General features: G+C 39.7%; 1 protein-coding gene and 1 long non-coding RNA gene across 19 annotated transcripts; both read right to left on the reverse strand.

The window, feature by feature from the left end:
- Nucleotides 1–36,570: 36,570 nt before the first annotated feature.
- LOC134473896 (uncharacterized) lies at nt 36,571–62,239 on the reverse strand. Its single transcript, XR_010044375.1, has 5 exons — nt 62,034–62,239; nt 57,825–57,929; nt 52,362–53,616; nt 43,381–43,723; nt 36,571–41,917 (listed from the first exon to the last, which is right to left on the reverse strand). It is a non-coding gene; the product is annotated as an uncharacterized LOC134473896 (long non-coding RNA).
- Nucleotides 62,240–79,809: 17,570 nt separating this feature from the next.
- On the reverse strand, nt 79,810–104,992 carry Cd55 (CD55 molecule (Cromer blood group)). Of its 18 annotated transcripts, none has more exons than XM_005005814.4 (12): nt 104,790–104,989; nt 103,972–104,160; nt 100,413–100,607; nt 99,579–99,678; nt 98,053–98,138; nt 94,012–94,200; nt 90,150–90,398; nt 89,184–89,258; nt 88,599–88,619; nt 84,017–84,092; nt 81,832–81,934; nt 79,810–80,994 (listed from the first exon to the last, which is right to left on the reverse strand). In XM_005005814.4, the coding sequence occupies exons 1-12, from the start codon at nt 104,878–104,880 to the stop codon at nt 80,980–80,982; spliced, it is 1,389 nt and encodes a 462-aa protein (XP_005005871.1). In that variant the 5' UTR covers nt 104,881–104,989; the 3' UTR covers nt 79,810–80,979. The 18 variants fall into 18 exon arrangements, 16 of the variants coding, with proteins under 16 accessions (XP_005005871.1, XP_013013271.1, XP_005005873.1 ...); NM_001172882.1 differs by having other exon boundaries at nt 79,814–80,994; nt 90,345–90,398; nt 104,790–104,982; NM_001172885.1 differs by having other exon boundaries at nt 80,980–80,994; nt 90,246–90,398; nt 104,790–104,880.
- Between the last annotated feature and the right edge of the window lie 39,187 nt (nt 104,993–144,179).

Below are 144,179 nucleotides of genomic sequence, written 5' to 3' on the forward strand. Positions count from 1 at the left end.
ATTCTCTATGTAGAGATGAACGGTATAAGCAAGTACATATATGTATATATATATATGTGTGTGTGTGTGTGTATGCTTATATGATTATTATTACATAACATGTTAGAGGTATTTGAGATTAATTATAGTCACTTAATATCTTTTCCAATTACTTCAATGTGCATTTCCTAAAAGCAAGAACATTCTCTTCCATAACTATGGTACCATGATCCAAAACAAGAAATTGACACATGGACAGTGCTGTGTCACATACTATGTTCAATTTTTGACAGTCATCTGAATAATGTCTGTTATAGCAAAACAGCAACAGTAACAAAACTTTTCCCCCCCAGTTCAAGATCACAGCTTGCTTTTTTTTTTTAACAGGATCTGGCTGTATAGTTCGGCCTGGCCCAGGATGGTCTACGAACTCCCTGCAATCCTCCCCACTCAGCCTCCCAGTGCTGGGATTATAGGCATGGGCCTCCATGCCTAGCCACACAGCTTGCATTTGACTGTGTTTTTCTTTTTTAATTAGGAAAACATCCGCAGGTACTTTCTTGTTTTTGTCTTCCACAACCTTGACATCGTTGAAGAGGACAGGAAATATTTTTGTGGAATGACTTTTACATTTGCTGTTTATTGCATAGTAACAGTTTGCCCTAAATTTAGTAGCCGAGAGCAAGAATAAGCACTTATTATCTTACATAGCTTCTGTGGTCAGGAGCTTGAGAGCGGCTCAGCTTGTCTGGGGTCACTGGCAGAGGGAAACCTCGGCCAGCGGTGGCTGTGAAGGGCTGGCCAGGACTGGGGCAGCCACAGGGTGGCCGGTCTCCTGGGCCAGTGGCCCAGCAGCCTGGTTTCTTCGCCATACGGCATTGCTGTTGGGCTGTATGAGTCCGAGTGTTCTCAGGCAGTCGGAGTGTGCCCCCTGATACATCTGCAAAAGTTGCATTGTGTTATGGCAAAACTACGCGGCTGGGTACAGCGCTGACCAGCCGTTTTCTGTAAGGGTGAGCGCTAGGCATGAGGGGAGCAGCAGGGCAGGGAAACAGTCTGGATCTTCCTGAAGGCCCGCTGCAGCACCGCTCAATTCAGGTGTGGCTGCCATTGCTTCACAACAGACTTAGGACATACATTTTTGGCAGAACACCACAGAAGGTACATACGTCATCAGGAGTGCATGGCACCTCAAAGACCCTATTACTTGCAGCAGTAACTTTGATCACTTAACTCAAGTGGTGATGGTTCTGACCATTTAATTAAACTGGTGTCTGCCGGGTTTGTTGCGTATAAAGTTACTCTTCTTCCCTTTAATTAATAAGGAGTTTGAGGAAGTATACTGTAAAATATATAAATAACTTCATCTTTTCATCACATTTCACTAACTTTAGCGTATGCTAATAATTCTTGTCTAAAACAATTATCTCTGTTATGATCATCAAATGGTATTCTTTCTAATTCAGTCATTACTTCTATATCCATTAACTGGCATTCTATTGTAAATAAAAGCTTCCTCTTGTCCCCTAATTTTCATTTATTTATGTTATTATCATACATTCAGGGTCTATATCAGTATGAATTTTATTTATTCAATATATAACAATCTGTTGTATCATTATTCATTTCACTGGTCAAATTGTTCTTTATTTGACCCAGTGGAAGCCCTCAGAGTGGTTCCCGTGTCATTTTGATTTCTTCTTAGCATTTTCAGACATTTCCTTACTTTCTGAAAAAACAAGATGTCCCAATTCACTGTGCACTTTTTCAGACCCAGTATTGAAATTCACCATTTTTCTAAGGAATGCTGGTTCTTTTTGGTAGAAAATGGTATTTAGGAACCAATATCTGGGTGTTCCATGCATTCGTCACTGTTGGAATACCATTGCTGTTTTGCCCTTTCAGTAGACAAAACAAAGGAAAGAAAGTAGGCATGTGCATTCACGCATCTCTTTAAATCTGTCCATATTGTATCTGTCATGAATTTATGCCAGTGTTCCCATTTCCAGTCCTTTACCATGCATTCATTCTATCCTTCCCTCTAAATGCCCAGCACTGCCGTCTTCTTTGGCTCAGTCCTACAATACAGAGAAAGAAGTTTTAGAATTGCTAATTCCAGACCATGATGTCTCCATCATGGTCTCCATCAAAAACCTCCTAGTTTTTGAGGTTTGATGAAACCACATGATTGTGGTTCCTGAAAAGCTACTTTAGTCAAGTGTCTTCCCTGCTGCAGTTTCTTATAATATTCACTGGAAAACACCTAGATTGATTTGCTTTCCTTCCTATCCCATGGTAGTCTGACCTCATCTTTTTAAAACTGTGTTTTTCATAGGCAAAATCTAGCTCCAACTGTCAAAACTATATAAAAACACATAATCTGAGAAATACCACTTCCGTTACTCCTGTTCCCAGCTAAGCCCTCCAGGTGCTGTATTTCAGTAGTTCCTTGTTTATTCATCTTTATTTTTGCCCAAGTGAGCAGATATGCACCTGTCTTATTTATCGTTCTCTATTACGTGAAATAAAGCACTGTAGGTATTCTCTTGGTCTTTGCTATTTTCACCAGTGAGTATGCTGGAACTTTTTCCATTTGTGTTTGGAGATGTTCTTCATTCTTTATTACAGCTGCGTGGTACTTCATTCAGCATTGGTGAACGTATTTGGGAAATCTAGAAAAGACTAAAATAAATGAATTAATATAAGTGAAAGGAGAAAATATACATAAATTGTTCTATAATAATTTATTACATTATAAGCCAGGCATGGTAGCACATGCCTGTAATCCCAGAATTTGTGGGAGGCTGAGCCAGGAGGATCATTGGAAGTCCCAGACCAGCCTGGGCTACAAAGTGAGCTCAAGGTCAGCTGGAATGGCATAGTGAGACCTTGTCTCAAAACAAAACAAAACATTTGTTGCATTCCATTTATTTGTTTCAATTTATTAATGGCTTTGTTACTAAGCTTCGACCAACTCCAGACTCCAGTCCCTCTGGTGAATGTGCTGAATGCTTTCAGCGCTGAGTTTGCTTCCTCCTGGACACCCGGCTGGGGCCAGGCTCCTCCTCTCCTCCAGTCCTCACTCACAGACACCTTCTCTGGGAGGCCTCTACATAGCCATGTATCTCCTCATCTTCCTCTGCGTTCTTACTCATTTCTTTGGTCTAAAGTTTTTCTTTTAGTACTTACCTTTAGAAATGTAGTATGTATTTTACAGTGATTTGTTTGTATTTTCTTTTTAAATTTTTTTTATTCTTTTGAAGGTAGTAAAATACAACAGAACAAGACAGAACAAAGCCAATTGAGACAATGCAATCAAATTGGTACAGAACTTCACAGCAGGTTACTGGAAAACAGTAATAGGTACCATAGTATGTCTCGTTATCTTCACAATAGTTGTTCTTTCAATCAGGTATAGCAAAATAAAATGAAATACAGAACATTATAGAACTTAAAAAAACAAACAGAATATTTAATAGAGCAATACAATTAATCAGAACAAAACAAAACAGTGACAACAATATTTGCCTTTAAAGAGATGGTAGAAGGGAATTGACCATATTTGCTATATTGCATGTGGTCAACCTCCCAAGAGATGCTCAGACCTCTGGCTCCCATTTGCTAAGTGGAAGGATAGGATGTTTGATTCTCAGTCTGCGCACCGGTAGGCTCGTGGCCGTGTACCAGGGAGGCGAACTGGTTGCTTGGTTCCTCAGCTTCCTAAGATCCAACATGGTGCAGATCTAGGGAGACACTGGGTGGTTCTCTCCCTGAGGTGGCTGCAGCTTGCTGGAGCCATGGCTGCTTACCAGGGAGGCAAGTGGGTTGCTTGATTTCCCCTATATTTTATATAATGTAAATAGCACAAAGGCAGAAGTTTTTATCCTTCTGTTTTCTGTGTTCAAATGCCCTAATTCCAACAATATTGCTTGACATGTTACATATTCAATAGAAATATTTTTAAATGAACAAATATACAAATTCCCTGAGGGATATGGGACTCCTGCATTGGGTTTTCATCTGTCCTATACTTAAGTGATTAGGTATGCATTAAGATGTGTTTATATTTTTAAAACATATATACATATGGCTCAGTGACAATTTAAAAAGTCCAAATGGAACTAGAATTGGAGCAATGATATCTAAGCAAAAGGAAGTTGTCCGGTGAAAAATACCAGTTCGTATTTTGTAATATGGAAACTAAATTATATATGTACATATTTGCTTAATATGACCTAAAATTTGACCTAAATGTCTTAAATTAAGCAGAGTAACAATGAAGGGGACAATTATAGTACTCTGACTTCTAATTGAAGGAAACACATTCCTCCTCCTCAAAAAATTCCTTGTAAACTAAAATATCTTTCACAGATTAAAATCAACCACTAAAAGCTGTGATTGGTGGTACATGTATATAATCCCAGCGCTCAGGAGGCAGATCGTCTTGAGTTTGAGGCCAGCCAGGGCTATGTAGTGAGTTCATGCCTGAAGTATGTAGTGAGACTGTCTCAACCAACCAATCACTAAGATGCTCACAAAGTATTTAATAAAATTTAACAGATTTAAAACTTTTCATTAAGTAGGAATTGAAACTCTCTTAGCCTGATGAAGGTAACTGCAAAAGACCTAATGCAGATATTACTTTGTAGGGTAAAATTTAGAGATGTTCTATTTTATATTGTGTCCATTTTAAGACTGCAGTTGAGCTGCATAAGCATGTTTAGTAATGAAAGGGCATCATGGGGTTAACTTTAACAAAATACATGAAAAACCTTTATGAAAATATCACAATCTGTTATTTAGAGAAATGGAATATAACTTATGTAAATGAATAAATAGGCACACTTATGGATAGAAGACTTTATAAAGAAAATATATCAGCACCTACAAATGCATCTATACATTTAATGCAATTTTGGTCAAAGTTTAACTTTTTTTTCTAGGAATCTGGCAATGTCATTCTGAAACGTATAGGGAGAAGGAAAAGAACAGGAACAGTCTAGGTGGTCTTTAGTGATATTTGCTGGATTAGACATCAAGACTTAGTACATGCGTTCTCAATAGTTATGATAGGATGGTACTAGTCAGTGAGTAGGCAGATTTGAGGACAAAAAAGAGAAAGCCTTTACTGCCATGAAGAAAGTGGAAGCATAGCCTGAGTCATGCTTAGTGACATGAGTTAGTGACACATGATGAAATGTTGAAATTGGATCCCAATTTCACACGCACTAACTCTAATCCCAACAAATAAAGGTTTAAAAATGAAGAGAAAGCCATTCTCATATTTAGGGAAAATATGAGAATATTTTTATAGCCATGGGATAAGGAAGTATTTCTTATAATGGTCATTAAAAGCACAAACAATAAAGGGGAAAAATGATGAATTCCACTGCATTACAGTTAAGAACTGCACTAAAAACTACATTTAAAAGGGTTAAACCACATAAGCTACATAAAAAGTTTACAACACATATAACTAAAAGGCAGGATTATTGTGAAGCATAAAAAAGGAGTCCAAGATACCAATCAGAAAAAATGTGAATTATAATGAACAAAAGAATACAGATCTACATTTAGTAATATTAACTGGATGAACTATTTCCACTAAAAGACAACCCTGAAGGCTGATGTGTGTGTGTGTGTGTGTGTGTGTGTGTGTGTGTGTGTGTGTGTATCTATCTACTTGCCCACTCTCCACCCTACCTCAAGCTGCAGGTTGGATGTTCCTACACCATTGCAGCTGGACACCTCACTGCACACCAAGCTCTTGTCCTGTGTGAGGGGGAAACACAGCTGCAGGATGTGGGTCTCATGCTGATGGGGGCTGGACTGAAACCTGCTGGAGTGTTATCAAGAGCTCATGGGGACAGTGAGTACAGGAGCGCAGGGGACAGCTCACAGAAGTCTTCAAAACCAGCAAATCATTTTCCATTGCACTTCATTTTCCCAACTCAATACTTTGAAAATTAGTAAAAATTTTTGGTCAAGACAATCATATGGAGTCTAAAAACAGCTAGGATGTCTTACAGTCTAATTAACAGCTTACTTGGAATGTCAGTATCTTCCATGCAACATAAACATACATGTTAAAAAAGATATCAGTTCCTAGACATAGCCTGCAAAAGCATTCTGGCATTTAACCTGCGGAGCAGAAGAGGAACCGCTTCTTTAGGGGGTTTCCAGCCTGGCTTAGGGGATGGATAATATCAGTTTCCTCAACAGTGAAAGAAGTTCATTCAGGAGTCACATAATGAATGTTCTTTCCCTTTTGGAAAGCAGAATTAATGTGGTAACAGGATGAAAAAGACCAATGTTGAGATTCTGGCTGGGATATATCCTTTTCTCTCTCAGTCTATTTCATTTTTTTTGTGAGCGATCAGTGCAAAATGAGTACCCTCTATCATAAGCCATCCTGGAACACATCTATCACATGCTACTAATAATGAGCTGCTATGGAGACCTTCAAACATCTATTTGCAATTCAGAACCTTCAGACTGAGGGGCAGTGCCAGTGGTGCCACTGATGTGGGTGGCCAGAGGATGGAGACAAAGAGGTTTGTAGGGGCTTTCCAGGGTGCCATTTGTTGGAGGTCAAAGCAGAAATTTGTTCCATTTGGGACTGCATTTCCACAAAACCTATGGATTTTCACAGTATTTAACCTATTTCAGATCCTGCGCTCATGGCATATGAATACAAGACTTGACTACTCACAGTTTTCAGGGGTGCAGGATTCCTCAATGCGTGTCACTTGTAAGGCCACTGGGAGTGGGGACTGATGGTTGTCATCCTCGCCTTCTTTCTTGGCCTCCCGGGGTAGCCAGTAAGTATTGGAAGAGGGTATCCCTGAGCACTCTTTTCAGACTTTGATACCTTTTCTTAGCTGCTCTTTAGTTTTTCTAATTGAGGATTTATCCAACTTTTTAAACATAGATCTTAGGCTTCAAGAAAATATGGTTTATTTTGCTAATGATTTTTATTTAACTTTTGACAGAAGTCCTTTAGTTTATGTTCTTACCTAGAATTCACTTTAAAATGAACTTTAGTAAAATAAATTTGGGTGGATCTAAATTAAATTCTAAACATTTTGAAACACAGTGGTACTACCAAGAACTCACTTTTTATAATTGCCCAGAAAATAAGTATACTTTAAAAACATTTCACTGAAAATTTGAAGATTGGCTAAAGACAAAAGTTATATACAGTATTAGTAGTTAACTGAAATATATGCACTTAAATTTTACAAAGAAGAATAATAAGGTGGGACTTTTAAAAAGGTTTTTAAAGCCCAAGTGTATTTGGCATTCTAGGAGGCAAAAATAATTTTCATTGTCACAGTTTAAGTTGCACAGTAAGAGAAATTAGAATGATTATCTCTCAACATTGGAAATAAAATGAAGAGTTTTTTGGTACTGAGAATCAAGCTCATGACCTCTTGCTTACCAGGCAGGTGCTGTGCCACTGAACTATGCCCTCAACAATAAAATGAGTAGTAATCAAATGAAAAATTTTGAATTTCATCAAATTAAGCTATAAAATTAGTGGGCTGACAAGCACAAGGTCATGAGATCCCCAGTACAAAAAAAAAAAAAAAAAAAAGAAAGAAAGAAAAAAGTAAAACAGCTATACAATTAGTAACAAATATTAAAAATAGCATAATAAAACAGTGAAAAACAATTTGTTTATTGTAGGATTAATAAAAATATACATTTAGGAGTTAAAACACTTTAAAAGAATCTGTGAGTACTTAAGTCAGTATGTTTATGAGTTTAGAATTTAAAGATCAACATAAGAGCTTTGTGTAAACTCAAAAGCAATTTTCATTGCTTCACTTCAACTTTCTTTTCTAAAGTATTTAATTGTATAACCTTCCTCTTTCTTCTATGTAAAAACAGACATCATAATATGTCCCTGAAATAATTCAATATACTGTTATAATTCTCAACCCAATGGTTGCTTAGTTTTTAGTTTTTCATTTCCATTGCTAAACATGTTTTTGAAATATTTACCTCCGTAGCATATTATGAACTTCTTCTAAGTAGACCAAGCAGTTTGATGCTAACAACACACACACACACACACACACACACACACACACACACACACACACCTTTTTACTCTAGTTTCCTGGCAAAGAAAAACTGCACAGTCAACAAATGTATAAAACACATGCTTATCTTCACTAGTAATCAGATAATTGCAAATTATATCTAGTGTTATTTCATCTTAGTGGTAAAAATTTAAAGTCTGACAAAACCAAGCATGGCTGAAGGTGTTATTCAAAAGAAACTTTTACACTCTAAAACTAAATTAGAATTACTTTGGAAAATAATTTTGACATATGCAGTGAAGTTAAAAATGTATGTGGCATGTGGTAAAACACCATGTGTTTAAATAAAAAGAAATTTATTACAGTATAGGACACATAGCTACTAATCCCCTCTAAATACACTCCTCTCTGAACTTTTCTCCCTGTTCTTGTCACTTTCTGAAGCAGTTATGGAAGTTTTCTTCCAGGTTTGTAATTGCACTGTCCTGGCTCTTTTGATATCCTGAATCAACTCAGAAAGTTTATCTTTTATGATCGTTTTGACTTCTGGGAAGGGCTGGGCGGCGCAGATCCAGGAAGTAAGCTGGTTGCGGACGCAGCGTGAAGTTCCTGGATTCTGCCTTTCCATTGGATGGCACACTACAGCAGCAGTCACTGTGTTTTTTTTTAATCACACCTCATGCAGACACAAAGAGTACTTCCAGAATTGCCTCCCAAAGTTGCAAGAACAATGAGATAAACGTGTTCAAGGGGAGTATTTTAAGGGAATTAATGGCAATCTACGTTTAATAAATTTTTAAAAATTTAAACATATATGAAATATTTTAGACCACTCCTTGTATGGATGTGTGCTGAAACACAATTCCACTTCTAGAGTACACTCAGGAGAAACTCTAGCATGAAAGCTACATTCACACAAATCCATGTATTTTAAGCATTAGTGGAAATTTTTGAATAAAGCCACATGTATCTACATGGATAATTCTTAAAACATACATGAGCAAAAATGAAAAATTGCAGGATATATGGAGGATGCCATTTATGTAAAAATTCCATGTGTTGTAATAGTAAAACAGTACTATTTTTCTATCTAGTTTTGGATGAAATGTACTAGAAAAGATGAGTTAACTTTAGGGATAGTGCTTACTTTTAAGCAGAAAAGGCAGGAAATTAAATTGGACAAGAGACTTTATGTTTGTTATTTTGCAAAAAATCTGAAGTAATTATAAAATTGTGACAGATAAAGAAATTTGGTGTTGGATTCACAGTTATTCATTATCCTATTTGCTTGTACATTTGAAATATAATGAAAAACAAAGTATGTTTCAACAAAACAGAGATCGTTTGTAGCAAAAACTAGAAAATCTGGGGCCACAGACAAGAAAGTTGACAGTGTGTATCCATTCCTGTCCAGGAAGACAAATACAGAATTAGGAGGGACCGGAACATCTGCTCCCCAAAGATGCTATCTCATGAGGTTCCAGCAGGGTGGAGATCACTGGCTGCACATAAAATCACCTGAGAAGTTTACAGTAATAAAGTGTAGTCAGAGATTTGGGTTCAGTTATTCCGAGACAGGTTCCTGGGTGACTCTAACATTCGATGATGTTTGAGAGCCACAGGCATTGGTGAAGTTGGGTGAAATATTCCTCAATATGGTTTCCTTGTCTCTTTTCTGTGATTCCAATTCATGAAGTGACCTGCTGACTAGACTTGATCCAGAGAAAGGAGCAAGGCTTTGTGCAAAAGACATGAATATACTGATCCCTGGGATATTTCATGCTTGGAAAAGAAAAATTCTTTGGAATTCTGTGAGTATGAATCTCCACTAGACAGCAGTGCATGGTCCTTATGTCAATAGAAGCCAGTTTCTGACAACTGTGAAATCAAGGATCATTCCTTGGAATATGGGGACATATATGTTAACCTTAAGAAATCTCATCTGCAGCCAGCCAGATTTTCTTGCCACTGAATTGCTTACATTGCTGCCCAAACTTGCTAAGTCTCTTAAGATTTTTTTTTTGTCCCTACACAAACTTTTCCTTTCTCTAGCATATTATTTCCCATTTTTGACCCATATGACACTTGCTGTTCCTCCTTTGGGTATGTAATTCCTACTTAATGACTCAGATTTTAACCCTAGACTTCACTTCTCCTGTGACAGGTCCTTCTCTACTCTCCAAGACTCAATTAGTTCTCTTAACTAATCTTAAATGTCAGTATGAGAGAGAAAACCATTCTGGGGTGAATATGGGCAACTATGAATTAACTGTATAGTGAACTGGATAATTATGACCCCAGCTATGTTTGCGCCCAGCTATGATGTGATGTCAGCGGGACACTGTGGACATGGAAATTTCCACTGAGATGCCCCCTCTTCCTTGACCACTGTTCACCCTCTTAATCACTGCTCTGCTCTTGTAACCTCACTTTGTGCTGATTTCCAATAAAAAAAACTGCCATGTAGAAAAAAAAATGACATAAAAGTGGAAACAAAGTTTGTTCAGGACTTTCAAGGAGATGTTAGTCCCTTGCAGAGATGCTGGCAGAACAAACGACTCCTTGTTCCTAAACTTCCTGTTTTGTTCCTAAACTTCCTGTTTTGTCTGTTCTGTCAGGGATGCCATGTGTTTTTCTGTTTCAGTTGCAGTGTGAAAGAAGTGGATGTTAAAAGTGTGTGGTCAAGTTTCTATCTATTGAATTAAGATTTCTCTTCCCATCAGCATCATTCATCTCAAATGGAGACTCATTCCTTCTCTACCTATACAGAACCTCTTACATTTGCCTAAATTTAACCTTGTATCTCTTATCTTATCTCTGTCCAAATTGTTCTTTTCCTCACTGTGCAAACTTTGGTAACAGTGAAGGGGGAGCTTATTTCACTTTGGACCCTGTTCTCCCAATTGGAAAAACAGGTTTAATGAAGACCATTCATTTCTGTTTATCTTCTAGGCTTCACTCTAGGTTTCACTTCATCCAAGAAGCATGTCTGCCTCCTCAGGTCCTGCCACAGGCTCCTCCATTACCTCCCTTAGACTCTGGACTGATTCACATGTCAGGACTTCTCACTTGGATCTGCATATTTATTTGCCTATATTCTTATGTTTGTCTTCAGAGATTAAAAAAGGTAGACCTGGTTTGTTTAGTGGCATGTTCCCATCACCTAGGTAATGCTTGGCATCATAGTTAGGGTTCAAGAAATACTTGTGGAAAGCATAAAATACTTGTGTAAAGATGATCAAGCAAGGGTTTAGAATATTGAAAGTTGACTTCGAGATATTCAAGTGGACTCATGCTAACACAATCAGGCACATGTGGTCACAGTTTGCAGGGGATTATAAGGTCTGAAATGCGAGTTAAAAATGTTTGGCACTGAGGAGATAAACGAGACCATAAGCAATGAGATGCCTTCTCCTGGCAAATGCACATAAACAGAAAAGCAAGCACAGAACTTGTGGCTGGGGGTATGTCCTTTGTCCTACATTAAAGGGACTTGGCAGAAAATGCTGTGGCCATAGGTATCCTGGGTATTTCACCTCATCACAGCGATGACTGTTGCAAGTAAACATGGGGTGGTGGGGAATGTAAGGAGGAGGCATTCAGATTCTGACCACTGAGCATACTGGGCTCTATAGGGTCAGAACTCCTGGAGAGTCATGATTCTACATCTCGTTCTCACCTAATGACATGCATCAAGCTGGTGAAAAAGCCTCTCAATGTGTCTACCCTTCTTGGGGGATAAATTGGGAGTGGGTTTTTCACTGTGCCACTAAAAAGTTCCCTAGTGGCCTGTGCTCAGAGGTAGCCAGGGTGATAAAGCACGGTTGACTGGTTCCCTTGACTTCGCTTCCCTGTCTCACTTCTCTTCCCCACTAGCATTTCTTGGAATAACTTCTGGGTAGCAAAAGGACTCATACTCAGATTTGCTTCAGGGAAACTCAACTCAAGGGAGAGCCAGTGAAAGAAGCGTGTACCGGCTAGTTTTAACATCTCCAGCATGGTCTGTGATGCAGGCAAGCCTTTTGAAAGAGAGAATGTCCTTTGTCATGTCCAGCTGCACAGAGCTCTCTGGTGGGATCCACTTGAGTGCTCACCATGAAGTGCTTCTGAAGATAAATCAGCAAAATTGAAAATGCCCACATACTCTGTCCTTGTCATTCTGATGCCTCTGTCTTCTGGAACTTTCCATTTGTCTCACACAAAACCCTTATTCTCATTCTTGCCATTTTCTGCAGCTTTCTCGAACTACTTTGGAGTTAATTTTTTTTCTGGCTTGGCCAGGTGCTTTCTGAATTGCTTTCTAATTCTATAAATGAGTTTCACTAAGAGATTCCAGGTTTCCTTATCTTTTGATGAGATCATCACAAAATTACAGTGTGCATTTTCCTTGTGTGCTTTCTGTTCATGAATTGTCATTCTTCCTAAAGATTTTATAACATGGTAAAACTATATCTTATGCATTCAGCTCCTTCTGCCAAGCACCTGAATCCTTTTAGCCAAGGATCCCATCTGAGAATTTAAAATAAATAATCATCATTTAAACAAAATTTTAAAAAGTGACCAAGACATTTAATTTAAAAACTATCTTCCTTAAACATATTTTAAAATGTCTTTAATCATTTTAGTCAGATTAACTATGACTTCATACTTCTACTCAAAAACACTGAATGACTACTTATGTCTTAGACCTACATTTCTATAAAGTCTTTATTTTACAACAGCTGGTTGTTTTCCAATTTGATCAGGAGAACAAAAGACTAATTTCATTCTTACATGTGTCATAATATCCCTTAATATACACTACTTTATTTGAAGAGTCTTTCAATGCATACACTTGATTTAAAATTGTTCTACAGCTTTACATAGTTTCCATGCCAATGGCATGAAACCACTGAGGGGCCAGAGAGGAAGCAGGTGCTTTATGTCTAGACATCATCTCAACTCCATAGAGAGTTTTCTGTGTTGTGGGAAGCCCTGTAATTGGCTGCCACCTTATATCTGCAGGCCATACCACCTTAACCCCCTTTAGGAGTTAAGTTTGGTCCTTAAGTAGCTCCTTGCCTAGCTTGTTTGGCCCATTAAGGGATTATGCTAATCAGCCCACACGTGGAAAATTTGAAAATTTGAATTAACCTATAACCCTCCATCTTGCCTCTGTTGCTAGTTACCTGCTAATGTCTCAGAACCCAACTCCCTCCTCCTCCAATACCCTATATATTTGTTACTCTTTCCTTGAATATCTAGACTTGATCGGACTTCTGACTTGTCTCCATTCTTCTCATCTCTTGTCCCATTTCATCCCCACTCCCCATCAAGGGTCTCCGTGGACTTACCCGCAGGTCGGGACACTGTGTCAAAGTCTCTTTCTTTGCCATGCTGTCTTTGTACACGACATTCCTGAATCCATTTTTGTGCTCTGCTTATAGAGTTAACCTTGTCTTAATAAATTCAAATCCAAACTAACATTACATTTTCATTCCAATAATCTGAATCCAGCCCCCAGTTATTGTGTTTTGCCCTTGGATCACACAATCACTGATTCCTATCCCTATATGTGGAGCTGATCATCGGCTAGCTTTCACTGTCAGCAGGGGATGAGTCCACCATGAGCTACACTTCCCACCACCGTCACCTCCTCTGTGCGCCTAGGGCTGCTTGGCCAGAGAATGGTCTCTAAATTTGATGTCTTGATTTTCTTTCCTAAGTCTTCAGATTCCAGCCTAATTCTATCACTGTCTAAGGGAAAGGCTTCGGTCAAGTCGCATTCCTTTGCACTTATATTTTCTCACTTGTAAAAGTGAAATTGAACTCTACGACCCTTACAAGTTCTTTCTGCACCTGTAGTTTATGATGTTTAACCTCATATCATTTTCAAGATTATCTATTGAAGCAGGCTGATAGCCTCATCTGTAGGAACTCTGCCCATGTCTCTGCATTCTCAGTAAGCAAACCATTCCTAAAGAAACAACTATTCTCCAAAGTCATGGAGAGGACAGTCAGGGGCACCAGCATCTAGAAATTGGAAACAGGCAGTATAGAAATGATTCATGAGTGTTATTGGCTTATGTTCATGCTGACTAAAGGACATTGGTGCTTGTGAAAGTTTTGATCATAAACAATTTTCTAATATGTTTTTAAATGATGCCTATCAGACAGTGCAACTGGACTTTTGGACAAAAAATCCTTTTCTCCCCTTTGGAAAACCCCTGCATCAGACCAAGAAACACTGGTGCTTTCTACAGGATGGTAATAGAGTATTACCTTTGACCCGGCACCTCCATGACAACTGACAAACATCATTACTCTCAGTTAACCTAATAGAATAATGTAACAATAAGCAATCTAATGTTGGATTTTTGTTTCTTAGTGCTTCCAAATTCTCTCTCAGATTTTTAGACTGTTCTTATAAATGATCTAATAACAAATTAAGAAATATAAATTCTCAACCTCATTGAATATTTCATTAGGTAATTTGGCCAGTGACATCATCCTTTGTAAGAATTTAGAATTGTAGATTGGGACCAAATTTTAGAAATAAGGTAATTCCGTAATATTCAAACATGACATGTCATCCCAAATGTCAAGGAGCATGTTAAAGGTACAGATTCTTTTACCAGACACTAGTCCAAATAACTTAGTAGCCCTGAGTGAATCTGTATTTTCAGTGTGACTCCAGTGCAGTCAGGTTCTCACCAATATTTGAAAAACTTTTGGGGATCTGTGAATATTTCACTCTTCTGCATTATGTAAGACTCTGTGCTTCAACCTTCCATGCAGAGGGCTCTACTAGTTCTCTCTGCATGTTAAGGTATTCTGACTTTTCTTGTTTTGGTTTAAATCAACATGGTTTGCTGCTCTTTCCTCCCTCCCTTGCTTGCTGGTGATTGAGCCCAGGGCCTCATGCATGTCACTGTAAGGGTGCACTCCACCACTGAGCTGCACCCCTGTCCCGCATCTGCTCTTTTCAGTCGGTGACCCTACAGAGACCTTCCTTGTGGAACTACACAGAATGAACCTATTTCTTCTTTACCTAGTTGTCAACTGCTGTAATGCTCTTCTCTTCTACAGAGCAAGTATTTTATCCCTTTAATTACATAGTGGATTCAAGTTTCTGTGTTGTTTTCTTCGCTCACTGTTTGGTACACCACATTACTCATGCTTCTGCTGAAATATCGTGGGCAAAGACGACCTTAGCATGGTGTAATGGCACCAGCGAAGAGAACGACCGGAGTATCGCATCACTTTTCCTGAACATTATGCTATATAGTAGTGCAGCCCAAGAAAGCAGAAGTAAGTGAGACAGTTTCTCACATTATCAGCTCACACGGGGTTAGCTATGCAGTTTTCACACGTGCTGCTCTTGCATCATCTTAGTTTCCATACTGAACATATGCACTGGAATATATGAGGATTTAAAAAGTGCCAGAGAGCATGGTTGTAATACTTCTTTGGCTTAGTTTGACCTAAACTTGTCCTAGGTCAATATTATTTTGGGCCTTCCAACTAGCTTTAATTATTGATCCCTACTTAACCACAAATTTAATACACCTGCCAAAAAAAAAATGCTAAGAATAATGACTTTGCAAGGACTCAAGTGAAAATAAAATGAATTTAACCCAAGCACAAACTCAGAAATCATGCATATACTTCATGATAATGTAGTTAAATTCTGTTTCTAAATATATGGACTTTAGGAAGATTTAATTTCTTCTCCCTGGAGCGGGCAAATCTTTTTGTCTAGCTACTCTCTGGCATACCTGACTTAAACCATTAAATTGACTTCCTATCTCCCCCGCCCCTGGGTTTCATTTGAAACTTTTGTGATAGTTCCCAAAGGAAATAGGAAGCAAGGTACACTGCACTTGCTTTTCAATTCTTCTTTTTCAGGTCCTTCCTAGGCGAAAAATTGTGACAATGGCAAGTTTGAAAGTTGTTTAAAGTCTCTAATTTTTTTGGTGAAAAATAAAGCAGTATTAGAAATAAGGATATAGTTATATGTATTATTTTTAAATTATTTATTATTATTATTATTGCATTGCCAGGGATTGAACCCTGGGCCTTGCAGTGGAGGCAAGCACTGTATCACTGAGCTATACTGCAAGTTTTAACTATGTTGTTTTAAAACTAAAAAGCTTTCTACTTGGTGGCACTATACAGTATTTTCTGTGGTAGGAATTTGGGTTTTAAACTCTCATATAAATAAAAAAAATACTATTTATCATTCAAACTTTTATTGTATTTTATCAGTAACTTTCAAATTTTTATTTTTTTTTTGATTTTTTGTACTACTTTTGGTTTTCACCATCTTTTTCTCTAACCTAAATTTCTACAGTTCCTAAATTCTCTCTTTTCTGCATTTCCCAGATTCTGATATATAAGAGAATACAGTGGGAAAACTTTGAAGCTAGCACCACAACTAATTATACATTTGGCAGTGAAATATACCATGCAATTATATGTTATTACTGAATGCTAGTCTTTTAATAGAGAAAGACAATCAGAAGGTAAAATAGAACTGCCTCAATATGCTAAAATTATTCAAAATGCATAAATCAGCTCCACTAAATGTATGGCTTTTCTCTATTTCCTTACAGTTTGTGTTGCCTTCTTCTACTTGGAAGCTGGGTGCCTATCTTCGGGAACTGAGAAGTCAGAGGCAGGTTAGCAGAAGGATACCTTCCTATTGCTCAGGGCAATGGCTGTCATTCTGGACCAATTCTCAGAATCATTGGGAGGCATTTATTTATTCATACAGTTAGTGAGTTACCTGGTCCATGGTACTGGAGATTTAACCCAGGGGCCTGTGTATTGTAGGCAAGTGCTCTGTCACTGAGCTACACCACCTCCCCCCATGCCAGGGGAATTTTTTAAATAAACAAATTCTCACGCCCCACCTGAGAACCACTGAATCAGGTTAATTGTGGGCAAGTGGAGAGATTATGTAAGTTCTTCAGGTGACATTGATGATTAGCCAACGCTGTGAACCACAAACACCAGCCTTAGGAAATTTTGGTAAGTGATGATGACAAATTTGAATGCTATCAAGAGGAAGTATGCAACTCTAAATATAAATTTTTACAGTTGCTACCAGTTGAAAGCATGTAAATGAAGTCAATCAGAAGTCATGTTCACAGACTGAACATGCAAACTTATCCCTATTGGATTTATTTTTTTAAATAGTATACACCCCCAATGCAAGGGTTAAAAATTATAATTATACTGACTCAAAGGCAAGGTTCAGGTTTAGCACGGTTTCAAGAAGACATTTGTGACAAACTGCTTCCTGGGTAACACCACAGACCAGATTTCCTAATACTTACAAGCTCATTAATTTATGCATCCTGCCTTTGGTCAATTGCCTCTTCTGCATGCAGATTACATGTGTGACCTCATTAGGACCTTCTGCCTCATGTTCACCCATGTTCCTCATCCATCCACCCACTCTCCTCTTCTTTAAAGGTCTGGAGACCATGTGTAACATGCAAGCTAATAACACTCCTGCCTTCGGCACAGGCTCTTTGCTTCATATTATCACAATTTTAAATGGATCCACAATCTGGGGGATCTTTACAATTGCTTTTTCTGTTAACTTGCCTTCTCAGTGCTTACTTTATGCTTTATTTTCTTTGTGTTTCGAATCCTTTTCTCCCTCCTAACCTCTTTCTTCATGGAGAAGCCATCAGAAGTATATTTTCCCAATTTCCTGCTATGAGTCCTGTGAGCCTCCATCACTGAACTCCCTCTACTACTACTAACATATAATTCTTTCACAGGAGGTCCTATTATTGGGATCGTATTGTTTTCTGATTTTTCAGGAACATTTTACTATTAAATAATGCCTCTTCCCTTGTCTGTTTATGCAACTGCTGCCTAAGGTTGGATTATTCCCAGTGATATTAACAGGTAAAAAAAAAAAGGTGATTTTAAAGGCTTTTCCCTCCAACCTCTTTTATTCAAATGCTGGTCTAGCTAACAGTGTCCTCACACTTCTCAGCATCTTGAATTTCAGATGGCCTCTCCCTGCAGTGCCTTTCATGAACGTTCAACCTGCTTCAAATTGGGTTTTGCCACTCTCGGTTAATAGTCCTTCCCATATTGCCAAACTCATGGACATTTTTCCATTCTTGATAGCACTTCACTCTTTATTGAAACAATTTTTTCTTTTGGGTTCCACAGTTACATCTACTGGGTCACTACCTAGCTCTATAACTACTCAATCTTTTTGTAGTTTTTTCTGATTTAGGATTTATTCCCCTCTATCTGGTTTTTAAATGTTAAAGTTTCTTAAGACCTAATCCTGGGTTCATTTCAAATTCTTTTATGTCTATTTCCACAGGTAAATCATCTGTGACCAAGAAAAATATGACTCGAAGAAATATGAATCCAGCTCATATCTCTTTACAGCCAAGATCCTGCATGTTTTGTTTCCCCTTTCTACTGGGATGTATTCATCTCAGCATGTCAAGGGTCAAACTCATATTCTTCTCTCCAAAGTCTGTTCCTTCCAGTAGTCCCCATCTCACTGAATGGTGCTACTGTGCATCCAGTTACATATACAAATCTCAGATTTACCCGTGATAGCTTGCTTTTTACATTCTAATATTTAATTAATATTGAGATCCATTTAACACCCTTAAAAATTTAGTTTCCAGAAGCAGCAGTGTCTGGCCACTGATTATCCCTCTGTTTCACATTTACCCCTGTTCTCTTAGTTTTCTTTTTGTCCTAAGTCATGGCACAGGATTATAGTACAGGAGCAGAAAGGTGACCAAGTCCACTACACACTGGATTAGAGAGTTTATTTAACCCCAAGTAAAATAAAAAAGGAATACTAATGGCTTTGCCAAGTGGAAAGAAACTGCTTCTGATGATCTTATTATAAAGTAAAGAAAAAAGTAATTTTTTTTGTATCAACAGCTGCATAGCAGGTAGGAGGAGTTATATTGATTGTCAATTGGAGTCACATTTTAGTTAACCTAAAGAGAAACCACTGTCATTTGTATAAACATTTTTTTTTGCATAGGTGATCTGATTGAAGATGCTTTTGTTGTTTTTGTTTGTTTGTTTGTTTGCTGGTACTGGGAATCCAGCTCCCGTCCTTGCTCTTGCCAGGCAGGTGCTGTGCTGCTAAGCTATATCCCCAGCTGCTGATTGAAGATGTTGTAGAAATTAAAAGCTAGATATTTCAGATCTTTGATAGTTACACTAATCTCTACAATTTCCCCAGAAAAGTGGCACTGCTTTTAGTTTAGCCTTTTGATTAACAGGAGCATTCAAAAGATTTCCACATGAAGAGTCACTTCCATGAAAACACATTGATTAGAGAAAAAAAATCAGTGTGTTTATTTTCTTTTAGTACACTGATTTGGAAGACAGCATTTGGATTCTACAAATAACGGAATATATATATATTCTAACTATGTATTCCAGATTTGGCAAAAAGCCTACTTTGATACGGACATGAGTCAGAACTGCACTTGAAATTCATCTGTATCAGTCACAAATAAAACCTTGTTTAGCCAATGCCAGGAATGGTCAGCCACCATTCCAATAACTGCTTCAGATATTGGTTACAATAATGACATTCATCTAGTCTCCATAAACAAGTGCTACCACTTAGTCCTTTACCATTTCATGATTCAGTGGTTGCCACTGAATTCGAAGAGCCTTTTCAGTAGTGGAATTTCCTGGTGTCATTTCTTACCTACACAGAAAATCTACTACAAAAAATTTAAAGAATCCTAGAATTTATTTCCAAACTATTGGGAAGGTTGTGTCTCCTGGATTCCATGGGACAAAATTAGGTGTCTGATAAATAGCTCAAATGAAATCTACTGCAGAATTCAAATATCCCTTAGTGTTTGAGTAATCAGGAAAAAAAACCCTTATTTACCATTTTTTATATTCTTCTAATAAAAATACTGATCCTAGGCATGAGAACACTTGGTTTTTTAAAAGAATTTTTCAGGAGTTCATATTTATTGGTCTTAGACCCAGAGTCTTGTCTATGAGCAGAGGTAGGAAAATAGTACCCCACTCCCTCTCAACTCAGTCTCTGTGAATCTATCAGCCCAAACCCTCTCACCTCCAATGGTAAATAGTCTGAAGAAGAGAAATGATCCAGGGGCAAGAAGCTGCTCTCTCAACAGTTCTCCACGATGAAAGGCACGAAGTGTTGAAAACTGCTGTTCAGCCCAACAACCACACAATAAACAGAGGCAGGAGGTGGAGAGCAAAGCTGATGGAAGTCCTGTATCTTGTTGGGTCTTTACAGCTGTGTGTCTGGATTTGTGGGACACTCTTTGACGTTTCAACTCCCACAAGATTCCTTGGGGTGGGCAACCAGTGACTGGCACTGCACATGCACTGGTTCAAAATTCCTCACTCACTGTCACTTGGAGACCTGGACACCATGGCTATGATTCCATCAAAGAGCTGGTGCAGTCATATTCTACCTGTCAGCCATCCTTCATTTGTAGGTATGCATTACAATGATCATGACCATCACATGCAGGCTGGTCTGTCATCTTGGCCAGAAAGCATGGCAAGCAGGCCCATAGATGCTTCGAGTCCTTTGGCACTGTCTCCAGGGCTGTTTCCTGGGATGTGAGGAACAGCAGGGAGTTCTGAGAACACTTGATCTTTGTTTTTAACTTTACATTGTTTATTTCTATTGCATAGTGCATCATATATATTATTTGGTGCTTAAAACTTTGACAGTTTCAAAAATGGTGGCTTGCTAGGAGGTTGGGTGGAGAAATCAGATTAGATGCTAGAATATGACAACATGGAGAGGGCCAGATGAATAGATAACGATTCTTATTAACCAAGGCAGTACCAGAAGGGAAAAATAAAACTAGGAAAAGGAAGGACAAGCAAGGATGGAGAGCTGAAGCCCGATGTACTCACTGAGCCCTGTTTCATGCTGTACTAGGTGTACCTGGAAGATTTAAGGTCATGCTGAGACCATGCCTGCCGATAACAGGACTCTGCGAATCTCACACTGTTAATGTGGCACACTGAGCAGTGGATCCAAGAGGAAAAGTTGTATTGGCTCTTGGCGACTGCTGGAAACTGAGACCTGGGACCCTGTGAAGCAGCCAAAGCCACTTGGCTGCAACAGAGAAGACTGCAAGAAGCTCTGGAGCTCCAAAGCCGGACACCATGCAGTTTTCTGACCAATCTGCGCTGTGCTGGGAACACAGTGAAGACATGCTGCGTAGTGTGCAGTGGACCCAAGAGGAAGATCTGCATTGAGTCCTGGTGAGTACTAGGGACTAGGTCCCATGGCTGCTGTCACTGGCTGGAGGACATCTTGGAGCTGGGCAGAGCCTGCACTTTGGTGCCATCAGATAGTCGCCCCTGGTGCAGAGAGGTCTGGTGGAGGACATCTTGAAATTGGCCAGAGCCCGGCTCCATAACAGCGTCAGCGATACAGAGAGGACTGGTGGAGGACATCTTGGAATTGGGCAGACCCAGCACCATGGTGACATCAGATAGTCACCCCTGGTGCAGAGAGGTCTGGTAGAGGGCAGCTGGGATTTGGGCAGAGCCCTGCACCGAGATAACATTAGTCAGCTGCTTCTGGTGCAGAGAGAACTGGCAGGATCCGCTGGGGCTGAACCATGCCTCTGGTTGGGACCCAATAAGCAGACACAAAATAGTCACAACTCTGTGACATCCACAAGGTACATCCTAACTTGCGGATTGACTGGCACAGAGGCTGGAGGCTAGCCTGCACTGTCCCTGCATCCCTGCCTACTTCAGATAATAGCAAATTGGGAAGGGCAGCAAAAACTCAAGTCAGCATGCTTTGGAAAGGCCCTAAGCAATATGGAGAGGGCCAGCGACCCCCGGGACACACCACACACCAGTCTGAAAGAAATCAGAAACATGACAGGATATAGAAGTAAAAAAAAAAAAAAAACTCCAGCTGCCAAATATGAGAAAATAAGCCCAGGAGAAATAAACACAGAAGAGAACCAGCATGGTAACCATCCAATACTAGACACAGCATCAGCTGAAATAAAGAAATACCTTCATGACCTCATAGATGAATTTAAAACTGTACTTCTGATCCAAGTGAGGCAAGATATAAAGAGATTAATTAAAGAAATGATAAGCCCCACCCAAGAGAACACAGATGGAAGAACAGAGGAAACCAGAAAAGAAAGAGAAACTTCTGAAGAAGAATTTAAACATAACCTAGAATACATGAAATAGATCCAAAGATATTACCAGGAAACTAAAAACTCCATTGAACACTGGCAAAATGCCTTGACAGAAACTAAAGTTAGTCTTTTGAAACTTGAAGTGAGATTTATGATATATGATCATGAAAGAAAAGACTTCTTAAAAATAATGAGGAACCAGAAAGAAACAATTCAAAGGCTAGAAGATGACAAAAGGATACATAACTTAAGAATAAAGCATGTGAGCGAGGAAGCAGGAGCAACCAAAAATGAAATACAAAGAATATTCACAGATATATTAAAGGAAAACTTCCCAAGCATAGGAAAAAGAAATGATATCCAGATAAATGAGGCATACAGAACCCCAGCTACCTACAACCAAAACAGATCTACACCCAGACATATAATAATCAAGATTCCAGAAATCCACCAAAAGAACAGAATACTAAAAGCAGCCAGGGAAAAGAAGATTACCTACAATGGAAAAATTATCAAAATAGCAACAGACTTATCAACACAAAGTCTCAAATCAAGAAGGGCCTGAGGGGAAATAGTCAAAGCCCTGACAGAAAATAATTTGCAACCAAGACTGATATACCCAGAAAAACTCTCTCAAAATTAAGATAAGAGAGAAAATCTCTTATCTTAAGAAGAAATAAGATGCTTCCAAGACAAGGAGGAACTGTGGGAGTTCATGGCCACCAACCCAACCCTACAGAGAGTGCTGAAGGACATTCCAGAGAGAGAGAGGAAGGGATACCAGGATTCCAGCAACAGTGGCAGAGAGGCCTCAATGAATGGGGCAGACAGTGGAATGAGGGAGTAAGGTGGACAAATTATAGCAGTAAAGTGGAGCAGCAGACATGAGGCAGAGACAGTAAGCTATAGTCTTTAGTATAGATAGCTTTGATACACTATAAAAAAAGGTAGAGGTCATTATTAATAGTGTATCAGGATTTAAAAGTCACACTAGTCTTATCACTCTGTTTAGTTTGAATTTGTTTTGTTCCGGTCTGTCCACTCATCAGATTTGAGGGCACAGACATCTGACCCAAAAATGGCAGGTTATACCATGGTAACTATCCTTAATTTCATATTAACTTAGACTGAAACCCTGTATTACTTACATTGTCTCACTATGACTGATCTTATTTGAGTCTGATTCGTTAGACCGCAGTTTTGCCTTGGCTGATTTTATTTGAATTTGGTATGCTTGATAGTATCAACCCTAAAAGTAGAGGCAACTACCCTGAAGATGACAAGATGCAAAAGAAACCCATACCAGTTTTGATTATTAACAGCTCTCAAGTCCTACAATGTTTTCAAAGTTGTGTTTTTATAAAAATAGCTATTTAATACTATGCTTAACTATATTAAGCCTGATGATGTGGACAAGTCTATTGAAAATAACAAGAGAAAGCATAGTAACTATGGTAGATCACCTAATATTGTGGTCTTGTCTTTTTCATTGCATGTTTTTCTAGGAATTTGTTTTGCTGTCTTGTTATGATTTGTTTTTCCCTATAATACAGAGAGGATAGATATACATGTAGAAATTCACACATGGGAAGATTTTTTAAAACTATTTACGGGAACAGATTACATAATGCAAGATGTAATGAACAGACACTATGAAGAATAAGAGACACTAAGAAACCCAATGCTAATTCTGTAGCATTGTGATATAAAATCTAGCCATACTATTATTCATTCTTCAGAGTGATATTAGTCTAGTCTCTTGAGTTCAATTTCAGCATATGTAAAGATAAGGACAGCTACTCTGAAGAGAATGAGAGACATTATGGTAGCTATTATTGTCTTCCCCAGTGTCAGATCTTGAAGACCTAAAAAGCCTTCATCATCCTGTAATAATTTGAATAGTTCTATAATATGCAGTATGTATTTAATGTGTACGAAGATGGGGACAACTATTTGGAAGAAACTAGAGACAATTAGATAAACTGAAGATCTCTAGTGGACTTGCTTTGAAATCTGTATTTCTTTAAATTGTTTCTTTTTGAACTGTTTTGTTCTGTTTTGATACGTTTAATCTTACCCTCTTTAAGACAAAAAACAAGTGTGTAGGACTGATAACCATATTACTAAGTTTTTGTTAGATCATCGAGCAGAACTGTTGGCAGTGTCACTAGTTGAATGTCACTTTACATATTTTAATTTTGTAACCTGAACAACTATTTCTAAGATGACAATATGTAACTTATCAACTGGTGGTTTCTTACCGTTTATTTTTCTGTAATACTGTATTATTTCTACCTTTTTTTTCTCCATGTATTTTTTGTTTCTTTCTCCTTAAATATAAAAAAGAAAACTCAATAGTAAAATGAAATGCTAGAAAAAAAACTTTGACAGACATTCCAAATCAGATAACATTTGTATAAAAACTGATTATTATTCTATAAGCTATCAGCCCAAGTGCTTGCCTGTGTTGTTTGAATTTGTACATGGGAAGTAAACTTCAGCAGCAGTGACACATATTTATTTAAGTATTCCATTTTTACAAAAAATTAAAACTTTTATTTTTATGGTGCTAGAATCAAACCCAGAGCTTCATGTATGCCACACAAGTTCTGTACCACTAAGCTATATGCCCAACCCTGTTTTTCTGTTTTCAATAGTATATTTCTGCTGCTGTTACACTTTGTAAAAAAATGTTTTTTAGATATGTTTAACAGAAATGTGGTTGTGATGTGTTGGGGAATGCAAGAGTGGGAGCTGGTGATAAGAGGAAATATAGCAGGTACCATTTAGGTAATCCCGAGCCCACTGTCCAAAACAGTTTCTGCGATCTGGGGATCTATATCTTCCTTGTCCCATTGGGCAGCTACTAGCCACATGTGCTCAGAGAACCCATAAAATACAGCTAATGTGACTAGAAACCAGATTTTATCTAAACATAACTAGCATAAATCTAAATAGTCATGTGTAGCTGGTAACTGTCATATTGGAGAGTACAAAGTATCTACAGAAAGCCAGAAAGTGAGTCAAAACTGAATAATCAGAAAAAATAGGAGCGTGTTATCTGTCACTCAGAAAACTCAAAAGTAATACAGAGGGCATTAGACCTCTAGAAAACAAATGAGAAGCTTAACATATTTCACTTAGCTATAAAAGAATGACCCTAGCTAGAATGTTGAAGATAATATATGAGCATGGGATATGAATATGAAGTATGTACCTGGGCTCAGAGAAAAAATCAAAAAGATATACTCTAAAATGTTAACTTTGCATGATGTGATTATAAATAACTTCTACTTATCTTCATGCTTACTGTGTTTCTCACATTTCCCCCTGAACATGTATTAGTTTTTATTTTTGTTTGTTTTAAACTCGATTGTTTTTCTCGATAGTATTTTAGAGTATAAATGACTGCTCTTGCCCTTCCCCTGCCATTTCCTCATTCCTTCCCCTAACAATTCCATTTCTTTCCTCCACAATTTCCCTATTTCCTTCTCTAGTCATCTGATTAGATAGCTGGCTGTGATCTGCTTCATAGAGTCTCAAATAATATGAGAAATCATATGGCAAAAAAAAAGGCTGAAGTTACCCACAAAATTTTTGGTCTTTTATTTGATGATATAAGTTTGCATTTTTTTAAAAAAAATTGGGAGTTTGTAAGAAGCGGGATTTGTGAAGAGGAGATAGGCAGTAAAACTTTCTCTGGAGAGCAAAATAGCTCTTAGAGTTTGGGGGTATGTGCATTTCAGAGTACAAACACCCTTCAGAATCCATGGAACAACACCCCTGATGGTGGGACAGGCTGGAGGACAGTGAGTACATGCTCTGCACCCCTTCATTACATTCTGGAGGGCAGACAACCTGAAGATAGTGAGTTCACACTTTGCCCCTTTTCCATTGCATCCCATAGAGTGGGCCAGTGGTAAGACTGATGGGAACCCCAACACCCAGGACAGCAGTCCAGTGCACAGATGCAAACACATCTCTAGAGGGGTAAACTAATCAACAAGGCCAGTAATGTGGAAGTGTCTGAAGCATCATCAAGGAGACAACAGTTGAACTCTTAAACTCCACCAGCAGTCCCAGACCCCACATCCAGAGGCCAAGATCAGCTCCATACCCAGCACATCTCTGGGATGCAACATGGACATTATCACAGAACTGTAAACACTGGAATATTGTAAACCCAATTATCGAATTCAGTCTTCCAAGTATTGTAACCCTCTTTCTAGTTTTCCTCTCGGTCCAAAAAGTTATATGTATATTTCCATTGAGATGTTATTGGAATCCCAGCAGGTTAATTCCAATCCACTATCACCAATCCAACCCACGGCGAGAGTAAAGACAAGACATCTTCCAAGTTAAGGGCAGTCAAGGGGTCCTAAGTCCAATCCCCATGAGGACATGCAGACAAAGGCCTTGATCTTAGGCTTCTCCCAGCATTTATTTTCTTGTGAAGAAAGGCGTGGTGGCCCAGGGATGAGTGATAGTGAGGATGTCAGGAATTACTGAGTAACTTGAGCTGGCTGGCCAGGTGCAAGAATGGCATCTCTGTACTTTGCAGAGATAAAGATATGCAGAAGGATTGATTTACATAGCCCAATTAAGATAGAGTGGAATTGTTTTGGGGGGCTATTGCTTTGGTTTGTGATATGCAAACTCTTTGTGCCCTGGGAAGTCATAGCCTCTTATCTTGAGGCTCATATCCAATTGACATTCCCAGAGCTGTTTATTCTAACATCTCACCAGCTCAATCCTGTATGTGGAGAGCACCATGTGAGGAAACAGGGCTATCAAATGGCTATAGATTTTGCGTATTAGCACCTCAGCTAGCCTTATTTGCAAAACTCAGAGCCAACTGAAGAGAAGGAAATACTCTAGCGAGCCTTTCACCTATCAGTATAAGGAAATGAGTCTCCAAGCAATCAAGTCACAGTAATTGTTTTGGATCCAAAGGGAGTCACTGGAGTTGTCTCTCACATCTGTAATGGCTCTACATTAGCACCTGGGCTAGCCTTGTTTGCCATGCTCAGAGTTAATTGAAGAGGAAATGCCCTAGCCAGCCTTTTACATATCAGTATAAGGAAATGAGTCTCCAAGTATTCAAAGTCATAGCAATTATTTTGGATTCAGAGGGAGACACTGGAGTTGTCTCCCACACCAGAAGAAGAAACTGAAGTTAGACACCACTGTGAACCTAGTAGCTGTTATCAGGGACCTATAGCCAATGCAGGCTCAGAGAACCAACCAGCCAAGCGCCTGCCTACCTGCCATCATTGGAGGAGCCTTGGTGTAGCTGCATGTGCCTGGAGAAGCCAGAGCCACACTCCATGCCTCCCCAGGAACCATGCTTCCCCGGGAGAAATCCAGGTGTCTGATCTATTCCTCTACAACACCGATGGTCAGCCAGTGTGGGAAGCACCTAGGACCCCACAATTGGCTCATCTAGGGGAACCCAGAAAAATGTCAAGACGAATGGAATAAAGGCAATCTCAGACTCTACCTCATATAGAACAAGTCTGGCAGACACAGAAGTGGGATAAATTGGAAATCACTCACCTGAAATTTCTGAAAGGATAGCAACTGAAATAAAGAAAGAACTTCATGAGGCTGTAAAGGTAGTCAGATCAAAAATAGTATCACAGGTAAAAGAACAAGAGACATACATAATGAAAGAAATGTTGAGCATACCTAAAGAAGACATAGATTAAAAAAAGAGGAGCATTGGAAAATACTGGAAACTTGAATAAACAATACAGGAAAGATCTACATTGTGTGAAACATTCAAAGAGATATCCAGGAAATTAAAAACTTCATTGAAAGCTAGAAAAACTACTTGATAAAAACTGGAGGTTGACTTTCGGACCTTGAAAATAGAATGGTAGCTAGCAATCTCAAAAGGAAAGTTCTCTTAAAAGTTACAAGGAACCAGGAAATAATTCAATGGCTGCAAGACAACCCAAAGAAAAATAATTTAAATCTGACAAGTGTCAGTAAAAAAGCAGGAATCAATACAAAAGACATAAAAACACTATTTACACAAGTAAAAGCAGAACGCTTCCCAAGCATGGGAAAATATCCTGACATACAGATAAGTGAGGTATATAACACTCCCACTATCCATAACCAAAATAAATCTAGACATATATTAATAAAGATACATATTAATAAATCTAGACATATATTAATAAAGCACAAGAACAGAATATTAAAGGCTGTTAGAGAAAAGAAACAGATCATCTATAGAGGCAAATCCATCTGAATCGTGAGAGACTTTGCAATACAAACCATCAAATGAAGAAGAGCTTAGAGTAAAGAGTTTCAAGTCCTGAAAGAAAACAATTTCCAATCCAGCCTGATGTACCCTGCAAAACTACCTTTCAAAATAAGTGGACAAATAAGATACTTCCATGGTAAAGAACAAGCGAAGGAATTCATGACCACCAAACCAACCCTACAAAGAATGCTGAAGGACATTGTAGAGGAAGATAAAGATGACCATGGTTCTAGGAACAGTATCAGAGGGGAATCACTGAGCAAGACAGGCAATTTAATGGATCCCTAAATTTAAGAGCTAGAAATATAGGCTCAGGGTATGAGACAGCAGGATTTTCTGCCAAGGGAACTCAACAGTCACGTCCTGTAACAGGCAGCATGGGCGGTGATCCCTGAGAGGAGGGAGAGGGAGAATTTCATCATGGCAATAGTTCTGTGATCACTACGTGGACAGAAGCATCTAAACAGCAGAACTGCGTGTTAGTCCCTTGAACTTTGACACTGCCTTGGGAAACTGTGGGGGCAGGAGAGGAAGGGAAGTGCAATGTGCCACCATCTGCACAGGAAGGATCTTAAAATTTAAATTAATGAATCTATTATTAAATTTGTTTTTTTAAAGGGAGAAACTAGCTGGCAGGAAGGTAAAATAGTGCAGCTGCTGTAGAAAGCTGCGTGGCAGCTCCTCAAACAGTCACACACAGAATTATCCTGTGATCCAGCCACACAGCTTCTAAGTATATAGTCAGAGGAAGTGAAAAGGAGAGTTCAACCCTGATGTTCATAGGAACACACAACAGCCAAGATGTGACAACAAAGCCACAACAAGAGATAACGGGCTTGAACCACACAGCATGTGTGCACCATCTAAAGAATGACACTGTGATAGGCGCTGCAACACAGACAGATGAACACTGAGAGTGTGCTACTCAACATAAGCCAGTGGCCAAAGGACAAATGCCACCTGACTTTCCTAACATGAGGTCTTGGACTAGGCAACTGCATGGCGAGAAGCAGGGGTCCCCAGGAGCCAGAGGAAGGGGCGGGGTTGAATGGGTACAGTGCCCACTGGGGTGATGGAAAGGTTCGGCAGATAGGGAGTGATGATGGTTGACGAGGTGGGTGGGGAATGTATTTAATGCCCCTGAATGTACACTTCAAAATGGCTGAAATGTTGCTTTTTATGTTATATGTAATTTACAGCAATGAAGGAAAATCTGCAAGGAGACTTCAATTTGTTTTTCTGTTCTAATGTTTTATTAAGTGGATTCAGAACAGCCTTTAGTCTAGAGCTAACTTAATCTCAGGACTAAAGTAACACCCCTTTGGGTTTCTACCTGATACCCTGTGTGTTATATGCTCTCTCCACTCTAGCAAGTGAGAACACAGACTATTTCCAGCCTAGTTGAAAGACAAGAATTTTTTGTCCATGTATTTCTGATGATTATTTTACTGGTCTTAGATAATTTATGTTGCAGGCAGGCAGTACTCAGCAAAATACTTCTCTGAAGGTCCTTGAGCAGTACCCTCCTCTCTGATACTCTGCTCTGTAAGTTCCAACCACCTTGGCGACACCAAACTCCATCCTCTCCTTACTGGCCCTCTGTGCTGTTGCCCTGCAACGGTCTCCATGGTCTTGCTGTTGCCATGGTGAAATTCTCCAATTTCCCTCCTCTCAGGAATCTCTGCCTGCCCTTGCTGCTTGTTATAGGATGTCACTCTTGTGATCTGTAGACAGACTTCTGGAACTTTCTCTGACTATAGCTCTCTGTGTTGAGTTCTCTTGCCAGAAAATCCCTGCTGTCTCACACTCTGAGCCTAGATTTCTATCTCTTTAAGTTAAAGGATCTACTGTACTCTGCTCGGGTTTTTCTCTCTCTCTGATAGAATCCAAAACCCCTCAAAGAAGCGTTTTCTGGTTATCTTTAATTACCTATATTTTGTTGGACCCCATCTCTCTCTTGTCTAATTCTCTACTTCCTCTATGGATTGTATTTTCCAGAAACTGATCTCCTCTGAGAGTTGTTTCTATAGGAGTCAAGGCTATTGCTTTGCTGAGGTCTTCTAGGGGCGTAAGAGCAAGTTTGACTCTGCCAAGTCCCCAGTGGTTTCCGTTTATGTAAGAATTTACCAGCCTGGGTTTTCCACACAGACAGATTCATGCAAATTTGTGTAGCACCCTCAGCACGGTTCTGAGGTGAGCTTCCTATTTCCTTTATCTTTTACAGTGCAGAGTAGCAGACTGGCTTCTTTGCAGTCATAGGGTCTTAGTGAGTAGGATAATTCCAGTTTCCACTTTACAGATTGGCCATAAGATTTATTAAAGGGCCTTTTGATAGATTCCAGTATTTCCTTAAATTCAGAACTCCCTGTGTGTTGAAACCATGGCCCTCAAGTTGACCCCGTTCTGGTTCCTTCATAGGTCACTGGGTTTAGCTCTTCCTCATTACATAGATTTTGAATATTCTATTCATTTCTTCTACCTGGGGATTTCCTCCTTTTTAATTTCAATCTCAGCCATGTATTTTAAACATTACTTGGGTTCATTCCATGCAGTTTTATATTATTTTGTGTGGAGAGGGGAAGATTCAAAGCCCTGTGTGCCCCACTGCTTTGACATGCATGTCCTGGAAGGGCACCTTCTGCCTGGGATCACAGTCTGCAGCTTTCCATGGATACATTATTTACCCTTTGCCTTCGCCCCAGAATAATTTCAGGTGTGAATAATTGCCATCTTATTGGATTGTAGGCTTGCGTAAGCTTGTAGCATGGAGTAGGTGGTTTGATTTTGTACTGTCCAAGACTCCTGCTGAACCACCAGCCTAACAGTGTTGAGCGAGTATCTGTCAACAGCAATACAGGAAGATTTCCAAATTTTTTCTAAGTGCTTTTATTTATTGAATTAAATTTCTTTTAAATAAAATATGATTTCATCCGTCCTTCTTCAACTCAAGATAATTATCACTGAATTTTATAGATAATCCACTAAGCTAGTAGCTGTTTTTCTTCTTTAACCTTCTAAGAAAATAGAGTGTTCAAAAGAACTTTTTTTTTTTTTTGATAACGGGAATCAAACTCAGGACACTTGCCAAGCAGGCACTGTGCCTCTGAGCTATATCCACAGGCTGTTCAAAAGAATTTCAGAAGAATTAACACCTCCTCAAAGCAAGAGTAGAAAGTGATCAAATAGGTTCCATCCTTTTCCATATTACTTATTATAACTGAGCAAATCAGATAGGTCAAGATGTATAGAGAGTGTGAGAAGAAGCGTTTAGTAACTAGTGTAGGACCAAATCTTACAACTGGGACTTAGGGTCATGAAGGCATGAGAGGCGATGCTCTCTGAAGGCTGTGACCTGATGACCAAAGACAACTTGGGATCAAGAGCCCCTGCAGAATGGGATACTGGGAAATGGGGACCCTTCTGGGATGAGCAGGCCTGTCCATGCTTGTACCTCCAAGAGTGAATGTCCCTGCGGGGAATGTGTGACACAGACTGAAAGGGTCTCTGGTTGGCTTCTTAACTGGAGATTTCAGGAGAGGTTGGAAGTGCTCCATACTTCCTCACTTTAAGAAAATCCCTAGACTACTAGCTGGAAATTTATGCCATTGGATTGCCCCAAAATTCCCTGAAAAAAAAACAGGGCTTCTTTTGGCCTTCTGCAAAAATAATGAATTATTGGGAAAATTTAGGAGTCTGGAAAAACTTCAGAAAATTTTTGCAAGAGGGAAGATGCTAAAAGAAGACTAGGGGTAAAGGGAAAGGGGAAACATGACAATCATTTTGAGAACTTGAGGACCTCTGCAGGGAAATCACTGATTGGAGTGATGATTTCTCAATCAGGTTTTTGGGAAAGCCAAGGTAGAAGGACCCAGGATTTCTGAGCAGAAAGTCATAAGGAGTGAGTACAGATTTCAGGAGCCAAGTCCCTGAGTGCTGAGCGGGCAGCCTTTGCAGCTTTATTACCTGACTGAGGGCAGGAGGCAAAGTTCCATCCCATTCTCCTTCAGAGAGGAAGTCCAGAAGGGCATCTTACATTTAGAAAAGCCTCCCAATACAGGCTGAAGAGAGGTTAAAATTCCAGAAGATTTAGAATTTCCATGATTTTAAAATTTAGAAGAGAGTTTATTAAGGTAAAGAAAAAGACCAGCAATGACAGTGGTATTCCTTCAGAGGCAGACAAGACATCCTCAAGACAGGTATCGAAACTTCTGGTAATTACATAACTAAAGATTACACTGACAAACACGTTTAACTTAAGGGGAAGTGGGGGAGGGAGCGCCTTCTTGGAAGAGTACGCACCACCCTTGGTGCTGTGGCCTTTACACGTGACTCTTGCCTCTAGAACTGATCGATTTCAGTACCATGTCCTGTAAAGCAAGAGTCGGTGATTCATTTCCAGCTCTAGATTAAATCATAGAACCAGGTTGCTAATACTAGGAGAAAGCTTTGAGAGTTCATACTCTAGTGGTTAAAATTTAACACTTGATTTGAAAGTGAGGAGGCTAAGGTTCTAAGAGGTTGGTGACTCACCTGTTTGTCTTAGGCATTTGTACAAATATTAGCTTTCTTAATCATAATGATTGGAGTAAGTCTTACAAAGAGCACTGATCTTGGAAGCAAGAAATCTTACAATGTACCGTTCCTCATGAGGAATTTAATCACTATGGACTGCAAACAAGTCCCAATAAAAAAATAAAGAAATTGTAGGATAAATTTCCCGCTCTTCCATTTATTTTTTGAGTGTGGACAAGTTATAAGGCCTATTTGAGCCTATTCTCCTCACCATTAAATAAACACAGCAAATATCGTCTGTACCTGCCCTTTGAGGTTGTAGGAAGTGTGAAAAGAGCCAGTAAGTATAAATGAGGAAAGTGTTACAGGTTTATAAAGTGTTCCTTGGTGTGTCATAGATAAAGTAATGAAACTTCAGAAAGACTCAGTGAGCAAATAAAACAGAGTCATCAAGAAAGTGTACACATTTTATAGCTGGGGCTTTAAAAATATTCAATAAGATTGGAAGGCTATAAATAAAGAGAGAGTAAAGAACTTCAACCTACAATATAGACCAAACTGAAAAGAGACCTATAGGACGCCTGAACCCCAAAATAGGGTCCTCCAGGGTCTTATCTCATATTTACAATGGCAATTTTAGTTTCTAAGAAAAGAGCTCGTAAAGACTTCACAAACAGGATGCTACTAATTTGCGCAAGAACATAACATTTAAAAGGAAGCTATTAGTAGAAAATATCATTTCTCCCTGTATAACAGCATAATTAATCGTGGTGACCCTAATGATGGTACAACACGGCACGTACCACAATAATTCTTATCCAGCATCATCAGCACTTAACTTTAACAAAATGTGATCATGGCCTTTCTTATTGCACAAATATTTAGAATACATTTCTACCACTAGATGGAGACATAACTATAAATGATCAAAATCTACTTTGTTTTCCGAAGAAAAACACGAAAAAAAAAAAAAAAAAAAAAAAACCTCAGAGAAACAAAACCAACCAAATAAACTCCCTGGGGCCTAATATTCATATATGGAAATATATTTACTAGCAATACAATATAGCTTTATTTGATATTTTAATAATGTACTTGTTTAAAATTTTACTATTTTACAAAGATGAAATATTCTTGTGTATGAACATTTTTGCTGCCCTCCATATATTTCAGATCTCTGGAATTACATAGCAGAAGACATTCAGTTATAAAAAGAAAGAAACACAGGTGATTCAAAAATTTCAAAATCACATGTATGAATACCGAATAGTTTCCCTAGTGTAAGAAATGATAAAAATACATAAAAGTATGTGGTAATCATGATTCCTCATTTATATGGCTTTGAAGCCTTTTCACTCAATTCATTGGAATGGTTTTATTCTGGGCTGTTTGATATTATTGTCTGTGATGATATGAACAGCTATTTTGAAGAAAACAAGACATCATAATAGCTAGTGCTGATTTAATATCATCTTGTTTTGAAGTCCGATCAAACTGTTGTTCTTCTGTCTCCATTGGTTTTATCATGTTGTATCTTACTGGATCTATCATATGTGATAGTATAAACAAAATTTTTTATAGGCAAAGAAATAATATAGAAACCATTGTTCGTTTTCTGTTAGCTGGTTCTAAATACCCCGTAATATTTTCATCCTCTTGAATGGTTTCACACTGTTGTGATATGTTTGATGCTATAGTATACGAAGTTATACTCAAATATTTCAAGGAAAGAGACACTATGGTAACTACTATTATGTCAGGTTATCTGTGGTGAAACAATATGATGCTTAAATAGTTCTGTTCTGACCTGTATTGTTATGTTGTTATATCCTCTTTTATCTCAGTCTCCCCCTTTTTTTTAAATTTATTTTTAAAATTTTTTTAATTAAGGGAAAAATTTTTAAAAATTAGTAGGATATATTATAGTAACTTTTTTGATTTCCTATTAACTTGATTTGAAGGCCTGTATTGCTCTGACCATCTTGTATTGACTGATTTTACTCTATTCTGTTCTGTTTGATAGGATCAAGTTTGAGGGTATAGGCAACTACTTTGCAGGCAATGAGATTCACTATGATGCCCATTCTGGTTTGACTATTATCTTCTTTTGAATCCTGTAATGTCTCCAATGTTTAGGTTTTATTGTTTTTGTTCTGTACTGTTTTGTTTAACTTTATTATACCTGATGATATAGGCAATTCTTTTTAAGGTAGCAAGAGGCATTATGGTAACCATAGTTGATTACCTTGTATTCTGTTTTTACAACATGTACTATGTCCATCCTTTGTTTTGACTGACTGCTTTGTTTTGTCACATTTGGTTTTATTCTCTTCCAAAAAAAAAAAAAAAAAGGAAAAGTAATAAGAACTATGGGAGTAATAAAACCCAAAATGTGTAAATGTTATTGTAAAAAAGAGAGGAAAAGAAAAGAAAGTGCTCTAAAGAATACAACTGCAAGTGTGTTTAGGTGTGTAAGATAAATGACCATATTAATAAGGTTTTGTTAAATCATTGAACACAGCTGTTTGCAGTCTCACTGTTTGAATGTCCACTTTGTATGCTTTAATTTTGTAACTTGAACAACTATTTCTGATGACAATACTATTAACTAGTGATTTCTTACTTTTTTTTTGAAATTCTATATTACTTGTACCCTTTTACTGTTCTGGTTTTTTTTCTTTAAATAAAATTTTTAAAAAATTTAAAAATCATGTCCAGAATGTAGTGTCCTCTCTATTAAGAAATATAAACACAATTAAATAACTAACAAACACAATACGGAAAGCTTTAAAATAGCACTATTTTCTATCTTAGGATTCTTTTTTTTCTTGCAAACCCTCAGGGCTTCTGGGAAAATGTATATTCGTGATTGTCATCTTCCTGGGATCTTTCTACCTGGTCAACTTGATCCTGGCTGTGGTCACCATGGCCTACAAGGAGTAGAACCAGGCAACCATCGCTGAAATTGAAGCAAAGGAGAGCACGTTCCAAGAGGCCGTCGAGGGGCTCTGGAAGGAGCAAGAAGTTTGTGAGAGACAAGAGCTTTGGGAAGCCGATTGCCAAGTGTTCACTGCTCAACAGAAGTCTGGAGAAGGCTGACTTAGAAACCATCTGGTTTCCCTTAGGTTAAGGCTGCTGTTCCAGGAAGCTAGGGAGAATGCATCTCACTTGAGGGACTCTCTTGGGTCAGATTGCTTTCAAAGAGAGCACCTGAGGAAGAATTCTTGTATAGGTAATTTTTTCAGAGAGTCAGTGAAGGAAGCCAGGTGTGGAACTAAAAAGTGACGTGGTCCCAGCTGAAGCCCCAGCGAGTGCTGGAGCTTGCATCTACCCTACCTTGAGCTCAGCAAGAGGACCAGTCTTTTGTACTCTACCTCTGTGTAGGGGCAGACAGCCAGAGGAACTCTCTCCACTGAGCTGCAGGTGTGAGCTTTAGTCGCTGGGGAGGGGTGCACCAACTTGGTAGCAGGACTCACTGGGACCTTAAGAGTCTAGACAGGTAAAGAAGGAGACTGAGAGGTCACTGTCTCACCTACTCTTCTCATTGCTGAGACAAAATACTTGACACCCAAAGTTAAAGGAGGAAAGGTTTATTGAGCTCACAGTTTGTAGAAGTTTCATTCCATACTCAGCTGGCTCCAAAGCAGGATGGTGTGGCAGAGGAGCAGCTGTTCATGACAGAGGAAGACAGCAAAAACTACAAAAATAAAAAGTTGGGAGAGGTCTATCTTAAAATTTGTTTTATTATTATACCGGAAATTCTGGGTCCCTATTCACTCAGTAGAATCAAGGCTATTTGCCAAACTAGGGATAATTTCTTTTCTTATTTCTATATTTATGTCTGAAGTAAGAATTAATGTTTATTACTATATGCTTAATATGTACATGTCTATGTAAACTTACATGTATATACATATATTCACGGATAAAGATCACTAAAATGACACTTAGTGACATTTCTAGGTTAAACATTTTGTAAATATTACCAAATAATGACCAAAATACTTTCCAAATACTTTTGTGCTCTTAGAATTCACACTTCTGTCACTGATGTTTGTTTGTTTTACCAAAATCTTTTCAACCTTAAATGCTTAAAATTGACAACACGATTAATGAAAATTTATAATTTTCAACCCATTTACCCATAAAGTTGAGATTATTCCCCTAAGTTTATAAACTATATGCAGTTTCCCTTCTATAATAATCTGTCTGGTGGTTAACCCAGTTTTCAACATTAGGTTGTCAGTTTTCTCAATCCATAGATTTAATTTTAGGTTAGGTGGTGTTAGAACAATTATATTCACTGCATACTGGTTTAGTTATACAGTGATCTTTGCCATGTACTTTTTAATATGGTAAAATCTTTTCTCTGCTATTTCTTGGGTTTCTGTTACTATTCAAGTTTATCCAGTTGTCACTTTCAGCCTTATCATTCACACACACAACAACAGAGAAGAAACGTATGTGTACTAAGTTTTAGATGTGTAATCCCCTGGACCTCCCTTACACACATTGTATGTACCCCTTATGATTAATTTAATTGTATGGTTTGACAAATGTTTTTTAAAATTAATTTTATTGGTACATTTTAGATATACCTAATGATCACATCCATCATAGGGAATTTGTACCTGTGCATAGTATATCTGGATTGTTATTACCCTAATCCCTTTCCCTCCCTTCAACTTCTCTTCCCCTCCTTATTTATAAGTTTTATTTCCATTTTCCTTCTATTCTCTTTTTTTGTTGTTCCTTCCTTCCTATCCCATTACACTCTTCCTTGTTCTCTTTCCCATTTGGACACTTTTTCCCTATTTCTAAGTATCTATTAAACCTCTTAGACCTTATTTACCCTTTCAGTTTGTGAGAGAAACAAAGTGATATTTAAACATGTGTGTCCAATTTATTTTACTTGAGAGTATGGTCTCAAGGTGCATCTATTTGCATAGAAATGACTCAAGGGTACCCTTCTTTATCACAAAGCAATACTCCACTGTATAAAAACCCCACATATTTATTCATTCATTCATAAATGAGCATTTGGGCTGTTTCCAAGATTTACCAGTTATAAACTGTGCAGCTATTGGATGTGCATATATTGCTGTGGTATGATGAGTTTAATTCTTCTGGGATGATACCAAGAAGGGGAATAGCTGGATCAGATAGAACCTCTGGTCCTAGTTTTTTGAGGACTCTCCACACTGATTAGCACAGTGGCTACAATCCCACCAACAGTGGAGATGGGTTCCTTTTCCTCTACCACCCTTCCAGCATTTGCTAATGGTTAATTTCTTTATAACAGTATTCTTTCTGAAGTGAGATGGAATCTCAGGGTTGTATTAATTTGCATCTCTTGAATGACCGATGACACTGCACATTTTTTTCACATATTTATATGCCAGACAAATCGTGTTTTAAAAAATACTTGTAAAGATTAAGACAGTAGCTCGTGAGGGAATGAACAACAGCTCTCCAGTGCCCTGTTATGTCTGGCACTTCGGATGGTGCGGATGAGTGACTTCACTGGTTCCTCTTTCTGAGATATCAGAAGGTTTTGATCAAGATGATTGCTATTTTCCTGAAATTTAAATACCACATAGTGTCCTTTGTTTGACCAATTTTTCCATAATAAGTAGTTTCATTGTCTTGATTTGATTTTTTTCCACATTGAACAGTGGTGTTTTCTGGAAGCAGGGTGGCATATTGCCTCACTGCAGCAACTTAAAACTGGCAGAAAGGCCTTTTCTCAGAGTGGGACTTTCAGTAGGGGAGTCCCCAGGGCTGCATGCTTGGCCGGCTGAGTGTGTTTCCCCCAGCGCCCCCACAGCAATCCTCTGGACCACTGTGGTCTGAAGGCAGCTGTGGTTCCTAAGGGATCTCCTGAAAGTGTGCGCTTCAACCAGTCTAATGATTTCAGGCCCAGACATGGTATTTAAACTCCTACATCCATTATGTAAAGCTTATTTTCAAAGAAAGTTCTGAATTTTTCCTTTCTCATTATTTAAAGGATAAAATTCATAGTTCTTCTCGATTCCTTGCTCAAACAGAAAATTAAAATTTTTGTTTCCAGTGAATAATTGCTTGGGGACCGGATGGATACAGGGAGGGTGACCAAAGGTTTGACCTCCATCTGAGGTAAGAGACAAGATTCCTGCTGCTATCTGTCCCTGATTGCTCAGGGCAACAGTGACACGAATCCTATGTTTGAGAGAATCCACAAAGACCTTGAAGAAAGAGAACTTTCTGTGACTATTACAAGTTGTCATGGGGTTGGATTCCTAAGATACAGAACTTATTTAATAAGAGGAAATCTGTAAATATTTGAATTTAAGGAAGAAGACAATTGAATTCCTAAAATCTTAGCATTTGGAAACCTGGTTGGAATCTGAATCTCAATAAAGTGGGCAGAGGCTCTTTTGTGGAAGCTGAGGGCTCAGCAGAAGGAGGGAGTTTGGGGGGGGGGGCGGGTTATTGTTTGTTTTTATGGAAAAAATTTCATAAAAAATAGGAGAAAAACAATACTAAATACATTGCATATTGTTATCTTCAAAGTAGTTACTCAGAGTACAAGATGTAGCCATAAAAAATTCTTCAAATGATATCAGCACTGACCTTTCTTTTCAATGAACTAAGGGAAACTCCGTAGTATAATTATGTTGTCTTTTTTCTTTTCTTTTGGGTCCGGGTCCTTCCTTTCCTCTTTCCGCATCCTAGTTCTTTTTTCTTTTGAAGAATTTTTTCCTGTTTCACAATATCTTTTATACATTTTGGTCCTTATTTACTCTTTAGTTTCTCACACCAGAGAAACAGGAGGGTTTGGGTTTGCAGCCTGAGGGACTCTCAGTAGAGCCCTTAGCTCTAGGCCAACCCTGCCCTGGCAGACTCTTCCTCAGTGACAGGGCACTGCCACCCCCTGGTGGACACTCAGGGCGCAGTTCAAGTTCTAGAAAGCTCCCAGGGCAGCCTGGGAAATAGGGTGGAAGCCAGAGCCTGCAGCCCAGCCATAAAGGATGGCCTTGGCCTCCGCTTTGCCAGGTATTTGAGGACATTCTCTGGCTGCAGGCCACCAGTTTTTCCTTTCAAAAGATGGAGACTAGGGAGCCCAAGAGAAATCCAGATGTTTAAGCCGCCTGTTTCCTGAAAAGTGAAATAGGTACAGTGAAGAAATCCTAGTATATTCTGAACACATATTAAGGTTCCTGGTGTTTGTTCTGTGATTGATTACTAATTTCAATGTACAATGATCTGGTGGTAGATACAAGGCTATTTTGAGTCTTTTATATTTATTTAAGCAGGCTTTGTGGACTACCGTATGATCTGGTTTGGATAAAGCTCTGTGTGCTGCTGAGCAAAATGTGTATTTTGTTTTTGTAAGATAGAGCACTCTGTAGATATCTATTAAGTCCACTTGTGTTAAAGAAATATCAGTTCCAATATTTCTTTGTTAATTTTTTTCTTTAATTGATCTGTCTCTGTGTGAAGGTGAATTCACCCACTACAATTGTGCTGGTGTTAATGTGGTAATTTATGTCCAGTAGTTTTTGTTTTATCAAGACAAGTGCTCCAGTGTTTAGTACATATGTATTTACAAGTGTTACCTTCTTTTACTAGATTATGCCCTCTAATAGTATAAGGTGATTTTCTTTGCTAACTTGAAGTTTTCTTTGTCTAAGAGTAAAATTGCTACTCCTGCTTACTCTTGGGATCCTGATACATGAAATACTATTTTCCTTCTTTTTAGTTTATGAATGTCTTTTTGTGAGTTCTCGTCTCTCAGTAGTTCTCCCATCTTTCAGTAGTGCTACCCTGAGGACCAAGATTTGCATATATATGAAACTTTTAGCTCAAGCAGCCACAGGAAAGTACTGTAGAGGGATGCCTTACACAACAGGAATTTATTTTTTCACTGATTTGAAAGCTGAGCACCCAGGATCAGGGTGCCAGTGTGGCTGGATTCTGTTAGGCGACCTTTTCTTACAAACGGCTGTCATTGTGCTCTCTGTGGGAGGAGAGAGAAAACATGCTCTCTGGTGTCTCAGAGCCCTAGCTTGCCTCACACCCATTTAGAGAAGAGATGCTGGTGGGGTCCAGCAAGGATGGACATTCTTTACGGAAAGGGACTCCTCTGTCCCTCCTCCTGAGGTCTGTCCTCCGCCTGGTGACAATGTATGAAAGGTTTGAATTCACTCTCATCGACAGGAATCTCACCCTAGAAATGCAGTGGTTATGGCCAAGAGTTCAGAGTCAAGGCATAGGGTATGTTCCAAAAGGTAAATTTAACACAACTGGAGAATGAAAGAGTGCTTGTCTTTTTTCCTTCCTGAATTAAATGTGCATTTGTGGTTGTCATCTGTGCTGCACAGGATCGACCTGTCAGAGTCATTGGAAGCTGGTGTCCATGGACTGTGGGAGACTGCCATACTCCAGAGGGCTCCTGGAAAACAAATCCCTTGCCACAACTTGTCCCTGATCAGTACTTCACCCTGTTTACTGAGATGTGTACAGCTGGCTATATTGAAATAAATGCTCTTGGCAGTAAAGGTGCGAATCTTGCATGCATCAAAACTATCTGTGCTTTGCTAATTGGAGGTTTCTAGGCCTAGTATGGCTACAAACTTCATCTTTCTTGTGCAATCTGCCAGGTCTCCTGCCTACTTCCCTGATTGGCACCAATAAAAGCCGTGAGCTTTTAGAGACAAAGCTTTCCTTTCACAGAAAATATTGAGTCATCCCAGAGCTCCTCCACTGCAGAACTTGGTCTTGGTCTTCTTTTGTATCCGTGTGCCATACTGCTGGCTTAGACTGATCCACTCAGCAGGGTTTCAGTAGTGGGCAGCATGGTGGATGATCAAGGTCACAAGTAATGGGGTAATTAGCAATGAATAAGTCATCTTATGGGGCCATAGGGTAAGGAAGATTTGTATCATTTCAACCTGTAAAAGAAGAGGCAGTTCCTGAACACCGTGGAGGCTCTTCATATGCATTTCTTAGGCAAAGAACAAAACCATAAATGCCTTTTCTTTTATTCATTATAAGTTTTTCATTGTTAGATGACGGTCTCACATGGGTTCATGAATTTTGCTGTAAATTTTAAAACCAAACTGCGTTTATAGACAGGGAATTCACCTATACATGCAGTTTGCCTGACCTTCTGTATTCCAAAGATGACCCGTTTATAGGAGAGAAAACACTGAGCCTGCTGGTGCACAGTGGGATAAAGAAGGGAACCAGAAGCACTGAGCTCCATAGAGAGGCTTTCTGTCCCTCAGCCCCATTTCTGCTCTACTTTCTGATCTCCATTCCATGCTTGACCTTTCTAGTGTGGAAATTGCTCTTATTTTCTCTAGGAATGATGAGTCCTTACTCTGATGTCTCTGTGCACATTTTGAGCTAAAGTTCTCTCTCCTGTTTCATCCCTACTAGGCCTGAACAGGTATTTCACCTGTCAATTTAATAAAAGCTAACCATGCTCGTATCTCTTTCAGGCTGTGGAGCAGACCACAGTGTCCATAGCAATCACCAAGCCATTGATGGAAATGATAGCACATTCTAGGCAAGATTCAGGAGCAACCCTGTCCTTCTACATCTCTAAGCAGCCAGGCTCAGAGCAGCTACTAGAAACAGTGCTTCCACAGGAAACTCAGCTTAATCTAACAATGAAGAATACTGGGCAGCTACAGATCACAAGTGCTAGTTTCACTATCAGGGCAGCCATTGAAAATTTTGATAACCAATTAGGAAGTTAAAGCAAACCCACTAAAAAAAATTATAAGAGCATAGTTAAATAGAATAATCTCCATGTAAATACTGACACACACAAAAACCAAAAACCAAGCGGCAAACTGTCTACTAAAGCCAGGACAATGTCACAGGTGTCGTTTTAAGTGCATATAAATAGACTACAAAATTCTTTGTAGTTGCCAACCGTGGTGGGCATGCCAGTAATCCCAGAACTTGGGAGGCCAAGGCAGGAGAATTGCCATGAGTTCAAGCCCAGCCTGGGGTATACACTGAGTTCAAAACCAACCTGAACTGTATAGTGAGACACTGTCTCAAAAATAAAAAATGCGCTCTTGCCTGGCTACCTCCATGTATTTTTATCTGAGACACATTTGCTTTGCCTAAAAATAAAATCAGATAATTCTATATTAATGAATAAGCATGTTACTGTATGTGGTGTGTTACTGTTAATTCTGCAACAGTTCAATTTTACACCTGGGTACAGGCAATGATTAATGATATATCTATGTCAGGTACTTGGGAGCCGTTATTTCAGACTTGATAAAGCAAATCATTATATTCAAAATAACACACGTGACATGATAGACAGTGCATGCTTTACATGCTTTATAAAATTACTACAATAAAACATTACCAGTAATCACCCTCAGAATACCTTTCCTTGCTCTGAACACACTTAGGCCTCTTGCCTCTTTCTGAAGCAGTTCCGGCAGTCCTCTTTCATGGGTGTCTTTAATTGCATTCTTGTGGCTGCCTCCATGTCCTGAATTGATTCAAAACATTTCCCACTCATCATCATTTCTGACCTGGAGAAAGACCAGCAGCTGCTTGGTGCCAGCTCCGGCGGATAACGGAGATGAGTACACACTGTTGTAGCTTTTGAGCCTGAGCTTCTGTTGGATGGCACTTAGCAGGGGCACTCACCATACTTTTGATCACATCTTATAAAGACATTCACAAAAGAGTTCTTTACATATTTTGATCACATCTACATGGCCCTAATAAGAAAAGTAAAACATAAAAGTCAAGAATAACCTTATATATTAAATTCATATGAAATTTCCAAATATTCTCAGTTTTTAAAATGGAAAACTTTATCTCTCTAATTATCTTGCACTTTAATAAAATTTTTGTTTTGCTTTTTACATTAATTTTTAAACACAGGCCTTATTTTTTAAGCAGTTTTAGGTACACAACTATGCAGAGAGTTCCTATATACTCGTGCTTTCACACTTCCATAACCTTCCCCATTATTAACATCCTGCACCAGGGTGGTGCATTTGTTACAACAATGAACCTACATAAACCCACTGTTACCCACAATCACCATCCATTATCACCCACAGTGCACAGTAGGGACTATTCCTGGTGCTGTATATCTTACAGGTTCAGACAAATGCACTGTCCTGTACTTTTGTTTTTGCTAAAATATCATAAGTTGGAATCACACAGGATAGTCTGTTAAAACTGGCTCATTTACCACTAATAAGGCATTTAATTTTTCTCAGTGCCTTTTTGCTCTCTCTCTCTCTCTCTCTGTCTTTCTCTCTCTTTTTTTCTCCCTCTCTCTCTCTTCCCATCCTCTCCTATATTAGCCACTTTGCAGGCATCAGAACAAAATCCCAACAACCTCCATTTTTAAGAGAATTTATTTTGATTCATGGATTTAGAAGGTCCAGTCCATGAAATGCTGTTTCCAGAAATGGCTTGGTAAAAAAGAAGGTGGTGGGGCGTTGCTCAACTCATGGGCCAGCCAGGAAGCAGAAAGAGAAGGGAGGAGCTGAGTGTTGTACCCCCCCCCAAAAGCCCCGTGATGTTATGTTTTCTGTTGTCAAGAAGGGAGGGGGCAAGACATCTGTAAAAGACCACTTTATTTAAGCTGGTACACAGCAGCACAGAGCAGTTGGAGTTTGCAAAGCTGTGCAACTGAGTCAGAATTTTGACAGATTTTTATAGCACATTAACCGAGTGATGTGACAGAGCAGGAATTAGGAAGGCCTTTGTTTCCCTTTGCTTGAGGTCAGAGAAGTTTCACAGTTGATGGTTAGCATTTTTTTTTTTTTTTCTTAAGTTACAGCCCTTGGTCTGCTAATTCCAGGAACATTTGTTTCTCACAAAGCGAACAAAGGTTGACACAGCATCATTTGTCTCTCACAAAGGGAACAATGGTTGACACAGCAAACAGGTTACTAAGGTGATGACCCCTACAGAACAGTACGGTGACGCCTCAGTTAATTTATAACTAATATATGACAATGTGGTCGGTGCTCCAGGTACATGGTTACTAGGGTGATAAGCATAGAGCATAACACTGAGGACAGGAATATGCTCTTCCCAGTCATATTCTCAGTGTCCTGCCTCTTCTAAGCAGGCCTTGCTTTGAGGTTCAGGACACTGATCTGTGAGCTCCTTAGTGACTATGGTATTCAGTAACAGTCATTCAGTAACTTTTCAAAAGTTTCATCTCTAAATATGTGAAACTTCTGCGGGACATTTTAGATCCAAACCATAATATCTCTTTTCTCTCCTTATCCCCTCCCATCCCTTCTCCCTTCTCTTTCTCCCTCCTCTTCTTCCTCTATTATTACTTTTTGAGATAGGCTCTTTCTATGCAGTTCAAGCTGACTTTGAACTCACTATGTAGCCCAGGTTGACCTTGAATTTGCAGCAACTCTTTTGCCCCAGCCCCCAGGCGACTGTGACTACGGGTATGGATCACCATACACAAACCTCCTCTATTATTTATAAATTAATGCATAAAGAATATATAATGTTTTGTTGTCTTTTTGAGGTGGTCTTGCTATGTAGTTCAGGCTGGCCTTGAGCTAACGTTGTATCCCAGGCAGGCTGGTCTTGAACATGCAACAATTTTCCTGGCTCAGCCTCCTGAGTGGTGGGATTACAGGCATGCACCACCATGCCCAACTGGAAGAACATATAATGTTTGTGAAACTTAGAAATTAATGTGGTTATACAAATGGTTGAAAAGGAAGTTTTGCTTACTAGTTATTAGAGAGGAAAGTCTATCTTTCAGAGATTTATTTACATTTCCTATCTTCTGATGCTAACTTCTTTTTAATATAGTTTTAGAAAGTTCCAAAGTTTGCTTATATGCTCACCTACTAAAAAGTATCATTCATGGTTTCTTCTGAGTTTTGACAAAAATGAATAGAGCTGCTATAAACATCCCTTTTGAGGATTTTGTGTGACTGTGTTTTCAACTCCTTTGTGTAAATGCCAAAGAGCACAATTGTTAAGACTGTGTAGCAAAAGACCATGAAAAATTTTAAGAAACTATCAGACTGTCTTCCAAAGTAACTGTACACATCTTCATTTCCTCCATCAATGAATGAGTTACTAATTCACTTCATTTGATGACATGAAGTATTTGATGTCACCAGTAATCTCAAATTTGATCTTTTGATAAGTTTATGGTGCTACCTCCTTGTTATGTTTTTCTGATTCCATATGATGAAAGGCTTCTTTTCATGTGATTATTTTTTGTTTGTATATCTTTCTAAAGTTTAATTAGTTTTATTGGTACAATTTAGTTATATACAATGATCATATTCATCATAAGGAAGTTGTACTTTGTACATAATACACCTTGATTTGTCCTTTTTTTCCTCCCATTCCTTGCTCCTCCCTTCAACCCCTCTTCCCTTTGTATATTTTCTTTGGTTAAATGTCTGTTAAGGTCTTCATTTTTGATAAATTGTATTTTAATTTTCACTTAGTTAAAAACATTTTAAAATTTCCCTTGAGATGTCTTCATTGATCATGTATATTTAGACATGTGTTGTTTCTTTTCCTTAAATTTTTAGGTCTCCAGCTATCTTTTATTATTATCAGTTTAATTCTTATGTGGTCTGAGAGAAGATATTGTACCATTTATACTCTCTTAAAATTTATTATGGACCAAAATGTGGTATATTTTGTGGTAAATGGTGCATGTGAATGTAGGAAAAATGTGTTCTTCTGTAGTTGCATTATGTGGTCTACACTCTTATGCTCTATCATATTGGCTGCTGGTGCTGTTGAATGCAACTGTGTCCTTGATAATTTCCTACCTGTTGCATCTTTCCATTTCTGAGAAAGGAGCATTGAAGTTTCCAACTCTGTTAGTGAATTCTTTTATTTCTGCTCACAATTTTGTGAGATCTGCCACACATATTTTGACTCCTTGTTGTTGGGTACATATATATTAAGGATTGTTATTTCTTCTTGGAGGATTGACTCATTTACCATTATGTAATGTCCTTTTTACTTGATCATTTTCCTTAGTTTTTGTTTCGTCTGAAATTAATAGTGAGTGCCTTATAATAACAAAATAATTCTAACATTGCCTCACCTGTAGGGGAGCAAAGATAAGGACCACATCTATTCCTCAGCAACCTTTAGGGAAAGAAGGAGAGAGAGGAGAGGGAAAAAAAGCCTGAGAAGCACTTTTGAAGTTTATGATCTACAGAGTTAAAGAATGAGAGGAACTTACATTTCAACTGTGGAAAAGTCCTCGAATTGCTGGACTACAAGACTTTGAACCAAGCATAAGCAGAGGTTGGGGTTAAAGGAGAAACTCCAATTTGGCTGCAGAAATAGGGAAATGTGCAAGATAGTACTTGATTAGAAGGACGGAGCCAGAAATTAGTGATTCTTCAACCAGAAAAAGGTCCAGGTCTGAAATTTACTCTAGATTTTTCTAGAGATTTACCTAGACCAATCCAACTTTTACAGAAGAATCAGAAAATAAGAGTAATCTTGTTCTGGTCTACTCTGAATATGAGTCCATCTGCAATGTGTGCCTTAAATAATGGCTGGCACTAAAACTTAAAAAGGCGATGCCCTCCAATCACATGCACTAAACCCTGCACCTATACATGTCCTGCCCCAGCAGTCCTCTTCCCCGGTAACTGATCTGGCTGATCCACAAGGTCAGCTGGATTCTGAGGTAAAATATTATTGCATTATGACCTCATATCTCTGCACAGAAACTGATCTAAAGCTTGGCCCTTGACCGTCCGGTGACAGAGTCCTTTCTGTGGAACTTACTTCACTCTTGCTCTGGATGTAGCACTTGAATAGACACAAAAACCTGGGACCTAGCCAGCTGTCATGCCTCTTGCTATAGCTAAATAATGTAATAGAACAATCTGTACAGATAAACACACACACACACACACACACACACACACACACTTAATCAGACACCCAGAGAGGAAGAAAATAAAATTGGAGAAAAGATCTTGATAGCCTTTCCAGTGAAGGCAGCTATATTCTTGTCGAGGAAGTCAGTGGGTGCCTGATACCTTATGAAACATGCTGACTGTAGATTACCTGGATCCATGACAAAGGACTTCTGGAAAAATGACTCTGAGAAACAGCAAACTTCAGGAATCTTTTACTACTTTATTCAGGATCCCGTGTCTCTGTCTAACAAATTTTGGGATAATATACACATCTGAGTAAAAAATGATAAGCAGTTTGATCTCTTTACATCTTTATTAAATATGAAACATGATAGGTATATGAGCTTAACATTCTCCCCTAAGTCGTTCAAAGAAAATATGTTTTAATGCTGGAAGATTATTTGTAACTAGATGATAAAAGGGTAGAATGTCAGAGATAAACACACAGAGAAATTGCAAATTGCTTTGGACACTCTGGTGTTAAATTCTTTGAAATATAATTTTTAGTGCATAACTACATCTAGTGATATTTTTAATAATTTGCCTTATTTTTAAGAATAAAATATGTCTAAAAGTTGGGAATAGTTTTCAACTGTTTTGATACTGAATATAGACAATTGTCTTTTTGAAATAAAGAACCAGTCCCTCTAACCCTCAGATCTACTTGACTGGTTTATATTAAACCGCATATTCTTTCTCTACAGGAATTATGGAAGCTTAAGATCTTTGTGGGTGGCAACAGGTTTAATGTATAGCTAGCTTACACTTTGGAAGTGGCTCTTTGAATCCAAAGGAGTAGTTTGATAATTTTTTCTTGAGATTTTAGCCTTCTGTAGAGGAAGAGGATAAGTCTAAGAAAAAAATAAATGTAAAGCATGGTAATCCAAAATAAAATAGAAATTACTGATCAGGGAATCAATAATTTACTTTGGAATCTAATATAATAAAGTAACAGTGAAGACTCTCATAATTCATAACTCTCAAAAGACTAGTTTATAAAATGATGTGTTAATTATCACCACTGAAAGAAGTTAGGCCATACCCTCTAATAACTTCAGCATTAAAACTGTCATGTGTAGCCAACAACAAAACAAGGTAAACATCATATATGTGGATACATGTTTGGTTTGTCATTTGCTTAATTTTCTACATTGAACAGCCATAAGGAGGCAGTATACTGAAGGAACAGAAATGTCATGCCGAGTAGGATACATATGATTCCTTCCTTCATGGAGTTTATACTCGACTGTTAAGGCAAATATGAAACAAAACATAGACAGAAGGAATGATACACAACACGAGAGTTATACAGAACATAATGTATGGGATGTAACAAATATGCTTCAATGCAACATGAGAGAGAGACAGAGACAGGGAGGGGAGAGAGTAGAGGGGAGGGAAGGTAGGAAAAGGAGGAGGGGAGAAGAGAGGAGGGAAGGGGAGAGGAGAGAAGTAAGAGGAACCAGTGAGATGTAAGGAAAAGAAGAGGCCATAGAAGTCTTCAAGCTGGAAATGTACGGGGTGAAGGTGCCCTAGGGAGCAAGAACCAAGAGAAGACCAAAGCTCCCTGAACAAGGATAAGGCAGCGTACAATAGATGCCCATGGAGAGCCAAGGCCAGAGCATGCTGTATTTGACAGGGCAAAGGGAAAACCTCCAAGATTTCCCCATTCACTAGGGCGACCCACCCAGCATTCCGCGTCTCTCCATCACTGCTGACCTCAAGCATCCTGCGCCTACTACCTGTCGACTGTCCAGCTGATTTACAGAAGCAGTTCTCTCCCTTAAAAACTTCTTTTTTTGACCTGAAAAAGACTACCAATCAACTGGTCACTACCCGTGGGTCCCTGTTACCACGCTCTGCTTGCTCAGTTTGGACAGAAGCGTTCTCACAGACGCGCTTCCAGCACTGGGTGCCATTTCCCTCTGCTTCGTGCGCAAATGCCTGACTCCGGGTGAATTCAAGCATCTGCTCTCTCCGCGTGGACTCCGGGACTTTAATTTTGCTTGGCAAAAAGCCACACAGATGGCTGATGATTTTCAATATAAATGAAGGCTTAGAAACCTTCAACTGGCATGCAGTATTTCCTATGGACCCTAAAATTTCTGTTAGCTTACAGTGTCTTGCCTTTAGCCTTCTAAATCACAACATATTTTTTCTATCGTGCTCCACATGACAGTTTTAATGCTGAAGTTATTAGAGGGTATGGCCTAAATTCTTTCTGGTTAATCCACTAAGAAAATTGCAGCCAATAGGAAAGGACATTATTTTCCTATTATGAAGTGTACAAATGTACCTTTAACTTGGCCTTTCTCTCTCCGTGATATACATTGTTCTCTAATCAAGATTTATTCTTTGTGTAACTGTTAATCAAGAAACAAAAAGAAAACATGATTTTGGAAACCAAACCAAAGCAATGGATTGCAGATATGTGAAAAATCATCCATGATAGCTGGGCATGGTGGTACATGCCTGTAATTTCAGTACTTGGAGGCTGAGGCTGGAGCAACCCACTGCATGTCCAAGGACAGCCTGGATTGCAACGTGAGTTCAAGGCCAGTGTGAACTGCGTAGTGAAATCCTGCCTTAAAAAGACCAAAAAATACATATAAAAAATAAAAATCATCCATGATCCTCTAGAGTAGAATTAGAACAAAACGATTAAGAAGGCAGAAAGGCTACCTAAGTGAGTATCTTTAACTGCTTAATAAACACCATTGAATAAAAGGCATGTGTAACAAACTCAATTAAATCCAGTGATGCCAAGCCAGGATTTTTTGTTGCTTTTCCATGCAAATAAGTTTATTTTGTATGAATTGCACCAATAGCCTAGGCTTAGCCCTTAGGGGATACATATAACTCTTTTATTTTTTTTTTTTCTGTACCAGGGATTGAACTCATGGCCTTGTGCTTGCCAGGCAGATGCTTATACCTCTGAACTAAATCCCCAGCCCCTACATATAACTTGATATTTAAGTAGCTTCATACAATATTTACTGAGCCAATAACATGCCAAGCACAATTAATTCAATAATGAATTAATTAATTCAATACAACACAATTAATTCAATAATGAATAAAACAAACAGAGCTCCTTATGAAGAAGGTTGGTTCTAGTGGAGAGTACAAAAAAAAAACCAGGCACATAAACAGAAGTTGTTTCAGGTAAATAAGTAGAGCTGACTGGGCAGGGAGTACCAACTAGCTCTCTCAGGCACTGGAATATCAAAGGAGAAAGGAAAGGACTTAGAAGTAACACAAATAGCAGCAAAACCTCAACGTCATGCCTCCTTTGCAAAAGGCAATCTGGAGTGTCTCAACGTGAGGAAGAAAAGGTGAATGACAGCTCCAGCTGATCATTGTCATACAGTTTTCCAAGAAGGAACACACTGTACTGCAGCATTCAGAGCCAAGATTTCCGGCTCACCCCGAGCCAAGTTAATGCAATAACTGGAGCCAGCAAAGATATTGCAACCCGCTTCCTCACTTGCCCCATTCAATATGTCTTCATCAAATACGTGCTCTGAAGATTGTATTTTCTACAAAATATTAATAACTGTAAAGAAAACATCATGTGACCTACGACCAGGTATTTCTGTATCTCTCCTCTCCCTAGCACAGAAAAGTAACATAACAAAATACAGTTTATACAAACAAAACTATACATGAAGGGCAGTCAAAAAACCTTCAGCAAACAGCTTGCACTTAGGATATGCTGGAGACTGTGGCAGATCTTAAGAATATAGTAAAGAAAAAAAGACCTACTATTCTATTCAGATGGACAACAAGCAAATAAAGAAATGCATATTCAATAGACACTTTTGAGACTTGAACTCCAGAAATGGTCACTATTTGATAGTGAAGGGTATTTTGTTGGGGTGATAGGAAAGAGACCCTAACTGAGTAAGAATCAAAAAGAAGGGCAGGTGGGAAATGAGAGGTGAGAACAGGCAAATTCATTGGAAGTTTAATTTCGAAGACAGCAAAATGAAGGAGACTGTGAGAAGAAGCAATCAGTCCTGGGGGAGAGAGGAGGAGGGACTGGCTACCAGGGCAAATGCCTCAGGCAGATGAGAGTGAATGAGAAGGACTTAAATAAAGGGATCGCTTCTGAGCAGAGCACAAAAGTAACTGGGGAATAACAGAAGGTGAGGTTTTTTTAATAGGTGCATAAATAGATCAAAACTTTTCAGACCATACATTTTATTGGTTTGGATTTGTCAATGTTAAATAAAGCCTGAAAAATGAAAATAAAAAGGGAAAGAAAACAAGTCCAGAGGACAACTAAGAAATAAATTCAAGAAATGATTCTTTATAGTTAAGAAGTGAAAGTTAAATCCCTAGCTGATATAACACGAAAAAAGAGGCAAAAGAGAAACAGAAATTAGGGAAGCAAACGTAGAAATTATTGTAATTTAACTTCATTTCCCTTTCAGAGCTTTTGACTTACTTCTGCTTCTTGAAATCTTCTTTCTCCAGATTTCACCACAGCTGTGAGCTGTCGCTGACTTCTTCTCACACGTCAGGTCTCAGTTTAAATGTCACTTTCTCAAAATATCCTTTCCTGACCTCTGTACAATGATTCTTCCTCCCATTTATCCTCTCTGCAGTTCTGCAATCTGCCCATCATGGCACTCAATCAACTCAAAATCGACTTCTCTGTTCTGGGTCTCCCCTCACTAAACCAAAGCCCCATGCAGCCGGGCTTACTCCATCTTATCTACTGACATATACTCAATATCAGCATGGTCTGCTTTCTTTTCTCCTCTGAAGCTCTGGATTCCATAATTAACTGAAAATTATGTCCTGTATATACTGTGTTGCCCATAACTTACTAATACTTTTACTTACTAATAATTTGTGTTGTTATCTCTCATATGTTTGACTATCTCCTAACATTGCATTGTTTGAGTTACCTTTACCAAACAAAGCTTTAATATTTATTTACTTCCTAATTCTTAAACTTAGCTTTTAACAGAAGCATCTTGAGAGCCTGTTAAGCCAGATTTCTGGGCCAACACTAAGGATTTCTGGCTCAGTAGGTTCTGCAGGTGCATTATCAATTTTTTTTCACTGAAAAGACCCTTAGCCACTCTTCTAGAAAGTAAAGGTAATTGCATCATTGCTTTCAGAAGTATTCCTTCAGGAGTCTCAGTGAGTGTGCTTAGAGATGTGTTGGAGTGAATTTGAACAGGTGTCAGTTAGGGAGGAGTGATTAGGGATAAGCACAAAGGAATCCAGCTTAGTGATAAAGCATGGGCCATGGCAGGGGGAGTTGGCAAAGATCATGATGCATGATATATCTAGTAATGTCTTCAATAAGTTATAAAATTAAAATTAGTGTTCAATCAGGGACTTGGTTCAGACCGGGTAGTGGAGTAGATTGTTCTCAGCAGACTGAGCTTAGTGGACTCTCATAAGACCTCTCTTGGCTTATGAAACAGCTACAGTTTCTAGATAATTTAGCTATTGTTTTATAGTTCACAGAGACGTTTTTATGTGATTAGCAAATATGTAGTACTTAGATTTTTAAAGCATATATATTAATATTAAAAATAAATATTCAACAAATTCTAAAATCATTTCTTATTAGCAATAATTGCACCTTGGATAAACCTCACTGGCTACGATACTGCCCTGCCCAAAGCTCTAAATACGTTTCTTAATGATCCTTTTTAACTATCTTTTATATGAAGTTTCTGAACCTGAAAATAAAAAAAGAGATGGTATATTGAGCCACAGTCTGAAAAATCATCTACTACTGTATAAACATCAGAGAAGTCTTGCTACGGTTTGAGTCTAGATGTCTGCCCAAAACCCCATGCAGTCATAGATGGGGTCTTCTTAGAGGTGGTTGAATCTAGAGTGTGTGACTGATTCACAATACAAAGTTCAGATTACAGGTGTTAGGATTAGGATTAAATAAATCAGTCTGCTGATTGGTTTTGTACTTCCCTAAATCTGATAGCCTGGATACAGTGTAAGGGATAGAAAGAGATGTGCCTTCTCCTTTGCTTGATTTTGCTGCATTCTCCTCACCATGAACTGTTTCTCCTCTGCCTTAAAGCCAACCAATTATTAACTGAAAATTGTACAAACTGTGAACTTAATAAATCTTTCCTTCTTAACTTTGAGTGACAGGCATCCTCTTAGCAATGAGGAGAGTTACTAAGCTAAGTCTTAAGCATCTTTTCATATTGAGAATAATGTATAGTTGTTATGGGTAACAGCTAGATATCTCCCAATGCCTCATGCACTTGTTAGTGGGTCTTTTGAGAGTGGTTTTCGGTGTGTGATACTGGATCATGAGTGTGTGATACTAATATAGTCTACTGATTGCTTTATTTCTGTTCAGATATGGTTGGTGGGCTTATTTAAGAGAGAAGACCCACCTGGTGTGAGTAGCATCAACCAATAGGTTTGTAGCCTGGATGAACTAAAACAGGAAGGAAGATGAGAGTCTTTCTGATTCCTGCCTGCCATGACCCTCTGTCATGGCTCCCTGCCTTGGAACCAGCTGACTAGGGAATGAAACATCCACAAACTGTGAACCAAAATAGACCTCTTGTCCTTCAATTTGTGGGTGTTGGATATTTTTTCCTAACAAAAAAAGGAGTAATTAAAATGACAATGAAAAGATAAATGTATGCAAGTGGTGCTCAAAAGTTGGATCCTTAAATATTGAAACACTCAAGATATTTAATCAGAAAAGGACTAAAATTTTTGTTAAAGCTCATGCTCAATAGAGAAAAGGTTGTAATTATCAAGGGGAAAAATTTTATGCACATATTAAATAAATTCTATCTTTAAATAATTTAGCTAATACAATTCCTAAAAAATATCAGTAAGTCAATAAAATAAAGGCAGATAATAGTAAATCATCTTAATTTTAACACTATCATTAAGTAATAAAAAAGTAATGGATTTTTACAGTAAAATATTGAATATAGCTTCAAATATAATGCCCTATTATTGTCAGTGTGACAACCTAATACAGGTAGAATGATAAATGATCCAGAACCTTGAGGAATGAAGGTATGGGACACTCTACCAGGGAAAGAACCAAGACTGCTGAGGTACTTGCTGAAGGCCAAAGGAATACAGAATGTGTAATGGAAGAGAGTAGTTCTGAATACTAGCTACAATTCCATGATCAGCTACAGAAAGAGGATTGTAATTGTACCATTTGTATCCTGGTATGGTTCTAAAATAATATAATGTTGATAGGTGTAATACTGGTTCTTAAGGATTATTAGACCTGCAAAATAATGTTGAAGTTATGAAGATAAGCATCAACTAAAGAAAACTTACTTTCTATTCTGGTGAGGGAATTCGTCCTCTTTCATTTGTACACAAGACCATTTCATTTTATTCTACTTTTTGTAGTACTGGGGTTTGAACCACGCTACATACCCAGCCCTTTCTCTAATCGTTTTATTTTTGAATTGGGGTCTCTAAATGCTCAAACTTGAGATTGTTAGATGCCTCGGCCCTCCAGAGTGTTGGGATTTAAAATGCATGCTGTTGCACCAAGTTTAGACCTTTCCTATTTTAAGCTAAAAAAAAAAATGAAATTAAATGAAACCTATACACTTTGATAGATCATTATCTGTAGTTTGAATTTCAACATCAACTACTGGATGATTAATGATTTATATAACCTGTGTTCTAAATCTTAGCGCAGCCACGTGTAGTGGCTCATGTCTATAATTCCTGTTCTCGAGAGGCTAAGGCAGGAATATTGCTGGGAGCTCAAGGCCAGTTAGGTTACAAAGTGAGTTCAACTGCATAGTGAAACCTTGGCTCAAAAAGACAGAAAAGTTAAAAAAAATAAATCTTAGATCATGGTACAATTTATGTAGACTTAATAGAAATGGTTAATTAGAATATTCGTAAATTATCATACCAATGATCATTTAAAACTAACTTTTTTATAAGTTGTTCCAGTTTATATACTGATTAGTAATGTGCTTATTAATTTCATCCAAAAAGTATTTTTGAGAACTAATAATACAGTATCATTGCTTAGAGTTATGAGAAACAGGCTTCTTTTATTTGTCATTCATACAGTAGTAAATCTTATGATAAAGACTAATTTTTAAGAAAGCAATTCTCATCATTTTCCTGAAATAATTATGTTTCTTCAAATAATGATATTATTGAATTATTTCTTTCAAGTATATAAACCTTGATTGTCTTTTGTAGAGTTCAATAAAAACTTTATTGCCATTACAATGATTTTATTTTAAGTTAATAAAAATTTCTCATTTTTATATCAACGGGAGTGATTTACTTTAATTTCTTCAGGGTTTATTTTTATAGTTCTTTTTAAAAATTTTATTTAAAGAAAACTAAACAAAAAATAAAATGGGTAGAAATAATGCATACTGTCAAAGAAAAAAATAAACAGTAAGAAATCACTAGTTGATGATTATAGATTGTCCTCTTACAAATAGTTATTCAAGATACTAAAGTGGAGCATATGAAGTGAGGATTCAAACAGTGAGACTGCAACCAGTTCTGTTCAACTATCCAACAAAAACTTAGAAATATGGTTATCAAACCTATACACTTAAATATACATGCAGTTATCCATGTCTTCAATTATGTTGAGATGGAACAAATCCAAGCAGGCTAACATCACTCTGAACAAAGAATAATACTATTGTTGAGTTTCACATTACTACACTCCAGGATCAGCACTGGGTACTTTAGTGTCTCTTTTTTTCAAAGTACCTGTTCATTTCATCATGTGTCATAAGATCAGTTCTCATAAAATGTTTATAGATTCTACACATGAATGAGTCTTAACATGTATTTCTATCCTTTCTATATTAGAGGGAAAAACAAAATAAGACAAAACAAAACATATTCCTATAAACATATGAAATGAAAAAGACATATAAGACCATTTTAGGGGGCTGGGGATTTAGCTCAGCGGCATAAGCACCTGCCTTGCAAGCAGGCGGTCGTGAGTTCAATCCCCGGTACCGATAAAAAGATTTTAAAAAAAAGTTTTCCCTTTCATACTCCCACATTGCAAAACTGTCCTCCAATTTGGATAATCTATCCTTAGTTTCTTTCAAGCAGGTTTGCCATCTTTCCATAGGGTTTTTTAATTTCCTGGTAATCTCTTTGAATCTGCTTCATGTATTCTATATTTTCTTTATATTCTTCATCAAATGGTTCTCTCCTTTGTGTGAGTTCTTCCCTTCTTCTGTCTGTGTCTGCTTGAGGGGTGCTTAACATCTCTTTTATGAATATTCTTATATCTTGCTTAACTTGGCTAAATATTTCACTTTTGAACTCGTCTATGAGGTCCCAAAGAAATCTCTTAATGTTCACTGGTGCTGTGTCTGATATTGCATGTTTGCTGTTCTCATTCTCCTTTGTATTTACCTGTCCTGGATCAATGTTCTCAGGGTTGGGACCTGGGGACTTTTTCTTGTTGCTTCCTCTTCCAATATTTTTGTTTCTTCCAGGAGGCCCCAGGTTCTCTCTTTGTTGGTTACAATTCTTCTGAAGCACACTGGCTAGGTGACCCTTTCCACTACAGTGTGCTAGTGAATTGCAGACAGGTGCAATGTATGCTGGCCCCTCCCCTCTGGATCAGTCAAGGTGCTGAGATCTGTACTGTATTACTATGCTACCTCCCCTCCAGGTCTGTCAAACTTCTGGGGCTTCACTATGTTAGTGTGTGCTGCTGCCATCGGGAATTGATTTGGGATACCCTATTGGGTCTCAGCCAGGTCACATGACCCAGGCCTAGCTCACTCCACCAATCCTGTTCAGGAAGGGAACAACTGACTGAAGTCACTGCTGTCCCTTGTACTTCCCAGTCCTGCCTGGTCCCAGAATGTCATCCCCCGGAGCCCCCCCCTTTCTGTGGAATGGCTCCACTCCCATCACTCACCACAGGTTGATGCAGGCTCTCCGCCATCTCAGCTCTCCATTCTGCTTGTCGACTCCCAATCTCAGTGTGACTGTGCCTCCAGTGAGACAAAGCAGCAGGACCTCGCTGCAACGGGAGCACTGAACCTTTAGCTGTTTCAATAATAGCACCAGGACTGTACGTTTGATTGGCTCTTCTCACCTTAGTTTCTTCTTGGGAGGAGAGAATTCATCCCCCTCTGTTTGGGGCGCCCCATGCTGTATTATGTTGAATTCTAAGTTGACTATCTCAGGGAGCTTCTCTAGCCAGCTGGTATCTATCTGCCATTTTTGCTCCACCTGCTCCCTGACCTATTTTTATAGTTCTTTTTCTGGCTTTTTTAAAAAATAGGGTTCAGCAATTGTCCTGCCTCAGCTCCTGAATCCTGGCATTACAAGCTTATGCCATGACACCTGGCTACATGACATGTTAATAATTACTTCACATATTCCCCAAATCTTTCTGGATATCTACATTCATAGATATTATATAGTTAACACTTACCAGTATGAGGTTATTTTTGTTTGTTCCCATCCAACTTGTTACTGTCACTGTTTACCTAATATCGAAACATTTTAATAGAATTTAATTGCATTATCTAGATACGGATACAGGTCACTTATTAAGCTTCATTTTTTGTGTCTATTTTACATCTTCACCCTTTGGTAAAATAGGTATTATGTCTCAATTTTTATTGGTCTCATAAATTGCTATTTTAATTTTTTCCCCTTTGGCTTCTAGGATGTTTGAACATTTTTTCAAATATTCTTGTTCAATTTTATTTGCCTTGCTAAATTTTTTCTTTTTTGTGTGTGTTTCCATTTTGCATTCAGCTTTATATCACATTTATTTGAAAATTATTGGGGCTGGGGATTTAGCTCAGCGGCATAAGCGCCTGCCTCAAAAGCAGGCAGTCGTGAGTTCGATCCCTGGTACCGGTAAAAACGAAAAAGCCAAAAAAAAAAAAAAAAAAAAGAAAATTATTGTATATTATACACACTGACCATGTGTGTCATTTGTATAGTGATTTGCTATTTGTTGCTTTTGTGTTAATTTCATTCATTGAATATAATTTCCATTTTATGTTATTTAAAATGCCTATATTCATTATGTAACTCTTAGGATTTCAAACTTTGAAGGTTTTCCACTGATCTCAGACTACAGTCTTAGATTGCATTTAATATTCTGATTCTCTATGTGTCTTGACTAATATGTTTGTATTTTATTTATTGGATCTTTCACTGACATCAGTTTATTTGTGGTCTTTAATTTAATTTTTACAGATAAGTTTTAAATTCCTTTATTTTTCATCTTTGTTTTGTTCTTAACAATGAAGGAATTTAAAGCCTACACATTTCACTGTAAAGTCTTCCACTCTATGAGACTTGGTTAAAATTGTTTACTCATTCTTTTCCAAAATATTGACAGTTTTTCAGTACTGTCTTTGACTTTAGGGTCATCTGAGAATGTCTTTTTAACTTTTAAGCCTTTTAAGATTTTGTTAGCCATATCTCTTAACATTTTCTGTCTATTGAAATAGACTATTGCTACAATTCATACTTTGTTGTCAAGTATATGATGTTCTTGTGTAAATGGTTTATTGACATATAAAAATCCATAACTGAGATTCCAAAACAAGACCCTTGATCCCCACATCTTAGACTCTGGAATGGGATGCTTCACGTCATGGCTTTCTGCTCTCGGGATAGTGATACAGTTGTGTCACTGTTAGTTGACATATTCTGAACAGATTAAAAACTCAAGACAGTACCAGCATCACAATGTTCAGAGTACAGGAAGGCGGCAAGTTGACTCTATAAGCGGTGTACTCTTGCTTTTCTGAAACTTTGGTGCTTTCATTCTGTTTTCTCTATCTGATTCAAGCGGAGAACCATTGAAATCTTTAGTCAGAGTCACACTGTAGTCTGATCTTTACATAGTTATGCTGCATCTTATCACACATTTTGCCATTTATAATTGGCATTAAAATTAAACTTGATCTTTGCATATCCTTAAATTTCTTTCTTTACTGATGTGAAAGGTCTCTTGTAGATAGTTTTTCTCCCCCAAAATCTCAACCCTTAATCCTTAAATTTTAATAGAAGAACATAATGTATGCACATTTCCTTTATTGCCTGTACTTTATTTTCTTTGCTATTTAAGACTGCCATTTTCTTTTTTTGAAAAAACTTATTTTGTGCAAGTTTGCCCATTTGTTCTTTCAAAGATTAGTTGTGTGTTTCCTCCCATTTGTGATTAACAACACATGACTGCTCTCAAGATGAGGAAGAGATTAAGTGTAACTCTTTCCCTACATGGTTGTTGGGATCATGATTTTTAAAGGCTTTTACTGGTCCATGTTTGCAGTACATAATATTTACATACCCTGTATGGAATTGGTACATGTACACAGCATATCTTAATTCATTTTTTAGTCCCCTTTACCTCTTTTTTAATCCTCCTCCCTCCATTTCTTGGTCACCTTCCCATTTGAAAAAATTATTTCCTGTCACAAATTAGATTAGATCTCTAGAACATATCTTCTCTTCCTGCTTCCTAGAATCCTATTACTATGTCCTCTGCAGACTTCAAATTATGAGAAATAATACAAAATAAGCTAGGGTCTCTAATTATTTTGCTATTCCAAAACTAACTTTAAACCATTTTTAATTTTTTTTTAAATTAGCATATATAAAAAACACACGTGTGCACATACACAATAAGTGACCATAATTTCAAATTATGTTGTGAATTAATTTTGTCAAATATTTCAAGTCTTTCTTTTAATAATGAAATAAAATATTACAGGTAAAATTAAAGCACTCATTTACTCCCATTTTTTTCTATTTTTAAAATCTCTTATTTTTGTCCTTCATTGTTATTGTCCATATCTTTTGATTCTGCCTTTAAAGGTTTTATAACCATGTAAATATTTATGAACTGCATGGTTTTCCTTTTGGCTTTATAGTTTCAATTTATGTGTATTATATTATCCTGCCTCGTGCTTTTTTTTCGTCCCTCAACATTTTGGTTTTTTTTTTTACAGGCTTTATTCGAGAAAATGAAGTTATTAAGTCTAGGACTTTCTCAAGTGGAGGTTGCAAAGAAATTGCACATATTTCTGCTAAAGATTAAATCACACAAAGTTTCTACATACTTGATAAACAGCTGAAGCCAGTTTCTACCTTTCTGCAGTATCTCAACTGACAGTGCCCTAACTGACCAATCAAAATGGTTTGCAATTTATAATTTTCTACCCAACCAATGAACAGCCTCCAAAAACAACTACTGTGAAAACTTTCTATTAAAAAATACTTCTCCTGAGTTTGCCTTCATGGACACTGTGCAGGTCCACCCTGACTCAGTGTTATAGAATTCTTTGTTTCCCAAATAAATACCATTTCCTCTTACCTCTAGGTCAATTTTTCAAGTTAGTTAACAGTATATGTGATGAGCAGTACACATGGTGTAGGAATCTATTTCTTAATAAGTCATTTGAACTAATCACCACCTAAAAGATGACCATGGTAACTGGATTTAAAAAAAAAATCTTAAAAATCATTGTGTTTCAATCACTGGAACAAGATGCTTGAGAAAATTAATTTAAGAGGAGGAAAGATTTATTTTGGGTCAGTTTCTGAGGTTTCAGTCTATAGTTGGCTGACTTCATTGTGTTGGGGCCAGTGGTGAGACAGAGTATCACAGCAGGAGCACAGGGAAGGGAAAAATGTTCCACTCCTGGTGGCCATCGAGCAGAGATGGCATCGAGCCAGAGTCTGAATATTCCCTTTAAGGTCTTGCCCTCACTGATGTAACTTCCTTCCCCCATCCCGATCTCCTACAGACACCACCATTTCCCAATGCACCACAGTCTGGTGCCCAAGCACAGGACCTTTTGGGTGATGCTTAATATCCAAACCATAACAAACCATGTTGGTGGTAACATCAGAGAGTAGGAATTACCAGAAAAAATTCTAGGAGAAAAACTGAGCCCAGAAAAGGAAGGGGTACGTGTCAGTATCAAAGTTAAATTTACCGTAGATCATTTACTGGTACTAAGAAAGTTTGGAAGAGAGAGACAGAAACATGGTTATCCAAGGAAGAAATGTTTATCAGAGACTGTCCTGCAACTGCATCAGAAATGAAAAATATGCTGCCCTCCTGGCTAGAGGAAACCAAAGGTATACCTACCTTTTCTCAGCCCAGAGTACTGAGGGAAGGCAGCTGCCACACGGAATGGAATAATACAAAGTTTAAAAGGGATAGAAATATAAAAATTTAACCCCGGACACTTGTGACTCCTGCCAGTCATTGTGAAATTGCAGCCCAAGTTCCTCTGACATGGTGTAGTCAGTAAACTTCCTGATGCAAATTTAGCATGAAGGGTGGAGCTCAAATGACACTGCCACATCTGGTAGATGACACCTGAATTCTCCCCAGAACAAAGAACTCTCATCCTATACTTTGGGGAATACCAAATATAGTTTTACCAAAATAGTTTTACAAAATGAAATGAGCATCAGAATCAAAGTGAAAAAAACTCACAAAGAAATACGTTTCATAAAATGAGAACCTGCAGGAACAAAAGTTAAAGCATGACACAGAGACTACAGGGGCAGAAAAGTGATTCAGGCCGGAGAATTTAATTAGTAAATTATTTGGCTGTTGCAATTGTCTCATGATATACGCTGGAAGAAAATAGGCCAGAGGGCTACCGGGATTTTGAAGGAATTGTACTATCAAAGGAATTGAGGCCCTAGACATTAAAAAGCCTTTGAATACCCAAAACATCATGGGCAGTAACTGGGCTTACATACTCCAAGGAAAATACAAAAATCCACTGCTGATGGGGACAAGCAGGAAGGCAGACAATAGAACCTGTGCGGATGGCACACAATGTTAGACCCAGTAAGACGTTCAGAGAATACTGCAGGAATCTGGGAGGGCAGAACACACGGGATTCCTAAGCCCTTACTAATGTTCCATAGATGAACATGCTTGGCCCAGCAGAGCTAACCATGCTGTGAAGAACAGTTTAGTCCTTGACTTGTCTCAGAACTATTTTCCTCATTGATAGATTGGTCTAACAGATAGTTTGCTGTTGTGTGATGAAGCTTCTGGGACTCTTTCTGAGATATCTTTCCACCACTTGGGCTATTTTAGGATTGTGTGCGTCTGTACCACCCTCAGAAGTATTTTAAACTATCTGCAAGGCATTGCCTTCATCCCCCTGTGGCCTTGCCAAAGAGGGTGACAACAACACACTTGAATGGCCTTTGCCCTAAGGTTGTGCTTAGAGTGAATTTCCGGTCTCAAGCATTTCACATTTCTCATTTTCATTGTCTACAGTTTGAGGTGAGAACCAATATCATTTCTAAAAGTTGTGAGCCTTCTGGGTTCTCTATATTCTTACTTTCAATTCTGTATACACACTGGCCAGTTAGATCCTCAGTTTGTCTCCTATCTCGTATCAAATATAGAAATAGTAATCACTTATACTACTAACTTTTTGCCAGTAACTCTTTGGTCAGGGCCACAATTTGAATGTGTGCCTTGCAGACGTTCAGGTTCTCGGCAAGAGTGGCACTTAATGTGTTTCTTGGCTGCACAGTCTTGGCTGCCGTGGTTTCAACTTCATATGAACAGACACATTTTAGGATTCTTCATAGAAGAATCTTGTATGAGAATTTCTTCATAGAATTCTCATCGAAGTTTTTTAGTCAGTTTTAGCTGCGTTCATGTTAATTCAAAATGTTCTCTACAATCTAAATGTCAGATCAACAGGAAGTGGGTAGAGTTGGGCTACAGTTGGTTCCAGACTTCAAGTTTAGTTTATCTTGTTTCTCATATCTTTATTCTTGGCCTAGCAGATACTACCATGTACTTCCTGAAGAAAAATAACAAGATTAGAAGTGAACTGACTAAAGCAAGTCATATAACCTCCATCCACATCAGTAGCGTGGCGACTTATCTCCCACCTGCTGTGGTGGGAGGCACTGACGGCAAAAGATCTCAGGATACAGTTCTACTCAGGCAAGGGGTAAAAAATTAAAACCGTAAGTTCAATCTATAAATGAATGGAAGAAAAATAAAAGGCTACCCTAAAATTGCAGCTCACAGTGGCAGAACATAAAGAAATATCATAGGAGACTGCAAACAAAATTGACATTCAGACAGGAATTCATTCTCAGTACAATTCCTTTTCATAGAAAAGTATGACAAAGACGTCAAAATAAATATGTTTGGGAAATGAAAGAAGGATTAGCATCCATTAATAGCCAAGCCAGGGCCCACAACACAAAAGCAGCAGGTGTAAATCACACATAAACAGATATAAAGATTAGAAATACCAGTAATGAGGCAACAATTTTCAATTTTAGCCTCAATTAATAGCATTACTTCTGTAATGGACACATTTGAAGAGAGATCAGTATTCCTGGAAACAGAGAAAGAAATCAATTAAACCAAAAATAAATTTAAAATGTTGGAATATTGGATGAGCTACATTTGGGTGAAGAAATAAATCCCTACAAGTTTATTAGACTCAAAGAACTGTGGATGCAAGAAGTTGACATCAGGAGTTGTACTCTTGACATCAGGATCACATTTAGCACAATCAGGAGGTTAGGGACACTTGCTTCTATGGCCACTATCTTTTGCACAATGGATTTTTATTCCCATGACCCCAATAACTAGGTAAAGAAAAAGGCTACCACAACACTTGCTCGTGTCTGACTTCAGTTTGCCAAAAATAGAAGCAGCAGGAAGATGGACTATGCCTCAAGTCTTTCCTCCAAAATTAGGTGGGTGCTTCTACATGCTACATTGATTTTTTTTCTCCAGACTTCTAGCTTCAGTGAAGGCTGAGAAATATAGTTTAAAGTTTTCTGAATTTTTCAAACACCTCTGAGAAGGTTGCCAAGAGTCATTTTGCTTTTGCTATAAATTTTAGAGTCAGTTTCTTAAAATCTTTGTTATAAATATAAATTGATGGGTAGAAAATTATCTTAATACTGAGTCCTTCAGCTCAGTAAAATAAAAAGCCATTTATTGAATTCTGTACTTTCAGCAAAGTTTTGTAGTTTTCTTTACAGTTTGTCCACATTTTTCAAAAAGTATGTCTAAATAGCTCAAGTGTGGGGATGCCATTATAAATGTAGCTTTTAGCATGTATTCCCTTAGTTCTTATTTCTAGTATTTAAGATTGTTTGAAAATTAACATTGTAACTAATGATCTCATTACATTCACTGAGTTCTAGCAGATCTTTCAGTTAAAGATTGTGTGTATGTAAAAAAACAAACAAAAGAGTTTTTATGCACATACAATCTACAAACACAGCTTCTACTCATGCAATTAATTCATAGGCTGTTTCCTCTTGCTTACCTGTACTGGCAAACATGTCCACTAAATTGTTCACTAGAAGTGGTAGAAAATATAACCATGCTTTGTTCTTATCTTGAATAGAAAGCATTGAGATGTTCACTATCATGATAAAGGATGCAGATTTGTTGAAGATAGCTTTTGTTACATTAACATATTTTTCCTCTTAGTTCACTAAGTTGTTTTGTATCAAATTTGTGTTGAACTTTATTAAATAATTTTTCTACACCTGCTGAAATGATTGTGCAGTTTTCATTCTTTATGAATGTGATAAATTGTATTTATTTTTGGGTATCAATCCAAATTCTTTTTTTTTTTTTTTTGGTCTTTTTCCTTTTTATCGGTACCAGGGATCGAACTCACGACTGCCTGCTTATAAGACAGGCGCTTATGCTGCTGAGCTAAATCCCCAGCCCAAATCCAAATTCTTATTTGATTGTTTTATCATATTCTTAAATACTTATGCATGTCTTGATAAGGAGGACGTGTCACTGAATAATTTATGTGCAAAACTCTCAGAGTACAGTCACACAAAGTAATGCAGCCATGATGACTCTAGGTTATACTGTCTCAGGAGGCTACTGTGGTAAGTGGTGTGTGGCCCCCAAATTGTCATGTGACACATAAGTGTATTGTTTGGTTAACCAAGATTTTTTTTTTGTTAAGTGGTGTAAGTGGTAAGTGGCCCCCAAATTGTCATGTGACACATAAGTGTATTGTTTGGTTAACCAAGATTGTTTTTTTTGTTTTTTTTTTTTTTTTTTTTTTTTTTGGTACCAGGGATTGAACTCATTTTGCTAAGATTTCAAGAGGATTTTCCCCATATTTCTAGAGGATGTGAGTCTGCAAGGTTTTTTTTTTTTTTTATGTCCTACAGAGCCAGTAATTTTTTTCTTTTTTTATTTAGAGAAAAAAAGCAAAACAGAAAAAAGGGTAGAAATAATACAGAATTTTAAAAAAGTAACTAAGAAACTACTAGTTGATAAATTATGTGTTGTTACCTTAGAAGTAGTTGTTCAAGTTACAAAATCAAAGCATAAAATATGAACAGACAATCAAACAATGACAGCACGAACTATTCTGTTTGATGAACTAACAAAAACTTAGCCTGGTTATCTGTCCGGCACAATTATACATACAGTTATATGTGTATACTTATAGATTGTTCTTTCCTTTCAAGCACTTTCTTTCCCTTTCATTATTACAATATCTATTATACATTTTGGATCTTATTACTTTCAGTTTATTATTATTATTATTATTTATCTTTTACACTGGAGACACAATATTTACAAATGTAAATCTATTTCATTTATGAGAATAGTCTCAAGTTGCCTCTATTTACCTATAAGAGCCTCAAGATCATCCTTTTTATAGCTGAGTAATATCTCATTGTATAAAAATGCCATGTCTTTTTCATCCATTCTGCGATTGATGGGCATTTTGGTTGTTTCCAAGATTTAGCTACTACAGATTGCGCTGCCATAAACATGGGTATACTTATATTGCTGTGACATGACCTTTTCAGTTTTTCTGGGAAAATACTTAGGAGGGGAATGGCGGGATTGAATGGAACTTCCAATCCTAGGATTTAAGGACTGTCTATTCTGATCTCCACAGTGGCTGCACCAATCTACACTCAAACCAACAGTGGAGAAGGGTTTCTTTTTCCTGTCTGCAGTTCTTTCATGATGTCTTGAGCCTTACAAGATGAGTTTGAAATATTCTCTTTTTATTTTCTGAAATAATTTCTGAGAATTTTCATTATTGTTTCCTTAAATGTTTTGACTTAACCAGTAAAGTCTTTTGGGCAGAAAACTTTTCTTTCCAAAAGATTTTTGTTGTTGTTTTTAAAACAATTCAATTTATTGAAGTAATATAGAGCTACTCAGGGTTTATATTTTTATTAAACAGGCTTGGTAAATTGTGTCTTTAAATAAACTTCTTTATTTCATCCAGTTTGTTGATTTTATTGTTATAAAGTTGATCATCATATTCTTTTATTTTTTCTTTTAATAACTACATTCTTATAAGTGACAGTCTATTGTATTACTGATACTGATAATTTTTTCCTCTTCTATTATTGTGTATTGAAATGGAGATGTTTTCCTGAGATTTTCCAAATATTCAGTTTGGTTTCATTGATTTCTCTATTTGTTTTCTATTTCAATGACTTTTATGCTTTATTATTTTTTTCTTTTAAAAATTAAAAATTAACAGCTAAAAGATCATTACTTCCTTCTTCTGCTTTATTTAATGATCTTATCACTTTGGGTCAGTTCCTTGTAGAATGTCCCTCTAATTTTTTTCAGAAGCCTCCTCATAATTTGAATGCATAATTTGAATACAAGAATGTAACTGGAATGATGTTGAGTCTTCTCACTGTGTCATATGAGGACGAATATAGTGCTGTTCTCAGCTTAATTCTGATCTAAGTAGTGTCTATCAAGTTTTCCCATTGTAGAGTTTGTATGTAGCTAATAAGTATATTGTGGAGGACAAAATTGCAGACTATGTAATTATTTTACTTCTCATCAGATGTTCACTTATGAATTTAACATCCACTGATGATTCTTGCCTTAAATAATTATTACTATGATTTTCCAGTGCTGATTTTTTAAGTGGTATCATTCCTTTTCTTATCTGGTCATTTACACAAACTCTTAGGTTACTCTATGGGTTATAATCCACCATTATCATTTTTTTTTTACTATTATTGCCTCAGATTTCATTAGAAGCAGTTCATTCATGCTAACTTCTGAGTCCTTTTAACACATCACTATCATTTTTAAGGACTTCTTTGTCTGGAACTCTTAATTTCGTATTCCTAGAAGATGTTCCAAATTCATCTACTTTTCCTGCCTCAGTCCTGCATTGCCAAGGAACCCTTATTTCTTTCACAGGAAAAAAGTATTTAAAAATCAGAATTGTGGGCTTCTTTGTCTCTAGGGTCTCTGAAAAGATATATTTCATATGCATACATGTACAAATACATATGTACTTACATATGTGTATATAATATATATATATATATATATATATATATATATATATATACCATACATAGAGCATATACATATGCCTATGTAATAGTGGCTAAGTTTATGTGTCAACTGGATTAAATACAAGGATGCCTAGAGAGCTGATAACACAAGCCATGATACAGACTTCATCTAATTCTTTTCCTTTGTAACCCTATTCTCCAACAGTCAGAAAGCTCGGACATGATGGAAGTTTATTCCTCCCTCACATGAAGACTAACCAGGTACCCATGAACAGCACAGCTGTCCTTTAAGTCGCCAATGACACCACTGTCTTCCTTGACTTCTGTATCTAGCTTTGTCAGATCAGTAGAAAGAGATGATATGGATTGCACATGGGAAAGTCTATGGTCAGGGTTAGCAACTGGCGCACAGGTCTGCCACCGTCCCCTTGGTTAGAGCTCAGTCTTCTGTCTAGGCCTAACTGCAAGGGTGGGGCAAAGAGCCTGGCAGAGTGCACAGGAGGAAAAGGAAACAGATGCACAGCTACCTCTGCTTCCTGTTTACTAATTCTGTCTCATTCTTGGTGTCTCACTCTCAGTCTCACTGTTTCTCACTGCTGCCTGCCTGATGTGATCAAAAGCTGCAATGACTGCTTCTATTTTAGAAATGTATTTTAGCAAAAAGCATATTGCTGTTACTCTTCCTTTCTTCAAACTTGCTGATCCCGTTATTCTTGCATTTTTGAAGCAGTTCTGGAAATCCTCTTTTGTGAGTATCTTTATGTGCACCATTGTGACTGTCTTGATTTCCTGAATTAATTCAAAACTTTTACCTTTCATGGTCATTTTGACTTTGGGAAAGAGCCAGAAATCACACGATGTTAGATTCATGAATAAGGTAGATGAGGCCACACCACGTTTTTATGAGCCTGCTTTGCCATCACATGGCACTGTTCAACATGTGCCATACCTCCGATCACCCTCACACAAGAGGACTTCTGATCTGCATCCAGAAGTGGCAGGAATGATGCGGTGACTGAGTTCCAGACAAGAGTATTTGAGGGAGATTAATGGCAATATGTCTTCCACTGTAATAATCTTTAAGTTTAATATTCACTAAATACTTTGATCCTACTTCATATTAATATTTCAGCTCGTTCTTTCTTGCTAGCATGCCATGTCTAAGAACTCCTTATCCCAAAACTGGGTCTGTAACTTTTCACTGTTTCTTGTCCTTTGTGTCCTTCCTTCCTTTCTCACATAGCTTACTCCATGGTCCATCATTTTCATTATCCCTTTCATACAAGCTCAACTCACTTTTGCATGTTTACCCTGGAACATTCCTACATCTGCTTTTTCTGAGACTGCATCTACATCACCAAATAAGACTGCAGAAAAGCCCTGAATCTAGTTGATAGTTACAACTAAATACATTAGTGCCTACCTCCATTGGGTCTGCTCACTGTCTGCCAATTTTAGTAAGTTTCTCTAGTTTTTCTTAGTCCCTTTATTTTCTTCCTGTCATCAATCATGTAATATCTCATTATGTGCATTCAGTCTCACATTTCCTTGTTTTGTGTCACTTTCAAAATAGAATCAGTCTGAAGAAAATGTCCAGAAGCAGTAACCATGGTGCCCCCCACCCCCTTGCGGCAGTGCCCGCCTATGTTCACATCCTTCCTGCAACAGGAGCACTCCCTGCTTCTACCTATGGCTCAGGTCTCCACCATTAGTCCAACAGGGCTCAAGCTTGTTGAGCACTTCCCAGCTGGCCCAAGTGCCTTATTAACACCCAGTTCTCATTGCAACCACATCATGTGAGTATTGCTGTCATCCTCACCTTATAGAAATATAACTAGTCTATGAAAGGGACATTCTCCCATTTGTGCACCTAGTCCGTGGTGGGCTCTGACTTTAGTCCAAGGAGTCTGACTCCAGTATCTGGCCCTTCACTTACCAAGTTCAGGATGAAGCTGATCATCTGACTCCTGAAGGATTTCAGAAACTCCCCTACCCCAAAGTTATTTTCATACACGTGACTTAATTTTCCACAATATTTTAAAATAAAAATCTCACCTGATTCCACATCATCTTCCAGCAAGCAACCTATTTCTCTGCCTCAACTTTTCTGTACAATTTATCAATAATGTTTCTGCATTCTGCTGCACTGGGCTTCTCCAATCTCTCTCCTCCCAGTCTGGGTTGAATCCTCCCCTCCCACTCCATGAGGATTCTTACTCACAACCACTCTCCTGGAAGAGGCCACCCATCACCTCCCTACCCTAAACTCTAATGCTGAATCTATCATCTAATTTCCATCCATTGTGTTTCTTGATGTACACATGCTCTCTTATTCATGACCCCTAAATACCTGTATCTCAGGCCTTCACATCCTCATGAACCCTAGTTCAGCATTTCTGACAACCACACAGTATTGCTTTGACGTGTACAATAGCACTTCAAACTTAGATCCCAAAACAATCTCCTGAGCTTTCTCTTACAAAAAGTTGTGCCATAAATGGCAATCTTTTTCTTCCTGTTGCTCAGCCTAAAAATCTTGATCTCATCCTTAATGTCTGCTCTTTGTTTTTACAAAAGTAATGGTTGATACATTTCATCAGTTTGAAAAGTGTAGAAGCTTAACTAAGTAATTCAGCAGTACTATAAATCCTGGAGTGCAGAGGACATGCCCTTACCACTAGTATATTCACTGTATCAACTTGGGAAGTTTAGAAGTTTAACTAACTGACTCAGCAGGGAGCCAGGGTCCTCACTTTGTAAACATCCTGAGCCTGCTCAAACGGAGGGCACAGAAATGGTGTTTGAGTGCTATATCCAGCCTGGGGAGATAGCCTGCTTACAATGTAAGGAAGATGTCTCCACTTCCCCTTTTTATTTATTTATTTTTTTGCTCTTGTTGCTTTTGCTGTATTCTGGTACCTTGAACAACAGTTTAAGTGGCACATGGCCCCTTGAAGCCAGCTGATTGTGCACTGAAATCTCCATGAACTGTGAGCTAAATAAACCTTTCCTTCCTTCATTTTGGATGTCCAATATTTGGTCTCAGCAGCAAGAGCAAAGTAACTAAGGTAGCACATGTCTCATCCTTTAACAAACCCTGGCAGCCCCCAACTTCAAAATGCAGTTACGATCCTACCATGTCCCACCACTCGCCTTGGAGCTCCTTCCACCCATGCTAGAAACTGTCAGGATGTGTAGTATAATGGTAATTTCGATCGCCACCTTGACTGGTAAGAGAGATGTTAGATTAGCACACCTCTGGGTGGGTCACGGCCTTGGGGACTGCATCTGGTCCCTCCCTGGTTGCTTTCCCTCTGACTCTACCTTGGCAGTCACCAACTGAGCAGCTCTCCTGGCTATACTTTTCTGCCCTGATGTTTCTGCCTTGAAGCCAGCCAACCACGGATTGAAATACTTGCAATCACGAACCGAATAAACCTTTCCTCTCTTTAAGTTGTGTCAGGGATTTGGTCACAATGAAAATCCACATGGCTAGGGGACTATCACCATCATATAGATTCTTTGTTCCCCCAAGAATCTTCTTTCTTCCTAGTCTGCTTCTCCTCCTCCCCGCAGCCTAGTCCTAAATGATCAAGCAGGATGTAAAGGAGAGCAATGAGAGGGTTATCTTCAAGCAGATTTGCTTCCACACTGACACGATGTCCCCTGTGGCAAGGAAAACCAGTCTGCTATGCCTAGAGTTAAGACATGGCGGGGGGGGGAGATATAAACATTATTTATCCTATCAGAGTGAAGTACAGTGTGTAGAACTGTGATGAAAGTGGAGACCATGGGAAGCAGGGAAGAGACCACCACCTCCTCGGATGAGCAGCCATCCAGAAGGTAGGAATAAATCAGTCACCATGGAATAGTCTGCAAAGGAATCAATGACTTCAAAGAAAAGGCTACTTTTGGTTTAGGTAAAGAAGAGGGAACTTCAAAGGAAGTAGGTAGAAAATGTGGCATTTGCACAGTGGACATTGGCCAAAAACAAAACCAACCAACCAAACAAACAAGTAGGGTCATAATGCAAAAACTATTGTGTATTTGTAGAAAGCTGATACATTAGACTTAAGAGATAATTGGGGTCAGAAGTGTTAGATTTTTTCCAACTTTGACATATTTCCATATCCATAATGATACATCCTGGGGATGTGACCTAGGTTTAAATTCATTTGCAATTCATGTCTTATACAAATTAACCTAAGGGAAATTTTATACAATATTTTGTGGGGTTGTACTTTGGTCATGATTCCCATATAAGGTCAGGTGTACAATTTGCCATTTGTGACATTATGTTGATGCTCAAAAGTTTTGGATTTTGGAACATTTTGGACTTGAAATTCTCTGGAGATAGTCAAACTGTAGTGATAGGGGGTAAATTTTATGGTGAGCATCAATTATTTGTTAGAATAATCAATCTCAAGACGAAAGGTGATACAACCTTTGCAGTCTATGTAGTCTCATAGGAGAGCTTATGTTGAGACAAAATATAACAATCTCATGCTAACAAGTTTCAGAATATAAATCCTACAAGAATGTTTCATTGCCACCAGTGTGCCTAAAGCTTGTATTTCTCCAAGGTAGCTAAGTGTTAAAAACCTATTCAACTTTTGTCCTAATCTAAATGTGATAATCTCAAAGCATTACATCATCAAAACTCAGGATGCCCCAATGCCTAGAATATTTGCTATTATAAACCTGCTCCTGTCCTATTAGCTTTCAATCTGATCAACAGGAAAGTAGTAGCCGGAGTATAATTTTTACCTTGATGCTGAACATGACACATGCTCGCCCTCCTCTGAACCCTTCTTTGATCACGCTGCAGGTCTTCGTCCATCCTGCCAGCCTTCACACCGTGTATCCTCACTTGGCGTTACACCCCACTCCCCACCACTCAGCATGCGGAACACAGCACTAAGCCCCTGCTTCAGTGCTGTAACTAAGTCTACATTCTCTCTGCAGTCAGTCTTAGCTCTTGTCTTCGTGACTCTGAGGAACTCAAAAACACACAGTGTTATGGTTACTCTGGTGGCCCTGATAGTACCTGGCATGTGACCTGCACAGTGGCCTCTGGTTCTCTGAATGACTGATCAGTGTGATCCTTGCTCCACCAGGAAGCACCAACTTGCTGCAGGACAGGTTCGGCAGCCCTAACCAAGTATCCAGACCTCCTAGGGGGTGCAGAGAGTATCTGAAACTAGGTGCCTTGTCGATGTCGTTCCCGGCCGGCAGGAAGGACACACGACAAAGTCTGGCAGTGGACAACTTTTTCTTTTATTTTCTCTCCGTACAGCCTGCCCTGGGATCGCTCCCAGCCGAAGCCTCCTCTGGTCCGCTCCCCGCGGCTCCTTCCGTGCTTCGCTCCGAAGCCTCTACCGGTCCGCTCTCCGCGGCTCCTTCCGGGCTTCGCTCCGAAGCCTCTACCGGTCCGCTCTCCGCGGCTCCTTCCGGGCTTCTACTTCCCCCCAGGGGTGGCACCAGTATATATACGGATACAGTGTCCAATCATATTAAAGTAAGCAAGGCAAGCTGATTGGCTAACATATTATTGAGCGGGTTGTTTACGCGGTAAGCAGGAAACTAACGTGCTCGATGGGAGGGGTAATCTAACTCAGGCTTTGCTCTTTACCACAGGCCGCATGATCGCTATATGCGGCGGCTCGGCAATGTGGTGGCTCCCAACATCTCCCCCTTTTTTATTTTAAATAAGTCTACGCATCGCAGCCGGTCCTGAATTGAGTGTAGAGGCCTATGCCCTGATAGGAGGCCCACCAAGGGCTCTCGGCGTCGGCCCGGGTCGGCCGTCCCCGAGTCTGCCGAGGCCCCGAGGCCCTCGTCCTTTTTCCAGGGCCAGGAAGGAACCGGACGGAACCTGGATGCACACAGGCATACACTCATGTCGCTCCGCATGATCCCCCCGGGGCGACATTTGGTTCGGGCGGAACCTAGTAATTCAGCGGCTTTCGTGTGGTATGGGGTAGGGCCTGTCTTAGGTTGAGTCATGCTGGGGAGGCATGCTCTTACCCGTCATTGACTCATCTACCCTGCTATATCATAATTTTTTAGAGGAGGAGTGTGGGAAGCTCACCGTCCCTAGACTCGGTCGTAGGCTAGGCGAGCGAGCCATGCATATGCCTGAGGATCTTCTTGTCCATTTCGGGCTACCGCTATTTCTATTCATCTTGTTGGTTGGTCTGTGATGGATCTCCGGTAGGGCAGGTCTGGTCTTCAGTCGAGGGCTTTGTCGCCCGTGTCAGTCTCTCCGGTACCCACAGTGGTTCTCGTCCCGATTCCTGTGGGAAGACACAAACCGCACCTCGGTTCCAGCTGACCACTGGATCCGGGCCCATCCATTGTCCTGTCAGGACATCTTTCCACTTCACCCACCCTTTATGGTTGGGGGAAGGGTTGCAGTGCTCCACAGCTGGGGAGCAATTATCATTATTTAAATTTAAAAAATTGTGTGTGAATAGTGCCATGGATAATCGTGCCTTTGGGGCCAGGCCTTGGCCTACTCCCCCTTTTTGTTTAGCTAGAATTGCTTTGAGACTTCTATGGGCTCTTTCGATGATTCCTTGACCTTGGGGATTGTATGGGATACCATGTTTTAATTGAACCTCCATCATTTTGCAGAACTCATTGAAGGCTTTGCCTATATAGGCTGGTCCATTATCAGTCTTTAATATTTTTGGTTTGCCCCATGCGGCCCAAGCCGCCAGGCAATGATTGATCACATTAGACACTTTTTCACCTGTTTCTGCTGTTGCAAATATGACGTGAGAACAGGTGTCTGTGGAAACATGAACATATTTAAGAGTCCCAAACTCCTGTATATGTGTGATGTCCATCTGCCAAACATCACCAGGGATCAAACCTCGAGGGTTTACTCCCATCGGTATGGCAGGTTTGTATGTGGCACAGGAGCCACATAGTCGCACGACATCTCGTGCATCTGCTCTGGAAACATGGAAATGGTTTGCTAGTGTCCTGGCATTGACATGAAACTTATCATGGAAGGCATGGGCTCGCTCGATTGGTGTTAGTAAGGTAAAAATCCATAACGGGCGAGTGGCAGTGTCAGCAGCCGCATTCCCCTGTGCCATAGGCCCTGGCAGGGATGTATGTGCTCTTATGTGGGTGGTGAAGACCTTATGGTGTCTGTTCTGGAGCAATGTCTGGATAGACAGGAACAGCCCAGCCACTGTGGAAGTGGATCTAATTAAACCGGCAGTCTCAAGCACTTGCATAGCATTGACCACATACCTAGAATCGGAGACAATGTTAATGGCTCCTGAGAACCGTTCAAGAATCATTTTAACGATCTGCAGTTCCACCACCTGAGGCTGATCAGGTTCAAATTGTATGGTAACCGGGGGCTTGCCTAGGATCACATAGGCGCCTATCCCCGTCTTGGAGCCATCTGTATATATTGTAGTTGCTGGGACTAATGGCTCAGAGGCAGTAACCTTTGGAAAAATTACAGGGTGCTGAGTAACAAATGACAAGATAGGGTCTTTAGGGTATTGATTGTTTATATCCCCATGGAAAACACATCTCAAAATGGCCCAAGTATCTATGCAGGCAGCCAGGGTCTTGATCTGGCTGGCGGTATAGGGTACTCGGATGGCTTGTGGTCCTGAGCCAAAATGTTGGACAGCTCTATCATGCGCTTCAAGGGCCAATGAAGCGACTGCCTCCGGGTAATGCTCTATGACTTTTGCAGGTGAGACCTTAGGGTGTATCCACAGTAGTGGTCCTTTCTGCCAAATCACCGCTGTGGGCTGTAGACTAGTCTGTAGCAAACAGACATCAAAGGGTCGCCCTGGTTCAATTCTGTGTAAGGTAGCCCCACCTAAGGCTTCCTCCACTCTCTGTAAGGCAGCTCTTGCCTCAGGAGTGAGCCTCCTGTGGGAGGCTGTATCTGGGTCTCCCTTCAGAAGGTCGAACAGGTAAGTGAGAGCATGGGCCTTTTATCAAGTGTCATATGGAGTCCCTTGAAGACTTGCCCTGAGGAACCGAAACCTTGACTTTCTCTAATTTTCTGCTTTGAGGGAAATCTCTTGTGGAGACTGGGGAGCAGCAAGAGCTGCGCTATCTTGTCTCCTTTATTGATTACCATAGTACCCACAAGAGATTGAACCATAATTTTAATATGTCCTGTGTAGTCTGAGTCTATGACCCCCGGGACTACTGTGAGACCCCGAAGGGCCGTGGAGGATCTCCCGATCACCAGACCCACGGAATTTTCGGGTAACGGTCCCTTAAAGGTGGTTTCAACCACTTGAACACCCATGTCAGGCACTAATATAAGTCTGGAGGCGACACTGAGGTCCACACCTGCTGACCCAGGGGTGGCCCTTGTTGAAGGCTGCCATCCTGAGCTGTCCTGTCTCTGGGGCGGGGGCCCACCTGTGAGGGGGGCCCCCTCTGGCCGTTTTTTGGCTCTCTAGCATCTCGTCCACAAATACGGTTGCCCTGAGCATCAAAGACCGACCTACACTCCTCAGCTTTGTGTGATCCCTTCTTGCATCGCCCACAAACATATGGTTCTTCATTCCTAGGACGGGGCCTAGCATCTGCATTGTTTGGGCAGTGACGTTTAATGTGTCCTGGCTCCCCGCAGGCAAAACACCCTCTGGCCTTACATTCCCCTCCTGACCCGCGAGGTCCCCTCTGCTGTACAGCCGCGGCCAGGAGAGCAGCCACTCCCGAGTTGGAGAGCGGCCCCCCTATCTCTCTGCATATCCTAATCCAGGTGTTGAGGTCCTTGTTCTTATGAGGGGCTATCGCTGCCTTGCACTCCTTTGTACATTGCTCGAAAATCAGCTGCCTTACCAGCGGTCGAGCCACTCCCGGATCAGAAAATATCTTATCGGCAGCATCTTGCATTCGGGCCACAAAGTCAACAAATGGCTCTGTGGTACCCTGAATTATTTTTGAAAGACACAAGGAGGCTGTTCCGGCACCACTTACCTGCTTCCAGGCGCGGAGCCCTATGGCATTGATTTGTTCATAGATAGCGCCGGGGAACTGAGTCTGATCATCAGCGTGCCGACCTTCTCCCATAAGCATTTCCTTGTTCCACCCCCGGTTTCCCCGACTGGCGTTTCTCTCAGCCTGCTCTGCAGAGAATTCTGCGTACCAGGCTCGCCAATCCAGGTAACTACCCGAGGGCAGACACGCCTTTGCCAGCTGAATCCAGTCCGCGGGGGTGAGGGGCCCAGAAGACAGGTTCTCCAGCATGGCAATGGTGTAAGGCGCAGTCGGCCCAAAGGTTGTAACTGCATTTTTAAGTTCTCTAATCTGCTTTATCTCAAAAGGCTCCCATGCATTACGTCCCTGGCCCATAGCTACTTGTACAGGAAATATCCCGTAGGGGCCACTATCTATCCCAGGTGGTGGATGTACCTCATGAGACAAACGTCCCCCCTGCCAAAGCCGCCTGTAAAAATACCGACCCGCCGGCGGCGGAGCATAAGACGGCGGCCGTGATTGGGCGGAAAATGGGGGCCCGTGCATCACTTCCTGTTCTGGCGAAAGGGGAGGGAGCTCCCACGCGGCCGCCTCGTGGCGAGGGATTGCTTCCGGGAACAGCCCCCAAGGTGGGGCGGAAGGCTTCACCTCCCTCTCGCGCCAGGGGGCGCTCAGGAGCTCTCTACTCCTCCGCAGACCAAGTTGAGCGGAGCGCAATTCGCGGCGCAACGCTGGGAAAGAACCCTGCGACTCCTTATCGAGCGGCCTATCCTCTTGGCATCTAGGCTCCTTGGTCTCATCGTTGTCTAAGCCTTCCTCGTTCTCGGAGTCAGACGACTCCGAGGCCTGAGCCCCGTCTTCCTCCTTTATATCTTTGTCTCCTTTGACGGACCCTTCCCGGGAGCTCCCTGACTGGGCCTGTTCGAATGCCCTACGCACTTTAATGAGCTCTTGAGAACCTTCCCTGCAACCACCCTCGCTCTTCAAGCATGCATATATCATTTCCCACAGTGGCCGAGCGAAGACCGAAGCCCCGCCCTCCCTTTCCGCTAGAGAAAGATCCCTGCCCAACTTCTCCCACGAGGGCAGGTTTAAGTGCCCTGTGGGCAAGAACCAGGGAGCGAAACTATCAATCTCCTCAAAAAAGCTCTCCAGCGTTTTGCGTCCCACCTTGAGGTCTCTGGACTTTAAGAGCTTCCGGAGGACCTGTACCAAGGGCTGGGTGTCGTTACTCGGTACGTTACCCATATTTAATATGTTACTCACCGCGTGAGGCCCAAAAATCCGCCACTTACGCGTGAGCCTGAGGGGAGTCTAAAAACCCTGTAGGTGCGCGCCACCCAGGGCCCAGGTTTATCCCCTGCTCACCTGTCTCGCAGTGCTGTATCAAGGAACGTTGTCCACTACCACGTCTCGGGGGTGATCAGTTGTTCCCCGTGCGGGCCACCAAATGTCGATGTCGTTCCCGGCCGGCAGGAAGGACACACGACAAAGTCTGGCAGTGGACAACCTTTTCTTTTATTTTCTCTCCGTACAGCCTGCCCTGGGATCGCTCCCAGCCGAAGCCTCCTCCGAAGCCTCTACCGGTCCGCTCTCCGCGGCTCCTTCCGGGCTTCGCTCCGAAGCCTCTACCGGTCCGCTCTCCGCGGCTCCTTCCGGGCTTCTACTTCCCCCCAGGGGTGGCACCAGTATATATACGGATACAGTGTCCAATCATATTAAAGTAAGCAAGGCAAGCTGATTGGCTAACATATTATTGAGCGGGTTGTTTACGCGGTAAGCAGGAAACTAACGTGCTCGATGGGAGGGGTAATCTAACTCAGGCTTTGCTCTTTACCACAGGCCGCATGATCGCTATATGCGGCGGCTCGGCAATGTGGTGGCTCCCAACAGTGCCTGTGGGTAAAGACGCCTCAGTTCTGCTACTCTGGGGGCTGTGACTGGAGGATTGCAAGTTCAAAGACAGGCTGAGCAATTTAACAGAACTCTGTTTCAAAAATAAAAATAAAAAGGCTGGGAGGTAGTTCAGTGGCGGAACACTTGGCTAGCAAGAATGATGCCCTTGGTTTGGTCCTCAGTACTGGGAGAAAAAAATAAAAAAAAGAAGAAACGAAGACAAGAAAAAAGAATTTCCTAATACTAGGAACTAGAAAATTATTACTGACTTTGTTAGTCTTGATTGTGGTTAGAAAGAAAAAAATGCCCTCTTAGAAATATACAGAGGTGTTTACAGCGAAATGCCATGAAGCAAATGGAATTTAAAGTACTAATAACAAAACAAAGCAAAATGACAACATAATCATTGGTAATCTAATTAGATGTATATTCTAGTTCTAGTTTACCACTTAAAATGGCAAAAAAGAATATTTTAAAAACCTAGAAATTAATGTGACTGCCTTTAGGTAAGTCAATGACAAACTGTATCAAGACCATCAAGATAAGGTAGCACGTGCTGGAGAAAGTACAGTATAGTGTGATTTAAAAGCACCTGAAAATGATTCCCCTGAGGATAACAAAGGGACAGCATTCAAAACCACTTATGGGAGACACGGACTCATTTAGAAATAAAATATTGATATTAAAGAAAACAAATTTCAAATACTACATGAGGCCAGAAGCTGTAGTTGTTTATTTCTAATTAGAGAAAATAAATTTTTATTTACATACCTTCTTGAAATGTTATACATGCAAAACCAAAATATTCGCCAGCATAAATAAATAAATTAATGTTAAAAAAAGATTTACAACTTGGCTATGAACATCCTCAGAAATACAGACTCTTTTCTTATATCAATATTTTACTATCCCTGGATATATCCTGAGGATGAGTGTCACTGTGTATTTCAGGCTGACCTCAAACTCACTAAGTAGCCCAGTCAGGCCTCAAACATTGTACTCCACCTGCCTCGGCCTCCCAAGTGCTGATATTACAGCAGGCACTACAACACCTGGCCCCTGGATACTTTTTAAAACACATTAAATCAAAGATATCTTTCACAAGGCTCTTTTTCCTGAGGAAATAAAATGAAACAAACAAACAAACAAAAAATCAGACTGTCCTAAAGACAAAATTTCAGCCTATCCATCTTACAAAGTCATAGACGAAGGGCTGGTTCATTACCTGTTTTATGTAACAAAGGGAGAATCAGTCCTTCACTCTGTATTCCTCCCTTGCCACCAATGAAGCCAAGAAACACATTCCTGGATCATTAACATGTTTTCCTTTAAAAATATTTTGCCAAAACCATCAGGATTCATTTTAGTGAAGTAAGTATAGCTAAAAGTGTTTTGCATTTTAAGCATTATTTTAGAATGTGGTTCATCTCTTTGGCAATTTTGTTTAGAAAATATAGGATATTTTGGTTTTGCTATCTGATTATTAACTTTTTTATTTCCTTTTATAAGTAAAATCATATACATCTAGTCAGAGAAATCCACACTCCCACTGTAAGCATAAAAAACATCTCTACTTTTCAATACTTTTAGGAAAGTGATCTTCTCAATTCTGCGAATCCTTCTATTTTCAAGATGCTTTAGGTCATTGAGAATTTGACTCCAGATGGATTCCTGTCCCCTTGTTGACATTGCTAACATAGCCTAAAGACAACAGTAACATGCAAAGCAAACAGCATTACTGGATTTATTGTGTCTGTGCTGCTCCAAGAACTTGTAACAAACTAGAAATATTCTGTGCATTTGAAAAGTCTCTTCTTAAATCTTCTTTGGCTATGTCAGCTAGCCAATGATTACTAGCACCACAAGCAAAACTGTCAACTTTATACACATGTGTCCTGAAAGTAAAAAAAAGGAAGAAAGGTAAAATCAAAATGGTTTTACTTACTGATGACAAACACTAATTTTTAATTGCTATGTGAAGAGTTACTAGAAAGTTCATTCGTTTGGGCTGCAAAGCAAATGCAAAATTACTAAGTTAAAAACAGTGGATAAACTTCCACAAGGACAGTTTAGTAGCTATAGCAACAATTACATCATTTATCTCTCTTAGATAAATGGTAGCCAAATTAGACTCATTTAAAGTATAGTCAAAAGTCAACGAAAATCCTTTGAACACTATGTGTGGAAAAGATGAAAGATTTACCAAGACCTGGTAAAGTTTATAAAGTTTCACAGATAATATTACATTGTTACTTTTATGTACTAGACATAAAAAGGTGTCTTTTAGGGTCTAAAAGCATGACTTATGAAGAGATCGTCGTAACACATATTGTACTATTTCTTAAACACCAGAGAGTCTAAAATCCAGTTAGCAAAAGCAGCATACAAAACAGGCCAATCATCTCATCCCGCAAAGTGACACAGTAAAAGCATCCTATTGGGCCCTGTGATGGGTCATCACTCATGGTCTCCCACGTTAGTGCCCTTAAACCATCTAATCGGCGTAACAGAGTACAAACACAAGATGAGATGATGAGCACACCCTTGGCGGGTCAAGAACTGACAACACATATCAAGGTGATGTCGTGCAACGTTAGTGGACAAAGAAAAGCAGTTCTGCGCGGAGACTTAGGACGCGATTACCCACTAAGAGTCTGCAGAAACCCTAAGCCAGCTGTCTTGAGAGATATTTTGAAGGATACAGAAATGTGGTTTTCTTAAATCATATATACCTTTTTCAATTTATCAGAAGATGTTATTTCTGAGGTAGCATCAGACTCATTTAAGTTATGACATATAACATTGGATTCTTTGTTCTCATATGTCTCATATTGGCTGGACAGTAAAGAGGGAGAAAAACTAACTGAATTATATATAATTTAAATTCCAATCAAATAGGAAAATAAAGCATTTGCTTACACTCCCATACTTACATTAAAATGTCATAAAAATCCAATACTACTGAGTAATACAAAGGATGGGGTTACATTATCATTTTTACTTTACCCTACCTTAAACTCAAATTTTAATTATATATATATATAATCACTATGAATTAATTATCAGGTATAAAGTTAACTCTTACCCTTAACATCTTAGACTTCCTAAGTAGGACAAGTAGACTTCGCAGGAATTTTCCTGTTTCAGAAACTAATCAGTTAAATTTACTCCACAATCTTAAAGTCCAATTCAAAAAAATACTCACATCTTCTTTGTGCCAGCACTTTTTATCTTCTTAAAAATACCATGGCAAAGTATTTCAACAAAGGATACGTGGAAAGTGACACAGGTCAAAAGGGACTGATACACTCACTGGGCGGCCTCCTCCTGACCACGGAGTCCCAGAGCACAGGCTTTGGTGAACTGAAAATACGCTGCACATTAATAACTTAAAAATGTGCTGAATAAATAGCATACCAATGCTAGAAATCTGGGACAAGAAACTACAGAAGAGTGAGGGTCAAAAAAACTTTAGAGTTTTTATTTATCTTTTTAAAACAGGATTTTACTATGCAGTTCAGGCTGGCCTTGAACTTACTTCACAGCCCTAGCTGGCCTTGAATTTGCAGTGATTCTTCTGCCTCAGCCTCCTGAGGGCTGGGATTACAGGCCTGAGCCACGTGCCCAGATTTTCAGAGTAATTTTGATGAGGAATCTACCCTAAGTTTACCCAGGTTTTGCTAGGTTCAACCCACATTTCTTAAAAAGTCTGAAAGAGTCACATCTCACTGTATTTGCTGTTGTAGTATCTAGAATATTTTATTGCTATCAAACAAATATCTGGGAAAGTGATTAACTTTCCCCATCACCCACCTGAAGACATAATGGTCCAATATTTTCTATCAAGACAGTCATTTAGCAATTTAAAACTCTCAAAACACATATAACAGTTTAAATACTACTGTTAATTTAAGGAAAAAGAAAAATGTTATGGAGGGTAAAAAGAAGATAACTTGCACAAGCCAGCAAATCAAAATAAGCAATTCAGTGATAGCATTAAAATGAAGTTATTAATGAAAAAAATGAACAGGCACTGGGCAGCTTAGGAAGAGTTCAAGCTGTTTATGTGCATTCTACAACTAGGTTTCTGAACAATAAAATCTCCAAAACCAGCCCCATGTAAATCATCCAGAGCCAATCATGGTATTTGTATTTCATTTTAGGCTCAATAGAGATTAGACATTCAAATGATCCTTCTTTCCTTGTTGCTATCTTCACACCCAGGTGTGTACTATGAGCAAAGCAACATTTTCACCTCTTTACACGTGACAATTTGTATAATCCCATGAGCAGACATTTTCCCCATGTTACAAATGAAGAAACTGAGGCCCAGAGAAGTTAAGCTGGCCATAGCCCACGGCTCATACACAGCAGGCCTAGAAATCAAGCTGAGCTGTCAAACTCCAGAGCTTCCATTCTTAATCTTAAGATTGGTATCAACAGATACAAAGCAGAAGAACACATACTCAGAGGCACTGTGACCATGTTAGAGAAGTTGTCTTTTCCTAGATTTCTTTGTTTCTGTACAATGCACAGGCATTATCGTAAGTAGAGAAAAAAAGAATTGATTCATAGATGAGAAAGTGAGACTTTGGTTTTCCAATTACTTTTTGGGGGGAAATACGGTTATTATCTTTGATTATACTGAGAAGAAAAATGAGGAGGTAAAAATAGTGAAGAGGAGGAAAGGGAAGCAGAAGAGGGAGGAGGAGGAGGAAGAAGAAAGCACTGCCACTGCCACAGTCCGTTCTTCCAGAGTAGTGTTAGGACTGCAGCCCAGAAGGAATGAAGAGCCGGCCACCCGGCAGGGAGGAAACACAGCCAAGCTGAGACAGTCACCTAGTGACGCGGTATCAAGTTGCATTGGGAAAAAAAGCCAAGAATAAAGTTTTCAAAATCATCAGAATTTCTGCTCACCCTGATGTTCGATGGATCCACCAATATACGCCTAAACCTAGACTACAAACTATTACTGGAACACCAACACCAACTCCTTGAGGGAGACAAAATTCAGTAGCACAGTTAATAGCAGTATAAGCAGTGACATTTGATCATGTGGTTTCACAATGACAGACATGGCAATGACAAAGCATGTTAAGAAAAAAACCAGGAACACGTTCTGCAGTGTCCTCATGTCACTAGTCCGACACTGACCAAGTATGTATTATCAGCCCTGTTACCTTTGAAAGAAAAAGAAATAAATGTTGAAAATAATTCAGATCTCAAATACATATTTTCGACAGGCTTGAAAGGACCCTAAACGTTCATTCCCACGCAATCACACTCCATTTCGAACGTTAAATGTGACGACTGCATTATGTGACTTCAGGGATAAAGGTGTATTTGAGTTCATGCTAATTTTGTAGCTGAATGAAGCCTCAGAAAGTAAAATTTACTATATGCAAGAGGGGCATCTGCTTAGTTTAGAGTGGAGTCAGCCCAGGCCTCTGCAGGACAGATGCTGCATGGAAAGACTAAAAGCAAATTATACTCACTACACCTACCTGGCATGCTCCTCAGCACTCAGTCCATGACAGGTTTCATGTAGGAAACCTGGACCTATTTCTGAGCTTAAAAAGTGTGATTATGAGCTTAACAGCAGCGAATAGTCAGAGAAATTATCAACCGCAAATCACCTCTATAAAAGCTCTGCTTTTTTACAATCTCTTCCTAAAACCCCCCATCTGTACTTGCCTCTCCCATCTCCATTCTCTAAGTTCTTCCCCCACCTGATCCTTCAGTGTTCCTGGACTCCACTCTTAGGTCTGTGCTTCAAAGGAAATTACAGATGACACTAAAAACTCAACTGAAGCTAATGTGTCAAGTGAGTGTTTCTGGTTCCAAATCAGCAAAATACAAATGCTCAGATTTTTTTTTTTTTTTTTTTTTTTCTGTTTGAGACAAAGTTTCACCATGCAGTTTAGGCTGGCCTTGAACTCAAAACTTTGTAGCCCAGTGCCTGGCCTCAAATTCACAGCAATCCTCCTGCCTCAGCCTCCCAAGTGCTGGGATTACAGGAATGCACCACCACAGAGTTTTTAAAAACCAGCAATTTCCACAAGAGATACACCTTGCAGTATTCTCCCTAGTCGATGTTCTTAACTGATATCCTTAGACTGTACCATTAGCTCAGAAAGACTATCTATAAAACAAATTGTAACTTAGCCCTACCTCCAATTTTGAGTTTTTCTCAGTTTCTAGTAACTCTACCATTTTAACATTGCATTTGGAATTGAAATGAAAACAGAAAATGTAGAAGCGATCTAGATGTCAAACACGAAAGTCAATTCCCACATTCCATGTGTTAGGGGCAACCCGAGAAGTCGAAGATTAAGTCTCGTTCTTGATCATAATCATACTTGATACAGCAACAGGACAAAGAACCTGTGGACAAATGAGGTCACACTAGAAAGAGACTTGCAGAGAGAAGATAAATGTGCTCACTAGAACTTAAATTTTCAGATGTGTAATGCAGATGCAACATGCCCTCCCCAAAGCCACGTCCATAGAATGCTTGAAGGGTTCTCCCGTGGTCACTGGATTCTGTCTCTGCATTTCAATTTTTGTTTTAAATAAAGGAAATTCAAAAAGACAACGTATCACAGAAAACTTGATTATATGACTTCTTCACTCTGAAAAGCAGGTGTTTCTTGGTTGCATTATAGTGACGTATAAATATGGCACACATAGAATATAAACTGAGACAGTGACAATGCTTGTATTAGCACCCTATTCATTTTAAACAAATACTTTAGTCAAGACTCTTGCAAGCACAGTTATACTGAGACTACTTGCAATATATATCACATTCAAGTAGATATATAAAGGATAAATAAGGATATAGACGATAAAGGATACAGAAGGAACATTGTATGTACTTCACCATGTATTCTCTTTGTCACGTTCTTTCAATTGACCCATAAAGGACTTATGAATGTCACAATACAGAATTTCAGAAATGCATGAGAAAAGTAAAATAATAGTAGTAGAGCAGCTGGCTCCCTCAACTGTTTAGTTTGAATCATATAGTCCTGGCCTGTCACTACTATGAGGACAGATCTTTAAAAAGTACCTGGTACTACACAAACTAGTCACTGCCGCTGTTTACTGCCTACCAGGCTCTGTAACCTTGGAAGGCAAACTGCAAATCATACAAAAACATGGTTTTATCCACTGAAAAATGTAAAATAAATGCTAGTATTATAAGATTGCTTTGACAAGCAACAAAATAACATGTACAAAAATCTCAGAATAGTATTTGCATGCAAACATGAACTGAATGGAAAACTCTGCTTTCCTTCGGTGTAGACAGAGGAAATGATATGATGGTCAGAGATCCACCTAAGGGAAATAAGAGTTACTACATGATTTGACTCTTGAAAGACCACATTCCTCCAACTTCTGACACTGGCAGTGAATTCTCATATCCATTAGGACAGAGAGAGCCAAAGACTTTACATAAAAATAGTAGCCAGGCGTGGTGGCTCACGCCTGTAATCCCAGCACTTGGGAAACTGAGATGGGAGCACTGTTGGGTCTGAGGCCAGTCTGGACTGCACAATAAGTTCAAAGCCAGCCCAAACTACACAGAGAAACCATGTCCCCAAAACAAAGCAAAACAAAACAAAAATCCTAATCTCCATCTCATATACAAGAAAACTGAGGAACGATCTTAATTACTCAGGTAAAATATTTGCTAAATAAAAACAGATTCAAACCAGTATCTGCCTGCAAATTACCTATTTTCTTCTTATAATCTTTAGAAACTATAAAACTTAAATTATTTAGAACATGTATTTTCAGTAGTAGTAATAGTCCATAGATAGATAGACAGACAGATAGATAAACACATAGTGAGACAGGGAGAGAGACACAGATAGAGATAGAGGAATTAATATATAGTACATAGGTGGAATTAAAACTTCATGGGGAGACGATTAGGAGAAAAAATGTCTAGATAGGTCCTTAGCAGAAAGAGAGAATTAAAAAAAGAGAAACATCAGTACACAGTCAGAGGAAGGGTAACTTTAAAATGCAAAACACCAATGTCATTTACAAGGTAAACTGGGAAATTCTGTGACATCTGTCAGTCCTTCTTAGTGGAATTAAAAAATGGGGGGAGTCAAGCATTCGCCACATTCTAATATCATCCACATCCTTCAGGTACACTGCAGTATATGTAATCAACAGGCCATTTCTGGCAGTATAATTTACTTATCTTTAAAGTGAGGTAATGACTTGATCCACATAATAAGTTTAAGAAGTAAAGATAATTTTAAAATTTGTGTAAGATTATAAAAAATGTTGCCATATATCTAATTTAGGAAGAAGCCCCTCTTTATTTTTTAGCATACACTGAGATTACAACAATCCTAGGAGAGTTTCCTAGGAAATAAAATATAGGTAATAAGCTTCAAAAATTTCAGCGAAAATAAGCTCTTCAAACCTTCAGTGACAACCATTGGGGAGTTGAGTAAAGCACTCTTAAACCCTTCATTTCTGTGAATGTTAAATCATTAAATCGTGAGTTTTTTTTTTATTTAGAATACATTTATTCCTACTTATAATATAGGTTAAACAGAGTGAATTCCAGTTGGTGGAATTGTTCATCATAAATTTTTTAACTTTAAAAATCTTTTAGCATTTAAAATGTAAAATAACCATTTATAAGTAACAATAGTAGTAATAATAACAAAATGTCTCAGATTTAATGTCCTTTGGCTGGTTCATGCATGCAAAAATGGGGAGCTTAACTGACAAATACATAATTCAAAAGTATAAACACTTCATCATAAAGTTGTATTTTCCACTGGACTTATCAGTATGCCAATTGAGCTGTATTTCTCCTTAACAAACATTTTTCTTAGCATCTTTTTTAGAAGTTTATTAATCTTGCTAATGTGTAACATAAAATAACATTTATGGACAAAACAAAATAATTAATTACTAGAACTGCAACACAGGTAAGTGCTTTGGGCCTCAGGTCTACAGCAAAAGAATATTATCTTTTCAAGATACTTTGCTTCAAATACCTAACAGAGAAGCAGGAAAGGGGAGGATGTGGTCAAAGGTAGAACTCTGTCTCAGGTAGGATAGGACAGAGGTCTAGAAATGGTCGTGAAGTTTACAGTTATGGAAAAACCCCTGAAGATTTCCAAACACTGTTTCACACCACGGTTCTTCAGTCCCTAGAATGACGCACTGAGACATCGGGCATTCAGCGCTACGTGGCGCCTCGGCCAGAGGACCTGAAGGTGCCCTAGAATTACCCTGGAGCAAGCACAGGGCCGGGAAACTGCAGAAACATACCGAGCACCTAGTGGTGTCCACAAAACACGCTGATAAGGCGCGTTCACCCCTTTCCACCCGGGTACCCATAGACACCGCATTCTGATAGTTCTCCTGAGGCAGTTAAAAGACAATATTCTCTTCCAGAAATATGGACTATATGTCTCACACTGATGGCAATTTCTTTCAACTGCCTGATGGCCTGACTTACCATATAAGAAAGTTCGGTAACCTAAAAGAAAAAAAGTAAAAAAGAAAGTTAAAAAGTTTAAAATTTTTAATAATTTGCTATTTGCTAATCTCTCTCTCTCTCCATATATATATATATATATATATATATATATAACTAAAGTGAGGGACAGTTCAAATGTAACTCAAATTTCTGTAACTTAAAGAAATTAAGAAATGTAAACACTTACACGTTACTAAACACACACCGTGCCTATGTCTATTTGAAAGACTCAACAACATAAATGACAGGTACTGAAAACAAAAACATCATGGAACTTTGATCTGTAACTTGATGGCAAGTTTGAATAATTTAAACAGTAAATAGTTGCTGATCCAATCCTACTATCAATAAATTACTAGAAATCTAAGTCCCTTTCAGTAGATTATAACCAAATTCAGAGTTACCATATCATCTTATTATTTACATTTCTCAATGACTATGACTGAGTCCAAAGCATTACTATGAAAAATGAGATCACTCAGTGTCAGTGTTAAGGGTCAAAGTTCTATCGCCACCATAGCCCATTGGGCCCACACACAAGAAATCTGAACAGTGTCCACTAACCTGAAGCCAGATCTTTCTCTTCAGATGCTGTTGTAGACTTTATGGTTGTCCTGGTATCAGGTCTGTTCCCAGCTGCTGTAATACGAGCAGAGGTGAACCTTTGTGTGACTGAGACACGTTTAGGAGTGGACTTTTGTCTTGCTGGAAGAGTCTGTGTGACTGAAGCTTTTACAGTGGTGAAAAGTGTTGGTGTGGTCTGTGTAGCAACAGCAGTACCCAGCATGGGATTCTGGGTGGCTAGTGGGATCACTGGAGATAAAACATTTGCTATGGGGGGTGTCTGAGCTGCGGCTGACTCTGTGGCTGAACTATTTGCTGTGGTAGGTTTCTGACTAGTTAGTGGGGTTTTTGTATCTGAAGTGTTGATTGTGATGGTTTTCTGAGGAACTGATAAGACTTCTGCATCTGGAATATTTACTGTGATGAATTTCTCAGGTGTTGGTTGGACTCTTGTTGCTGGAATATTTACCGTGGTGGGTTTCTGAGGTGTTGGTTGGACTCTTGTTGCTGGAATATTTACTGTGGTGGGTTTCTGAGGTGTTGGTTGGACTTTTGTTGCTGGAATATTTACTGTGGTGAGTTTCTGAGGTGTTGGTTGGACTCTTGTTGCTGAAATATTTACTGTGGTGAGTTTCTGAGGTGGTGGTTGGACTCTTGTTGCTGGAATATTTACTGTGGTGAGTTTCTCAGGTGTTGGTTGGACTCTTGTTGCTGAAATATTTACTGTGGTGAGTTTCTGAGGTGTTGGTTGGACTTTTGTTGCTGGAATATTTACTGTGGTGGGTTTCTGAGGTGTTGGTTGGACTCTTGTTGCTGGAATATTTACTGTGGCGAGTTTCTCAGGTGTTGGTTGGACTCTTGTTGCTGAAATATTTACTGTGGTGAGTTTCTGAGGTGTTGGTTGGACTTTTGTTGCTGGAATATTTACTGTGGTGGGTTTTTGAGGTGCTGGTGGGAGTTCTGTACCTGGAACGTTTACTGTGGTACTTTTCCAAGTTGTTGGGACTTCTGTACCTGGAACATTTACTGTGGTACTTCTCTGAGTTGTTGGGACTTTTGTACCTGGAACGTTTACTGTGGTACTTCTCTGAGTTGTTGGAACTTCCGGACCTGCAGTATTTACAGTGGTGGGTTTCTGAGTTGGTAGAGTGGTTGTTGTACCTGGTGCACTTGTGGTGGTAGGCTTCTGTGGTGGGATGACAGGAGGCGATTTTACTGTGGATGAATAATATTAAAGAACAAATGAGCTATATATTGCTGAACAAAGTTAAGCTTTCTTAGCCACTGCCTGCTCTGTGGCTATTCTCTTTGTCTATCCACAAGACTTAGATAAGATTTTTAGGAAACAAAGTCTTAGCTTGTATTTCCCAAGGAGTTGAAACACTACTCAGTTTTGCATTGGTATTAATTGTACCTACACTAGATTTAGCCCAACACGAAACAGATTTCTTAAACTCTTTTCTGTGTGAAAAAAAGGAAAGCAGAGTTGGAGTCAATAGTGCTTGCACCTTTGTTTTCTCTCCGAAAAGGTCCTTCTCTCTGTTCAAGATCATAAAACAGGATGCCAGCACTGGACTGATGTGATCACAGCAAAGTAGCTTTTTTCCCCCTGTGGTACCAGGAATTGAACTCAGGACCTTGCACTTACCAGGCAGGCACTGTGCTGCTGTGCTGTAGTTCTGGCCCCATGGTAGCTTTTTATTTTGAGACAGAGTCTCTCTATGCAGTTTAAACTGGCCTTGAGCTCACTTTGTAGCCTAGGCTGGTTTCGGACTCACAAGGATCCTCTTGCCTCAGCCTCACGAGTGCTGGGATTACAGGCAAGAGCCACCACACCCAGCTCTCCCATGGTAGCTTTTTGTCCTATGTTCTTCGGACATGTTAGTGAGGGAAATTGTTTCAGTTTTGAGGGAAAATAGCTATCTCTGCTTCTTGTTATTATCAACTTCATACACACTCGTTTAGTTCCTCTTTTCACTTCTGAGTGGATTTCAAAAAACATTCTGAGAATCACAAACCTAAGAGCACAGCCCTCAGAGGCTTTTTGCCTCAGGGTTACTTATCCAAAGGCCTCCAGAGGCCAGGAGGAAAATGCCTGGCTCTCCCTCAGGCTAGGTCTTTGGCAAATTCTTTAATCCTGCCAAGCTTTGCTTTTCTCATTTGTGAAACAAAAACACAGCACATTGAAGTAAATTGCTTTTGACTGGATTATACAACATATCCATGTATTAAAGTACCTCATTATACGTCATATATTAGTGTAATTATTGCGTCAGTAAAAAAAAATAGTAAAAATGTGGAACAGGAGACTGTGCAAAATGCATGACACTAAAATTAAGGGAAATACTTGGAACATTAGTTCACACAACGCCTGTCCCTGACACTGCAGCTTACATCTGCCAATATCACTACTGCCAGCCCCTGCACACGTATATTCCAGGCGTGCAGGCGGCATGCGTCATTTTTTCTGTTTCCTCTACCTACCCAATAACACAGTGCCTAGTAGGCACTCAGATATCACTGGGGCAAGCGGGGGTTTGTATAAGGAATTTTCATGTTAAAGGCCCTCTTACATAAAAATTCTTTATTCTACCAATTCTTATTTTTGATCCAGAGAACTTCTCATTACCATAGAGTCCATACAGTTAAATTTCCTGGGGACTGGTTTCTGGTATTTGTTGTCATTGATGTAGAGTTTAACTCCACTATGGTCCGACAGTATGCTCTGAAATAACATCAATCTTCTGAGCTCCGCATATGTTCAGCTTTGGTAAATGTTCCATGTACATTTGAAAGCATTTGCTCATCTGTTGTTATTGGGTTCAGACTCTTCTCTGTAAATATGACCTTAACTGTTCATCTGAGCTATAGTTTTAATGACTTTTTACTGCTTTTTCTATTATTGAAAAATTACGTTGAATTTGGTAGCTGGGGATTTAGCTCAGCGGCATAAGCACCTGCCCTGCAAGCAGGAGGTCATGAGTTCAATCCCCGGTACCGATAAAAAAAAAAAAAAAGAAAGAAAGAAAAATTACGTTGAATTCTCCAACTGTTCGTGTGTGTATGTCCATCTTTCTGTCCATTCTCTCTACATATCAGCTGAAGCTATTTTTTCAAGTGCATATAAATTCCAGATGATGAACTTCAGATTTCCTCAACTGAATCCTGTGTTATGAACTGTCTTGTGTTAAGCAAACACTGACATTAATATAGTAGCACGATTTTTCAGTAGTTTGCCCAGTTTATCTTTCTATTCTTTCTTTTCAACTATTCCATTATTCAACTGTGTTTACTGTGAACAATAATTAGGGTTTCTTTTTAAATCTAGTGCAACAGTCTTAAATTACACTTACTGTAATTACTGTCCCACATGAGTTTACATCAACCATTTCATTATTAGTTTTCAATCCCACCTGTTTTGTTTCATCTCCTTTCTCTGCCTTTTTGGTTCCCTTTAGGAATAAAGACTATCTTTCTTTAGTTAGCTTTTCGTATCTACATCCTTTTACTGTTTTTTTGTGGCAACCTTAGAGACAACAGTATCTTAGAGATCATAGTAGCTTAGCAATTAGCCCAGTGCTGGCAGACCTATGGCACACATGTCCCAGCTGGTCCACAGAGGTCCCCCTGTCAGCACATGACCCAAGTCACCCAAGCATTGTCCAGTAGCTGAGCACTCAGGTTCAACTGCAGTGTTAGCACTTTGCAAGAAGTAAGTGGATTTTTAGGTTGCAGTTTGGCCACTTGGTTTCTAAAGGTTCACCATCACAGTACTATAAATGAACTATGCAAATTAGGACTTTTACAACTTTTTCAGTAATGCTAACATACTGTAATTTGTAGAATGAATTTTCCTTCCTCCTGCCTTTTGCCTTATTGCTATTATAGGTTTTTATTCTGTATATAATTCAAGCCCTAGAAGACATGGCACTTTTCTGTTTTGTAAAGTCAGTACTCATTACCCTTGCAGATTTGTTCTCTACTTTTTTTGTTTTGTGAAAACAGGATTACAGTATTTTTATTCTACTTGAAAAATTTCCTTTAAGGTTGATGTCTGTTGGTGACAAGTTTTCTCAGTTTTTGTCTGACTACATCTTTATTTAACATTCTTTTCTTCAAGGATATCTCACTGGATATAGAATTTAGGCAAGCAGCAATTAAGAATTTGAAAGGTTTCTTTGTATTGTCATTTGTAAAAAGGTTCTATTAAAAATTCAAGTGATTAATTTTGTTGCTTTTATGATGGCTTTTTTATTTTGTTTTATTCTGTTTTGACTCTGTATAATTTTACCATTGCTTTGAATTCCCAAACTCTCTTTTGCTTTGAGGTATCTTTTATTTATTTATTTGTCTTTTTGAGACACATTCTCACTATGCAGTTCAGGCTGGCCTTGACCTTACTTTAAGTGGCGTTATTTTTAGTCTTGTTTAGAATACAGAGAACTTCTTGAATCTACTGCCTGATATATTTTAGCAGTTTTGAAAAATTCTCAGTCATCTTTTTGAATATTTCTTTCTCCCCTCCTTTGCTCTATTTTTCTATCCTCCTCCTTCCCCAATCCTCTCACTTCTTCCCTCTTTCTCCTTTCTCTCTTCTAACACATTAGAACCCTTTAACAAGTCTTAAATGTTTCTAGCGTATCTACATTTTATATTGTCTTTGCATGTATGCAGTGAGAATCTGATGAAAAACTGCTCCACAGAAAAATGCAAATATACATATATACCATATTTTCCATGCTTTTCTCAGCAAATTCATAGAATTGTTACACACATACACAGCTAAGGGTAAGAAGAAAGCAAAAACGTAACTATGCAAGCTGATTACCTCTGCAGGTAGGTGGTGGATCACTCCATTCCCCAACGTCATCTCTTACAATACAAGAAATGTGGCTTTTTCCAGTCAGGACGAAGCCTTTATTACATTCATATGTTACAACATGTCTATATTCGTAAGTGTCCTCTTCGTTTACAATCCTTCCATTCTCAATTTGTGGTGGTTCTGGACATATAATTTCTTAAAGAGAATTATAATATCCTTTAAATAAAGAAACTGTTGAGGTATACTTATAAACAAAACAGGATTAGAATAAGTTACAGATCTTTAAAAAATCAAATCTACCATTTTTCTCAATGTAGCATTATCAACAAGGGATGTTTACAAAGGTCTGTTTACAAAGGGTGGCATATTTAGAGCTTTGAATGTAAATGCTATTCCATATGAATGGTAACCTAGAAGCAAATTTACAGAAATAGGGTTTAGAACATGTATATAAAACAAAAATTACAATAAGGTTTGCATATAGTACATAGCAAAGTGTCACTAGAAAATCGTAAATGCTGCAGGACTTTGGAGGAGAAAGTGGGTGGCAGAAGACATGTTTAGGGGAAACTGGAACTTGACTTTAAACCTCAGCTGTAGTCTTCTGAGACAGACTGGAGGAGAGAGCACCTTCTCACTTGAGGGGAAAATTACTGACAAAAAAAGGAGTTGGGAATTCATGGGGTGTGCTTGAAATATAAATATGGATCATTTTTCAATGGCTAACAATACTGAAAAAAACCTTCAGTATCAGGACTGTATTGTCACTTGTAGGGTAGAGTATTTTCAAACATATTAATTCACAGAGGCTTTTATTCAAGATAAATCTTACTATGTAGTTGAATTTATAAAACAAACACAAGCTCTAGTTATATTCAAAAAAATAGTTGTTAGTAATTTTCCTAATAAAAAGTTTAGTGATTTCAAACTCTTTGAATCCATGTTTGTTTGTTTTTAAGGAGGAAAGAAACGTAATTACATGTAAGCATATAATTCAATTACACTGTAGGTACTTACATACTCACAGAATATTAGCAAATTGATGAAATACTTTAGGCTGTTACGCAGAGCTAGATCAAGACTTTCTCATAGCAAGTGAGTAGATACAGAAACTGTACACACTACCCTTTAGTTCAGTCCAAACATTTTCTGAACATCTAATAAACAGGCATTATTTTGCATATAAATAGAAATGTAGCTGAATAAGGTAGAGTTCTTACGTTTAAAATCTAGTGTGGTAAAAGATTCAAAGGGATCCAATTCAATCCAGAACACGAGGGTTACCACAGCAGTGAATGAGTGGTATGGAAAGAGAGGGGAAGGATGCTGGCCAACCTGTAAAACCTTCTGGAAGGACTCGGAGGGGCAAAAGGGTGGCCAAAGGACATTCTAGGTGGCAGTAGTGACATAATAATGTAGAGACACAAAAAAGTGTGAAGTACGCGAGCAGACTTAAGCAGCTTGGGTGGGTACAGCATAAACGTGAACTTGGAGAAGTAGACAGTGACTAGCTCCAAACACTGGACTCAGGAGTGTGGATTTTTAAGGAATGTGATACACTAACCAGCCTTAAGAACAAAACACCACCACACATCGGTGTTTCTGATACAATGGACAGAACCTCAGTGGAGTGGGAGAATACAGACAGTAGGCCACCACTGTGTCAGCCTAGGACCTGGTCACCCAAGATTCCCTCCTCAGCCCCTCACACTTTAAAGCCTGTGTCCTGGCCCTGTCTCTCCCATCAGTTGGGGAAGCTGTAGAGCAGAGGGGATATGCTCAACGACAGCCTCTCCTATACCCCTTTCTCCATTCTACAATGTTCTCTAGGAACTAGCCCCTGAGAGAATTCCTACATTAACACCCTTTCAGAGTTCCTTCACTGGCCTGTATTTGTGAGGTGGTCCTGACTGCTGGCATACACCCCTATGACCTATATGACTATGAAGCTTGGATAAGGGTCACTGGGGACCTGTCTCAGGCACATAAGCCATGTTGTACATTTATCTGTATAAGAAAAACCTCTGCAGTGTGGGAAGGGGAAGGATGGATCTTAAGCAGAGATTTCCGCTTGTATTCTAGGTTGGATCCTAAAAATGGCAGGGGTGGCTGTGGCTGTAACAGTCCAGCTGAGGGTTAACAAACCACGTTAGAAAGATGGAGCAGATGTGAAAAGTAGACAGAAGAGATAAAGCAAGATCACTTAGTGATTCACATGAAGAGTTAAAGAGAAAGTATAGAAGGAACTGGCTTCAGGCTAGCTTGTACTAGTTGGTTAACTAAAATTAATTTTGAAAAAGAAAACATCAGCAAAGAAATAGGAACACAGCTCTTCCTTCAGAGAAAGTGAGGCTTTCTCACTGAGGAGTCATTCAGGAAAAGTAGGACTTCTGCTGATTTACAGCTAAGGAGAATTCTAGAACGCGACGCTGCTCTTCCTTCTTCAGAGCCACATCTCTATCTCCACATCCACACATGGACACCGGTGACCTCATGAAAGGGCCACAGCCTGGAGCTGAATGCAGCAGCTCACTGTCTGAGAATTTACTTCCCACCTGACGCCTTTCGTACTGTCAACACAAAAAAGCTATGTGAAAAAAAAGACTCTAAAACTCCAAGTTTTATAAGGATAGCAGAAGACCCCAGACTGCTTAGGAAAAGGGCTGCTTCCTGCAAGACACAGATGTCAGTCGCTGCTGAGTCAGAAATGCCTCAGAGCCAAGAGGGAGATACAAACATCAGGGCTCTTAGACATGGACGGCATGAGGAAAAGGTGGCCTGCAGCGAAAAAGCTCTTCTGTGCTGGAACATATGCTGATGGCCACATCTCTGAGGAATTTGTGGCAGCAGTGGCTTGTGAAAACAATAGCCTCAGATGGAGAAGTTGCCTGTCTGCTTTGGTTCACGTTGCCTGGACTAGAAATATATTCACAGTATCTCGAGCCGTCAGTGAAAATGGGAATGGTGGTAATGGGTAGGAACGATGACAATTTAAAAACAGGGCTAAGGTGAAAAACAGAAGTGGCAGACAGAGAAGGGTGAGTACACGGGTGCATGACAGGAGGCAGGCCCCTGTGGGGTCAGGCTTTCTCTTGTCACACAGTCTGCCACACAGTGTGAGTCAACAAGTGCTTGATAAATGACACTAAGTCTACGTGTTTCTTGTTCCTAACAAACACAAAGAAATGAATTTAGTAATAGTTTTGACAAGAGGGTTTTTGGAAGTTGTTTACAGACGTACAAGCTGGGTGTACAGAGAAGGATGGAAGGAACAAAGCCCACATCATAAAAGGTCGTGGGCTAGCATATGGTTCATTGTTGTAGCATATGGTTCAATGACCAGCACCTAAAAATAAATAAAAATGTTCCATATTATTTTCCTCTCTCAATTTGCGAGAGGCATGTTTCCAGTGGACATATATTGGGCATAAATCCTTGGAGTATTATTTCTGTGCCCTGCCTTTCCTTGGAGAAGATTCTCAGGCTCAGAAACCATATTTCTTTTTGATCTTATAACCTTACTTCTCTACAGATAAAACGTATCACAGTTTAGAAAACTTCTAGATAATTATTATCCTCAAGAGACATGTAAGCAACACTAAGTCTTAGAAAAATGATGGGCTTGAGCTGAGACCTGGCTTAAATGCCTCCTTATACCACCTGTTGTAGGCATGGAGTTAAGTCATATAGAAACTCTGATTCACAATGTTTTCTTCCATAGAACTATGAGGGGAAAATGCCCTAACTTCCCAACCTATTTGGAGGAATGCTAGATATTAAATGACTGAGCAACATGCAAACCCAAGCTTATGTGTAATTCTCTTCCTGAGGCTAAGGATACTGAGACTCTGAGAAGCCCAATGGTTTAACGTCCCAGCTAATAAATTAAGAAACGTAAGTTACAAAAGGTCTTTAAATTATGAAAAGCACACATTGAATAGAGAAAGTAGTACACATACACACTGGAGAATGCTTAGCGAGAAGGAGGCAGTTTATCACTGATCATTCATCCCCATAACCTGTGGGTTCAGATTTTTAAAGACTTACTTATGCACGTTGGAAGACTGCTACTCCAACCAACAGCGTTTCCTTTAATCATACAAAAAGCAGAGGCTTCACCGGTTAATCTATACCTAGAGCAATAGGGGGAGAAAAATGTTTCTGTTACACTCACACATATTTGACTCATCTCAAATTCTCCAGAGCATCATCTTAAAATATTTACTATAACAGTAAAAGAAGACAAGAACAGTTGTGAAAAGCCCATGTAAGATTTAAAGGAATGGAAAAAATGTGTATAAAGATGAAATCCAAGTGGGTAAAGAAATAGAAGATATACAGAACAGCTTTTGATTTGCACAGGCACATGTCAGAAAAGATAAAAGTGTTAAAAACACTTTAAATAATAAAATTATTCACTATTTTATACTAGTTCTAAAAGATCAATACAGAACAACAAAATATATTTAAAGGGTCCAAAATACTTTCTAGATTTGATAGTAATGACCCAACCACTATCTGTGGAAAGAGCAAGAAGTAAAGAGAAAATATACTTTGATTTGCAAATATTAGACCAAGGGGCTGGGGATTTAGCTCAATGGCATAAGTGCCTGCCTTGCAAGCAGGCAGTCGTAAGTTCGATCCCCAGTACCGATAAAAAGGAAAAAGACAAAAAAAAAAAAAAAAAATTAGACCAAAAAAAAAAACATTTGTTAAGCTTCCAACTGTAAACCAGCCAGTGGTATAGGCCAATAATCCCAGTACTATGCAAGTCTAGCGCAGGACAATCCCAAGTTTGAGCCTCACCTTGGCAACTTAACAAAACTGTCTCAAAAGTATTGGAAAGGGGTAGGGGAATAGTTCAGTTCAAAAGTGCTTGGTTCAAGTACCACCACCAAAAAAAAAAAATCCAAATGTATTTAAGACACTGATGGTATGAAATGGGTGAATTCTTTTTCCTACTAGAAAACTATGCATTTTCATACTAAGAAATGTATCTAGGCCATAATGTCTAATAAAGTTTGTTTAAATGTGGAAAAACTCAAATTCATTATGTGTGTCAATTAAACTGTCTTCATATTTAACATTTTAAGGACTGTTATTTCTGTGAGTATCATCAGCAAATCAACTGCTTTGCTTTACTAATCAGATTTAAAAGTTTATGTTGAATCACATATATGAAATCTAAGATGTTAGAGAAGTCGGTGGTATAAAAGCTTCCCTTCCTGGCAGCGTGGTGGCTCATGCCTATAATCCCAGCACTCAGGAGGCTGAGGCAGGAGGATTGTTGCCAGTTCAAGACCAGCCTAGGGTACAATGTGAGCTCAAGGCCAGCCTGAGTTGCATAGAGAGATCCTGTTTCAAAAAAAAAAAGACCCCCCCCCAAAAAAAAAGCTTCCCTTTCTGACCTACTTTATTCCTGACCTACAGCTTTAAGAGATCATAATGAAAGATCTGCAGGAGAAAGATTTAGTTGCTAAAAGGCTGGAAACACTGCTCTTGAACAATTTCTATCTCAAAGCCTAATTTGCTTTCACATTTGTTAAATATAGTGTCAGTATAATAAAACTTACCCTGGGTCACACGAGAAGAAGATCTGAGAACCAAGTAATAGGTCAGTTGTTACATTGATATTACCATTTACTAGTTCTCCAGGATTAGGACACTGTTTTTCTAAAGAGAACGCAAAGTGTTTTTCATTAAATCAGACATGCACAAGGTTAGCTATGTGAAGTGGTGGATATGTTAACCAGATTGATGTGGTCACCATTTCACAATGTAAATGTATATTAAAGCATTGTGTATATCTTGTATGTACGCATATTTTAACATCTGTGTGTGCATGCACATGCGAGGTGCACGGAGGTGCGAGGTGACTGAACTCGGACCACCGTGTTTATGAAGCAGTCTTGGGCTCGGGCTATTATCTCCAGCCCAAGTCAGTATTTCTTAATTATTCTTCAATCAGCCTGGGAAACATTTTTTGTCAAAAATTATCAGGCTCATCAAGCAAATTCATTCTCTAAACCATTTATATTTCTCATCTTTCAACTTTAACTCAGCCTTCATTTTGCGAGGTTTCAAAAAGCCCAGTCTTAGAATAGATAGCCATTTTAGGTAACCTCAAACTAAACGTGAAATTTGAGAATAAGTATAGCAATCGCATAAACATTCAGTGTCTAATTTAAAACAAAATCACTTTCATCATTCTTTTAAGAATCGTCTAGGGGCTGGTGAAGTGGTTCAGTAGTCTAGCACTTGCCTAGCATACACAAAGCCCTGGGTTTACGACCCAGCAACAGAGAAAAATCATACATACCTAATAATAGGTACATGCAGAGTTGCACCCTGAACAAAGGAACAGGTAACTTTCCCCTCAAATATCAGGTTTTAAAAATTGTACTCACTTTCACAAAATTCCGCAGGAGTGGACCATGTTAAATCATCACGACAAGTTATTTTTCCCGATTGTATAGGATACTTTTTCCTATAGCCTGGCCGGCACTCATACTCCACAACGGTATCAACCGGGAAATAATTCTTACTGATATAAGCACTTTTGAGGATTGCATAAGGTAATCTGGGTGGAACCTCACAGCTACCTAAAAATATGAACAAAGGCAAAAACAAAAATGCAAGTTAAAGCCTACTTTACACATTGTTATTGGTGGCATCCCTATGTTCTATATTTAGGGTAGCTTCCATTGATTCCATTTGTTCAAAGGCAGGCAGAAACTCTTGTTTTTCTCTTTCCTTGGATACAGTGAGGCAGCACATGGTATTCCTGTCAGTGACAGACACATATACACTGGTGGTCCCAGCAGGCTGGGATAGAGCTGATGAACTCTTATTGGTCGGTGAGGCCATAAGTCATCGTGACATCACAGTACATTCATTACTCATGTGTTTGGAGGCTTTTGGTGGAAATATTTACACGGTGTGGCAGTGTTAGAAAGTACAGCATATACATTTGAGAATAGCTCATAATACTTGCTAATCATAAGATGCAACTATGTTACTGGTTTATTCATTTTCTATCCCATACTTCTCATTATTTTAGAGTGCACGCCTTTTACTTATTAAAAAAATGAGTTAGCGCAACCAGCCTGGGCAGCCTTTCAGGAGCTGTTCCAGGAGGAGGCATTGTTACCCTGGAGGACGGGGACTCCCTGCTTGGCCCTGGCTAGTAGGACAAGATGAGCAGTGAAAAACAGTGAATCTAAAGCACCTGACTCAAGATGGGGCTTAGATCCTAGGCTAATATGATTATTTCAATTTTTCAGAAAAGGTTTAAAAAGTTAAAAAATAATTTAAGTGAAATAGAAAGAAGCACACAAAGAAAAAATGTTTTTGTAGAGTTATTCAATGTATTTAATGCTATGTGTTACTATGTTAGCGTTTAAAAGGTAAATTAAATTGGACCTGATGGCTTATATTCCCAGCTACCGAGGAGCTGAGACAAGACAACTGCTTCAATGCAGGAATTGAAGGCCAGTTTGGGCAACTCAGCGAGTTCTGATTTCAAAAAGAAAATAATTTAAAAAGTTAAAGTTTAATTGTGATAAAAATCAGCCTGGTACTGGCAAAAAAATGGACATGAGGATCAATGGAACAGATTAGAAGATGCAAACACAACTACAAAGATATTCAGCCACCTGTTGTTTGACAAAGGGGCTAAACATGTTCGCTGGAAGGAGGCTAACCACTTTAATAAATGGTGTTGGGAAAAATTAGCTCTCCATATGCCCAACATTGATACTAGACCCATGCCTATTACCATGCACTAAACTAAAGGCAAAATGGATCAAAGATACAAATATTAAAAGAGTAACACTGAATCTACTAGAAGATAAGGTAGGTAAAAGTCTTGGAGACAGAGGGTAGGCAGAGAATTCATGAACAAAACACAAATGGCATGAGAAACACTTCAAGGAATCAACTGGGACCTCGTATTATTGAAAAGTTTTTGCACTTCAAAAGAAATCACTAACACAGTGAAAAGAAAACCCATAGAATGGGAAAAAATTTTAACCAAGCAACCCTTCAGACAAAAGACTTATATCCAAAACATACAAAGAATTAAAAAACATCAGCCCCCCCAATTCAAAGACCCTCTTCAACAATGGGCATCTGAAACGAATACACATTTCTCAGATGAAGGTATACGAATAGCAAATAAACACATGAAGAAACGTTCACCATCGCTGGTCACTCAAGAAATGTAAATTAAAACAGCACTGAGATTTCATCTCACTCCAGAAAGAATGCCTACATCAAGAAATCAACTGATAACAAATGTTGGCGAGGCTGCGGGGGTGGGGAGGGGGAACATTTCTTCACTGTTGGTGGGAGTGCAGACTGGTGCAGCCACTATAAAAATCAGTATGGAGATTCTTCAGAAGACAAGGATTGGAATTCCATTCAACCTAGCTATTTCCTTCCTGGGTATTTTCCCAGAAAAACTGAAAAAGGTCATGTCACAGTGACATATGTGTACCCATGTTTATAGCAGCACAATTTTTAATAGCTAAATCTTGGAAACAACCAAAATGCCCATCAACTGTAGAGTGGATGAAAAAGATGTGGTATTTTTTTATAATGGAATATTACTCAGCTATAAAAAGGATGATCTTGAGGCCTTTCTAGGTAAATGGAGGCAACTGGAAACTAACCTCATAAGTGAAATAAATAAGAATCATATTTATAAATATCCATTGTCCCTCTGGTATAAAAAGTAATTAAAAACTGTAGCAGTAATAAGATCCAAAATGTGTAATAGCTATTGTAAAAAAGAAAGGGAAGGAAAGTGCTTTAAAGAATATAACTGCATGTATGTTTAAGTGTATAAGACAGATAACCATATTACTAAAATTTTATTGGGTCATTGAACATAATGGTTTGCACTCTCATTGTCCACTTTCTATACTTTAATTTTGTGACTTGAACAACTGTTTCTAAGATGACAATAGGTAATTTATCAACTAGTGATTTCTTAGCGTTAATTCTTTTTGAAATTCTGTAATATTTCTACCCTTGTTTTGTTTTCTCTTTAAATAAAAAAGTTAAAGCTTAAAAAGTAAAGCTAATTTATTATTGAAGAAAGAAAATAATTTTTAATAAATTTAGAGAAGACTCAATGTGCAGTGTTTAAAAAGTCTACAGAGGTACACAGTAATGTCTTAGGCCTTCACATCCACCTCCTCCTCACTCACTGATACCCAGGGCAACTTTGGTTCTGCAACTTCCACTCATGGTTTTTATTTTTATTTATTTTTTTTAAGAGTAGGAAAATTTACCAGAGAAAAGGGATGGGGAACAGGAATAGCTCCTGAGAAACAGAAGGAGTCCTGAATGGGTTGCACTCTATTCATGGGTAAGAGCCCTACATTTTTTTTTTTTTTTTGTCTTTTACACCATATTTTTTACTATACATTTTCTATGATTAGAAACACCACTGTCTTACAGTTGCTCACAGTATTCAGGTCCACAGCCTGACAGCAGCTGAGTTCACCCCAAAGCTCAGGTGTGTAGCAGGCTGCACCATCAAGATCTGAGTTCAGATAACTGTAAAACTGCCTAAAAATGCACTCCTCGGAACATACTCCCATCATGAAGTGATGCATGCCTGAATCTCAAATCGGGGCTATCTATAGAATAAATCTTTAAGTAAATATAGAGTGCTTTTAAAGACATCACCAAACATTGTATTTGCAAAATCCTACTTTACCAAACGAAACCCAAGAAAACACAGCATTAGGAAGAAAGACTCCTAATGAAGAAACAGACCTGCCCTGGGGAGTAAGCCTTCAATTAGCTGGCAGGTGCACTGCCAGCATGGTATACAACCCTGGAGCTTAATAAGTTAGAAAACTATCAATTACCAGTCACTCCAAAGGGGTATAAAAATAACTCTCACAAGACACACCCCAGGCCTGCAACTTTTCTAAAAGAAAAGGCAGCACTTACGATTACAGAATTCTTCAATGTCTGTCCACCTGCTGGAGATGCAGACCACCGCGTCTGGCTTGCCTGGGATTTTGACAAAGCCTTGGTCACATGTGTACAACACCGTGGTGTTCTCAGGAAAACTCGTACTTCCTGCCGAGGCTGAGGCTGGGTGGGCACGTGGTACCACGGGGAGCGGGCCGCAGTCACCTAGGGAGCGAAGGGAAGGAATTGTGGCTTCTCCCCTCACTGTCACATTTTTTTCCCCTAAGACTTCCCAGGAGCAAAAGCTTTCCATCAGCCTGTTTCCACTCAGCCTGAACCAGCACCCCAACACTTGGCAGGCCTCCTGTCTTCTCCACTAAGTCAAGATTAAATTAAGTGGAGAGCAAATAAACCTCTCCCCTAAAAGAGTGGTTTAGGATTTACTGCATGTTTAGGTTGGGTTCCTTGCTAGGCTCAGGATAAAACACCGGGGCAAGCAGCGACCATGCCGGCCTCTGCGCCCAGGTGGGCTTGGGGGTGCTGCTCAGCTCCTCCGCCTCCCGCCCTTAAAAAGAATTTGCAGTGCGCAGTGAAGGGGTGGCAACTGTCACTCTGGGAGGGCCCGCTGGAAACTCAGCGCAGACTCCCCAACTCTCCACACCTGTCCCCGAAGCCGTGCAGCAGGCGTGCGGCGCAGCACGGGCCCCTCCCCTGCAGTCCCAGGATCGGGCCAGCGAGGACCGGAGCCCGCAAGCCAGAGAGCCGCGGGACCAGGGACGACCACGATCCTCCCGCCAGGTCCCCAGCACCCCGCGCACCCGCCCCGCCGCACCCGGGGCGCCCGCCCCACTCACCCTGCACCGCGGCTGCGCGCAGCAGGAGCAGCAGCGCGGGCGCCCGGAGGAGCAGCAGGCAGCGCAGCGCTGCGGGGCGGCCGCGTTTCATGGCGCGGGGACACCGAGCGAGGCACGGGGACGCGGCCACCCGCCGGCGAGGCCGCAGCTCGGCGCAGCAGCAGACGGCAGCAGGCCGGGCGGTTCCGGTCGCTACTTAACCCGCGCGGGGCGGGGCCGTGTCACAAAGGCGGGGCGAGCCGGTTCGGTCCGGCCCTGCGGGCCCAAGCCGGAGGGGCGGTGTCCAGGGCTTTCCTTCCGCGACCGGATGGGCCGGTCAGCCGGGTGGGCCCCGGGCGGCTTCGGAAGTAAACACGGCGGGCAGCCGCTGCAGGGCAGTCGCGGAGGCCGGGTGGGAGGCCAGGCCTCGGGGTTCAGAGGCCTGCGCGTACCCAGCGCCCTGGCCGAGGCCCAAGCGAGGCGGGGAGCGCCGGGCTGTGCCGGCCTCGGCCCCTCCCGAGTGTGGACACTGCCAGGAGGAGGCAACCCCCGAATCCGGCCTGGAGAGCCGCATGGCGGCCAGGAGAGCCGCATGGTGGGGCGCACCGTGGCCGAGAGGGCCGTTGGCCAGCTCTCTGTACCAAGCTGGGCTCCTGGGTTCCGATTCCGCGTTGTTCTAGGCGGGCTGCGGCGGGAATGCACCCTCCCGGGAAGTATGTGGTCCCCAGGCGGTAGGTTGTAAGAGGAAGGTGGGGTACAGAGCCTGAAGGATAGCCAATAATTTGCGAGGCTGGCCACTTGGACTCTCAAGGAAAGGTCGCTAAAAACTAGAGAACCAGGATCTCTTGAGGATGAAGCTGGGTGTTTGGGTTAAAGTCTTTTAAGTATGCAAACCAATTTGAGAAATCACAGATCTGTATGGACCTGCTATGGGCAGCTGAGGTAGTTAGAAATATTACAAGCAGTCAGCCCTCAAAGGAGCCAGTGCGGAAGTTAAGATACCTTGCAGCTTTGGAAGAGACAAACATTTCCTGCTGTGTAGGCCAGATCTGCAGGCAGAAGGCAAATACAACCATATCCTAAGGATTGATATTCAAAATAGTTCTCTATCACCCCAGAAGAAGTCAAGAGTCACCTTTCCAGCCCCCTACAGGAAGGGTCACTGCTGTTAAGCATGCCCACCTCCCCATGTGTTTCTGATTTAATCAATTTTACCTGACCACAGGTCTGCCCCACCTTATGCCCACCTTGTGAGTTCCCATTTTTCTTCATCTTGGACCCCTCTCACCCCATGATTTTACTCTATAAAAATCCATAAAAAAGACAGAGTCCCTGGCAACCTGCTTGGGACCCCTTCTGTCTCTCAGACAAAAGCCTTCTTTCAATAAATATGTTCTGCTCTTAACCTCCATTGTTCCTAAAATTCATTCTTTGCTTTTAGAGAACAAGAACTCATACTGGACATATTATAGTAGGTCAGGAGTTTCTTTCACCTATTTTAGTACCTGTCAAAGTAAAGATCTGGCCAGATCAACCCCTGGCCCTGTGGAAAACACTGTAAGACCCATGGAAAAGTAGGTTTCTTGTCTTCATGGGAACAAACCCAAGAATGTGTTTCCCTTCAATAGTCAGCCTGGGTCTGGTTACCAGAATCCTAGGTGAAATTTTCTATTAGCATCTTTAATCCCTTACTTGGAACTATGCCTTTAAAAAAAATTACAGAAAAAGTAAAACAAAATTTCCTAACATAATAGGAGAGTTAATACATTACATGTTATCTTTAAAGTAGTTGCTGAGGGTATAAGACATGAGCATAAAAATGTCTCCAATTCATGTTAGCACAAGTCTTCCTTTTTAATGAACTGAGACGCTAATACTATAGTTGACTCACATTTTTTCCCTTTTTCCTACTGTTCTTTCCACTTTCACCCATCCTAGTTCCTTTTTCCTTTTAAACAAATTCTTCCCATTTCACAATATTTATTATACATTTTAGAACTTTATTTACTTTTTCAGTTTCTCACACCGGGGAGAAACTACAGTGTTTACACATGTGGGAATTACACCCTCCTCAGTGGACCAGCCAGGGGAGTATTTGTGATGCTTTGCTGCCTGGACTCTGACAAACACCTTTCTACTGGTTAGTAGGAACTTCAGAAAGAGGAAACCGTTTTCAACAATGGTATTTTCTCCAGCTCATGCTTAGAGAGTCAAACCTATGTTGCGTGAGACAGGAATCGTTTCCATAGGGCTTCAGGAAAGGAATTCCTCTGGGCTGTCATGGAAGCTTACCTGAGTCAGACATTATAGAGAAGGCTTTAAAAGGCACTTCAAGTGACTATATGTGATATTAAAGTACCTTACTGTTACCCTCATTTTGGCTTTATCAGGGCCCAGCCATGTTTTAGAAGTGGTGCTGGTCCTTCATGTACTCCCCTCAGGGCCTCTGTCACCTTAACTGCCATCCCCCTCTTCCATGTCATTTTACACAGGCCCTTGGCATCTGCCTGGATGCTCCTGAAAGTTACTGGGGATCAAGACCAAGTAGGGAGCTTCCACACTCGGCACTGAGGCCCCACAGAGTGGAGTGTGTAAGCAGAGGCTGTGGGTTTTTTATCCAGATAAGACGGTGAGCTCAGCAAAGTGTCAAAATTTATCTCTGTTACCCAGCTTAGCTACACCGAAGAATGCCCCAAGAATTCACCTTCCAAAATACTTCATATCTGGTTCAAAAACAAATAAAGGAACTTGTGGAAGAAATAAGGGTATATTCTTAGGTGATACAGATAACTGCCCAAATAATTACAGTATTCTGAAGGAAAAGAAAAAGCAAAATCCATGATGCATTTACTCAGTTTGGAAAAGAGATCTATGCTAAAACATAAAGGTTATTACCAAAAAATCAAATCTGCAAATTTATAACATTATTTTAGTGAGTGGCTCCATTCATTGGGTCCCAGTCCTTTCATATGCATGCTGTCGCCAGCACAGCTCCATGAGGTGGAGATCCCTACCCATGTTTTGCAGATAAAACGGCCTGAGAGACTTTCTTTTTTTTTTTTTCTTTTCCTAACCAAAATTGGTGCATTTAACAAATGACCAGGCCAGAACCCAAACAATCTGCTTTGAATCTGAAACTCGTACTTGTTCCTTATCACACTATACTTTTTTGTGTTGCCATCAGTCAGCAAACGTTTTTTCTTTCTTTCTTTTTCATTTAGAGAAAAAAAAGCAAAACAGAAAATAAAGTAGAAATAACACAGAATTAAAAAAAAATAACTAAGAAATTACTAGTTGATAAATTACATATAGAAGTAGTTGTTCAAGTTACAAAATCAAAACATACAGTGTGGACAGACATTCAAACAATGTCAGCACAAACTATTCTGTAGTCACTATAACAAAAACTTAGTGTGGTTATCTATCTTGCACACTTATACATACAGTGATAGCCATTAAAACAAAGCTTTCTTCTATGTGGAGATGACTGACCTGGGTACTGGGAAGGGAACTTGGGAACTCAAGGGCATCTGATGTAGACAGAAGCTTCTAATCTTCATATCTGAGACATTAAAACCCGGAAATAGATTCCCAGCAGTCTTCTCCGTCCATTAGTGTCTTACAGTCAAATTGATTTAAAAGGTTTGGGACTGAAATCTCTATGGAGCATGCCAATTCCAAAATAAACTTAGGTAACAAGGTAAAAATAGAGACTATGGTCTATGATTTTGGCAGAGCAGGAGAACACAACCTCTCAGTCTCATCTCAATGACTAAATCAATGACTTCAGTCAACTGGGGAGCCCAGGGAAGGTGTCCATATTTGTATTCAAGGATCCATAATCTACTAGAGAGGTTTTCTGTGATAAACACTCTGAAAATGTCACAACAAAAGGCTCGGGAGCTTAGGGAGGAGCCTGGCCTGCTGGCTGACTGGGCTGTGTGACAGATGTGTCAGCGGATACAGCAAAAAGCATGGGAGATAAGGGTGTTATGTACAAAGGTCGTGACCAAGGAGAGGCCCAGCGATTTGAGACTCTCAGGAAGAAAGGCATTTGGCTGAAGGGGAGTAGGGGATACTGAATCGTAGTGGGGAAGACGAGGCCAAGACCCAGGGCCAAAGGAGGCTTGAGTGAGCCTAAAACAGAAGCGCTCTGCGGGTCTGTAGCCAGGAGCTACCGTGTTCTGTACAGGGTGCTGGCATGGGAAGTAAGGTGGAAGACTCAGTTTAGCTTACTATAGAACAACAAGGTGGTTAAGAGTAAGCAGAAATAGCTTTAATTTTAGTGGGGATATATATACTAGGGATTGAAACCCTTTGCACTGAGCTACCCTAGACTTTTTATTTATTTATTCATTTTTTGTTTTTGAGACAGGGTCTCATTATGTAGTCCAGGTTGCCCAGACTGATCTTGATCCTCAAGGTGATCCTCCTGCCTCAGCCTCACGAGTGCTAAGATTATAGGTATGTGCCACCATGCCTACCTATGACATTTTTTACGATTTTAACGGAACTCGGTAAGTTGCTAAATTGCCTACGTGGAGCCTAAATTTGCTATACTTCTGCCTCAACCTCCCAGAGTGTGGGATTGCAGAGATGTGCCGTTATCTAATTTTAATTTTTAAAATAGGCTTTGGGGTGGGGGTATGGTTTGTTGGCAGAGGGTTTTCCTAACATGTACAAGGCCCTGGGTTTGATCCCCAACACTTCTAAGCAAACAGATCTGCATTAAGGAAGCTGTCCTGATATCACGAAATGCAAATGAAACTCTGACACTGTTATCATGACCTTTGGGTTTTCATTCCTACTTTGAACTAAGAAGTTTCCAGAGAAGAACTAATAGATAAGAAATAAAATTTAGTGCCTGAAAGGAACTAAAAACAAGCTCTGAGATGACTCAAAAGTCTGAAGCCTGTGAGATGAGTTCCTTTTGAGAGAACTGTCTCATAGGGGAGAAATAACACATTTGGCTTCATACCGGCTGCATGGGGAAGTCCTCAGCAGGGGTCTGCGCGGAGATGCAGGGAGAAGGAAGTTTAAACAGGATCTTGTAGATCAGTGGAGGGGCTGAAGGAGAGGAGAGACGCCCAAGGGGGAGCCCTGGGGAAGCCCCGCATTTGAGAGTGTAAAGAGTCAAGGAAAAGAAGCCAGCGAAAGTGCAACTTTCTGAAAGCCAAAAATACTGAGCTCTGAACCAAATACCCTTGTCATTGTTGGTGAGGCTGCTGGTATTTAAAGCAATTATGAGCCCCAAGCCACAGCTCTGGGAAGGGCTGTTAGGCTGGTCTGCCCTTCTCTTCCAGGAAATCTCCCTGCTCAGCATCACACCCATACCTTCCTTCCACACAGTGTCCGCCAGCTCCTCAGCTTTAAGCAGTTGTCCATTTCATATTTGCATTTGTAACTCAGTCCACCATTATTCCTACTTGTCTTTAAATGGATCAGAAAAACACCAAAACTTTATGTTGAGGTATTTGTGTCATAAAGCTGCAAATACAGGCACTTGTGCTGTGCAGAGTGAGGGTATTTTAAAAAAATAAACGAAAATGCAGGCAGGCCCATATTACTTATTAAAGACGTTTTATTTACCAAGAACTCACTCATCAAGATATTACTGTATGAAGTAAATTGCTTGTTTATTGAGCAGAGGGTTAGCATTGTTTAGGAGTGGCGTAAAGCCGTGTCTCTCTCACCTGTCAAAATGGCATCTTGCTTTCAGCGGCTTCCCAAGGTCTCCCCAGCCATGTGAAAACAGAATGTGGAGCTCCTGTGAGCAGATGTTTATTTGCCAAGCTCTGATTTTCTGAGACTGCACTGAATTTTTGCTGCCAAAGTGGAGCTAGACGAGAGAGAGTAAGAAAGTGAGCCTGTGTGTGTTAGGAGACAAAGCAGCCCAGGACTGAGTGGGCGGGTTTGGGGTTCAGACAGACCTTTGATCCATACTGATACCCTTGCTTCCTTGCTTCTGAGAGGGCCTAGTATTCAACTGCTCTGTAACACAAATCCATCATTTATAAAATAGGTGTGACCTCATTACCTACAGTTTTTGTGAATAAGAAAGGAAATAATGTATATAAAATGTTTTGTACTTTGCTTGACTTAAGGCAAATAATAAATATTAGTACCAGTGGCTGGAATGTGTGACTATTTCATATACCCTGATTCTTTTATCCACTTTTCATATAATCTAAAAAACAGGGCATGTCATGATAGAGTCTGAAAATTCTATAAAGAACTATAAAATTTTTAAAGGTCACACTCATGGTGCTGAGATAATTGTGAAAGGTTCTTGCCCTAGTGTAAATTACTGTACAGTTTTGGCGGTGGTCTAACATGGCGCAAGGCCAAAGTGGACTGCTTACCACTTCCTGCTTCTTCTTTAGCCCTAATTACAACTCTCTTGCCTGTTTGCATGCACAGAGAATTCCAATGGGTTCCTTACACGTCATCAATGTCCACTCCATGCGCCACTTCTGATCAGACATCATATAATCCTTTGCCTCTCTGTATCTGGTTAAAGGAGATAGCCCAGCCGCCATGGTTGTGTGCTCCTTTCCACATCCTCAACTCAATAAACCTGTTCATTTTGTACTTTTACTTCTCTATTGCGCCACAATACTCTAACAAATTCAGTTGTTCTATTTATGCTTTCCCCACCCAACAATTTGTTCTCTGGCAAAGACTAGGTCATTTACAAAAGATTCAAAATCATTTAAACACTGGCCTCCTGGTCCCATCTGCAGGATCCTTGATTTGTAATCTTGCAAACTAAGAAACAGATTTGCACTTAGAACTTATTAGAATTGCATGGAGTGAGAAGAAAGAAAATAGTACCTTACGGATCTCCTTGTCTATGTTGTGCTCGGTGTGCACCCTAAACTCACTCACCCACCACAGCAGCAACGTCCATAAGGAAACTATCATTGTGTCCATTTTTGGGGGGTGAAACTCGGGTGCAGAGAGACCCATGATGAGACCTAACCATGCAGACGGCAATGACAAGATTTGCACTCAGTTCTGGGGAACTTTAAAAGTTATGTGACTGTTACTGTATGTTTCTTGGTACATGATTAAAGCTATGTACATGTTTCCTTGGTATTTCTCAGAAGTATTCATGGTGGCTATTTTCCTGATACTTTCCTTCTGGTTGTCAAGTAAAAGCCACTTAACCTAAATGATGATCAAATTCCCTAGTGTCCTAGGGGAGGAGTGTTTTCTCTTACAACCATCTGGTCTGCTTGCTCTGAAGAAAGGAGTTTATGACAAACAATAATTGCAGTTACTGTTGGCAATACCTCTCTTTCCTTAGGCTTCCATCCAACATCACTCTTTCTAACACTGTTGTTCTATCTTTAATGTTCCTTCCTTCAGTTTTAAAGCATTTGGTCTCTGCTTGTCACTGAGTTCATTTTGTGCAAAGGTCTAAAATAACTGTATATTGGTATGTGTGTATTTGTGTGTGTAAAATGAACACTTTGGTAAACACTTCATTAACTTCTTATAAATAAATAGATACCATATGACCCAGCAAAAGCATTTTTAAGTCTACACCCAGGGAAATAAAAATAAGTCTACCAAAGACTTGCTCATAAATGTCTGTGGGAACTTTAGCTTGGACAGCCACAAACTGGACCTAATTCATCAACAGCTGAACAGACAACTACTTGGCATTAAAAAGTAATAATCTAATGATACAGTACGGTGAACAAATTTCACAAACACACTGAACCCAGGAACCATGTATATATGTAGTATAAAACCACTATAGGAAATTCTAGAGTATGCAAAATGAATTTAGTGACATAAATTAAATTAGTGACTTCCTGGAATGAGGAGTACAAAGTAGCGGGAGATGATTGTCAAAGGGCAAAAAAATTAGTAGGAGATAGCAAAAACATTCTACATTTTGACTAGGGCAGGGATGAGACGGCATATGCATTGTCAAAATCGTTAAACTGAAGATAGGTGGCCATTCAAGTCACCAGGCTCCTCATCCATATATCCAACCATCTGTAGGTTGAAATATTGTCCTTAATATGTATAGACTTTTGTGTCATTATTCTCTAAACAATAGTTTGACAACTATTTATATAACATTTACACATTAGCATAAGTAATCTAGAAATGATTTAAAAAGTATATGAAATGATAGGCATAGATTTTACGCAAATATCATGCCATTTTATATAAGGTCCCTGAGCAGCTACAGATTTTAGCAACCACAAGAGGCCCTAGAGCTAATCCCCATGGAATTTAAATGTCTCCATTTCTTTCATGTAAATGATGCCTCAATGAAGTGGGTGAAAATCATGAGCTGGGTGTGGTGGTGCATCCTGGCAATCTCAGCACTCTGGAGGCTGAGGCAGGAGGACTGGTGTGAGTTCAAAGCCAGTCTGGCCTAAAGTGAACTCAAAGCCAGCTTAAACTGTATAGTGAAGCCCTGTTTCAAAAAGAAAAGAAAAATGGAAGAAAGAAAGGAGAGAGAGAGAGAGAGAGAGAGAATTGAGAATCCACTGGGTCAGGTAGTAAAGGATAGCACAGCCCGGTTTTCTGATTGCCTTTTAACTTAAACCAGTTGTAGGCACTGTGGACCTTGTGCTGTGGTTAAAGGCCCGCCTCCCCACGCTGATGTGATTGGAGGCTCGGTTTCATGGAGAAAACTCCTGATGTCCACCTTCAACGGGGCTAGAGGGAAGGAAGGTTAGGGCTCGCGGTCCTACTCTTGGAAATAGTCCTCACGTGACCCCCACGGGTTCACGGGTCCAGAAGGGTGCTATAAAAGGAGCAAGCCGGCCCCACCCAGCTTTGCTCCTTGATAGAGATGTAACCTGCTGCTTACCACCAAGGCGGGCTTCTACCAGGGCGAGCATTTTGTAGGCATGAACCGTTTAATAAACCCCCTTCATGGGCCAATACAGTTATATTACAATTTACAAATGAATGTTCTGTGTTTATATTATGAGCACTATGTAAATATTGTTAATTAAGTAGCGTGTAGTTAGTCACTAAGTTTTCTTTTACTTTTTGGAACAATTATTTTTGTATTTCAGTTCATAATTGCCTCATTCTATTGTTTGTTTCGTTTTCCTATGGCCTTTTCACTACACAGAACCTCATTTCCTTAAAACATGATCAACAAATTCCTTCTGATGAATGTGGTATTTATATATCTAATGTGCACCGATCAACTTAATTAAAAAGAACAAACATGGTCAGAGATACCAGACATTTTTCCTTCTCCTCTCCTCTCCTCTCCCCTCCCTTCCCCCCTTTCTCTCCCCCCCCCACTTTCTCCTCCTCATCACCTGCCCCTCCCCTCCGCTTTCCCCTCCCCCTGGGCTCTCCCCTCCCCCTCAGCTTTCTCCTCTCTTCCCTACCCCTCCTCTCCCCTTCCCTCCTCCTCCTCCTCCTTCTCTGTATGCAAACTTCTTGTATTCCTGCGTTCCCCTAGGCTGGAATTCTGTCATCTTGGGACTTACTTTCACTGTCACCCTGAAAGTGACCTTTTCGTCCTTGGTTGCTGTTGAATTCCCTGTTCTGGGATCCTTGTCTTGTGATGCTCTAGGCCCTCTATTAGCTTCCTGAAAAAAGGGGAAGTAATGAGGTGAATTTTTCTTTTTCATTTATTTTTGAATGTTTTAAAAAAAAAATCTTTACCCACAAACTTGATTGTAAGTTTGTTTCAATTAAAGCTGAAATACTTCCGTTTAGAATTCTGTGGGCAGTTCTTTAGTGCTATTTCCCAGTTTACTAATTTTCAGGACTTGGAGAGTCGTCTTCCAAATTATTTATGTTTGATTTACTTTTATCCTCAGAAGGTTATTCTTTCTCCTCTTTAGCCTTGGAACTCTGAAATTGTATTACAATGTGCCTGTGTAGTCCTTTTTCTTGCATTGTGTTGCACCATTCAATCTCCATATTCATGTGGTCCAGTTTGGAGAATTAGTCTCCTATTATTCTGCTGATAAGTTTTTCCTCTTCCCTTTCTAGACAAACTACTCAAATGATGAGTCCTGAACTGCCTACTGGGTATCTAAACTTTGTCTTCTCTGCTGATTATCTTAGTCAGCTTAAAAAATAAATCCTTGGACTATATCATCAAGTGACTATTGAAACTTTCTTTTTGGCTATGATGCTTTTAATTTCTATGAGCTCTAATCTATGAATATTCTTTTCTTACCAGCACCTTTCCCTGCCCTCTCCTCATATAATATGTAATATGTAATACATAATGTCTTTTTCCACATATGTAATTGTGTATCTAATTCTATTAACTATAGAGGATTTGTTTTAGAGATGAGATGCTTTCTTCTGTTTGTACTCTGTTTTCTGAGTTTCTTTTAGTCTGCATTTATTAGCTTGGGCTTTTGTTTTTCAAGTTGGAGCTTCCCCAATCATCTTCTGACCCTTGACTTTCCTTTATTATTAAGGAGTGTCTGAGTATGATGGTGCACACCTATAATTCCAGCATTTGGGAGGCTGAGGCAGGAGGATCACTGTGAGTTTAAGGCCAGCCTGCACTGCATAGTGAGACTCTGTCTCAAAACAAACAAAAAGACCAAACAAAATTAAGAAATGAAACTCTAAAAATTACTTGCAAATTCTATGTGTGTGGCTGAAACTGGTTCCTGGTTGATGTAACTGTAGGTCGGCAGTTTCATCACATAGCATCATGGCTGTGGAGGACACTCGCCTAAATGCTTTGCAGATGAGAAGGCTCTTTGGATCTATCCACTTGGTAAGACTTTCGATAGACCCTCTTACTTTCAGTTCAGTACCACGTTCTCATCTTCAGATGTTCTTGGTATCTCCAGTTTCTTTTTTTGTTTTTTGTCTTTTTCCTTTTATCGGTACCGGGGATCGAACTCACGACTGCCTGCTTGCAAGGCAGGCGCTTATGCCGCTGAGCTAAATCCCCAGCCCCATCTCCAGTTTCTTAACCCTTCGAACATTCTGTACCTGAAGCAGACGAGCCCTGGGCAGCACAGTTTTAGCATTTTACCCTTTGCTGCTCCAGTAATTTTAGCTCTGATGTTTTCATGCCTTTTTTTTTTTTTTTTCATTTTGGTAGAGTGTATTTTAAAAAGAATAGAAATAGATATGAATTTTCATTTCATCATTTTATATTTTTAAAATTTATTTTAGAAGAAAGAAAAACAGGTAAAAGGGTAGAAATGATATTACTTCATCATTTTAAATCAGAAAAAGAACACATTGTCTTAGTTACTTTTCTTGTTGCTGAGAAAAAAATATCTGATACCCAAACTTAAATGGGGAGGAGGTTTATTTGGCTCACAGTGGACCAATTTAGTAATCACACACCCTTAATCATCACATTGCACATGAATCACTCACACACTCTGGATCCAGAACCCTTCAAAAAAAACTCCACCTATGACCGCATGAGGCTTTCATGGGACAGCTAAACATAATTCATTCTGCTCCTAATACCCCCAAACCCATGCACATCCCCTTATTTAAAAGGCATTTTAGTCCATCTCTAAGAGCTGTCAAATTCCTATCAGTTTCAGCATTGCTAAAAAGTCCAAATCAAAAGTCTTCTCTGAGATTTAAGGTAAAATCTTAGCTGCAAGCTCCTCTACAAATGAAAAGAAAGTTAAACACTTCCAACATTCAGTGGCACAAGACAGACATTTCTATTCCAAAAAGTTCAAATAGAGGCTTACAAAGGACTAGGATCATAGCAACTCTAAAATTCAGCAGGGCAAATACTAAGTACTACAGGTCCATGTCCAGCACCTGACAAGATGTGAACTCCAAAGGCCTTATAGCACTGCTGTTGGTTGTAGTTCCTACTGTGTGTCTCTAGGGCTGGTTCAACACCTTCCTCATAGTTTTCTTGAGATGATCCAAGTGCCTGGATTCACCAAATTTCTGGGGTCTCCATTGTACCTTTGGTTTCACACTCACAGCTCGTATCCTGCTCTCTTGAGAGCACACTGGCCTCCCAGGCCTTCTTCTGAAAGCTGAGTGGAAGCCTTCCTGACACCACGACTCTTGCATTCTGCATTTATCTAAAATCAGCACTATGCGAATGATGCTAAGGTCAGCTGCCGGGTGGAGTGGTAGCCAGGCTTCCTTCTTTGACTTCCTTCTCTTTTAGATCCAGTGCCTATGAACCATATATGGAGGAATAATTTCTCTGGGTTTCTATCATTCTGGAACACAGTGCTTTGGGACTCTGGATCAAAGCAGTCTTTCAGTTTTTTTAATTATGAGGCTGCAACAGGTGGAGTCCTGCTGCTTTTGGTGATGCCTTCAGGCCATCCTTTCTAGTCTCCTGCTATGTCTCAGCAGTCAAGATCTCCTCTGCTATATCTTTGCAGTCCATAGCTTTACAGGAACTTCATTTCTGGCCCAACTCAAAACATTTTAAATCATTCTGCTGGGTTCTTTGCTGTTGATTTTCCACCTATATCTGGCTAAAAGACCCAACAATAGCTATGCCACTGCCTCAACATTCGACTATCTTGACATTTCTTCTGCCAAATTAATCAGTCTACTGCCCTTAATCTCAGTCTCAGGCAAAGTCTCTGGACACGAGCAAAATGCAGACAAACTCTCTACCAAGGCATAACACACATTAACTGGAGTCCAACAGCCAATGTAGTGTTTTTCCTAACAGAAACCTTCCAAGCAGGATTTCCATCAACCTTCTGGTCTTCTGAGCTCCGACCAGACTCTCCTACCAAGTACAGTGTAAGGCATTACAGTGCTACTTTTTCAGCCAGCATCACAAACTCTTCCCACAAGCTGTTCCCAAAGCTGAGCCACATGGTCAAGGATAGTTACAGCAATGACCCCAGCTCTCTGGTACTAAAATCTGACTCAGTTACTTTTGTCATTGATGAGACAAAATATCTGGCACCCAAAATTAGAGGGGGAAAAGTTTATTTGGATCACAGTTTATAGAGGTTTCAATCCGTAATCAGCTGGCTTCCAAGGCAGAGCGGCATATGGCAGACAGCCTCACAGAGGAGAAACAGTCACTTCAGGCAGAAGGTAGCAAAGCAACAAGAGATCTTACTGGCATCTATCTGTTCCTTTTATGCTTTATCTAGAACACTGAATTTAGGACAGTGCCAAACCAACGAGTCATAAACTTGGTAATCACATACCCTTAAAGTCAATCACATATTGTAGATCTTTGGAAGAACATTTAAACACAATCATTTGTGTGTGTGTGTGTGTGTGTGTGTGTGTGTGTGTGTGTTTATGATCACTTAGTGTTCCACACTGTGTACTAAAGGGCAGTACTTCCTTTGCAAGCCAATATTTATCCTCTGGTGGCTAGGAACTTTGCAAAATCTGGATATGTTAATGAAAATTAGAATCAGAAGTATGAACTGAAAAATTTTTGTCCTTATGATAGAAATATCCAACAAGTAAAGCAAACTGTAGGTCAGTTCATTCCCTTTGCAAGGCATGAAGAGTGGGTTCTTCTTATCCAAAACAGCCATCTAAAATGCAATGAAGTGCATTGAAACTTGACCTCTGAAAGCCAGTTAGTTTGGGAGTTATAAAAAAAAAACCGGGTTTTACTCATATTTCTTGATGATATTCTTTGACAAAATGCTCATTCAAGGTCCAGATTCTCACAGAGATAGCAGTGCTTCTGGGAGCAGGGAAGACTCCTGCTAATTTAGGAACTGTTTATCATGCCCTTACTTTGCGTGAGCTAAGGTCACTGATACTGATGCTTCCTGTACGTTAAGCTCTGGGTCATGCTGATCCCCAGACAACCTTCCTTCCTGTCTAAAGCAGCTATTTCTGATATTCAGAAAAAGGATCTTGTCACAGAGTGCAGGCTTTCAGCCCATGTAAGAAGCACTGATGTATTAACTTCCTGCTGCAGTCTCCTATGACAAATTTTCACCATTCAGATATATGACTGGACTGTTACTTTTTCAAAAGAAGTTCCTAAAATAATTTTTCTGAGATGCTATCAGACTGTAGTTAACAGATACATGGGGTTATTTTAGAGATGTCAGTAGTTTTTACTAGTAGCTGAAAAGTGATAGCTATTTATTCCTCTTAGACTCACACTAGAATGTTAACTCTTCTGATGTTCTAATGTGGTCAATGCAAATAGCTTTTGTTTTTTCATCCCAAATCAAATCCTACTGATCATTTCTAAAGCACATGATTTTCTTGAAGTCCTACCAATTATGGATGTTATCTTTTAGTTCAACAATGTCTTACCTTGAAGAAAATCTGAATACCATTTCGAAATGAAGCCTTCGGTTTATGGAGGAGCAGATACACAGAGGGCCAGACTGCTGGCCTGTGTGCTGCAGCTGGAACACTGGGCAGTCACTGCTTAGGCTCTCGCTGCTTCACCCAAGCCCTGCACTGCCTCTCATCTTCCCTACTCTGGGACAATTTCACAGCAATTGTGTCACCTAAATCACTGGTTTTTTTCTCTCCATCGGAACTTTCCTGCAGATGTTTCTCTGATTTTCAGAAAAAGCAAGCATCATGTTTTGGCCCACTTCTACATTTGGTCACTGCTCTGTTTTCTGACTTTCCTTAGAATTCTTTAGAAGCCTCACTTAAACATATGGAATCTACTTTTCCTGCTCCTTCTTGGACCTGTTCCAGTCAGGCTCCCCCTCACTCCCATCGCTCCTCTAGCTCCTCTGCTCTGACTGAGATTGTTAGTGAGCCTCCTTTGGAATGCGCAGTACTGTATGTCCCCACTGAGCACTTCCTTCTTCTTACAGCATGTTCCTCTCTGGTTTTTCTCCTCTTTTACTGCTTGCAGCTCCTCAGTTGGCTTTGCCAGTTTCGTCTCCTCTCGCTGCATTCTAATTACTCACTCTTTTGACCTGTTCTCTTGTTTCATTTGTTTCCCTGATGACATCCCAGTCAGTACGTGCTGTGATACTCTTAAGTTGTACATACAATCTGCGTCGCTCTCCTGAGCACAGAAGGTAGTTTGGAACTGCCTGCTTGGCACCTGTACTTGGAGAACTAATGGGCATTTCAAACCTAGTATGAAAAAAAGAGCTCTTGTTTCCCACCATCCTCCCTATGTTGTAGCTTTCCTCGTCTTGACTAGTGATCATTGCATTCGTAATTCAGTTCAGGCCCACATCCTGCCAGTCATGTCTGATGCTCCCTTTCTCTCGCAGCCTACCTGGACTCCAGGAGCAAACATTAGAGCCCTTACCTTTAAAACCTGTCTGCCAGTCCCGCCTTCCAGAGCTTGCTGGGTGTCTGCAGCAGAAGCTTCCTCCTCCGTGTGCTCTCAGCACTGCCAGCATGGACTGGGCCTCAGCTGAGAAGGTACAGAACATAAGCTCAGACACTCCCACAGAGTCCCTTCCCCCTGAATTTTCTGACCTTGTCTTCCGAGGCTCTCTAGATGTCACTGTCTGGGGTAAATCGGGGATTTTGAGCTTACCTGCCAAAGTTCCACACAGAGACCTGGGCTACTACTTTTTTTCTATGTGAATCTTTTTTCCTGTCTTTTGGAGACAGGGTCTCACTATACAGTTCAGGCTGGATTTGAGCTCACACTGGTCTCAAACTCCCAACAATCCTCCCTTGTTAGCCTCCTCATGGCTGGGATTACAGTCATGTGCCTCTATGCCTGGCTTCTGTGTGAATATTGAAGAAGATGTCTGGATGGCTCATTTCTTTGCTTCCCCAAGGCCCTTTTCAGATATTTCTTTCTCAGTTGAGGCTTTGTTTGCCATTGTACTTGGTATCACAGCACACTCCGATGTTATCTAATGTATACCACTATCTTGTATACCTCTCCACCTAACATATACTTTCTCATTATTATACCATGTGTCCCTAGAATTGAATGCATGCTTCATCCAGGAAAGAGACTTTTACATTTTTTGTTCTCTGTAAATTATCTGGATTTTAGAATAGTAGCTGGCACAGAGCAGGTGCTCAATGAATACTATTGAATTAATGCACAGGGTTTTCATGACCTGAAATTGTCCTGTAAAGCAGCACATCTGTAGTTTACAGTGAGAAGGTCTGGCAGCACACGGGACATGTATTCTCAGGGTAGTGGTGTAGGAGCACTTTCATCTGGATCTGGAGGATTTACATTCGTCTCCACTTCCTGTTGTCTCTTGCCCATTTGGTTGTGTGCTCTCTAACTCTCCAGTGACATCCATTTGGGTCCCCTGGGTGAACTTTCAAAGTGACAGGAAGAAATTTAGAGGGGAAAAAAAAGCTAATTGCGTTTATGTCTGCTTTGTGGATGCTGAACTTTAGTTGTACGTACATCTGTGATTTCCTTCCAGGGCAGTGACGGGAATCTTTTAGAGCTTTCAGTGATACAGACAGCCCCCAGCAGGATGCCAGCTGCAGACTCACTGCCACTGCTGTGGGTGGTCACTGTCTCTCATGGCCTTGGCAGAGGTCTGGCTACTGACTTCCAAGTTCACTTTCAGCTGAGTTCTCCACTCTTTCACTCACATCACGGACTGTGTGACGGACACCACATCAGAGCACTTTCAGACTCCGCTCAGATCTGCCCTTAGAAATGGTATTTCTCTCCCTCCCTCACTAGCTATTGTGCATCCCCAGCCAGAATTCCGTTTTCTTCAGTGTGTCTTATAATCACTGGTGTCACAAATTGGGTCAGACTCCAGGGATCATTCTAGAACTGCTCCACCTTTATCTCACTCCTAACAAATCTCTGTTTTTTCAAGGCCTATGAATTCTATTTTCTAAACATTTCCTATTTTTTCTTTCAGCAACAGCTTTTTATTTATTTATTTAATTTTGGGGGGGTCTTTTATGATCTCCATATAATCTGGCCTTGAATACCCCCACCACCCTTACCCAGTTTAACTCCTAATTCATGTTACTGATGTTACATCTAGAAGGATTTATTTTATATCCCACATTGCTTTGACATTTATAGGTCCTAACTCGCTTTTCATAGCATCTCAGGCCCCGTGCGGTCTGCTACCTTCCTATCTCCCGTTCATGCCACCTGCTTCTCCCCTCCAGGTGTCCTCTGCTAAATCCTGGATACCGTGCTTCCTCTTTCTTGTATTCTTTGGTGTGTTCACCTCTAACTACTTTGCTCTTTGCTAAGATGCCTTTCCTCTGCATAGCTACCTAACTGTCCTTACTTTAGAGTGCAGAGTACCATTTGTCTGTTTCATGAAGCCTGTCATGACCTGCCCACATGCACTGTATAATACCACATTTAACAATGGCCACTAGACCGTGGCCTCTCAAGGACAAAGATTAGGGATTAGTCATCTCTGTATCTCTAGCAAGTAATGTGGTATATGACGGAAAAGGCAGACTCAATAAGCCTAGGAACAAAAAGCTCTTAAGAACAGAGCTTTGATTCAGCTTTATTTCCTGTCATTGTCACTCTGGCTCAGAGTGCACTCTGTGTACAATAGCCACAATCTCTTGGGCTTATAATTAAAAATGTTTGCTGAGCTGTAAATAAGTGAGTCAGTGTCTCTGTCTTTCCTAGGAAGTATGAATCATAGGGTCAGGAGGTGATACATTATATTTCTTGTCATAATGTTCATTATAGTACAGAGTAGTATGAACTAGTGTGCCAGCTCTACCAGGCTCAGAGCAGGAAAGTGAGCATCTAAGGTTAATGTACATTCCAAGGTCAGAAGCACCGCCTACTGACAATATGCAAGCAAGAGGATAAAGTAGCTGCCCCTGAAATGATGCTAATTCATTTTCTACTTAAAGTTTTCTAAAAGAAGTTTAATATACAAACAAAATCTCTCCAATTCTGAGGTTTCTATTAGGTTAAAAAAAAAAAAAGAAAAAAATTAAAAGCCTACTTTTGTTCCACATTGTTAATTTTAGATAACTTCTCCAGCCTCTTGGAAGAAGCGCCCCACTTGTCTGGAGAGATTCACAGAGAGACGCTGTCAGCTGTGGACCTCTGTATCCTTCTCTCAGTTGGTTGACGACTCTGACACCCGCGGGTCCTCCGCCCATTTATCAGAATGATGTCAGATCCACACTTCCCGCCTTGCATACTTGCCAGCGACCTCTGCTCCTTCAGACACTCATTCCTGCACACACGCCCTGAATTTGTCTCCCTCTGGACTTGTTTTGTCTTGTAAACATTTTTTTCAGACACTGGACTCTGAGCATAGCTTTAATCAGTTCCTCCCAGTCTGCCATTCCTTATCATGCCTGAGATCCGCAGTTAAAAATTCCCCAATTTCTGTTCCTTCAGTTTCTGTCTTCATTCCTTTCTCTTCTGATTGTCATCTCCTTCCTGTCGCTTCTTCCTTTTTGTTCCCAATGCCCCTAACTTTTCCTGTCTTCTTGTCTTTCCATTGCACCTGCCTGACAAAATACCAGAGTTGGATGAATGCCACTGTTCTCACTGTAAATCTTCAGATGGCCTGCTGGAGACACCAGCACACCCCAAAGATGTTAAACTGTTTCAGTGGACATGTGGCCCTGCCAGTGCTTCTTCCCCCATTGTTCTGTCTTCCACCTCCGCTTTTTCCACTTTTCTCAGATCTCCACCCTTTCAGCCTGGCATGCGATAGATTCTCTTATCTAATTGGGAGTCCTAAAAAAGCAGCTGCCCTCCCACAGACACTCCAGGTTCACTTTGACGGTGTTTGGGAGTAAAGGCCCTGTGACTCAGCACCTGGACCCTGCAGCTCTGCATGAGCTCCTCCTCCTCACCTTTCCCAACTCAGCTACAAGGCAGAGTGGCTCTGTGCTGTGAGGTCAGGCCCAGGTCTCAGCAGAAGAATGGAAAAACAAACATAAACCACCCCTCCCCCCCAACAAACTTCTCCATTCATTTATTCCTTGAAATGTTATCATATAAGCTTTCATGATATACCACATCTTTCTAAAGAACTGGTGCTTAAAAGATCCTATTGTGGGAGGGAAAACTTTTAAAACCTAGAAGTAAAAATCAAATAACACAAACTCTTGGTTAAATAGAGTCATGGCTGTTATCCAGGAGAAAGTAGGAAAAAACTCAGATAGGTCTCATCTGATAGCATTAGTTCCTGGGTCTGTGGGCTGGTGAATCACTTCTGCCTTCTGAGACCTCTGCTTCTTCAAAGCTATGCAGTGTGTATCTCCGCTCCAACTGAAGAAAGAGCCTGGCACCTTTGCCAGTTGGTTTTGCCATGGGATCCAGTCACTGGTCCCCAGACAATGCATGTGAGGAAATGATTGGAAAGAATGATAGTGAGGCTGGGATTGATGATACATACCTGTAATCTCAGTATCTGGGAGGGTGAGTCAAGAGGATCACTGTGAGATCAAAGACAAGCTTGTGCTACATAGTGAGTTCAAGGCAGTCAGTACTACATAGGCAACAAAACAAAACAAAACAAAACACCAAAAAGATAGAAAGTGAGCACGTCTGTCTTGCTTGCTGTTCTCATCTAAGGTCTAGAACCAAACTTGAAAGATAGCAACACTACAATAAGTATTTGAGCCAACAGAGAAAGATGGCATAAACTGAATCTCAAGGTTTACTTTGTTTAAATTTTGTACAGTGTTGGGTATATTTTGTAATTTCTTCTGAGAAATATAGGTAAACCTAGACTTCTCATTCTTCCTTTAACCTCTCATGTAGTCTCTTTGAAGTTCAAGAGAGGGTTCTACAATGTCCAATTATTCTTTTGTTTTTTTTATATACCAGGTATCAGACTCACAACCTTGTGCATGCCAGACAGGCACTTATGCCACTGAGCTAAATCCCCAGTTTCTGTCCAGTTATTCTTGGTACTGAAGTTGTGTTTGTGTATAACTGAAAAAAAAATGTGGAGCATGTTTTTAAATATATTATTGGCTAGCATATATTCTTGCTTTAGTGATAATGAAAAATTAAGACCAATGCAACAGCACACATTTATAGGAGAAGTTTACTCTAGTACAGACAGCTGTTCTGTAGGCAGCTCCAGAAAGAAAAAAAAAGTTGAGTACTCTACAGTCAGCCCACTCCTCCAGAGCAACAGAAGCACCTAACAAAGGCTACATTCCACTTGCATGAGTCTCAGAGGAATCCACTATGCATGGATTTTTCTAAAAAGGGAAGAGAATGCTAGACAAGATGGAGTCTTGTTATTGTGCAGGCACAAGTTTGCACAGCGTCCAAACTATGCTTAACAATATAGTATGCTCTTCTCTAGGGGAATGCCTAGAGATATAATGAGGGTGAGGGTCAGTTTTCAATCAATGTCCCTGTTTTTGCTTGCATTGGTTTCATCTAATTTGCTCACACACCCCACCTTCTTGTCTCAAGATTGATTGGCACCCTGATTCATGGTTTCCCTTTTATTGTCCCCCATTGCAGCTGCCTGCTTATGCTCTCAGGCTGCTCCATCAGTGCTCTGTTAATGACCTCCATCTCATAGCCATTATCCCTGCAGAATGCTATATCCCTACCATTAACCCCACAGCTTACATTTCATAGCCAATTAATGTGTATTTTGGCAACAGGAGCCAAACAAATGCTAGCATCTTCCATAATGTATGTGGGATAGCCCCACCCTGGTAGCATACAAACCCATTCTGTTAAAGAGATTTTCAGTTTTGAGGGGCATGAATTGTTTTCCATCCCTAAAGGGAAGAGAACAGAGCTGGGAACAATATCGCACTGGGCGGTAAGAGTCCATGGCTGTGGACTCCTAAGACCAGAAACTCCCATCATGGCCTGGTAGGGCCTATGAAAGGTAAGCGAACAGCTTCCTCCTCAGATGCACCACCCGGGCCACACAAGTCAGAAACAGAACATCGTTGAAGGGGGATTTCTCTCCAGGGCTATAGACTTCCATACCCCTCCACTCCAAGATTATTTTGCTCTGTCGGACCACAGTGTGTCTGAAGCATTGGAGATCTGTCCTCTGGGTAAAGACCATTTTTTGGCCTCAGTTCTACAAGTAGACCTGTGTGTGTCTGATGACTTATGTGACATCATTGGTATGGAATGGGGATCAAAATTTTTCATAAAAATATGTAAAGCTCGCACTTTGTGCATGTTATTATGGAAACATGTTATTGGGCTTATTGGAAATCACACCAATAGTCATAACTTGACTGGAAGAAGTTTTTGGGCCAGGATAGTAGGTTTTATATCAGCCTTTGCAGTCAGTCCCTCAAGTGCTACCACTGACCATGGTTTCCAATCCAGTGTCATTACTCTCTTGGAATATCTACACCTACCTAGTATAAATGACAGTTCTACTTTTTAGCATTTTTGTATTAGAAACATATAGTAATAAGCTATCAGAAGGTCAGAAATACTTTTAAGTTTATTTTAGTTTATCAATCACAATAGCATCCATATGTTTTTATAGTTTGTTAATGTAGTCTACTGAAAATTTGCTCACCAAGTCTGAAGATTCAAAGTCCTTTACGAGGACTCACTTTCCAGTCTTACCAAGTCTGCTTTCTTCTTTCAGTGCTAACTTATCTGTGAGCTCCTGTCGGCTTTCCTGGCACCTGGGAACTGCATTCACCCTGATCACACTTTTCACTGTTCTTCGACAACTTCTGTCATCTGAGAAACGTCTCATGCTCATTCTTCAGTATGTTCTTAAACATTCAACAGGGTCATATTTATCAAACTTTAAACACAATGAGTACCTGTTATGTGACAATTGCTGTGCATGCATATCCATGCATGATTATACTTAATGTTTGCAGTTATGCTGTAAGGATGTTATAATCTTCACTACCTGACCGAGGAAAAATTGAAGAAATGGTTAAGTTGCAGAGTTTTTAATTAAGAAATCCTGGCTCCCAAACACAACTCAGAGCCTCCAGTCTCTGCTTCGTGTAGTACTGGTTACGGCACGCCACAGTGCCGCACACACCGGCAGGTTGACTTCTTCCTCAATTTTATTGCTGGTACTTACAGGATGAGGGCAGTGAGAACAAGTTACATGCACCAAAGTGCTCATAAAATGCAAGAAAAGATGACTTAGCATGTCAGAAGCAATTATTTTGCCTTAAATACAAATGTAATTTATCTAACATTTAAAAAAGCAGGCCAAGCGTATTTCCATTGATCTATACAACAGGGATTCACTGCACACATCCAGAGTTACTGAATAAAAGCTCTCAGAATCGCACGGTAGAGATGCTGTAGTTACTTCAAATTTCGTGCCTGCCCAGCCTTGCCAGTGAATGCTGGCCTCTATGGAAAGCCCTGTAACCAGGCAAACACAACATTGCCATGGCATTGGTTCTCAGAGCAAAATAAAGCCACAAAGTCTTTGGGGAGCCGAGGCCACTTTGGACTTCAGATCTAACTGGAGTCTGAAGAAGTCAACCCCAAAGCACCCACAGACACAGCCACAAAAACAAGCACTTGGCTTCCACCTCCAGGAGTCTAAGTGTGTTATTTGTTTTTCTGTGACAGCAGAGTGGAACTCCAACTTTAAACACTTATTTTGGGAAAGCAAGACTGACTTATTTTTATCAGAATAAACAGCTAGAAATAAGTTAAGTCAAAGAGGCAGAAAGCTGTCCTCCCTCTGACCTGAGGAGGGCTTCTATGGGAAGAGGGTTGGGAGAGCAGCACACAGGACATCAGTGCCAGTTGCAGGGTGAGTGGGTGTCGTGAGCACACCCAAGCACACATTGCCAGACCCTTGCATAGCGTTTCAAGCCTGTATGAGATCGAGACCAGCCAGAAAAAAAGAAGGACATGTGTGTCCACCTGGAATTTTCAGTTTCCTTTGAAGCAAGATTTTTTTTTTATTTTAAAGATCATAAAACTCAACAAAATAGAACAATGCCAATCAAAACAAAGCGGTGAAATTGCTACAGAACTTCAAAGCAGGATGCTAGGAAATCTACCATAGTATATCTTGTTATCTTCACAATAGTTCCCCATTCCATCAGGTATAGTAACTTCAAACCAAAAACAAATCAGAATAAAACCAATCAAAATGAAATGTTGAATAAAGCAAAACAGAGCAAAGCAAAATAGTGAGAACAATATTAGATTTCAAAGGCAATATAGAAGGAAATCCCCCATATTTACTATATTGCGTACTGTTATCCTCCCAAGAGATGCTCAGACCACTAGCCCCAGACCTGAAAAATCAACCAGTCACTAGTTGCTTTAAGTACCTTAGGTTACTATCAACTCATCCTGTCCTCCAAACCAGCCGGTTTTGGAGCAAGGTTTTTTAAAAAAAATATTTCCTAAGCATTTCCAGGCCAGCACAAAATCCTGGGCTGAGAATGTGAATTATAGAATCAAACCTCACATTCTCTATTAGGCTTACTTCAGGAAAGTCAAAGAATAATAGAATCACAGCCTCGAAAGAAACTTTAAAATTTTCTATGTCTCATTACTGCATTCTGAAACTTGTCCATGCTTTGATTTTTCCAGTCTGTTAAATGCATTGAACAAGTCCCCTGCCTCTGTGACAGAACTGTAATGAAACAGAAGACTGGAGAGTGTCTCACCTGTGACTTTTCTTCTTTGGGATCCTGATGCTATTTTTTAGTATTTCTACAGCTTCTTTTCCTTTTCTTTCTTTAAAGTGCTCAGGCTTATTTGTTATGCTATATCTTCCTACCTTGACTGTGAAGGTGAGAACCTAGATTAGCAGGTGAAACATAGTATCTGTGGAAGGTATGATAACCAGTGCAATGCACTCTGTGGACAGGAGCATTAGCAGCAGGGTACTGTGTGAACTGTCCTTGGAAGTGGGTAGCATTCGTGTATTTGAGGAAACTCAGGATCAGCATCTAAGCAGCTGCCCTAGATACACAGTCAGGAAGTCACCAAGTAGAGACCGCACTCAGATTTCTCTGGCACCAATAACCTTGTTTCTGCTGTACAAGCTTACTGGATGAAGTTAAAAGTGATTTGGAACTTTTTTACACAATTATGACAACTACTGCATTTTTGCCTGAGACCTAGGGATGGGCACAAGAAAAATCAGAATAAGCAATGGAAGAAAGATCTTATTAAAACCAACTCTGAAAAAACCCTGAAATCTATCATATCTTTTTTTTTCGTTATGTATGTATGTATGTATTTACGTACTGGGCCTTAAACTCAAGGCCTTCACACTGGGCCACATCCCCAGCCCGTTTTATATTTCATTTTGATACAGAGCCTTACTCAGTTGTTAAGTTGCTCAAGCTGGGCTTAAAGCTTCAGCCCTCCTGTCTCAGTCTCCCAAAATGCTGAGATCACAGGTGTGCACCACCATGCCTGGTTTATCATATATTTTATATTCTAAGGATACTGCACAGGAAATCTCATTCAATCTTATCTGATATCCCTTTCCTCAACCTCACTAGCCTTCGATATGTTTTCTGCCTCCTCGTCTTTGCATAATTTAAAGAAGCATAAATTTAAATAAAAAAATTAGAGTCCTTGAATGCCTTCTAATTTATAGCCTTCTGATCCTCTTACCTCTTCTGCCTCTCTCTCTCTCTCTCTCTCTCTTCTCTCTCTCTCTCTCTCTCTCTCTCTCTCTCTCTCTCTCTCTCTCTCTCTTTCTCCCTCTCTTTCCCTTTTTCTCTGTTCTCTGACTTTGCAATGGGCTCAAGTGAGGACTGGCTCTCAAGCCGATTCCATAATGAGTGGAAAGCTACAAGCCGTGCCCTCAGGGAGCTCTTGAACCCAGCTCTCCATAGCGTCTGTACCTTCACAGGCAGTGGCCACCAAGGATACCTGGCATTAAAAGCAGTTGTGGTTTTAAATGGCAAATCCTCTAGGAAAACACTGTTTATATCTTTCTCAGGCTTTTCTACAATTTTTAACCCTTTTTTAGCCGCTACTGTTTAAATTGCTATTGCTTAAAAAGAAAAGGAGTCTACATAAAGTGAAGTTCTAAAGAACAAATATTCTAAGCCAATGAAACAGGAAGCCCTTATGCTTTTGATCCACTTAGCCTTCATTGATGGTCTGCTGGGTGCAGAGCTTTCTACCATGCATTAGCTCTTATTCCCACTCCAATCCAAAACAACTGGTCAGAGAGCTAGCTGCAAAGCTACCCATGTAGCAGTATCTAGACTTCCACAAACTGCGTTCTTTTTCTGCTTGCTGTTTTGTTTTCTTCTAAAAACTCCTGAAAATCTTCACGTGAATATCTTTATGATGTGTGATAAAACAAAAACAAAAACAAAAACAAAGAACAGTGAATGCTGTTGCTGAGGGCTATCCCGTGGAAATGCAGACCTGCAAAATCACTATCTTCTTATGTTTTTATTCACTGAATCTGGCATTGAACAACTTCTGATTCTTTCCCAAAGTCCAAACAACCATGAGAAGCAAGCTTTTTGGATTGATTCAGGACAGCAGAGCAGCCACAGCAGTGCATTAGACATGCTCAGGAAAGAAGTCTTCTAGTGGGCTGGGGATTTAGCTCAGTGGCATAAGCACCTCCCTTGCAAGCAGGCAGTCTTGAGTTTGATTCCTGGTACCGATAAAAAAAAAAGAAAAAAAAAAAAAGGCCCCTAGAACTCCAGAAAGTGACCAGAATGATGAGATCAGTGTGTTCAGAGCAAGGGAGAGTATTTTAGGGAGGATTAATGGCAATGTGCCTTACTGTAATTCATTTTTTAAATATTCATCTTTAAAAGCAATGAGCTTTGTGTTGGACATACAACATGCCCAACACAAAACTGGCTATTTTAAAATCCAGTAGGCATAAAAGTAACCCAAGTTTTATCTTAGAGAAGTATTATAACTCATGATTTATACTGGAATATGTTTCACATGATAATGTAAGTAGACCCATGGCCCAATCTCATTATTCTTATTGGCTATAGTTTTCCCGAGAGAGCTAATATTTATTCTTTTTTTGGCCCTGGGGATCGAACTCACAACTTCGTGCTTGCCAGGCAGGTGCCTATGCTGCTGAGCTAAACCCCTGGCACTAATATTTATTCTTCTATCAAACTCAAATATTAAAAATCAATACAGTACATATAAAATTAAAATATATCTGTATGTGACTGCTTAGGGGCACTTTTCAGTTTGGAATTTACCCCTACCAGTCCTCATTTATCCAGCCACAAAAGTCTTGGCATTTCAGCCTATTGATGAAAATGCAGGTGCTGTGTGGTCAGATGGCAAGCCACCTACCTCATCCTCCTCCACACACGCACAATAATCTAGGGCTGTTCAGCTCTCTAGACACTTGAATTTTGTTTTATGTTTTGGTAGTCAGAATTGGCTCTAAGAAGAAGGAATGGTGTCAAAATTGCCTATTACATACTAATAAGGATTTCACCAAAACCACATGCTAATGGACAAAATAGAGGGGAGAAATCACTTCTAACTGAAGCATCAAAAGAGATCATTCAGAGAAAAGAAGGAGAACATGGAAACAAAACTTTGTAAATGGGATGGGGAAGGAGGGGTTGAAGAGAAGATAGGGGAATGGACTAAAAAACAAATCCTATCAGGTATGGGTACAAATGCTGTATGATGAATGTGATCCTTATATATGTATAAAATGTACCAATAAAATCAAATTTTAAAAATAAATAAATAAAAGTGACCATTCAGATTTTGCTGTGTTGTTACTATAGTTAGCAGAAACACCGAAACAACATGCAGGATTTGGAAGCACATTTATTTACATCAATGGGCAGTGATTGTGGATCATTCCCAGAATATCAGGCCCTAGTCTCAGGTAGTCTAAGGCTTGTATAGGACAAGCAAGCAAGAAGTGCAGAGGCAGAATAGCTTGACAATTGGTGATTGGTTTATACAGTGTGTAAGATAGTGACCAGCTATGCATCATGAAAATCAGTCGTTTCTAAGAGGAAGGAGCAACTGGAACTAGAACAGGAACTGTTACTTGGGCAACTAAGAAACCAAAGTATGCTGATTGAGGGGCCATTTTCTGTCATGTTCTCTCTCAACTCTTTCTCTTGTATTTTTAATGTACCATATTATGAACTCTTACATGAATAAAAACTCTTAAAATAGTCATACCGAGACAGAGGCCTCTGTGGGAACGAAGGGCAGGAATACCCCTGGGCCTCAACTCAGGACTTGTGGTACATTAAAAGTGTGGTGTCTGTCTTCCATCGCTCCTCACTGTCCCAAACAATCTTACCAACCTCCCAAAACAGGTGCATCAGCAAAGCCGGGGTACTCTTACCACAGCATTTCCAAGTATAAACTGTATGATAGGGCGGGGGACTTAGCTCACTGGCACAGTGCCTGCCTGGTAAGTGTGAGGTCCTGAGTTCAATTCCTATATAAATAAACTAACTAACTAACTAACTAACTAACTAACTAACTAACTGGATGAGAAAATAAAACTGTGTGGTCATCTCAGAAGAACAGAGGATAAACTCCCAGGTCCTGTTACTCATTAAGAGGTTGATCTGTATTTTCTTCTGAACCTGCTTTTAATTAAAACAGTGACACTTTGCTTGGACCTACAGAGACTCAATGGGTAACTAAAAGCACAGTAAACATTGTCACTTTTGCCATCTTTTGAAACCATCTAATTTATTACTTTAAGACTTTGGGTCAGATCTTGTTCTGCTCAGCATATATGAGTGTTCATCATTTAGGGAGTGTTCATCTGGAATCTGTTAAGACAAGGTTGATTGATTAGCCTTGAATTTACTTCACCTATCTCATCCCCCTTCAAGACTGAGGACACCCATTTAAGGTTTGCACCGACATTCAACACCAGCAGTCTCAGATCACTGTCCTGAATCTGCAGTCACCTCAGATTCCAGAAGTGCTTCCGAAAAACCGAGACCACGCCACAGGGAAGCAATGCTGCATGGAGATTGGATTCCTCTCCAATGCAAGGACTTCTCCAGAGCCACCCTGCAATATCAGAGCTGATATGCTGACCAACTAGACCCTAGCCAAAGTCTATAACCCTTTAAAAATTGGCCTGGCTCCCTTTTAAACGTGCCAGCCTAATCTCTTTCGTCAGAGCTGTGTCCCACCCCTCTGCTCCTCACAGTGAAGTCCCTTCTTCACTGTCTCCTATAGTGCCTAATAAATCAGCCTGTGCCTCTCACTGTTGTGTCATACAATGCTTTTCCGTCATAATAAGTCAAGAACTCACCTGGACCAAGTTGGAATACCAGTCTCCCCTTTAGAAGGACTTCTTTGAATCCTGCCCCCTGATAAGGTAACAATCTATTTCTAACTGGTTAACACTTTAATAATCACTCTTCTATTGTTAGCTGCTTAGATTGTTTCTAATGTTTTATTACTTTAAGTGAGGCAGAGATAAATATTTTATATATATATATATATATATACTTAAATTATTTTGAGGCCGGGTATGCAGGCACACCTGGGTCCCAGTATGCCGGGAGGCAGAGGCAAGAGGATAGCAAGTTCAAGTCCAGCCTCTACAATTTAACAACTTAGCAAGACTCTGTCTTAAAATCCAAACCAAAACAATAATGACAACAACACAAGGACTAGAGATACAGCTCAGTGCAAATGATCTGAGTTAAATTCTAGTACTCTCGCTCAAAATAGATGATAGATAGTTGACCTTATTGTATACCACACAAAATCAACTCAAAAGGAATTAAAGGCTTGATTATAAGATGTGAAACTATAAAATTTCAGAAAGAAAACATGGTGGGAAATTTCTCTAATGCTGATCTTGGCTTGTGCATGATACCAAAAGCATAGGCAGCAAAACCAAAAATAGACAAGCAGGATTGTAGCAACCTAAAATCTTCTGTCCAGACAAAGAAATAATACAATCCAAAGAGAGCTGATGGACTGGGAGAAAATATTGCAAACCATGTATTTTGTAAAGAGTTAATTTCTAAAACACACTGGAAACTGCTGCAATTCAGTAGCAAAAACATAAATAATAATATCAACAACAACAAAACTCCAAGTAACCCAATTAAAAATGGGCAACTGAATGGAGATTCATCTGAAGAAGATATTAAATTGCCCACATGCATATGGAAATGTTCTCATATTTATTGATTGATAAGGAAATGCAAATAAAAATCATTGTGAAATACTGACTCTATTAGAATGTTTTCTTTTAAAAGGAAAGAAGTATTGATAAGGATGTGGAGAAATGGATTTTGTAGGTCAATCACACCTTAATAAAAATTTAGAAAAATAATTAACTGAGATAGAGTCTCAAAAACTATTACATCAAAGACATTTGATACAAATTTACATATTAATTTCCAAAAGACTTGTACCAGGTTACAGTCCTGTGGGAAAGCAATCTTACCACACCCTCAAATTTACATTCACTGATTATATCTGGATCACTAATCTACGAGGAGTACAGCAGAGAAAGATTCCTGAGTTCCCACGACTCTGACAATAGGCTTGTGTAAGAATTTACAGTATCTTGTTCTTTCAGAAATTTAATTTTAATGTAATTTGGAGGCTCTCTATAAAACGTTTCCAGATAAACTAGCTAGTGCTTCCCTTAAAAAGTACTACACCCAATGAACTGTGCCTGGTGTTGTGGAAAACATCATCCTTGCCCTCAGAATACCTGTCCCCCAGCAGGAGAGGTAACATGTCTGTCTTCTACAGCTTTCACTTTGCCATTTTTTGTATTATCTACACAGCTAACATAAAACAGAAAGAAACAAGAGACAGAGAAGAGACACAGAGTTAATGAGAGGACAGAACACAAGAAAACCTTTGGGGAGATGGGGTATCTAATGTCTGTTTCTCTGGGTCTTGTCCTTTTTGTATTTGGAAGACTAAAGTACTAGAGGTAGAGTTTTAGGGCTTTAAGATGTCTTTATAGAGGATGCTAGCAGAAATAGGACTTCCTATAGAAAGTCTGGACTTTTCAAAGTATATATATGATGAAGTCTTGTGATTATGTTCATATTCTGGTAGTACACTTTCCATAGTGTTTCAGAGAGCAAGAACAAATATAAATGCTCTACTTTACAAATGTTGTTGATACTTGTATATTTTAAGCTTCTCTCTCCCTTAAGTTTGGTAAAGATGAAATTGATTCCCAAGGTCAAACAAAAGGAAAGACTGAGACCTTGGTCACTAGGGTCCCAGTTGTCTGCAACTATATGAGAGAAAAAGAGAAAGCCAGTCAACCAGAAGGAAAGAAAGCAAGAGAAGAAAAGGAGGAAGAAATTCATTTTATCTGAGTGGCATTCACTTGTCACCCCTCTAAGTTCCAGAGATGTATATGTACATTATTGAATGTGTTAAGTCACTGGCCACATATAGCTATTTAAATGTACTTTTAAATTATGAAAAGGAAATAAGGTTCCAAGTGCAGTTTCTCAGCTACACTAGTCATGTTTCGATGCCTCCTTACCCCACATAGCTAATGGCTGACACACAGGGAGGAGCCCACAAAGAACATTCCATCACTGTGGAAGGTTCAGTGTCAGGTGGTGTAAGCTCACACAGACTGTTAAGTAGTTGCACAAGTTCCTAAAAATTGTCTGTGCAGTTGCCCAGAATTTAGAAATTTTGTAATTACAGAAGCAACACCCAACTGTAGGGGTTAAGAGGGCAGGCATGCTTCTCTTGTTTTCTGGAGCATAATTAGTGCTAAGATGTTTAAACCTGTGAAGGTTTTCTAGCTATGGATTAAAGATCATAAGTCCAAATTTACCTGATCGGAAGAAATGCAAAAATAGAAGAGACTTTAGTGAGAACTGACCCAGGAGGCAGGACACAAGTGTCATTTGCTAGTTTAGCTATTTATGTGAACTTGAGTTTCCCTTTTATATTCTTGTCCCTGAAGAATTCAGTTTTCTAGAGGGAAAAGTTGTAAATTTAAAGTGTTCTTCACTTGAGCCAGTTTGAACCTCTGAACTTCTTCCACCTTTGTAAAAATGTCTGTCTGTCTCTTACTTCCTTTGAAAGTGTACAGTCTTCATTTCTTAGGTCTCAGCATATCACCTTGTCATGGAAGTTTCCCTTGATTCCTCAAGTCAGGTTATGGAGTGCATGTTCTGTATTCAACCTTCTCAAAACATTGAATTTTAATGTCCAAATTCCCCTGAAGACTTGTGCTCTACAAGGATAAATGTTGTATCTGTTTTGTTTGCTTTATAGCTGTTGTAGCTCAGGAGTTGCAAGGAGAACAATTACCTACAGGACACAGAATTTATAGTATTATTTATAATGGTCACCAAAGGCATCAAATACAAAGAAAGTGCAGGAAATCTGTCCACAACATTCAAGACCTAGAAAATCCAGCCAAGGGCCTGGATCTCATGGCAATAACCTGCATGAGTTCAGCTGAAAATCTAGAGCCCATGACAATGACCCATGTGAGTCTGTCCCATGGTTCTGCACTAGGCAGGCTCAACGGTCAATGGTGGAAGCTAGAAAATCTATGCCAGCAGAGTGAAGGACCTGTGCCAGCAGGCCAAGGGTTTTGCACTGAAGCCAAGAAGTGATGCTCAAAATAAGAACGAGGACTCCCTGAAAAGTACCACAGCCATCCTCAGTGACAATGAGGTCCCAAGTTCCTCCAATGATAAGAACAGCCAAGTATATAGCAAGAAACCAGCATGACAAACTTCTCCTGGAGATTAAACAGCACACATCTTCCCCTCCAGAACCAGGAATCAATGCTTAAAGTAAGGAGCAGGGCTCTCCTGAGGTGAGCTGCAGCCATTCTCAGTGACAGGGTCCCAAGCTTCTCTGATGATAATAGCTGAGTTCATATCAGGGGAGCCGGTATGACAAGCTCCTCCAGGAGAACCAATGGTGCCAAACCAACAACACTTAGGAAAACCCACAGCACTATTCTTCCTCTCCAGGTCTCCTTTTTATGCTGGCAACTGTCCTTAGGTGGGCCATCCATGCTCAGCACCAAGTTGACTCTATTCAGCTGGTGTTTAAATTGACTACCAGTTACCAATTCTCTACAATAACCCTCGTCCTAGAACAGAACCTGCATAGCTGATGTTCAGTTATATCCACGGCATGAGTGAATAAGCATAGGCGTGTGAACAAAGCTATCGAGCCAAGGAAGACCTGTTTTCAATTCTGAAGGAGCAAATGGTTAAGGCCAAAATATAATGGCTGTAATCTAAGGCAAGTAAGTTTCACAAAAGAGGTACAAAAAATTCTGTAGCAATTCAGAGGAAAATAACAGCACTGAGAGATAAGAAAAGACTTCTCAGAAGAAGGGGCACTGAAGTAGGAAGTCAAGAAAGGTTAGAACTTAAGTTGGCAAAGATCATTAATTTACAATTAACGTTTAATTTATGATCCACTTGCTGTGTTAAGTTAGTAAGAAGACAAATAAGAGTTAGTTCTTGTCTTAAAAAGGCCATTGACATAGTGGGGAAAGAGATATACTAAGAGGTATGGTATAAGGCAAATATTCCATGCTACAGTTAACAGCATAAATAGTGCTGTTGGGGCTCAGAGGTGGGAGGGTGGAGGGCAGAGCCCAAACAACATGAATGATGGACTCAGGGTGTCTTTTCCACTAGGGTGGAGAATATTAGAGTACGCCTTGCAGCTGTGGGTTTAATGAACTTCTTAAAACTTGCCTTTGTTTCCTTCTGTTGCTTGGTAACTCTTGGTGTGGCTCATGAGATGGTCACCACTGGGAACAATCTTTTAAAGGCTAAACTTTAAATCCTCCACTTACACACAGACCGCATTTGTAAATTTCACCTCCAGATGATTGTCTATTTGGGCAATGACCTTGGTCATGTTAGGGATAGTTCAGTCAGATTTTCACCTTGTCTTTAATGTTTTTTGTGCTGTGCTCTCATTAGGGTAATTACTGGACTCTTACCATCAATAAACTCCCTGGGACATTGTCAGCTGGTTTCTTCCAAAGGGAGCTATGACTGGTTAGATTATACTTCAGGTGAGATCTATTTATTACCCTGTCCCTCATGGACCTCTACTTTGGGAACTACAGGCTAGGCAGCTTTGCAGTCCCAGGGTTCATATGCGAAAGTGGCATGCCTACCCCTGCTGAATGCCTGGGCCCTGGGGATAGTATGAGGTTGCTCAGCAGCAGCCTGAGTAGAAGATTCAAGGGAAAGTTAAGCAGTTTTCTAAAATGATCAATTAACCTAAAGTTGATGCATGGATTCAGATTTTTGCCATGAACTCAAATACACTGTGTGTGTGTGTGTATGTGTGTTGGGGTTGGAGCATCACATTCAAATGTGACTACTGATATTACAAAGTTGAGAATTCTCTGAATCACCAACATAATCACATAATCACATTTAGTTAACAACCTCTAATACAGACCACTGGGCGGGATAGTGCCAGTATTAAGCAGCAGTTTCTAAAAAAATCTTCAAATATATCAAGGCCCAAAAATGCTCCTTGGTATACATTACTTTCCTCAAAAAATTGTGCTGGAAAGATGGGAAAGTTAGTACTGAGTGTATCTTTTTCCTTGGGAGAGGGGATTTCCTGGGAAGAATAAATGTTAAATTATGAATATTCTGCTGTTGTAGAACTAAGGAGGATGTAATGATGAGATCACCTCTAAAAGCTCAAATCCACCCTTTATCAAGGGGAGTAATGCAATTTACATGCACCAGCTAAGGGCAATCCATCTGTGATGTCAGAAAGAGTGATTTGGGAATCTTTCTCCATTCTACAAGAGCAGATGCTCTGCAAATGGAGTTTGTGGAAACTCTAGGAGCTTTATTAATTTAGAACAGGCAGGCATGACACCAAAACATTCATTATCTTGTTAATTTAACATAGCTGATGTAAAGCCTAAATGTAAAATATTTTGGAGCAGAAATACTACTCTCCTGCTAGCTGATGTTCCTGGGCATAAATAGCCCACCCAAGAACAGTTATGCTGACCAAATCTTGTCTCAGTTGTAAACCAGATGAAATGCAATGGGAAAAACATCTTGCTTATTAAAAAAATAAATCTGTGATTTTTTTTGGCTAATTCATGCAGAGGGTTTGTTTTTCATTTGTAATCCTTTAAAACATACACCAAAATCCAAGAGTATGAGTAAAGGGAAAAGAATACTCTGTAGGAGGGAATTAGAGAGGCACACACCCATATAATGTGTGTATAAATACTTTATGAAGCTGTATTTAAAATCTGACCTCCCACTAACAGAAATGGAAAGCTGGTTTCTATTGACTGTGAGCCACAAAGACCAACCATCGCTCCACTTGTCTGGCTTAGTAAAGATGTTTGCTCTGCTAGAAAAATCTTACGGTTGCCTGAGAAATCCCTCACCATAAACACTTCACAAGGCTCTAAAGAGGGCAGATTCTGGCCGGAAACGGCTGTGCTCTTTGAAACCAGGCACCTTGCAGTGTCTCAGCCAATGGTGGCAAACAAATATCTCAGATTTGTCAACACTGTTAGGGAAAGGAAATTGCGAGTTTATGGTGAAGGTGGGGAGAGCTTACTTGGTGTTCTGTTTAGAGGAAATTGCTTATGAAGTGTGCAATGCCAAGCATGTATTACATGTATCTGAATAACTCCATCCTGGTTTCTTCCTACATCTAGAAAGAAAGCAACACTGGAACATAAACAATACAGCACAAAACTGAGAACTTGAGTATCACTGAGGACATTACGTCCCACATAGCAATCATTATTCTAGAAAAAAGAGAACATTTACCAGAGTTGTGTGTATCAGGCGAGTCACTGCTGGGTTTCCTTATTTACATCCTTAGAACCGCCAACTCCTGTGCCTGTCACATTTTGAAATGCATGTTGGAGAGACAAGAAGACTGCAGCTTGCTAGGTAGCTGGATAGAGAGCCTTTCTGGGAAAAACAGCGCAGATGCTGGAATTTGACAACATGGAGAGGGCCAGACAAGTGGAGAGGGATTCTTACTACCCCAGCAGGAAATTGAAAGAAAAAGAAAAATAGGAAGAGGGAGGAAAATTGCATGTGGCGGACTGGAGCTGGATGCACTCACTGAGATCCATCCTGGGCTGTGCTGGGTATGCCCTAGAGTCAGATGATTCAAGGTCACACTGAAGCCACAGCCACCCATAGTAGGAGATGGTGAGTCCCCGGCCCTTGGCAGGAGGACATGGAGCAGCATGGAGTGGAGGAAAGGTGGAGAGCTGCATTAAATCTCGGTGAGTGCTGGAAATTGGATTCCACGGCAGGTGTGGCCAGCTGGAAGACATCTTGGAGTAGGGCAGGTCCAGAGGTGCGGTGGTATCAGTCAGCCATCCCTGTCCCTGAGAGGACTGGTGGGATCAGCTTGGGCTGAGTCACGCCCTTGGTCAGGACCCAATAGCCAGGGACAAAACTGTCCGAACCCTGTGACATAGACAAATCAAAAGCTAAGTTGTTGAAGGCACTTGCCAGTTGACTGGCTCCAAGGAGAGAGGCCAGTCTGCAGTCCCGTCATGCACTCAGACAACAGCAAACTGGAGAAGGCAGCAAAATCCCAGTCAGCACGCTTTGGAAAAACCATAAGCAATATGGAGAGGGCATGAGACTTCCACCACACCTGTCTGAAAGAAACCAGAAACATGACAAGAGAAAAAAATAAGAAAAAACCTCCAGCCACTGACACTGGGAAAATAAGTCCAGGAGAGATATATACAGAAGAGATCCAGGGCAGCAATCACACAGTATCAACCACAGCATCAGTGGACATAAAAAAATACCTTTCTGACTTCGTAGATGAACTTAAAACTGAAATCCTAATCCAAGTGAGGCAAGATATAAAAAGATTAATAAAAGAAATGCTAAGCCCCTCTCAAGAAGACACAGATGGAAGAATGGAGGAAACCAGAAAAGGAAGAGAAACCTTTAGTGAAGATTATAAACAAAATCTAGAATATATAAAGCAGATATAAAGAGATTACCAGGAAATTAGAAACTCCATTGAGGGGCTGGAGATTTAGCTCAGCGGCAAAAGTGGCTGCCTTGCAAGCAGGCAGTCGTGGGTTCTATCCCTGGTACCGATAGAAAGGAAAAAGACAAAAAAACTCTATTGAAAGCTGGCAAAATGCCTTGACAGAAACTAAAGTTAGCCTTTCAAAGCTTGAAGAGAGATTTACAATGTGTGATCATGAAAGAAAATACCTATTAAAAATAACAAGGAACCTGGAAGTAACAATTCAAAAGCAAGAAGATGACAAGATGATCTATAACTTAAGAATAAAAAATGTGAGTGAAGAAGCAGGAGTAACCACAAATGAATCACAAAGGTTATTCATAGAAATAGTTAAGGAAAACTTCCCAAGCATAGGAAAAATAAATGATGTCCAGATAAATGAGACATACAGAACTACAACCAACTACAACCAAAACAGATCTACAGCCAGACATATAATAATCAAGATCCCAGAAACCACAAGAAAAGAATACTAAAAGTGGTCAGAGAAAAGAAGCAGATCACCTACAAAGGAAAAAATCATCAAAATAATGGTAAACTTATCAATACAAACTGTCAAATCAAGAAGAGCCTTGGGGGAAATAGTCCAAGCCCTGAAAGAAAATAACCTCCAATCCAGATTGATGTACCCTGAAAAACTTTCTCTCAAAATTCAAGGAGGAACTGTGAGAGTACAAAAAATACTGAAGGATATTCTAGACAGAGAGATAAAAAATACCAGGATTCCAGCAACAGTGGCAGAGAGGCCTCAATGAAGGGGGCAAACAGTGGAATGAAGGAGAAGAGTGGACAAATAATAGTAGAAAAATAGAATAGCTGAGATGAGGCAGAGAAGATGGGCTATAATCTCTAATATAAATGGCCTTGATACACTAACAAAAAGAAACACAGGGAAAATAGATTAGGAGGCAGGATCCATTGAGATGCTCCAAATAAGAAATACACTCAACCAAAGAGGGCTAATAAACTGAAAGTCAAAGATGAGATAACGATGCTCTACATGACAGGGAACTAGAGAGAAATAGGGACAACTCATTCAGTAGCCACAGATAGGTGGGAAAGTTATGACACTTTTGTGCAGTGTAGAACTACACAGCTAGAAGGAAGGAAAACTTTGTGGCTTTAGTAAGTAAAGAAATACAACTCAAGATTAAGCTGAGGGGTAAAAAGGTTCAGCACCACTTAGGTAGATAACGGGTTCACTCCCAAATCTAAAAACTAAACAAGTTAGTGGGACCCAAAATTTACAAATCACCCTGAGAAAGGGAAAGGGGAGGAATTGTCCAAAAAATGAAAGCAGAGGATCTTTAATAGTGTTAATAGTGTATCAGGATTTAAAAGACACAGTAGTCTCATCGCTCTGTTTTTTGATTTATTTTGTTCTGGTCTGTCTACTCATACTAGATTTGAGAGCACAGACATCTATCCCAAAAATATCAAGCTATATCACGGTAACTATCCTTAATTTCCTATTAATTTAAACTGAAGCTCTGTATTACTTACAATTTATTACTATGACTGATCTTATTTGAAGCTGGTTTGTTAGACCGCTGTTTTGCCTTGACTGATTTTATTTGAATTTGGTACGCTTGATAGTATCAAGTCTAAGAGTAGAGGCAACTACTCTGAAGATGACAAGATGTAATAAGATACCCATTCCAGTTTGATTATTAACTGCTTTTGGAGTCCTACAGTGTCTCCAATATTATATTTTTATTAAAATTGCTATGTAATGCTATATTCAATTATATTATGCCTGATGATGCACACAATTCTATTGAAAATAACAAGAGACAGCATAGTAACTACTGTAGATCACCTAGTATTATGGTTTTATATGTGTCTTTCATTTCATGTTTTTCTAGGAATTTGTTTTGTTGTCTTGTTTTGATCTGTTTTTCTCTGTAATACAGAGAGGATAATTATACCATGTAGAGATTCACACATGTGTAGAATTTCTAAACAGTTATGGGAGAGGATTATATAATGCACGATGTAATGAACAGATACTCTGAAGAAAAAGAGGCATTAAGATACCCAGTGCTAATTCTGTAGCATTATGATATAAAATCGAGCAATACTATTATTCACTGTTCAGAGTGATATTAGTCTAGTCTCTTATGTTTAATTTTAACGTACGTAAAGATATGGACAACTATTTTGAAGAGAAAGAGACATTATGGCAACCATTGTTACCTTCCCTATTGTCTGGTCTTGAAGACCTAAAAAGCCTTCATCATCCTGTTCTGATTAGTTTAGTTCTATAATGTTCAGTATGTATTCACTGTGTGTGAAGATCGAGACAACTATTTGAAAGAAAACAAGAGACAATATGATAGACAGTAAAGATCTCCAATGGTCTTGCTTCGAAATCCATGTTTCTTAAAATTGTTTCCTTACAATCTGTTTTGTTATGTTTAATTTTAACCTCTTTAAAATAAAAATAAAGAATTGAAAAAATTTTAATTTAGAATCAAGGGACAGCCTGTCCTGATTTTTACAGGGCGGCAGATACTGCTCTTGAGTGCCTCCATGTCCTATGACTGTAAATTCACTCGGAGTGTATGATTCATCATTCATGGCATTTGTATTGTTGAACCACTACAGGATGGAGGAGTCTGCTGGGAGTGGGTTCAGGAAATCTCACCTAGAGAGTGAGGTCACCTGTGGCATCTATCCTTATTTAGTGTTGACAAACACTTGTGTTTCTCTGACCAGAAGTTGGCAGGAAAGAGGACCAGGAAATAGAAGAGACTCTCATGGTTACATGGAAACCTGTTTTTTGTTTTGTTTTATTTTGTTTTGTTTTTATCTTGACCACAACATAGCTGAGATATCTAGAAGGAGTTGACTTTGGAGGTAAGAAGCCAGGTATGTGCTGGAAATGCATACCAGGGTTAAGTAAAACCAACTCAGAAAAAGCATCCAATAGGTCAAAGTCGTGGCTTTTGTATTGTCTTAGTCACTTTCTCCTTGCTGAGACACAGTACCTGACATCCCAACTGAAAAGGCTTATATTGGCTCATATATTTCACAGGCTTCAGTTCATAGTCAGCTGGCCCCGGGGCAGAGCTGTGTGGCCAAAAGGGCTTACAGGAGGAAAAGCTGCCCACGTCCCAGCATTAAGGAAGCAAAGGCAAAAAGGAGGAACCCAGGGAGGGAGACAGACTCTTTCAGGTCACAGCCCCAGCCACCCGCCTCTTCCAAGCAGGCCCCTATGAATATGACATTTAGCTATGGCACCCTATAACTCAGTCACCTTCCAAAAGCCCTGCTGAGGAGCACACAAGATTCTTGGGGGATGACTAGGTATAAAACATATGCCTAGAGTTGGGTGTTTGTTTGTTTTTTGGTTTTGGAGAGGTGGGGTTTGGTACCTGGAAATCAAACTCAGGACCTTATGCTTGCCAAGCAGGCACTTGTACTGCTGAGCTAAACCCTGGCTCTCAAAGAGTTTTTATGTATAGACATATTTTATGTTCTTTATGTTTCTTTTACCTGTTATCTGTGAAAGTTCTGATGTGACTTAACCTACATTAAGGAAGAGAACAAAGAAATGAGTTTGTGTTCACATTTTGGCCAAAATTAAAGGGCAGAGATTTGAACCAGTCACTCTAGGGTAA

This window comes from Cavia porcellus, unplaced genomic scaffold, assembly GCF_034190915.1.
Source record: "Cavia porcellus strain 051 isolate PalLab524CR breed Dunkin Hartley unplaced genomic scaffold, mCavPor4.1 scaffold_29, whole genome shotgun sequence".
Lineage (NCBI taxonomy): Eukaryota > Metazoa > Chordata > Mammalia > Rodentia > Caviidae > Cavia > Cavia porcellus.

Coding starts and splice junctions, on each gene's coding strand:
- Cd55 (NM_001172881.1), bottom strand. CDS start 104,880: ATGAAACGCGGCCGCCCCGCAGCGCTGCGCTGCCTGCTGCTCCTCCGG. Junction 100,608..103,971: donor CATTGAAGAATTCTGTAATC/GTAAGTGCTGCC, acceptor TCATATTTTTAG/GTAGCTGTGAGGTTCCACCC. Junction 94,201..98,052: donor CAGTCTTCCAACGTGCATAA/GTAAGTCTTTAA, acceptor ATTCTCTTTAAG/AAATTATATGTCCAGAACCA.